At 42.2% G+C, this 144,179-nt stretch overlaps 3 protein-coding genes across 5 annotated transcripts; 2 read left to right on the top strand and 1 right to left on the bottom strand.

The window, feature by feature from the left end:
- The first annotated feature begins 22,238 nt into the window (after nucleotides 1-22,238).
- EMB1075 (Pyridoxal phosphate (PLP)-dependent transferases superfamily protein) lies at nucleotides 22,239-25,802 on the top strand. Its single transcript, XM_087373682.1, has 5 exons — nucleotides 22,239-22,547; nucleotides 23,948-24,179; nucleotides 24,354-24,547; nucleotides 24,868-25,004; nucleotides 25,119-25,802. Exons 1-5 carry the CDS (start codon nucleotides 22,313-22,315, stop codon nucleotides 25,695-25,697), a joined length of 1,377 nt encoding a protein of 458 aa, XP_087229808.1. The 5' UTR covers nucleotides 22,239-22,312; the 3' UTR covers nucleotides 25,698-25,802.
- Nucleotides 25,803-48,195: 22,393 nt separating this feature from the next.
- LOC147902649 (uncharacterized) lies at nucleotides 48,196-49,941 on the bottom strand. Its single transcript, XM_087373133.1, has 2 exons — nucleotides 49,475-49,941; nucleotides 48,196-48,536 (listed from the first exon to the last, which is right to left on the bottom strand). Exons 1-2 carry the CDS (start codon nucleotides 49,936-49,938, stop codon nucleotides 48,491-48,493), a joined length of 510 nt encoding a protein of 169 aa, XP_087229259.1. The 5' UTR covers nucleotides 49,939-49,941; the 3' UTR covers nucleotides 48,196-48,490.
- Nucleotides 49,942-68,821: 18,880 nt separating this feature from the next.
- ARPC1B (actin-related protein C1B) lies at nucleotides 68,822-133,509 on the top strand. Of its 3 annotated transcripts, none has more exons than XM_087373326.1 (15): nucleotides 68,822-69,061; nucleotides 69,293-69,387; nucleotides 80,700-80,776; nucleotides 87,001-87,095; nucleotides 87,499-87,568; nucleotides 87,765-87,834; nucleotides 89,623-89,696; nucleotides 89,854-89,896; nucleotides 95,469-95,550; nucleotides 95,639-95,727; nucleotides 106,875-106,960; nucleotides 107,117-107,180; nucleotides 108,274-108,380; nucleotides 126,967-127,025; nucleotides 133,255-133,509. In XM_087373326.1, the coding sequence occupies exons 1-15, from the start codon at nucleotides 68,992-68,994 to the stop codon at nucleotides 133,323-133,325; spliced, it is 1,152 nt and encodes a 383-aa protein (XP_087229452.1). In that variant the 5' UTR covers nucleotides 68,822-68,991; the 3' UTR covers nucleotides 133,326-133,509. The 3 variants fall into 3 exon arrangements, with proteins under 3 accessions (XP_087229452.1, XP_087229453.1, XP_087229455.1); XM_087373327.1 differs by having other exon boundaries at nucleotides 87,765-87,838; nucleotides 89,627-89,696; XM_087373329.1 differs by lacking the exon at nucleotides 80,700-80,776.
- Nucleotides 133,510-144,179: the final 10,670 nt, after the last annotated feature.

Here is a 144,179-nt window from a genome sequence, read left to right as displayed (position 1 = left end):
GCAGACGAGATCAAGAATCGAGTTTGTTTGAGCAGCCAATTCGAAAAAAGCGGAGCTCATTTTGGGGCCTTGTAAGAAATTCATGATTTTCTCATTTTCTTCGCTCAAAATTAATATTTTATAGAGTGAGAAGCACAAATTTATACGGTTGAGCATTTAATTGGAAATAGATTTGGACTATTTTGGTGTGGAATTTGGTAGTTTTAGCATCACCATTGTGTCCAGAGCAGGCGAAAACCCCCAAAACAACTTTTAACTCACTAAACTTGGCCTCACGAAGGGGTCAAAATGACTAGAATAGGCGCATGACAGGAGTGTGCTTAAGAAAGCGATTTGGGCACTTGGCTTGTGGCGGCCAAGTGCCCAAATAGCTTTCTTAAGCACCCACAAGCCAAGTGCCCAAATTGCTTTTTTAAGCACATTTCTATCAGGCACCTGTTTTGGTCATTTTGACCTCTCTGGAGAGGCATTTATGACACACTAAAAAATGCTCGAGCAGGAACTTCAAAATTCAATTTATCTCTTTCAGGATTTGGTATAGCATTTATGACACACTAGAAAACAAGAGCGAGAACTTCAAAATGTCAATGTGTCAAGCATCTCTAGAGAGATAAAGTCCATTTTTTTAACAAAAGAAAAGCATTTCCAATGTAACGTTAGCCTCTCTCTCAGTGGAGGATCTCTATTTTTTGTCTAACCTAAAAGGCCCCAAAATGAGCTCCGTTTTTTTTTAATGTTGAATGTGTTTGGTCATTCGTTCCTCTTTTGGAAGTTTTGGGTTGCCGATTGGGACTGCCCTTGAGTAAGTGTTTATTAAAGATGCTATGATCCGACCAGTACTATCCATTTGCCAGGTGGGTTATCCCTTATCAGGGAAGAGGAATGGATGCTAGGACACAATGTCTATGGATGGCCATGGTTTCTCCGAAAGCTTTGACCCCGAGTGACATGAGCTCTATCTTCTTCTGATGCCCATGTTTAAAGTGTCTAAGCAATAAGAATGCTAAAAAGTAAAAGAAAAAATAGGTGTATTTAAAGTATATTGAAAAAAACCACGGCTCCTACTCAACGAATCAAAAAACATAATTGAATGATGCAATTGAAAAAAATAAACAAAATTTTGTAGGAACAAATATAAGCACTTAAGCAATGAATAAACTTTAAATGCATACATATAGATAAATTTTACAAAATAATAAGAGGTTTGAAGGACAAAGAAAAAATTTAGAAGGGCCAAGAAGGTTAATTAAGGGACCCTTGTGAATTTTCAATAAAGAATATAAATGTAAGCTAAAGGGGGGAAAATGAGAACCTTAGATAATAAATCATAAGGGCCATCAAAACCTCATAAAAAGGAAATATATGTCTAGGAGCAAAGATCAAGTTTATTTAAAGGAACTTAGATGAAATTAAGGGGATTAAACAATGAATGAGTTAAAGGGCCTTTTAAAACCTAAAGCGAAATAAATCTATATACCTTAAAAATGAAAGCATATAGTGAGATAACTTAATAAAAATGAAAGAATAAAAATAAGGGAACTTTAAAGAGAGTGTTAATAAACAATAGTAAAGAGAGTGTAAAAATATATAATTTTTTATTTATTTCTTTATAAATAGAGAGAGACAAATATACATAAATATAGGGGAAAGAATCAATAAAATGAACTACACAAACAACAAAGTAATAGAGAAAGCAAAGTGTATAAGTGTATATATACGTATATATATATATATATATATATATATATATGCTGGAAAATATAAATAATGAATGCTGCAACCAAATGGAAAGGTACTATAGTAACTCGAAAAGGTCCAAGTGGCAAGCTTGTGATAAGGGGGGTATGAGAGGATAGAGAGCCAAACTAATAGTAAGCACAATAACACTTATTTCATTAATTTTGGACTCATATGTCTACATTTGGACTAATCTTAAAACTCCTTCCCAAATGAAAAGTTTACTTTATGAAAATGTTGTTCAAGAATCAAAAGTTTACTTTTTGGCACTGTCATTTCCACATAATAAATTTCAGAATCTCTCTCTATAATGTTGCACTTAATAACAATTTAAATTAATAATTTAATAAAAAAGATAGTTTAATTATATTTAAATTAATAAAAGTAATTTAAATGTATGAGAAAATTATATGTATGCATGTATGTATGTATGTATGTATGGCCCATGCATGACATTAATTTACCATAACGGTATTTTGAGAGTTTAAAAACTCTAAAATCTCGTAGATATGGAGTCACACATGATGCTATACATGCATGCATGAAATGTACATGTCCTTGGTTTGTCAATGGAAGGCCATTGATACATATGGTGGGACTAGTGCACTACACTTGTCCACGTGGCATGGGCATGAGGGTCAATGTTAGCTTAGGTGTAGCCAATTGCGAAAGTATTTTTAGGGCCATTTTGGGGCTGCGACGCAATGCACTTCTGGGTGAATATTTGAATTTTGCACAGACCCGCGCCATCGTCGAAAATTTTCCTGATGTCATGAAAGCATACCAGTTGGCATAATAATGAGACGCAATCTATTTATTCAAAATACCACATAGCTCGACACATGGCATCTCTGCACTGCTTCGTGCAGCGCTAATCTCTGGCCTACGCTGCCTGATCACTTATTATCGTGGAGCCTTTTGCTGCAGCTTTTTGCCACCTATCACTGGGACGTAGCGCAGTCTCTGGCCTATGCTCTTGGAGAGACCACTGCATTGGTTCTTGGAGTTATAGCTCTGTTACCTATTTTTACGTATTACGGGAGGAGATCTATGAAAGCCACCACACTGGTTCTTGGAGTTATATATTTGTGTACCAAGGAAAATGTATTTTGTTGTGCAACCAAGCAAAATGCAATTGATGATATGGGCCTTGAGGGGTTCCCTTTAGGAGCAAGGGCCATATCTACGTGCATTATACAATATGCAGGATGCCACTGGACAGAAATGGCATGTCGATATGGCCCTTGCCCCTAAAGGGGACCCCTCAAGGGCCATATCGTCAATTGCATTTTCTGAAAGTTTAATTGTATTTTTCTAGATGTATCTCCATGCAACCACAACAGTGGGGTCGTTGGAGTTATTTTAGCACTATTTTAGTCATAAACCAAGGAAATTGTAGTCCTTTCCTGGTATTTAGTCCTTGTTGTAGTAAATATAAATGATAGCAAAAGTACAATTTATCGAGTGATAATTGAGCAAAAGAGATTACAATGTACATTTACGTCCAATAATAGATAATATATAAATTATCAACTTACACCGAGAAAAAATTGAACAGAGGATCTTACATTTATAAAAACTCGGCAATTGCTGAGAGCCTTAAACAAAAGATTACAAGTAGCGGCCATAACCATTCAAATACAAATATAAAAGTTAACAATAGTGTAGGATTAGAGCCTCAAATTAAATAAAAAGAGATTATATAACTGCCTTAGTCTCTTAGAGACCAAAACATTACATACAGTGAGGAATTTGTACAACTCAGTTTTCAGCCAATCTAGCTTATTGCATTCACAATTTTTAAGGAGCCGAAGGAGAATACGATGGAGAGGCCGAAGACCATGCAGATTGTGAGGACTCAGTTAATCACCCCCCCAACAAGTTGAGAGTACTCTACTCTGAAAATATTGAGGGCTTCGTCGACATCTAGGGGGATCCCACACCGCATAACCACAAAGAGGCCCTCTATGAGCATGTCATCCAAGGTGATGACATTCAGATGTGTGTGGAGTCGCCTGTGGGAATGAAGAGTCTCCACTAGTGCAAGCATTTCTATTCCATGCGAGTGCAATGCAATGACCTTATATGTGAAGGCATATATTATTAGAATCACAGAGCATCGAGGGGGGAACCAACTAGGCATGCTGAAGATGAGTGGGTGAGCAGAAGATGAGTAGGGGAGCAAATGCAGTGATGAGAGTTGGAGGAGGGAGCGTGGAGCAAAGTAGAGCAAGGGCAGGAAAGAGATAGGGAGGGGTGTGGAGCAAAGTAGTAGAGCATGGATGGATCAAAGCAATGCAATAAGATGCCAAATGCCACGAATCTTATATATATATATAAAGCTCAAGCCACCGTGGTGGCTGGAGCCTGGGGTTCCATCCATATTAATTGCAAGCCACCGTGGTGGAATCCCCTAGATGGGCTAGTAATCATGAAGAAGATGTCATGTGGTGCCACTCCGGTGGCTGGTAATTAACTTAGCCACGATAGACATGGCTAATGAGAGCCACCACCTTCGGGCAGTAATTCTCATTACCATGTCTTATCACTCATTACCGGTGACTAGTAATTTTTACTACACTCGTAGTGATCATGCATGCTAAAGCACTGTGGTGGGTGAGCGGTGGCATGACTGGTAATTTTTACTGCACTCGTAGTGATCATGCATGCTAAAGCACGATGATGCTTGAGCAGTGGCACGATGGAATTGTACCCATGGCTGATGACAACCACCACCATCGGGCAGTAATTCCCACAAAAGTAAATCGTGAAGCCTAATCACCTCTAATCCCTCATTATTGTAATTTACTGCACTTGTAGTAATCATGCATGCTAAAGCACGGTGGTGGGTGAGCAATGGCATGACTAGTAATTTTCACTGTACTCATAGTGATCATGCATGCTAAAGTGCGGTGGTGGGTGAGCGGTGGCACGGTAGAATCGTAGCCATGGCTGATGACAGCCACCACCATCGGGCAGTAATTCCCACAAAAATAAATCATGAAGCCTAATCACGACTAATCCCTCATTACCATAATTTACTACACTCATAGTAATCATGCATGCAAGCCCGGTGGTGGTAACTGGAAGCTGAGTAATTGTGGGCCACCGCGGTGGCTGGAATCTTAGATGCCACCACCTCTAATCATTCATTACCATGCAAGTCAATACTGTCGCCTTGAATTATTCAAAATTTGGGCCAACCATTGTGGTGGCTCTTACCTTGACAGTAGTCGAGCTACAACCACCACGGTGGCTCTCGCCTTGACAGTGTAGTCGGTTATTCCATTCCCTTAACTATTTCCTCTTGTATCCCTTTCAAACGTTTAGTTCTCTCTTGTAATCTCAAGTCTCCACTTTTCCATTTCCTTCACTGCTTCCTCTTCTGTCCCTCTTGACCATTTCTTTCTTCCTTGCACTCTTCCTGCAACTTCTATCCCCTCTCGTAATGGACCCTGCGTAGTCCGTGGGCTCCTCACACAATCTTTCCTCCCCCTTTGCAATACAGTGCCAAAGCCCCTCCCCCCCTCATCTTGAAATCGTGACATATGGGAGCTCCTCTCTCACTATTCAAAAGCCCAATTTGGATGCTCTCCAAAACTTCACCAGGATGGTGCAGGAGGTGAACGTGGAGGGACAACTAGTCTATCAAGGTCACAAGATTGCCATCAATGAAAGCGTGATTGAAAAGGCTCTAGGAATTTTTGGAGGTAGTACGCAAGCACACTTTTTCGAGAAGCGGTGGAAGAGATAGGATATTCTAGATGTATACCCCAACGCTCAGATAAGTAAAGATGGTGGAGTCAAGATTTCGAGCTTGCCAGCAAACCTCCAAGATGTACTAAAGAAGACAATTCACTTCTTACCTGGATACAAGAGGAACCTGCAAGTTCTAGCAGGTTCAAGCAGCAATAGAGCAATTGAAAGGACGTGATGTATCTTTCTCAAGGGCAATCTACAAGAGCGTGTTAACCAACCTAAAGAATTGCATGGATGGAGAATCCCAATTATCATCTCAGTCCACTAGAGTTGCAATGCACGTGATGGCATCCACCCTCAAAGGGATTTTTGAGCAATACAAGAAACAGATGTCTCAGAATGTGACTTTTCTACAAGAGAAAAACATCGATGCAGCAAAGGCAGCGCAACTTGAGAAAAGTATCAGGGAAGGTGTAGAAGCCAAGGTAGAGGAGGCACAAGCGAGGGCCTTGCAGGCACAAGAGCTGAGGCCACCACAAAATTGGTCGACATGGAAAAGCATAGAAGAGAAGAAGCAGAGAAGCACATGAAGGAGCTCTGAAGAAGTGAGAAAGGATGAGGACATGGCAGACAAGGAGCTAGAAAAGATGCAAAAGGACCTTGAAGACCATAGAGCTGAAAAGGAGGGTCTTTACAAACGGCTCTGCAACATGCAAAACTCATTGAACATTGAAAAAGACCAAATGATGGAAGAGCTAAAAAGGAAGAATGCAAAAACCAGATGGTGATGTAGGAACTATGAGAGTGCTTCGAGGCCAGGAAGAATGGGGTAGAGAGCCGCTGGGTGGAGAAGACGAGGCAGCTCCCCAGGCCAGGAAGGATGCAAAGAGTAGCCACCACAGTGGAGCAAGTTCTAGCCACCATGGTGGAGAATTTTGCAGCAGCCACAGTGACGGTTGTTTTTATGAAACACTGTTGGAAGCCCATAGAGCAACCTACAATACCCTGCAAGAAGATCACGATAGATGTTTGCACAAGCTTGCCATGGCTTTCAATAGTTATAAAAAGCAGTCCGTCACCCTGCGAGATTTCCAAACTAGAGTGGAAATCTTGGAAACCGCCCACGAAGAAGTTTTTTAGAAATTTATGAAAGTTCAACAGATGTTGAGGGATTCTGATGCAGCTATTGCACAAAGTGAGCAAAAAGTGGAGGAGATGAAGGAGAACATCTGCATCCTTAGGATGAGGGAGGAAGGAATTAAGAAGTAACTTCGTCATGTACAGAGCAAGACTGTGGTATTAACGGCTACAATAGTTCAATCGGATGCCTATCCTGCTATGTAGTAGGGTCTGAAATGCATGGTTTGCCATGCCCCCATCATAGATGACTCTGCTGTATCTGATGGCCTGCATGCTACCACCCTGTGCACATTTTTTGCTTTGGAGTTTGGGTGCATACAAAATCGCTACATAGAGAATGCCATTTGCCATTGCCCAGGTCATGGACAGATCAAATGTGCCTGCTTGCTACAGCTATCTACAACGAGAAAGTAGATGCTGCAGCTCAATTTGCCATTTGGGCAAAAGATCTTAAAGACAACCGAACCTGACTATGAGGAAAAGGAGCTTGAAGGGAGGAACCAACCCCCTTCCAAAAAGGAGCAAAAAGGGTCGAGCCTACAACCATAGCTCAAATCAAGGAAAGGAAAGAGGAAGTGGCATGAAGGGAAGGATTGTAATCTATGTAATCTGTGTGTAACCTATGAATTGTTAATCTTCTCTAGAGTTTACTTGGGTAATGTTTTCTCAACTAAGTGACTAGATAGTGTCCTTGGATCCACGCCAGTGCAGTGATAATAATGAGATGAAAGATTTCGATTTGTTGACACGTAATGTGAGATGAAAGATTTTGATTAGATCACTAATGTGAGACTGAAAGATTTCGATAAGTGAACTTTTGTACCACGAAAGATTTTAATTAGACAGCTAATGTGAGATGAAAGATTTAGATTAGACAACTAACATGAGACTGAAGAATGAGAAGGTTGGGCTCAATGAAGTCTCTCCCTATTTAAGTGCAGTGCAGACACAACTAAGAGCCCATTATGAAATCTAGCCCCAAAACTCTATACACTGATCCACCTACTGCAAATCTATGGCATACCCAAAAGACTTTGGAATGCTTTTGTTCTATTTGAAAAGGATGTTGGATGGCATCCTCATAGAAACAGACCCAAAGAAGGAGGAAAATAGCTACAAGGAGGACATGCTTCAGTGGTGGGTGTATTACTTGGAGTCGGCACAGATGGTGATTATTAATTTCCCTAGCTATTGTTTTTTCTACTCCTTTAAGGTACTTGTCAAGCTCATGATGTAGGTTTCTTTAGCAGGACATGAAAGAGGCTCGAAGATGTATAAGCACAAAGAGCAAGATGAAGAGGACCCCCAGATGAGTTACTATGGGCATATAAGTCGGCAGAGTCAAGCAAGCAGTGTGTGATCCGAGTGTGTGAAGAGATCTACCATATTGCACTAGACTCGCCTCTAGAGCTCGGAGATGCTTGATATAGGGAGGTTGATAAGATAGTTGGGAATCTGGAATTTCCTTGAAATAATAAAAATCTTGCATACGTTTTTTGAACTTGTGGATATTCTCATGGTGCTCGTAATACCTTATTTTATATCGACCTCCTTCCATGTTAGTACTTAAATGTTTTAAGTAGCCCAGTGGTTGAAATCTAACAGTTAATGATAACGAGTCTAAATGGCACTAGCACTGTGCAACAGATTTTAGGATAGCATGGCAGTAGTGTAGGGATAGCATGGTAGTAGTACAAGATTAGTTCAGGATAAGTTATCGCCCGCGTGGTGGTTGGTTGCACTAGAATATGAATAGCCACCAGCACGGTGGTTTGCTTCTATTATTACAAGATCAATGGATTCATAGTGGGAAACCAACGTGGTGGTTGTTGGGATACACTAAAAGCAAGCATGGGATGAAATCTGATGGTTAACAAATTGATAAATAGTCTAAAGGGCATTGTTTAATTATAGCATGGTGCAACAAATTTTAGGATAGCACGACAGTAGTGTAGGGATAGCACGATAGTAGTGCAGGATAAGTTATCGCTAGCATAGTGGTTGGTTTGCACTAGGATATGAATAGCCACCAGTGCGGTGGTTTGCTTTTACTATTACAAGATGAATGGATTTGTAGGATGTCTGGATTCATTATGGGAAACCAACACGGTGGTTGTTGGGATATACTAAAAACAAGCATGGGTTTTATCATTTGGGTTTTACTTAAACCAGCAAAGTGGTTGTTTGGAATATAAGAAGCAGTCTCAATACAAATTCCATTTTGTAGGACAAGTGGACATATTGTTTCCTTGCAATGAGACTACAGACATTTTCTTAGTACTATCTTAGTCGTCCTCATCCACCACTCTAAGACACCCCTAGATGTGCTCATGCGTGTCTAAATCCAATTCGAAGACACTCTTGCCCTTCTTTCATTGTGGCACAGGTTGCATCTGGAACTTAATAGCTTTTATTAGATGAGAGTACACACATGTTTGTGGACTTTTATGTAGCATTTCGTAATTGCGACCTCTCTTGAAAGTTTTTTTGTACCAAAAAGCTCAACTACTACATCCTACTTCTCATAGGTTGTTCCCCAATTATCCTTAAATGTTTCCTCAACCTTGTACTTAGGTTTTGTGCATTGCAACAGAAAGTATGGGTCATCTTCCTCATTCTCCCCAGAATCTGCAACAACTGCAAAGTTATCCCCCTCTTCCAAATAGTCAGTGAGGTAATTGAAACTCTCCCCAAACTATGGGGCGAGTCGTTTGTCTCTCCATTGTTTGTGACTCCATTTGAACGTAGAGGAAAAACTTGAACTTGATCCCATTTCTTCATAGTTGCAATGTTCTCACAATCGTCATGATCCCCTATGATGCATGCACTGCAGAAACAAGAAAGTTTTCTCGTTTTAATCAGTTGATTGTTTGAAAAGCCCATATGCTATGCAGACCATGAACTCCTTTAATTTTCTCACAATCGTGCCAGCTTCTCCTTTGCACTTCATCCACTTTCACTTCATGGAACACTCTACGTACTACAGTATTCTTAAGGCTTTGTTTACTATATGTTGAATGCGCTCTTGTGGAGAGGTTGGCTGTAAGCCATGTTATAGCATCATGGACATCATTGAGTTTTTCTTGAGGGAATGCTAATTGGTGTTTAAATAGAGCTTGCTTAATAACAGCGCCGCATCCATCATGTTCACCCTTGCCATAGCTAGACCCAAAGAAATTCCACATCACGTCTAAAATGGTCAGGGATTTGAACCTTGAGACGAAGTAGAATCCATGTGCTGATTTGAATTGAGAGGCAGCACCATCTAACCACACCCAATGTTGTTTTATATTTTTTGCATGGGGATTTTCCTTTTTCATCCATTCCCAATGCAGTAGAAAAGCATGCTACACAAATAGGGTGTCATGTTCCCTATCATTTGAAATGTAGAAATGGTAAGTGCGTTGCATTGACTTGGACTCCTGTGAGTCATCAAGCAGATTGGCATCAGGCGTGGAAGAATCAAGCAAATGACTATACGTGATATGCACAAGAATTGTTATCTGCTTGTTGTACCAGTGAGCACTTTGTATCTCATCTTGTTCTTGAAAAGAATAATTTTCTGCAAAATCTATGACAGATACAATAGTGTCATGGGGAAAATTGGCAAGGCACGTCTTGAACTGCTTATCCTACCAACTAGCTATGAAATTGTGAAGCACATATTTTGTGATGGATTGAACCACGTGACCTACAAGCTCCCTTAGATGGGTGCTCTTATATGACAGTAGCTATCTCTTTTTATCGGATCCTTCAACACTGACATTTTCAAATCTCCTCCATTTTAGAGCAATGTGGTTGTCTTCCCTCATTTCATTTGGATAGACATTGAATGTCTTCTTCTTCAGCTTCAAACTGCAATGCTTGCATGTCTTGCGAATGCATTCAATCATGTGCCACTCACAGTCTCCCTTTGGACAAACGGCTAGCTCCCACAGAGACCTTAGGCTACAAAACCTACCCTCCCTTGCAAAACATGATGAGGATCCAGGTGGCCTATAGACTGCGCATTCATTCGGGAGGCATGGGCATCGATCCCCATGGAGTAATGCTCCAACATGACCAGATCTCAAGTCATTCATAGCTTGCGGGCCAGGTCAAAGTCTATATGTGTTTTGCAACAACAAACATTCCTGTCTTTGAGTTTCCTGATGTACCAGGGCTTACAATGATCAAAGCTCTTCTGCCCAATTGAAGTGTCCGGATTTTGATCCACTTTTGAATTTCACCATTAGAAAATAACAATATATTGCTTTTCATTTCCGAATTCCACAATTTAGTAGTGGTATATGACTCGAATAGCAAGAAATTAAATTTAATGAATTTAAGTACTAAGAAACACAATAATTTCAACCATCGGGCTGGTCAACAACTAATGTCTGTTCAACCACACTGGTTCAGGACAATCACATAACTAGTGATTAAGCTGAAGCACAGTTGCATGATGTTCCAACCACCAGGCTGGTTTAGTAAAATAACAATATATTGCGAAATATATTGCTGTTAATTTTTGCTCAACCATGCCACCGAGTTGGACAACAACTAATGTCTATTCAACCACACTGGTTTAGGACAATCGCATATTAGACATTAACAAGTATATCTCAACTTCACATATTAGACAATAACAAGTATATTTCTTTTCATTTATGAATTTCACCATTAGAAAATAACAATATATTTCTTTTCATTTTTGAATTCCACAATTTAACAGTAGTATATGGCCCGAATAGTAGGAAATTAAATTTAACAAATTTAAGTACTAAGAAACACAATAATTTCAACCACCGGGTTGGTCAATAACTAATGTTTATTCAACCACGCTGATTTAGGACAATCACATAACTGGTGATTGAGCTAAAGCCATGGTTCAACCATCGGGTTGGTTTAGTAAAATAACAATATATTGCAAAATATATTGCTGTTAATTTTTGCTCAACCATGCCACCGGGTTGGACAATAACTAATGTATGTTCAACCACACTAGTTCAAGATAATCACATCACTGGTGATTGATCTAAACCAACCTATGATTGCATTATGTTCCAACCATCAGGCTAGTTTAGGACAATCACATTTAGTCCAAGCCTAGTTTAAGAAAAGAAACAAGTAAACTATCCCAAAGCTTAATCACAAACAACCACCGGGCTGGTTTAGGCACCATTGACCTATGTTGTATCTAGCATGTGTATGATGTGCTCCTCAAACACCTTTCATCTCGTCTGCTTCCTAAATATGTCCTTTCTATTTAAAGAAACTCTTGTATTTTCATGCCAAAACGTCGTCACTATAGCAATGATTTCCGCACTTAGGCTGTCTCTCCTTTTCTTGTGTTCTATTGAAGCCCATAGACTTCTCGAATTGGGATGATCGTGCATTGCTTCTACTCTACGTTCAACCGTTGGAGCCACATTGGTCCATCTAATTGACAACATCTTTGAAGTTGCGGGCCCAAGCCGTTTCTCCTTTCTTTCAAGGGACACCAACATAGCTAATGTCACCCTTTTTGTAGCTAGTTGATCTAAGCTATGCACCCCTTTCACTTTCTGTAGGCCATTTCTCAGGTTAGAGAGCATCGCCTCTTGGGCGTGCATCTCTCGAGGTGTTGGTAGGATTGTTACTCTACAAACTTTAGGATGCAAGCTAAAGCTCATCAAGACTCAAGACTGGTAATCACCTAAATGGCCTAATGTTGCTGCCTTGAATGCTCCCACCAATTGTGACACCACAGCTCGTGTTCTTTGCTCCGATGCCAACCTTTGTCTGCTTCTCTTGCAAACCATGGTGAGTTGCATGTTGCCATTGACGCCATGGCCACGATCCAGAATACACCCAGAGAAGCTAGCTGGTGAGGCAAGCAAAGAATAGAAGACAACTTACCCGAAAGAAGACAATGGCAAACCAAAGCCTACGCAAGGTCACGTCGAGGTCCATGCAGGTTACAGGGCATTTATACGGTGGGGGCAGGTTGTGGGGGCAGGTTGCAGGTACTCAAATCTTCCAAGATTTCATGGGTGGGAGGTGTGAAAATTTGAAATTCGTGAGGGTTTTTCCCCCTTCGATGATACACGTCAGCAAAATTGGATATCCCAAACAAGTGCAATGTGGCCTAAAATGCTTCAAAACACAAATAGGCCAAAGGGCACACTATCGGGTTTGATGATGTGTATTATTAAATTCAATTACCTTTGGCATGCTTATGAGCCATATAGCAAGCAAGTGCATGGAAAAAGAAACAATTCAAAATTGTAAATAGTGTTGGATTTATTAAAATATCTTTGCACATGCACAAATTGCACTTTTCCAACTTCTTCCATTTTAGGGTGAATCTAGATACCAATACCAACAACTATCAATGTTTTAAGACCACCATGCACTAGTCCTAATAGTTTGGATTACAAATTTTCAATCTGTTTTGGTTTTCAACAAATCATAAGAAAGTTATGGAGCATGCCCTCAAATGGGTATGCATCACTTTAGTTATGGAGCATGCCCTCAAATGGGTATGCATCACTTTAGCACAACATTGGAGGCCCATTAACCCATGCATAATGATCTCATTTAGGTGTGTCCTTGGGTTGAGGAGAAGCTCACGTAGTGTACTTTAGAATGATTACTTGGTTGTATGTATGTATAGAACAAAATTTTAATGTTTTTGAATAAATTGCTATATCCTATAGTCTTCAGGATGCATGCTTCACATGCAACATAGTGCTTATAATGCTTTAATGGTCTCATTCCAAATCCTTATTCCATAATTTTTTGCTCTCATGTTACCCATATATAGAAAAGTCCCTGAACCTCACCAAAAATGGCTACACCCAAGCAAACAATGACCCATGGCCATAGGGCTTTTAGTAGATCCATGTCGATGTGGGATTCATGCCGACGATTGTTGGTGGAGGGGAGGGTGGGGGAAAGAGAGATAGGGAGGGAGGTAAGAAAGAGAGAAAGAGGAAGGGGAAAGGGAAGGAGAGGGGGAAGGGAAGGAGAAAGGGAAGGGGAGAGAGAGAGAGAGAGAGAGAGAGAGAGAGAGAGAGGGGGGGGGGGGGGAGGAAGGGGGGGGAAGGAGAGGGGACGTGAAAGGAAGGGGGGGAGGGGAGGGGAAGGGGGAAGGGGAGGGGAGGGGAGGCGAAAGGGGAGGGGGAAGAGGGAGGGGGAGGGGAGGGGAGAAGGAAGGGGGGGGGAGGGGAGGGGTGAGGAAGAGAAAGAGTGGGGAGTGGGGCCTCCCTAATGCATTCTCTGTTGGCCACAACCGCCGAGCACCTATTCGAAAATTGGAGAGGAGGGAAAGGGGAAGGAGAGGGGAGAAGAGAGAGGGGAGGGAGAAGAGAGAGAGGTGAAGGGAAGAGAGAGGGGAGGGGAAGAGAAGAGAGGGAAAGGGGAGAGGAAGAGAAGAGAGGGAGAGGGGAGCAGAAGGGAAGAGAGGGAGATGAGAGAGGGAGAGGGGAGAGGGAATCAACAAAGAGGAAATCATTCCAATCGATAAGGACGAGAAAATGCCTCCACCAACATGTCAAACATTCAGTGCAACTGCTGTCATAAGTTTGGACACTATGAAAGAGATTGCCGCAAGAAGTAGTACGACCAAGGTGGTCAATCCAGTAGTAATCGAGGGAATTTTTGCGGCAGAGAAAATCATCATGGTGGACATTCTAGTCACAGTCATTTTGCAAATGAACATGGGAATATATTTCTTGAAAATGAGGAAATGCAGCAAACTGATAGAGTAGTGTACCTAGACACTGATTTCAATCTAAAAGAGGATTTTATCTATCAAGTCGACCAAGTAGAACAGGATCCTTGGTATATCGACACCAATGCATCATCTCACATGATAAATCATCAGAAATGGTTCATAGAGATGAAACCATTAGAAGGTCAGAAAAATGTCATCTACACAGTAGATCATACACCAAATCCAGTTCAAGGGACAGATGTTATCCCTATGAACAATTTCACTAGTATGAAAGGATTGGTGAAAGATGTACTCTATGTTTTGAAGCTCAGTAAGAACCTCTTGTCGGTAGGTCAAATGACGGAACACAACTATTGAGTAATCTTTGATGGAGATGAATGCACTATCAGAGACAAATCCAAAAGATGTCAGCTAGTAGCAAAAGGTGTCAAGGAAGGACGCTTATATAGAATGCTAGCTACAGTACCAGATAAGCATGCCATGTCAGCTCAATCTATGACTATCCTCATCCAGTAGTTCATCAAGATTTGTAGTCACTAGCCTTTTTTTCTGGACACTACACTGATAGTCACTCATTTGCTGCATACTATCTTCAACCACACCTATATCATGCATAGAAGCATTTGCCATATCAACTAATCGCTTTCCAAATGATGAACCAGCACCTCTACAAAAGTGCTCAGCCATATTAGCCATATCAAGACCACAGCCAGAGCTGACCCCCTTTAGATATGCACTATATTTTACACTCTGAAGAATGGCCATGGATAAATCTTCACCATTGGCCTCAAATAGAGAGATACGTTCTTTGCGCCCCACATTCACCCTCATGGTTGCATGCTTGGACTCAGAGAGGTTTGTGGTAGGAACAAAGATATTTGAATCATCTTGTGTCAAACAAACCAAGAGCCCCATTGAAATGCTCTAGTGTCCCACCAAGCCAACCATGTCTCCAATGCAGGAATCTCACCCTGAACATCATGACCTGCATGCCAAAATTTCCTAAGCTCATTCTTGCACACGTCAGCAGCATTAGCAGATGGTGCATTCCTCCATTTCCTGCAAAGTGATTTGTGCTCCTCCTGGGAGGATGGCATTATGCACTTAAATGTGTGACACACCATGCTCAGTTCCCAATGGAAAACATAACTTCTCTCTCTATTTGGATCCTTTTTCTTTGCTCCACCAAAGTACACATTTCGTATTGCAAGCCAATTTGCATTTGCCTCATGTGCCATAAAGCCTCTGAACTCAGGTTTCATAAACTTCTTGTTTTCAACAACATCATTTAGCATTTTCCAAAATTCAGCTTGGGCAAATCTATCCTCAACCCTGAACTCACATGTTGCAATGGTCAAGAGCTCGCACACAAAAGGATCATACACATGTGCTGACATTGTTAGACAACCTAGAACTCTGTGAAATTGATCAAAATGCACCCACATTTTCTCCAAGTTCCCCCCGTTCTCATTATGTTGACGAGGTCAACACCACTTCCTGGACCCTTGGTGGACATTTAAAACACATGGGGTTGGTGTTGTGCACCCAATTGACTTGGAAACAAAACACTGTGTATGAAAGGATATATGCACTTCTTCTTGAGTTCCAAGATGGCCTCAAGTCCTTTATATGTTAAACACTATGCCTCTTTAGCATGTTCTAAGCACTTTTCAATCCGCTTATTACTGGACAACAGAGTGGCATACTCTAGCAACTTGACGAACTCGTCCTCCCCAATCTTTGTATTCTCTTTAGCTGAATCACCCATAAGCATATCCGAAATCATGTCCCTACCTACACTTGTCTCCATCTGCTTTGGTGTTGTAAAAGGATTCATCTTCACTCTTGACACCAACATTTCCTCGATGCTATCAACATCCGCCCTGCTGGTGCCCTCTTCGTAATGATGAGGGTGATTTCCTAGATGTATTGCACATTTGGTGGTGTTCTCGTGATCTTTTGAAATGCAGTAGTAAATAATTGCCGAACAAGTGGAAACGCATTCTGGAGCTTGAGCATAATTGCATCAAGTCAGATTTCCATCCTCGATCATTGGCCAATTAATGGTGTGACCTTCATCCAAAGTGTGTATGTTGGCTTCCCATTTTTTATGTCGTGGAACTGCATAGAACTTGGGATGGGTTCTAAGACATGGAGGTGCACATAGGTACTCTTTCAAGAAGATTACATCAAAGAGCTTGGGATGGCACCAATCAGTTGTGGATACAACTTGCTTATCCAACCTTCACTAATTTGACGCTGACGAAGGTTGGTAAGGAAGTTGTCCAGGGTCCATCCACCTCGAGTTTTCATATCAGAATATTTGCTCCAAAATTCCTTCATGGGATTACTGGGAAGTGGTATCTCATCAAAATCATACCCAGCATTGGAACTTGGCATGGGAGTACGAATTGGATTATCCAGATTCTGACATTCAAAATCAAATACTATGTCATTTTCTACTGATGGAAGCACAAGTAGTGTCGGAGGTGATGACAGGATAGGGAGAGAATCTGGGGACATGGGGGAGAAATATGGAAGAGTATTAGTTGTGGAAGGGGGAGCAAAGGGGAGGGGGGGAAGAACTGGGCAAGTGGTTTGAGCAGCTTGGTAATCCTCGAGGGTAGGATTAGCAAGGGAAGGGAAGAAGCTAGGTGTGAGGGGTTCGTAAGTTTGTGACTATTGGGTTAGTTAAGAATGGTAAGAGGCATGAGCAAAGAGACGATGGAAGGAATAGAGGTTAAAATGGAGCTGGGACTGTATGCTATAGTCTATGCTTTGAAGAAATGGAGGCACTATTTGTACAATGCCAAATTTGAGATCATTTTCTATCATAAAGTGGATTTGCAATTAGCTCGAGCTTAACTGTAGAAAAGCTAGATGGGCTTAAATAATGCAAGAGTTTAATATCCAATTGACACTTCGGAAGGGGAAGCTCAATGTGGTAGCAGACTCCCTCTAGGCCGAATGCCAGTTGTAAATGAATTGAGTTTTACTCAATTCCAAAATGATTTCCTAGAGTCCTTAAAAGGAAATTGTGAGTTTGATCCTCCTTTTTTGAAATATGGAAAGGAATTATGAAGAGGGATCCAACTAATCGAGGAGCTTTCATTAAGGAGTCATATGGAAATGGTGACACACCACAGGTTGGTGATAAAGGACTAAAATGAAGTATACTATTGAAGTTGGCTACTTGCTCTACAAGGGTAGAGTATGTGTCTGGGATAATAATGACATTAGATGCCAAATTCTTTTTGAGTGTCATGATAGTCTGAGTGTTGGACACCCGGGAATTCAGAAGACGTATGCACTTTTGAAGAGACAATTCTTTTGGCCTGGAATAAATAAGGACATCCATGACTATGTATTGAAATGCCAAAAATGCTAGGTCAATAAGAATGAATGCTGTAAGGTAGGAGGTCTCCTACACCCATTTTAGATTCCATCGGGCAAATGGGATGTAGAGTACATCTAGTTTTTCATGTAAATAGGCTAAAAAGAAAATTAGGAGATGATGATAATCTCATTGGAAATGAAGGCCTAGATGAACTCATTGAACCTGCTCCTTTACCACATGAAATAGAAAGAATTTTAGACAAACAAGCAAAAAGAACACGGCATACTAAGGCAAGAATCTCTAGTTAAGTGAAAAGATAGACCTAAAGAGAGTTCAACATGGAAAATGGTAAGCAATCTCCAAAGGAGGTTTCCCAATTTTGTTTCCACATACGTAAACATTCTTAAGGGGAAGGGAATGTTTTATCAGCCATAATCACGAAAACTCTAGGACTTTGGCTATGGCAAGGTGGGATGCCAAAGGGCTCAACAGTGCTTGGAAAATCATGGGCCTAGAAGGCTAGAGTCTAGGGCCAAGGGTAGCCCAAGAAAGGGATTAAAAGAAGGGGTCCCATGTGGGACACATGGCACCAAGTGGAAAGGCCACATGCCAAACATGGGTTAGGGGGAGAGAACTAGAGAGAACTCCAAGTAAGGAGAGAGAAAGAGAGATCTCTCTCAAAGGAAAGAAGGGTTTCCTTGGACGAACTCGTGGCTGGGAGGTAAATTCAAGCACAGAGCCCTCTTGTTGGAAGGGTTGTATCCCTAGCTCACTAGGTGAGCTCTTGATCAGCCATATCTTTAGCAAGTAGGAACTCTAGTTCTCTTTGCAATGTTATGGTTGATTGTTGTTTTTAAAGTTCATTGCACACAAGCAATAATGTTGTTTGATGTCACACTCTCTGGAGTTTTGGCTCAAGTCATCAGATCTAAAGAGCCATATCTATCTCTGGAAGCAACTTTTTGAAGTTTGTAGCTTCTCCCTATATCAAAGCAATTCTTCATAGTTTCATTTCTCACAAAAAAATGCCTTATAGCTTTAGACCATGGCATCCCAGTGTTCATCTTTCTCCTCAACATCCAATCTATCATCCTCCTACAACTCATTGCTACCAGTGACTTTTCCTCTCATGAGTTCATTGAATGCCTCCTCAACTGGCATCCCTCTTAGCCTTAATCAATGCCTAGCTCACATTTGCAAGCTGAGGCCCCACTCCCTCCATCAATTTTGTCCACTCCTCCTTTCCCTCTCTAGAGTTCCCCTTCCCATCTCTTTCTCCCCTTTCCCCCTTTATATCTCCCCTTTTTCCTATTTTGCTTTCTTTTCCTTTCTCGATCTACCATTTCCCTTCTCCCTCTCCCTCTCTAGCTCCCCTTCCCACCTTGAATCTCCCTCTCCCTCTTCCATTTCTCTCTCCTTCTTCCTTTCCCTCCTAAAATTACCTTTCCCCCTCCCATCCCACTCTATTGATATTCCTTTTCGCTTCTCACTCTCATCCTCTCATTCTTTTTCCTTTACTGCCTATGAGTCTCCTCTTGAACACATTCCTCTAATACACCTTCTGTTGTTAGGAATTTCTTGGAATTAAGAGTAGAAAACCAAAAAGAGTTAGTATAAGCATGTCTTGGAAATTTTATAAGTTGGTATAGGTGTTGGTATAGATGTGTGAAATATTGTGGTAATCCACTAGCGCATTGGCATACAAAATGACTTTTTAATTATTTTTGTCCCTAGTCCTTGTCCTCATCCTATGGAATCCATTTCCCTCTTTCATGCAAAACATAATTTGCACTTTCCACCCTAAAATTAGCATGACAATGGAATTGAGATCACATCCCTTTCTAAAGGGTAACTTTATGACCTATATTTCATTTGTCGTTTCACTAATTGTAGTGGGTAAAAGGATTTAAGTCAAGCAACAAGTGTGCAAAGCCCTTTAACTTTGGTGGGATTGATGTGTGGCAATGTGACAAATTGTATTCCTTTCTCCTCTCTACCTCAACCACGGATGGACATTTTTCACAGTTTCTATACGAATGAATTCATTTTTTTGTTGTTGAATGGATCCATTTTGTACGGCATTAGACAACCCACGTGGTAAAAGGACTAGAGTCAAGAGATGAGTGTGCAAATCCCTTCCACTTGATAGAATGAGCTTGTGGTGGTGAGTCCACATAAGCATTGGATTCCAGTTGCTCCTCTAATCAAATGCATTGGATTCTAGTTGCCTATCTAATTCAACCATAAATGGTCTTCTTTTACATTTTGTATACCCCAAAGGAGCCTATTTCAGTGGATAGGCCAACTCAAGTGGATTAAAGTGAGGGTACTCTTAATGGAAGCAGAATGAAAGAGGGTAAGAGAGAGGGAGAGGGAGAGCCACACAAGTTTTGTTGGGTACAGACCACCCTAATCTTCTATCTTATTTTTAGCTCATAGCTAAGGAATAGAGTTTTTATTGTATCATTAATCATCCCTAACATATTTTGTGCTCGAGTTTCTAGTGTAATGAGTTTCGAATACGGAATTCCAAAATCACTGTAACCAACATCCCCCATTTCCATACTATCCTCTTGAATTTTGTTATGTGCTTCCTCATGTGTTTCCTCTTTAACTGTCACTTTTCCTTTTCTAGCCCTTTCCTCTCTCTCCCTAATCGTCTCATCTCTTTCTAGACTCGTCATTTTGCTTTACGAAGTCCACTTCCCTAGTTTTTGTTCGAGCTCTTGGAATTAGAATTTGAATCTGATTTGCTCTCTTCATGACTTTTTCTTTTGATCTTGCTCTTGCTTTCCTCAAACTCAATCTCCAAAATCATGCTTTTTGGTCCTGTCTCTTAATTATGGTGTGGCTAATTATTGGAGCAAGACCTTAAAATGGTTAGAAAAAGAGGGCTGAAAATTCCTCAGTTGACATGGCTTTTTATTAAGGTGCTTGTACCTTTATATGATGTGGCTTCCTCTCTTCTTCTCTGTGGAATTTGATGCGAACGTTGTGGCTCTGTGTATGGAGTCTATGGCATCATGGATTGGCTCATAGCAAAGGATTTCTCTCAACAGAATGGTAGGACAATCACACTAGACTCTCTTACATTAGTGCTTTGACACAAAGTTGAAACCATGGCAATGCGGCCAAGAACCAAGTGGTAGTAGACTTCTCAATCGTTCATATTTGTTGGTGGCACAACTGAACGTCATGCTATATAGCTTTGTCTCTCTATAAAATCCTTGTGCCAACTATCATAAGTTCTATGCAAAAGGTATTTTGTGTCTCCATTCCACGTTGCTGGCTCAACCTTTCCTTGCTACTTTAAACCGACCAAATCAGCTCTTGATCAGCTTTACATGAAGGGGACAATCCCTCCTATGTTTGCCTTTGTCTATGATCAAACATCAATGTGAAAGCACAAAAACTATGCATAGAAGAACCATTGTATTTCTATTTTTCTCAAGGTCACGTCATGGCTGTGTTTCTAAGCAGGTCACAGAACCTTTCCCTACATAGCTATGCCGAGAGGTCTGCTGCTCTGCTACAACCTTCACATGGACCTCCTAGGAACCCATTTTGGTTTTGCCTTCCCACTTCTAGGCCATTGCATGGTCATTTTCTCCTTTCGGTCCTACTAACTTCTTGTGTGCAACTATCTTCCAATTGTCAGCTCCAATACCAGTGATACAACACTTCCAACAAAAGTGCTTTGTGCTTGAATTTATCTCCTAGCCACGTGAGTTCATCTGAGAAAACCTGTCTTTCCTCTAAGAGAGATCGCTCTTTCTGTCTCCTTCAAAATTGTTAGCTATAACATCGGGGTTGAGGCAAAAGTTGGGAAATTCTAGCGAATCCTGGCATAGTTGCCATCGTGGGAGCAGCCTCTCCCCCCCACTCATCCAATGTTGATTAATACCTTTTTTCATGGTGGGGGCCCTAATGGCTCCTAATGGCTCCCCCTAAATAAAATCAATTAATTAGCTCTATCGTGGGATCCCTCTTGAATTAACCTAAGGCCTATGCCTATTAATGCGAATTGGTGAATTAATCTAAGCTCTCTGCTCTACGTCTCTTCGCCTCCCTCTGCTGTGCTCCACGTCACCGCTCTGCCCTCCGCCTCTCCTCCTCCACCTTTGCTCTCCCTGCCGCCTCTCCCTACCCTCCTCTCCTCCTCGTTCCTCCACCCTCCCTCAACTCTCCCTCTCCCTCCCTCCCCCTCATATATTCGCTTAGGGTGGCAACTGTGAACGTTCTAGATTTCAAACCTTCTCGAATTCGACACATTCTAGATTTTCGCAAACCTTCTCGAATTAGCTCGTTCTGCGAATGCATTGATATTCACTATTTACCTTACATTAATGGCCACGTATCTTGTTCGCGTTTGCGTCCCCATTTATCCCTCTCGTCTCCCCAATCCCCTTGAGCGAGTCCCCCAAACGAATTAATGGAATTTCTTGTTGGGAAAGTTCGGGGGAATTAATTAGTGGAAAAGGCGGTCGGTGACTAGGATAAACGTGCCAGGGCACGAGCGAAAATATCGGGAGCGACACGTGGAGAGCCGGAAGTTGCAGACACTGGACACATGGTGGTGAAGCAAAATAAAATAATGAAATAAAATGCTACGGTCATCGTCTACAAGCGGGGGCATCAGAGCATTGTGTTGCGCATATTCTGTGAAGCCTTTAGAGCTCTCAAAATCCATCGCCATAGCCATGGTTCCTTCCCCTTCCATCGCCATAGCCACCCCCCTCGACCTCCTCAAAAGCCATAGCTCCCTCCCCCCCGAGCTCCCTTCCTTTCCCCTCGGCCGTGACCTCTCCCGTGATTGCCTCTCCATCACCGAGCCCAACCTCGATGACGAGCTCACCGGCGATACCGAAGCCTACATGGCTGGCGTCCTCGCCCGCTACCGTCGTACCCTCGTCGAACGCACCAAATATCACCTCGGTCCGTTTCCTTCTTCCTCCCCCGCATTTCATTTTTGTTTCCTTGTCGGCGTCCTTCTTGGCTTCTTTTTGTAGGCTGCACGGCAAAATGTGTCTCCAGATCCGCGTCGATCTCTCCCTCTGCTTTGCTCTGCGGCCTCATTTGCACCATTTCCCCCCCCCCAATTGAGATCTTCCTCGATCTTGCTTGGTCACGGTTTTCCTCTGCAGATCATCCTCGATCTTGCATTTCCCTCCTTGGTTCACTCGCAGTTACCTCGATTACTGCTCTCTGTTCTGAAAACGTGCATCTTAAGTTCGCGATGCTGTCAAAGCTTTGGATTGAGCACTCCCCTGGTCAGATCTGCCCGTAGCGCGCCTGCATTGTTGCGCTACGGCGATGGATCAAATGTGTTGTGCTCAAACTTTGCCCTAGCTTATTGATTTTGTCCGTGTCAGGGCAAGGTTTTGGAACTGGTAGGCGGTTGTGCGCTTCTGATCTGTTGATCCCATTCTTACCGGCCTCTTTCTTTGAGAACAGCATTCCTTGCCCTCCTTGTTGTGGGAAGACGCGCAGCAATCGCCGTATAAGTCTTCGTAGATCTTTGCGTGCCCTGTCAGTTATCCTGATGTCGGAGCGCTCTTGCCTTCTGTCGCTATTTACTGATCTGTGTATCCGAATAACGCAATTCCTATAATATGATAAAGTGCCACACGCATCTGAATCTACATTTGTCAGACGCTCAGATTTGCAAGGGCTAAATTGCTACGTTTACCAGGGGGGTGCTCATGTTGAAGTATTCGTCCGGTGAAGTGTGTTTTTGAGTTATATGGTAGTTCAGAATTTTTTCTCTAATCTGAATTATAGAAAATGGAAAGATCAATGATCTTGAAATAGGAGCGAACTGCACACAGAATACAATAATGCATATGCCTACTGCAGCAGAGCGTAAATGTTTCCTGCTCGTAGGCAACCAGAGATATGCTTGCTGCATTTGTCCAGGGTGCAATTGCTGTTTTCGGACGAGTTTTCGTTGTAGAAAAAATGAATAGAGCGGTCCTATCATCTCTTTGGCATGAAACGTTCGCTGACACCTATGGTCTGCTGCGTTCAGTCTTTTGACAAGTCCAGTCTTAGTTGAGCTCTATGACAAGTCTAGTCTTCTAGATCCTATGGGTTCTTGCCGTCAGCTTCATTTGCGTAGTTTAGTACTAAGTTTATACCAGCTGATTCTTCCTTTGTAATGGATTCTGTTTTTGTTTTTCCTTTTCGAATGAAGATGGATTCTACTTTTGTACCTTCATTACGTTTAATTCCTTGGTGTTTCGAAGATCTCTGGTATTCGGCAGACAATGGATATGTTGAATTGATTGTGTTACAGTCATCGACTGTTCACTAAAGTGTCTATAACGCTATGGCAGGCTATCCTTATAATCTGGACTTTGACTATGGGGCACTTGCACAGTTGCAACATTTTTCTATAAACAATTTGGGTGACCCTTTTATAGAAAGCAATTATGGCGTTCACTCAAGGCAGTTTGAGGTGGGAGTGCTGGATTGGTTTGCCCGCCTCTGGGAACTGGAGAAGGATGAATATTGGGGATATATCACAAATTGTGGAACAGAGGGAAATCTTCATGGCATTCTTGTTGGGTAAGTAGCAGTATTTTTTGCTTTGTTATCAAGAGGGACGTTATTTGAATTGTAAGTGTGCCTTCATGTTGTGTGGGGACACGCTCTCTTTGGATAAGTTTGCCTCGCCCAACTCTATTGTCCCGGTGAAGCAGTTACCTTTAAACTCATCTCATTCTTGTTGTCTGAGTTCAGGAGGGAGGTCTTTCCGGATGGAATTTTATATGCATCTCGAGAATCACATTATTCAGTCTTCAAGGCTGCACGGATGTATAGAATGGAAGTAGTGAAGGTGGACACCCTAATTTCTGGGGAGATAGACTGCACTGATTTAAGGCTGAAGCTGGAGGAGAGAAAGGACAAGCCTGCTATACTCAATGTGAACATTGGTAAGGGGTTTAGTGTCTTAGCATTGCTGATCTCTGTATTTTGTTTAGTAACTTCTGTCATGTGGTGGAAGGGCATGTGCGGTCCAAGGGTTTTAGCGTATTGAATGTGCTATCATGGGTGTAATGCAGAATACAATTTCTTGTAGTTTGCTGAAAATGTAACATTGCATGTTCCCCTCCAAAACAGAAATATTGTTTGTTTCCCAAATAGCAGAGTAGCTTGTTGTGTCACCAGTGGCGTTAGCCCTGAAGCTTGCATTAGGTTTTATTTTGTGGCGCTTTTCAACAGCCTTATCACAATTTCAAGCACTGGTCTGTAGGAACTACTGTGAAAGGAGCAGTGGATGATTTAGATCTAGTAATTAAGACTCTATCAGAGTCTGGTTTCACTGAAGACCGTTTCTTCATCCATTGTGATGGTGCATTGTTCGGGCTCATGATGCCTTTTGTAAAAAAGGTAAGACTTTGTCCAATTCCATGCAAGACTTCTGCTTAGGTCTTACTTGTGGAAGGAGTCGGCTTTTATGCAAATGGTTTATTAAGAATCATATTGTTCTCTCTGTGGGTCCAGGCTCCCAAAGTCTCTTTCAAAAAACCTATTGGCAGCGTGAGTGTTTCTGGACACAAATTTATTGGATGTCCAATGCCTTGTGGAGTACAAATAACAAGAATTGAGCATATTAATGCTTTATCTCGGAACGTAGAATATCTGGCTTCTAGAGATGCAACCATCATGGGAAGTCGAAATGGGCATGCTCCAATCTTTCTCTGGTATACCCTAAATCGAAAGGGTTACCGTGGATTCCAAAAAGAGGTTCAGCGATGCCTTCGAAATGCTCATTACCTCACGGATCGGTTGTGGGATGCTGGTTTTGGTGCTATGCTGAATGAATTAAGTAGCACTGTAGTCTTTGAAAGGCCACAGGACGAGGCATTTGTTCGGAAGTGGCAACTTGCTTGTCAGGGTAGCATTGCTCATGCTGTTGTGATGCCTAGTGTTACAATAGAAAAGCTGGATGATTTTGTGGAAGATTTAATTAAAAGCAGGGCACAGTGTTCCCCTGATGGCAAGATAGTTGCTCCTTGCATTGCTGATGAAGTGGGGGAGAAGAATTGTGCCTGTAGTCAGCATTGTACAAAGCTAAGCTGATGAAGGGCATTCAAAGGAGAAATTGATTTCTAATCATGTAAGTGTTTTGTACTCTGCTTGGACTATTTGTGGAGTCTGCAGCTTCAAAAGAGGTATATTCCTCCACTTGGCTTTCTGAACTGTGATCGGTGGAAATTTTACTAGGTTAGAACTTGAAACAATCTAAGATGGAAACTAGAAATTCTGATTTTTTATTTCAAAAACAGCACTAACTAAACGATGAGGAAAACTATTGAGACTTTGCAACTCATTGAACAGAAATGGGCACTTAAAACTGAAAGAGCCCTTATCATTTGGTCCTAGGTTTGTGCTCCAGATTATAGGGTTTGAAACAAGCTATGCAAATGAGTTTGGTGTCATTACAGCTGTATCTTGCTCCACTAAAAAATTCTTTACACAAGTAATTTACTTTCCTCATGTACTAAAGGTCACCTGAGATTATTTCTTGTCTTCTATGCGAATTGTTGGTAAAAGGTTTTCGGGGAATATGGTTTTGTGCTTGATATATTCGATTGCATGCTTGAATGTGAGGAAGTGGAGGTCAACAATGAAGCAAAGACGAGGATGGTTATAGATTGTAGATAGGTAGAGAGAGGGCCACGTAGGCAAGGCGAGGCACACTAACAGCCAATGATAGTGGAAACTGTCTTGTGACGTGGCAATAGCCTAGCCTCGCTTAAAGGAAGTGTGACTGCCAATTTGGAAGGCCAATAACTTAATTGCTTTTGGCCTCTAGAGTAGATATTGAACTGGTTAGCTTGGATTTCATAGTTATTTATCTCAAAGATCACTTGAAGAGCAGATTCATAGACATTATCATGAGAATCTAAAAGTATTTTTAGAAATTTCGAGGAGGCAAATGGTTGGTTCTCAATCCATGTTTGTGACATAAGCTAAGATGGACTTTAATGCGTCTCTGAAAGATAGATTTAATTCCAATAAGCTACCCAAGTTAATTATGTCAATCAAATAATCTTGAAAACCCTCTCTCTCTCTCTCTATAACACACTTTTTTGGTAATACTATATATTAATGCGCGGGAAACTTTAAAACAAGCGAATAACCCACCTTTAAGTACAGGAATGGGAAAAGGTAACAAAGCATACTTAGAAAAGACAAGGGGTCAAAGAAAAAAACCTAAGAGGGATGTCATTAGGTAGTGACAAAGATAAGACGTGATCCCTTGTTGCACCAGAAAACCATTGAGTTAAATAAAGGTACCATCAATAAAATGCAATTTCGTTTGAGCCTTTTGATTCTTCTTGACCTAAGCAGGAAGATGAAACTTTTGGATGAATCAACCAAAACTTGTTGCAACATAGAATGTATATCTTAAAGCACCCTCATTCGAAAGTATTGCCAACCTTGCTCTTTTAAATCAGCATCCTCCTCACCAGCATTAATTATGTCTGAAGGAGATATATCCACATGTAAGTCAAAAGGCTGCAATTCAATGATCGAACAAGCTAAGCAAGACTCCACTACTGCCAAAGGAGGTTGCCCAAGTGAAGAGGGCACCAGAAGATGTGGAAGTGTAGAAGAGAAGGAATATGAAGGGTAGCAATTATATAGACGTGTAAGTGAGATTCAAGCATAAGGATATCTTTGGATGAGCGAAATGGTTTTAATAGGGGAACCAAAGGAGACGGTCTTTCTTGAGTATGTACCTATCTCCTTTCTCTTTTATGCTTGTGCTGCTCTAAATTATCAGAATGAAGAGGAGAAACCCAAGGGAGGAGATGGTCTTTCTTGAGTATGCACCTATCTCCATTCTCTTTTATGCTTGTGCTGCTCTAAATTATCAGAATGAAGAGGAGAAACCCAAGGGAGAGGCAAAGTGTCACTCACATTGCAAGATTGACATAAGAGGGGCAGCATTGACCAAATTGCCTACTTTTGTAACATACTTTTGGGAAAAGAAGCAAATTGCAAATGAATGCGAAAAGAATGTACCCATACCATAATCAATATCCAAACATGAAAGCATGGGTTTCATATCTCACAAAAGAATGTACCCATACCATAATCAATATCCAAACATGAAGGCATGGGCTATTCCGAAATATGCGGGAGAAGAGGTATTGGCAAGGATTTTAGCATGACCCAGATTGGACAGAAATGCATGAGATTCTTGGTTGGGTTGAAAAGAGGATCTCAAGGTACCCTTGCTATATTTATCAATTTGTACAGAGCCTCCACATTAGCATAGTGAGCAAAGTAGAAACCTTTGCCTTAAAAAACAAAGGAATTGATTCAATAAGGCCCAATTGTTGTAGACGACCACGCTCGCAATTGTGGCATGATACAACCAATGAAGTACAAGCAAGCACCATACTGTTGTGCTTGGAGATACTTTGATAAAGCAATTTCGGAGGAAAAACTCGTGTGAGTCATGCCGTACTCGCATGGATCATTGTGAAACTTAGTCCAGTGAACACTATCCCCAAAATATGTGTAGGACTGCACTATCTCCACAGGGGGAGAGAGAGAGAGAGAGAGAGAGCAAATTGTTGAGTGATCAGTTGTTGTCGAGAGGGAAGCTCTAACCCTTTAATAAAGCCCTTTTCATTAAGTAGCCACCCTAGTGAGTGAGTAGCAATGGCAAAATGTGGGGGAGCCATAGCACAACCTTAACTTATTAACCTTTTAAGAATAAAAGAATCTATCATCTCCGCATTCACACAAACTTTGGCTAAAGCATTAGTCAATAATAATTTTACGAAAGAGACAAAGTCTTTTTCAAACCGTAGGGCTTGCATATTCTAGATGATAAAGTCCCACTCCAATTTGTCAGATGCCAACTTGTAGAAATAGATGTCTCAACCAATGTGCTTGGCATATCCATAACCTTCCCAGAGATTGACAATGGCCTCAAGCAAGTGCCTCTAATGAAACCCCTTCTACTCAGGTAGAATCTAGGAGTTCTTCTTCTTCTAAATTCTCAAGGTCAAAGCCTTTGCAAAAATTAAAGTAGCTACAATTGAGCATAGTTAAGGACCTCCAATTCTTTAATTCCTATTTGTCTCCACTTTCGGGGGACAGTTTGATAATGCCTCCTTGCTGCTCTAATATATGGCTAGATTGCTATTAGGATAGATGAGAACCCTACAACATCCCGAGTAAAGATAGCTCTCCATTTCTTAAAACATGCAAAGGATGCCATCATGTGAACACGTGATGGAATCCTTTGACTACTCTCTTGAACAATAGGATTAACACATTGATTCGCTAACCTGCATCTTACAAGCAACCAACTGAGCAAAATTTTCCAAAGCACATTCTTAGCCTTCCCCAAAACTCTCTCTCAAAACAATAATCTCAGATGTTGATGTTCGAATAGCCTCATTAAGAATCATTCTATAGAGAGGAATCAAAGGGGGCTCAATTCTTCATTGCATCTGAAAATGATCAAGGACATCTTGCAAAGTTCAATTTGAATCTCCTTTGCAAGTGCTCATACATGTGTTGGAGCTTTTTCTTTTATCTTTTCTGCACTCTTGCTCTCCTTGGCCTCAGAGTTGTTGTTGCATCTCTTGTTGTTCAATACTAATCATGTGATGATATGTTGCCTCTTCTTGAGTGATAGTAGCCTTAGTTTCTGCAAGTGTCTCCATGTGTGGGTTATTTGCATCATTTTGTGGAGTATAAGATGTGCAATCCTCATTCACAAATCTTCTTGATGGTCCATATCACAATGCGTAAGTTTTAGTTCCTTTAAATATATATCACAACCAGCAAGGGTGAGTTATATATTGCTCACGTCTATCATAGATATGCCAAGGATATCAATACCAAAAAAAAAAAAGAATTACCTCTCATAGTTGATTTCTTCCGCCTTGGTTCCATCTTGTTAGGATGATAATGCTCACACTAAGAAACCCGAATGTATAAAATGATCCAAACCCTTAAGATAGCAGAATTTAAAAAGTATAAGCATATATAAAATGATTCAAACCCTTAAGATAGTGAAATCTGTAACCCTTGAGACATTGCAATGCAAACCCTTAAGACAATTGAGCTACATATCCATTCCTTGAAAGAAATCAAACCCTCGATACCAATCTCATTAAATGCATGCTAATCCTAATTCAACAATAGGTCCACAGACTATTGGAGATGACCTATGAAAGATTTGTATACATTTAGGAACCATGGATCTTGCCAACGTAACCACATGGCACTAAGATAGCATTTCATCCATCATGGCACTAAGACAGCATTTTATCCATTATACTAAGAATTTGGTTTTGTCGAGGTAATCGTGATCCAACTGGAACTGGAAGTCACTTCATACACCTGGATACTTGATAGATTAAGAAGATACAAGTACCATGACCCATGTAGGGAAAATTGAGGTTTTCATATGTATATAATAGTCAACATTAGGATCTATGTGCCCCTATCCAACATCATGATTGGCTATTGGTAACAAGGATCGTTGCCTTGTAAAGGTGGCTAGATCTTTGAAAGATGTCAATGTTTGTGATAAAGCTCTTTAGCTCTAATCAATGGATTGAAATTCAATGACAAGAAACCCCTCATATTTCATCTTGAGCCAGATGCAAGGTTGTTGCCCACAAGGTTGATAAGTTGTACCCTCATCATTTTCGCCTGGGATGGAGGAATGGATCCACTCAATAGTTTGTTCAACAATAAGTTAAATTTCATTGTTGCATTACTGCAAGACTTCAGTTCCAGAGCTCAAAAGCCATTCACAATAGACAATGGAATAATTCCTATGTGCATATTTCTAGTCAAGGAACAATCTAAGAGCTATCTCAGCTCTACAAGTCTTGTCAGAACGCTTCCGAAGAAATGATTTTGGTTATGGCTTTGAGGTTTCCTAGGCCGCTCAGTATTTCCTGTTTTGTGATAAATTTAACACTAAATCGGTGAAACCTTTTCTTCAATTGATGAGGTGGAAAATGTGAATCTTGAAATATAATTGTAAAGGTAGTCAGTGTTAGCAGCACATGGTTTCGCATAAAATTTGCCCGGTCTCTAGTGAATCCAAGAGCTTCTCTTATTAACTTACCAGCTAAAGTATAAGTTTCCTTGCAATTTATAGAAGTCTAAAGCCATGGAAACATGCTACAACCAAGAGAAACCTCTTCCAGGTTTGGAGCTCTCTCTCTTAGAGGTAAAAGTAGAAGGAGATTTAAGCATATTAAACTCTAATTTACAAAACCAAAATCCATAGGCCAGAAGTCTCTAGCAAGTGCAGATTGAATAGGCTAACAAAGACCTATAGAGAGTGTTCCATAAGCTAAATAATGACACCCTCATAAGTGACCTAAGAGGACCATCTCTATATTATAGAGATGCATATGGCTCCTATGATATCATCTATCTTGGGATGTGTTTGTCCTTTCCCTTCTTTACGTCTTGTATTTCCTTTTGTTCAAAGCAATAAGTTTATTCATGCTGTAAAAGTAATATATAAAGATAGCAAAGACATCAAACAGGTAATAGCCAACCATAGCTATTTCAAGCACTACATTAACTTTATTATGGTGCTTTTTAGGCTACTAGCTATCTAGGTGTGCATTTTATTTTGATACTACTATCACTATATGTAAAGGAGACATCAAGTGGCTAGAAACAATCCCTAGTGTCTCGAGCAGTGAATTAACTGCCCCACTATGAGCTTGCCATGATGACTAGTAATCTACAATCTAGGCTACTTCTCCTTTGAGCAAGATCAATTGGAGAGATCTCCTGCTAAAGGACCATTGCAAACTCTAAGGACAATAAAAGAGGGTCTCAGCACCCCCCCTCCCCCCTTTACACAAGCGATTTTTGATGCTATCCAAGCTATGGGTTGTTTAATTAATTTCTTTCGTTCTGTAAGGCATTCTCCCAAAGACCTCACGACCCAATACGATGCCTTGTAGCTTTTATGTGATTTCCATACATGATAATTCTCCTTGGTCCTTTATATTTAATGGTCAGTGAAGCCAAAGATGCATGTGAACTATGGAAGACTATCTTCCACACCAGGTTGCTCATTGTATGCTTCCATTCTCTTGTACATTACAATTGATACAGTAATCTTAAGTTTGTCGATATCGGAAGAGGATCAATAAGATGGTGTGTTGTGAGGTCAAAATTCTACCTTTGGCAACAGGGTCCTGGATGGGCAATGGGATGTGTTCAAAGGCAATGGCCTCCACTTCCTATGGGTCTTGATCCTATGGCCCAAATACCGTGAAATTTGTTGAAAGAGAGAAGGAAATAGATGGCTACCTATCCTTCTACCAAAATGTAACACATTTACCCTCTTGAGACAAATGTGGTTTATTATATGGATCGATCATGAGTGCTAGGACCTTTCATCCCATGGATCTATTTTGGAGGGTGGGTAGGCCCCAAGTACTCAGCCCAGTAGATGAAGTAATTGTGGTGCTAATACATGGCAAACAATCCCTTCATAATACTATCAAATCTATTCGGATATTCGAAGCATGTCCAAGGCCACATTCATAAGTGAGTAGGAACTCAATTTTTGGTGGCGCATTTCAAATTCTTCAAACAACCAAACAAGAAAAGGGGGATGCATCAACTCAATAATGCCATTCAAACATCATGGAAACAAAAACCAACTATAGAACAAGGTAGATTGTGAGCTCTTTGAGTGGCTACATTATAGACATCCCTAGTAGCACATTCATTGAAAGGTCAAAAATCATTGCAAACAAGTAAGCAGACTTATAATTATGTACTCCTTGTACATAAAGCAAGCAACCTCTATATTCAAAGAATTCCAAGCTACATTCATAGCTGAGCATGAATTAAATTTCCTGTGAAATATTTGGAATGTTTCAAGCAAGAAACAGGGAATGCAGTAACGCAACAATGCTTTTCAAACAAGAAACAGGGAATGCGGTAATGCAACACTACTTTTCAAGCAATGTAAAAAATTTTCTAAAGGATGGTGGACTAGAAATATAAAAGACATTATAAGATTTTCAAGTGGCTATGCAACAGACATCCTTCTTGGGAAGGCCAAGAATCAATGAAAACTGGCATTCTTCAATATTGTCACCAGGTAAAAGCTTGTGCAATCTTTGGCAGTAGGGACTTCGAGCTACTCAAATGCCTTCTCCTCATATGGAGGGCTTACAAGTAGAGTTAGCTGGTTCCCGCATAGTTACACGAGAGTGGAGCATTGATATCTAACACCCCCCCTCAATGTCCATCCGCAAGTGAACTTACTTTTTCGGCCCAATGCCAAGTCAATGAAGATGCCTCTCCAGCAAGTCTCTTCCAAGAGCCTTCATGAAGATGTCCGCAGCATTCTCTGTAGTCGGATAGTACACCAAGTCGACCTCTCTATCCATGATGAGCTCGCATACAAAGTGTGATTGAATCTCAATGTGTTTTGTACGAGCGTAGAACACACGATTATTTGCAATTGCCATGCAACTCTGATTGTGACATGATAACTATGTAGGCTTGTTCTGCACTGCACCCATGTCCCCTAAAATCCTTCTTAACCACACTGCCTCACAAGAAGCAACATGGTGATTTGTACTCAGCCTCGGTAGAAGAAAGAGCAACTGTGGGCTGCTTCTTGCAGACCCATGACACGGCTCCAGATCCAAGTGAGAAATAGTAACCTGTCACTGATCTCTTGCTGTCCACGTCTCCTGCCCGATCGGAGTCACAGAATCTGGTCAAGATGTTGCCCTTGGTATAGGTGATGCCATAATCAAGTGTGCCTTTGATGTATTTCAGCACCCGCATCCTTGCCCTCCAATGGTTCTCTCGGGGCTTATTGGAAAACCTGCTTAGTACACCAGTCGTAAAATTGATGTCCGGCCGTGTGTTGTACAAGTAAATCAAACTGCCCACAAGACTTCTAAACTTCGCTTCGTCCACCAGTGGTGATGAATCCTTGCTTGAGAGCTTCACGTCAACCTCCATAGGGGTGCCAACTATCTTGTACTCAGCCATGCCAAATGCCTTTAGTATCTCTCCAGCATACTTCAGCTGTGAGATGATCTGTTTTGGCTCTTGCCAAACTTCAATCCCCAAACAGAAATGCATCAGTCCGAGGTCTGTCATTTCAAACTCTCTTTCTAGCAGACGCTTTCTCTGTGAGATCTTCTCTTCATGATTCCCTATTATGACAAGGTCGTCCACATAAAGGACCACGATCATACACCTGCCTCCTTCTCTGCAGATATACAAATTTGCATCAGATGGGCTCTCTTGAACCCGTTTTGCAGAAAGTAGGCATCAATCCACTGGTACCATGTTGAGATATCGAGCTCCACTCGCGATATGCCAGGGTGACTGTTGTGCATTTATGTCACCGACCTGTTAGCTGGAGATGCGGTTGGTACACCGCCCACGAATAATAGCTGGATGACAGCTATCCTTATCTACTCTAGTTTGTGGCTCAGTTAGTATGCCACCTTAGTTAGTTGAGTTTGGTTTGAGACCCACATATAGGGTTCTTCTATTTCTTTGTACGAGAGTTTTTTTGGCTGACACAACTAAGAAGAGGAAAACTATTTTTCAGCCTCCACCTTCGTGTGTATTCCCCCATTGTGCATGTGAGAAAGCCTCAAGTGAGACTCCTTCCCTCTCTCCCACAATCTTCACATGGTATCAGAGCGTTGTTCATGGTAAGGAGCTCAAGAAAGCAAGCCAAGTTCGTGGTGTCCTGGTAAGAGGACCAGTGTTGCTTTCCTATTTCGAGTTTGGGAGCAAATCTCTGCAGGTAGCACAGCCAGAAGTGCAGGAGTGCACTGTTTCAGATTGAGGCGCCCCTCACGGTGTGGCGAGAGCGCAGTATATGCTGCGGGAGAGGGCGTTTCGGGGCCCGTTTTGAAGGCAGAAGTTCTTCGCAGGCACTCAAAAAAAGGCCCTGTTTTTTGCTGTGCGACCACTGCGCGGCTAGTCGGTGGAAAGGTGCCACAGAAATTGCATCGTATGCCTGTGTGCAGAGATATTGGGAGTTGCAGATTCATGCCTGTTGCCTGTTGATGCAAAATCGTCACTAGAAAGTGACTGTGTGGTGAAATACCACTTTCGTCAGTTTTGCAGATCTGCCCGTGTGAGGCAAAAGCTGTGTTTTTTGCAGTGACAGAATATTTTGCAGTGTTCTATAATGGCATCTGATTCTCTTTCACAGATTGTCACTGAAAAGCTTGACAAGAACAACTTCCAGGCATGGAAGTTTAGAATGACGAATTTCTTGATGGGAAAAGGTTATTGGGAATTCATTACAGGAAATGAAGAAGAACCTGTTCTTCCTAATGTTCCCAGTCAACAGGAAATGCAGGCATTCAAAGGATGGCATGAAAGAGCCAGGAAAGTTATGTATTGGCTGTCTATCAGTATTTCGGACTCCATGATTGTGCATATTCAGGATGCAAATACGCCAAAGGAGGCATGGGATACTTTGGCAAAAATGTACAGCACAAATACGCAAGCCAGGAAAATGCAACTCAAACAGGAGTTGCACAATGTGCAGAGAGAAAATTTGAGCATAAATGACTACCACATGAAAGTGAAGAAAATTGCAGATGCACTTGCTTCCATTGGGTCACCAGTGGATGATGATGATTTGGTTTCTGTGACCTTGAATGGTCTAGGAAAGGATTATGCACAGTTCCGGACATCCATTGCCGTCCGTGAAAAATTTCCTGATTTTGAGGAGTTGATTGCTCTTCTAATTTCTGAAGAGCAGAGAAATGGTGGTGCATCTTCTTCAGCAGGAACTTCAAAAGAAACTGTCTTCTACTCAAATGCTGGCAGAGGTAGAGGCAGAGGTAGAGGAGGCCGATCTGCAGGCCGTGGTAGAAATCAGAATATGCAGCAAACGCAAGAAAACCAGTCCTATGCAGGAGGACGTGGTAACTCTAGAGGCAGGGGGAGCCAAAGAGGCCGTGGTGGATGGCAGAGAAGCCAAAATGCAAACAGCAATGTTGAATGCTACTATTGTGGCAAAATGGGTCATATGGCTAAGGACTGCTATAAAAAGCAGAATGACATTATGAGTGGAAAATTGCAGCAAGGCAATTATGCATCTTCTAGCAGGCAGGGTGATGACAGAAATGAGCATCTATTTATGGTGCAGCATATGACCAATTCTGTGACAAGTGCAGAAGAACAAAATGATGTGTGGTATGTTGACTCAGGTGCGTCAAACCACATGACAGGTCATGCAGAATGGATGCAAGATGCAAGGAAGATGGAAAAGCCAGGATTTGTGGAGACTGGTGATGATACTGCACATCCTATTGTGCAGATTGGCAAAATTCCTTTGTCTATGCAGGATGGGAAAAAGAAATACTTGTCTGATGTATTTCATGTCCCGAACATCACCAAGAACCTGGTTTCTGTTGGTCAGATGGTTGAGCAGGGCTTGCAGGTCAGATTTAATCCTCATGGATGCTTTGTTGAGGATATGAAAAATAATGGTCGCTTGATAGCAAAAGGAAAGAAGAAGGGCAGGATGTTTACGTTGGATGCAGACATGCCTGAATTGAGTGCAGCAATGTTTGCACATGGGACCGGTGTAGTTGCAGATATTGATATCTGGCACAAACGCATTGGTCACGTTAATATACAGCGACTTAAATCAATGCAAGCCCAAAATATTGTTGCAGGATTGCCTAAATTCAAGGTTGCAGAAATGCACAAGGTTTGTGAAGCCTGTCAATTTGGGAAACAGGCAAGGAAACCTTTTCCTAGGCATGTTCAAGAGAGTAAAAAGCCATTGGAATTAATCCACTTTGATGTGTGGACTACAAAAGCTGCATCTATTGGAGGCTGTCACTATTTTGTCACATTTATTGATGACTTCAGCAGAAAACTGTGGGTGTATTTTATGAAAAAGAAAAGTGAAGTGTTTGGGCACTTCAAAGTTTTCAAAGCTATGGTGGAAAAAGAAACAGGCTTGCAAATAAAATGCCTAAGGTTAGATGGAGGGGGAGAGTACCTCTCAAATGAGTTTGCAAGGTTCTTGCAGGAGCATGGTATAAAGCAGCAATATTCATGCAGTCATACCCCACAGCAAAATGGAATTGCAGAAAGGAAAAACAGGCATATTGGAGAGGTATCTCAGGCTATGCTAAATGAAAAAGATCTACCAGATTATTATTGGGCTGAAGCAGTTGCTACAGCAGTCTATATAATGAACAGGACTCCCACTGCAGCAATACATGGCATGACGCCAGAGGAGATGTATACTGGCAGGAAACCAGATATTTCTCATTTGAAGATTTTTGGTTGCATTGCCTATGTCCATGTGCCAGATGAGTTGAGGTCCAAGTTGGATCCAAAAGCTGAGAAGTGCGTCTTTATTGGTTATTCTCTGCAGCAGAAAGGGTATAGATGCTATAACCCTTCTACACGCAAGTTCACAGTGAGCAGAGATGTTGTTTTTGATGAGATGAGCAGCTGGTATAAACCAGTAAATGTGATGATTGATGTAGATGCACAAAATGGTAATGCTGCACAGAATGCACAGCAGCAATCACAAAATATCAGTGGACCTGGAGTGTCCTCTACCAGTGGTTCACATACTTCGCCATGGACAGGTAGATTGAGATCAGGAGAATCCCCTCAAAGCAATGCAGAGAGTGGTACGCAGGTATCACGAAAAGGAAAAGAGAAGGTAGATCAGCCCATGTTTGATGTGAATGCAGGTCACTCTTGTGTGGATGGTGAATCCAGTGGCTCAGAACAGAGCATTGATGATGAGTTGGGTATTCCTTCTGTTGTTACACCTGGAGTAAGGAAGACCAGGGATGTTTTGAGAGCACCTGGAAGTGAGCCTATTTTGTGCAGGTCTACCAGGGTTAGGTATCCTGTGGATAGGCTGAAATATGATGGATTTACAGCCATTCACTATGCCTATATGGTCAAAGTGATACAGGAACCAGAACCCACTTCTTTTGAGCAAGCCATGGGAAATGAAAAATGGGAGAAAGCCATGGATGAAGAAATGGATGCCTTGGATGCTAATGCTACATGGGAATTGGTGCCTTTGCTTAAAGGCAAGAATGCAATTGGCTGTAAGTGGGTTTATAAGATCAAGCACAATGCAGATGGTTCTGTGAATAGATACAAGGCAAGATTAGTTGTCAAGGGGTATGCACAGACATATGGCATTGATTATGAAGAAACTTTCAGCCCGGTTGCAAGGATGGCAACCGTAAGAGCAGCCATTGCTATGGCTGCATCAAAGGGATGGTCTTTACATCAGATGGATGTAAAGAATGCCTTCTTGCATGGTGATTTGCAAGAAGAGGTATTTATGGAGCAACCAGCAGGTTATGTTCATGCTACTCATCCTGAGTTTGTTTGCAGGTTGAAGAAAGCCTTGTATGGCTTGAAGCAAGCACCTAGAGCATGGTCTGACAAGATAGGACAGTATCTTGTCACTATTGGCTTTCAGATTTCCAAGGCAGATTTCTCACTCTATGTGAGAAAAACAGAGAAAGGGATTATGCTGCTGGTCATTTATGTTGATGATTTGATCATCACAGGTGATAGTGATGAAGATATCCTTCATGTGAAAATGCTATTGAGGCAGAAGTTTGAGATGAAGGATTTGGGAGAGCTGTGTTATTTCCTGGGCATTGAGGTGATTAGATCACCAAGTGGGATATAGCTCTTGCAGAGGCAGTATGGATTGGACATGCTGTCCAAATATGGGATGACAGGCTGTAAGCCTATTTCAGTTCCTTTGGAGCAGAATGTGAAGCTGAGCGCAGATGCAGGTGAGCTTCTGGAAGACCCTACTATGTACAGACGCATAGTAGGAAGTTTGATTTACATGACTATTACCAGGCCAGATTTGAGCTATGCTGTTGGGTTGGTAAGTCAGTTCATGCAGGCTCCAAGGAAACCGCATTTGGATGCGGCTAGACGCATACTCAGGTATGTGAAGTCCACATTGCAGTATGGACTATTTTATGAGGCTGGGGTTCAGATACAGTTGCATGGATAAACTGATGCTGATTGGGCTAGTAGCATTCTGATAGACGATCTACTAGTGGATATGTGTTCTCTTTTGGGAGTGCTGCAGTCACTTGGAGCAGTAAGAAACAGCCTACAGTTGCCTTGTCGAGCACAGAGGCTGAGTACAGGGGTGCAGCAATGGCTGCATGTGAGGTAGTAGCTTGGTTGCATAAGCTACTCTATGATATGCATCAGTCTACAGATGGGCCAGTTGTCATTTATTGTGACAACATGAGTAGTATACATTTGGCAAAGAACCCAGTCTTTCATGCCAGAACAAAGCACATTGAGGTGCATTATCACTATGTGCGGGAGAAGGTTTTACTAGGTCTCATTGATCTAGTTTATGTCAGCACAGAGGATCAGGTAGCTGACATCTTCACGAAAGCATTGGGCGCAGAGAAGCTGCGCAAGTTCAGAGACCTGCTTGGTGTGCAGGAATTGGGATTGAGCTCGAGGGGGAGTGTTGAGATATCGAGCTCCACTCGCGATATGCCAGGGTGACTGTTGTGCATTTATGTCACCGACCTGTTAGCTGGAGATGCGGTTGGTACACCGCCCACGAATAATAGCTGGATGACAGCTATCCTTATCTACTCTAGTTTGTGGCTCAGTTAGTATGCCACCTTAGTTAGTTGAGTTTGGTTTGAGACCCACATATAGGGTTCTTCTATTTCTTTGTACGAGAGTTCTTTTGGCTTACACAACTAAGAAGAGGAAAACTGTTTTTCAGCCTCCACCTTCGTGTGTATTCCCCCATTGTGCATGTGAGAAAGCCTCAAGTGAGACTCCTTCCCTCTCTCCCACAATCTTCACATACCACGCTCGTGGGGCCTGTTTCAGCCCATGAAGTGCCTTCTTCACTTTATAGACTTTACCTTCTGAAGTGGGGATCACAAAACCTAGTGGTTGTTCCACGTATACCTCCTCCTTGAGATCTCCATTCAGAAGGGCGGATTTTACATCCGAAACACGGGCCAACTTTCCTGTGCTGCTAAAGCCAACACTACAAATTGTGGTTAGTCGAGCTGTGGGAACAAAAGTATCCTAATAATCAAAACCATGTACCTGTGCGAATCCTTTTGCCATGAGCCGAGCCTTGTACTTATCCAACGTGCCGTCGAACTTGTACTTAGTCTTGTACACCCACTTGGTGCTGATTACCTTGCATTTTGGTGGTCGATCCACAAGGTCCTAAGTGTTGTTCTTCATTATGGAGCCATACTCCAACTGCATAGCCTCCATCCACCTATCATCACCTTGTGCCTCTTCAAGACACTTGGGTTCTTCAGCACAGATCACCTCTGTCATCAAAGCGTAGTTGACCAAGTGTTCCTGCGCCCTTCTTTGCTCCTCTAATCTCTTGGACCGGCGATGTTTGGATGGTTCCTCCTGGCTAGAGGTTCTCTGCCATCCAAAAGCTGCTTTACCCACTTCGGGAATGGCCATTGCCGTTGTGGTTCTGCAGGCTCTTCTTCCTCTTCTTTATCTTGAATCCTCCCAAGCACCATTGGGGGAATTTGGTCTGTTGTTGATGGTTGTACTGGATGGATATCCTAGTCCTGGTTGTCTAGGAAGGAAGCATCCTCCTCTAATTGATGCGGCTATTCTGAGAAGACCACATCGCGACTTACTATTACCTTCTTGGTAACAGGATTATAGAGACGGTAACCCTTTGCCTCTTCACTATAGCCCAAGAAAATACACTTCTGTTACTTCGGTTCCCATTTGGTCTTGTTAGCATCAGGGACATGAACAAAACAGTCACATCCAAAGACTCTGAAATGTGCAGCTAAAGGTTATTACCAGAAAAGGCCTGCAGTGGAGTCATCCCATTCACAGCCTTCGTGTAGCTATGATTCAGAATGTAAATTGCCATGTTAGATGCTTCAGCCCAGAAAGACTTTGGCAAATCTTTCCCTTTCGTCATACTCCTGCCCATTTCGCAGATGATGTGCATCTTGCGCTCTGCTACTCCATTTTGCTGTGGTGTATGTGGTGGGGGTTTCTGCCTCTTGATCCCGTTACTTTTGCAGTAACTATCGAATTCACTTGATGTGAACTCCCTACCACTGTCTGATCTCAACTTCGTCACCTTCCTCCCTGTTTCTTTCTCGACCATTACATACCATTCTTTGAACTTACTAAAAGCCTCATCTTTAGTCTTTAGGAAGTATATCCATATTCTTCTACTGTAGTCGTCGATCATCGTCATGAAGTAGTAGGAACCGCCCAAAGCTTCCGTCTCCATCTTTTTGCAAAGGTCCACGCGAACGAGCTCTAGAGGAGAATTTGCCTTGTTGGCCTCTTTAGGAAAGGGCTGCCGATGCTGCTTGCCCATCATGCAAGCTTCACATACATCGGGCAGATCTGTAATTTCTGGTAGGTTTGTAATTATTCCGCTTTTATGCATCTCCTTTAAAGAACTAAGGTTTAGATGACCAAACCTATCATGCCACAGCTTAGTGTTGCTCACATCGGCTCGAGCACTGAAAGCTAAGAGTTCATAGATGTTGTTGCGCTGTGTACCTTTACCAACGACCTTCCCTTGAAGATCCAAAATCTATGCACCATTCTTATCGAATTGAACTTTGATGTCCCAATCTGTGATCGCAGAAACGGACAAGTTCCTCTTGATATCTGGTACATAAAGAACATCGGACAACTGTTTTACAACTCCATCTGACTTGAGAGCAATCGTACCTTTTCCTTTTGCTGGACATTTTGCATCATTATCGACTGCTACAGGATGTCATTCCCTACCGAATGTAGAGAGGTATACCAATCCTTCCAACTGGTCATGTGGCACGATGCACCACTGTCAATAATCCAAGGTTCATCCGCGGGTACATGAACTACCTCCGTGCGAATCTCCTCAATTGCTATGAATAGCTCTACTGGTACTACCTACGCGCTGTTGCTGGACTCTTTCTTTACTTCGTTCTTCTCATCTGCAATCTTCTTTCGGCACTCATTCTGCTTGTGCCTTGCCTTGTTGCAATAGAAGCACTTGATCTTCTTCTTTCTCTTTTTATCATCAGAAGAAGATGGGTTACTAGAGTCCTTACCCTTAGCCGAGAAAGCCGAATCTTCTCCAGTCCTCGTCTTTTGATGCATCTCCTCCTCTAGAAGCATCGCGTTGAAATCCTCAAAGTTGAGGGGCGGTTTTCTATTCTGCGTATTTAGTGCCGTAACAAGACTGTCGTACTTTGGTGGGAGAATCTGTATGCACCTTCGTGCTAGATTCTCGCTCGTGATGGTGATGCCAATCGCAGTCATCTGATCACGCAGATTCTTCACCCTAGTGATGAACTTCTTTGCTCACTTTCGGTACTTTTTGGGCACTTTTTGCACTTCTTGGAACTTAGTAATAATACCTACCACTTTTCACCACTCTTTAGGTTCTCTTAGCACTTTTTGAGAACTCTTGTGGCACTTTATAGGACTACTTAGTAAATTTTAAGCACTGCATGAGCGCTTTTTCGCAAATTTTTACACTTTTGGACACTTTCTAGCACGTCTTAGAACTTACTAACAATAGTAAGTACTTTTTAATCACGTTCGAACATCTCCTTTCACTCTTTGAGAACTCTTAAGAAAATTTCAAATCTTTTTAGTGCTTTAAAAAAATTATTTTTAGTACTTCTTGGAATTATTTAGCAATACTAAGAACTTTCTCATTAGTCTTGAGCTTCTCTTAGCATTCTTTGAGCACTCTAAGCATGATTATGGAACTTTTTAGGACTCATTTACACTTTTGGAGTAGTTTTTAGCACTTTTTGAGCACTTTTTAAACACCTTGTAGCACTTCTTGAAACCTTAAGTAACGATATTAAACACTTTCTCATCACTCGTGACGTGTTCTTAGCACTCTTTGAGCATAAATATGGCACTTTTTAGGATGCTTTTGCATGTTTTTAGCACTTTTTAGCACCTTTAGTTCACGTTAGTCATACTCTATGCAAGAAAAGTGCTCAAACGGACTATGGCCCCATCATACTCATATAAATATGTATTGTACTTTATCACTTCTTAGAACGTTAGAAAGAACTCTATTTTAGTAGTTTTTCCACAAAGAATCATACTCTCTTATGGATTGATCTTGATATAATTAGGTCATGGAGTGAATGGTTTTTATGATAAAACAGAGTATCTTGATATAATTAGGTCATGGAGTGAATGGTTTTTATGATAAAACAGAGTATGACTTTATGCAGTCAAAGTACTAAAGCAAACTGTAGTAAAAGTGCTAAAATAGATTATGACTCTATTTTACTCAATTTAATTGATATTGTACTTCATTAATTCTTAGAATTTTTTGGGGGGAATTTTATTGTGAGCTTTTCAATGCGAGATTTTTTTGAACTTTATCAAACTTTGCGAGCTTTTTTAAAGTCTCACCAAAAAATGACTATTAATTAAAAAAGAACAAAGTAATTACTTATCCTGCATCAATGGATTGATCCTAGGAAATACCAAAGCAATTAGCAATTAGCAATTATATTGACTAAAAATGACAAAGCTATTAATCCAAGTAATATGTATTGCAAGTCAGTATCAAATGATATCATACCAAAAATGATCCATTACAATACCAGGAGAAGTAAGAGAAGCTCAAGAGTGATTTAAAAAACTTTTAGAAGTTCCAAGAAGTGCAAAAAATGTGTTAAAAATGTGTTAGAAAGTGCTCAAAAGTGCTTTAAAAGTTTTAAGGAGTCCTAAAAAGTGCCATGAGAGTGCTCAAAAGTGGTCAAGGAGTGTTAGGACAATCTCAAGAATAATGAAAATGTGCTTAGAAGTACAAAAAAGTGTCAAAAAGTGCAAAAAAGGTGCTAAAAGTGCTTAAACACTGCTTAAAAGAGCTACTAAAGAGTCCTAGAAAGTGCCATAAGAGTGCTCAAAAGTGCTCAAAAATGCTAAGGGAAGATGAAGAGTGATGAAAAAGTGTTTGGTATTGTTGTGATGTTCCTAGAAGTGCTAAAAAGTGTCAAAAAGTGCTCAAAAAGTAATTAAAAAGTGCTTAAAAGTGGTATAACAATGCTTTAAAATAGGTTCAGGCAAATTGGTACATCCATAAGTGAAACAAAGCGATAATATGTGGTACACCTATACTATGAAGCAATGATAAAAGAACATACCCTTTGAGTATTTGATAGTGCGACCAACATGGCATCCCAACACCATAATATATCCTGCATGCATCCACACTCCATAAATTCATCCTTCTACAAACACAGGCTTGCAAAACATATGAGATGGTACGGGTTTGCACATGGGAACATGCATACATTTCCTAGCTCCATGTCATTCAAAGAAAGGCTACATATGCAATGCAAGCCTTGCCAATCTCCACATTGGGAGGTGAGGGAACTATGACTGGTTAGTTGCTCTGTATATGGTGCAATATAACATCGACAAATGCACAGTGGCCAACATAATCTTATGCTTCTTCAAGTAAATTGTTATAGTCCTTAGGAGGAAAACAATGTTAGTCAAGAGGTAGAAATAATCAAGCTTCCATAGATAGACAAATCTTTCAAATAATTAGCTCCTCAACTTTGTTGCAGTCGAAGGTGTATTAGTTCCCACTCTCAAACAATGAAGCCTCCATTGTTTTTCCATGTAGTTTCACATTGGGAGCAATGGAGAATGGCACAGTATGTGTGAAGCCACTAGTATGGACATCCACATCCATGACTCACAAAAGAAAATCAAAATAGTACTATTGAGATACATCAATTATAGAAGATTAAGGGTCTTTAAGTTTAGCTTTGAACTATTTCATGAGATCCTTTAAGTTTATTGGATTGTTTGAGTATCTAGACTCTATTGGTGCTTGTGTCAAGAGAGATTACAACATGAGTGTACACACATACTCCTTATCAAAGTCCTCCTTGGACAGTTGGAGGTCTGTTGAGTAAACTAAATGTTTCAGGTGTGCTAACAAGATGTGCCTAAAATGCATCCTATTGAAGTATCAAGATGAGAGAGAGAGAGAGAGAGAGAGAGAGAGAGAGAGAGAGAGTATACTAAAGTTTGTAGAAGACCGAAGGGTCTATGAAATTGAAGAAATCATACACAAGAAGGCTAAGGGTGAAGCCACTATAATGGACATCCACACCCATGACCCAAAAAGAAATAAAAAGACTAGTACCACTAAGATACATGACTTATAAAATTGAGAGTCTTTGAGTTTAGATTTGAAGTATTTGATGAGAGCCTTTAAGTTTATTGGATTGCTTGAGTATGTGGACTCTATTGGTGCCTGTGTCAAGAGAGAGTACAACATGAGTGTTGTCTAGCTTAGCCTTCATTTGACAGTCTTCTTGCCACTCAATGCTTTGTATTGCCATTAGAACCCATTCATAGAGTCTCATCAAATGTCTCTTCATCCTTACATCACCCCTCAGGTACGTCGCCTATCTTGATTTTCAGTGCATTCCCTTGTCTATCATCTTTCTCTTTAATTATGAAAAGTAGTAAGGTAGCAAATGCTTGTGGGTGGTTGTGTTTGTGTTCAACCTCATAGACTCTCCCTTTGAGTTCATTCAATTTAGATTTTAGCTCATGGTTTTCTTTTCACAATAGGAGGACCTGCTATTGAAGCAACAAAATTATCTCATTCTACCTAGTGTTAGACAATGCATGTGGGGATGTTAATGTAGCTACAAAGGACAGCTTACTCATCTTCAATTTATTAGCTTTTCCCTTTGAATCCCCACACAGTGCACATTGGAAAGTTATCTGTCCCATAAATACCATGTTTTTTATTACCTTCCTCTAGCTACATCCCAAGCCTGAGCTATTAAACAAAAACTTTATGTGATTAAATAGTGTTTGAATCCTAGATAGAGTACACTAGACATAACGTGTTATATGCAAGGCTATTATTTCGAATTACAAACAAAAAAGAAAGTGCTCTAGCTCTTCAAAACTAGAGGTTTGTGTAGAGGCAATGGATTTGAAGTCAAGCAGACAATCATCAATGTTGGGGTTCACTAATAGACTGAAGTAGTGGATGATTGAATAGTGTTTGAATCCTAGATAGAGTACACTAGACATAACGTGTTAGATGCAAGGCTATTATTTGGAATTACAACAAAAAAAGAAAGTGCTCTAGCTCTTCAAAACTAGAGGTTTGTGTAGAGGCAATGGAGGTGAAGTCAAGCAGGCAATCATCAATGTTGGGGTTCACCAATAGACTGAAGTAGTGGAGGGGACACAGGACAGCAATCAAAAAGGGGGAGCTCAATATTTGAGTGCTAAGCCATTGGTATGAACTATAAAGGCCATCCCAACCAAGAGTAGGAGAAGAGATAGAGTTAGAGGTCGAGAGCAGCAATTACGGAGAGAGAGAGAGAGACAGAGAGAGAGAGAGAGACAGAGAGAGAGAGAGTACTTTTCGAGCTACTCTCCGACATAGTGGCTCTTCATTTCTTCATGCATGATTGGAAGAAAAAGCGAGCTTTGCAAAGTAGTCTACTATAGGATGTTATTATGATCTCATGCTGTATGGGTCCTCAAGCATGCACATTTACTTGAGTTTGAATCTCTACATTGTTTTGGCACTAAAACTTGCCCTCTTTAAATGGAAAAAGTCTACCATCTTAACTCGTATAAACCCTTAGTTCTTGATTGTTGGAGTACGACAACTCTATTTGTATTGTTTATTTCTAATCCAAATTTTAATCTCATGCTATGTGGATCCTCAAGCATGCACATTTGCTTGAGTTTGAACCTCTATACTGTTTTGGCACTAAAACTTGCCCTCTTAAAGTGGAAAAAGTCTACCATCTTAGCTTGTATAGACCCTTAGCTCTTGGTTGTTGGAGTATGACAACTTTGTTTGTATTGTTTATTTTTAATCCAAATTTTAAGTTTGGATTTCCCATTATTAGTTTCAATCCAAACTTGACTTTGGGTTTTTTTATTATGAAAATTAGGCACAAAGCATAGTAGAATGCATATTATCTAGTGTGTACCAAGCTGATTGAAAACTTGGAATTAAACTTTAAAGAAATCCGAGAACTTGACTAAATTTACGCGCACTTTGCTAAGCACCCATTTTTCAACCATAGAGTTTCATTCAAACTCTTGTAAAATCCTCTTGTTCTTGCTCTTCCCTCTTTCTTAGACTAATGAGCAAGCTATTTTGTGTTTACTACTCAATTATGAGTCACACACACACAGATGATTTTTTAAATTTTATGATATTCAAGTATGCATGTCCCCCAAGTATGCATGTTCTCTCCCTTTTAAGTAGATTGACCATTGCATGTCATGCTATTTTCGCTTCATTCCACTATGCAATATAGATTCCATGATGTGAGCCAAGATTCTTCTGAAATTTGATGTTCTAATTTAAAGTGAATTTCTATGGAATTTCTTTTAAGGTCCGTCAATTTTAGACTATCAATTCCAAAGTAGTGAAAGGGCTTCAACTAACTTAATGCACTATAAATAAACTATCTTTACTAATGGATTAGTAAATTATCTTTTGGATTGACTTGATGGTCCTTAGTCTTCTATGAAGGAAGGACAAGTTATGGAATTACTCCCCTTTGATTTTTGTTTAGACCATTAACACAATGAGCATAGAATATCCAATATTGATTCAAAACCAAACTTAGAGGAGGTCTTTCAAAATCAACTGCTAATTGTTATTGGTTCCATTTAATTTCGTGAGGTCCATCTATGGAAGAAAATCAGCCTTCACATAAATATTTCCTATGGTGAGAATTGTATACCATGTGTGATAGCATTCAACAATGTATAAGAAATCATGTACATATGATATGAGGACCATGCTTAGATCTTAACCCCAAACAAAAGATTGTACACATAAAGTTAGAATAGTATTATTTGTAGTCTTTATTGGTTTTTAAAGGGTCTAATTTAATTTCCATCTTCTTCAATTAGATCATCCTTCGACATCATTTGTCCTAGGGTAAAGGGGCCAGTCTTGTGCGCCCCTAAGTTTTTCATAATGTAAGGGGTTGTGCCTATTGATTTTTTAATCTTTTCCAAAATGTAAGGGCATCTCATGAATCTCAATAGAGAGAGGATATAATTTTTCCCAAAAATTTGAGAAAATTTTGAACTTGGTGGAAAACTTAAATACCCAATACTAAAGGCATTGGTGGGCCAGTATTATGCCACATGTAGACTAACTTAACTTTTCATAAGAGCTTGACAGCTTAGCATATTTTCCCTTTTTCATGCCTCTTTATTGGGTCTTTGCATGGAGAAAAAAGGGGGATGCTAACATTTTCAAGGCACTGCCTCTTTACTAGCCCCTTTACTAGCCCCTTTACCCTAAAGATTGCAAGTTCTAATGAAGAGAGGATCTTGATTAATTTGAAGCCCCATCGTGGAACATTTGACAATTGATAAATTTGCATTCGAGTATAGGATCTGCTAGTGTTACGAAGTGAATAAAAGTTCTATTAAAGATCCAACTAGAAAGTGTGTCTCAGAAGTCATCCTATAAGCACAATAATGATGTATGGGTGGAATATGTTAAAACAGAATACAACCTTCTGCCTATATCTGAGAATCCATGGGTGTTCAGAAAGCAGAAAACAGTGTAAGTGAAGTATATCAAATATGAGCATCGTTGTGATGACAAGGATCACATGAAACCTGCAGGACTCCAAATTGGAAACCCTTCTAAGAAACAGTAACTGCTGCAAAACAGCATGTGGCTACCAGTTTTGTTTCTGTATACTGCCTGTACATGAGAGATGCTACTCTTTCTCCTCCAAAAGGCCAGCCTTGGGAACGTTTAATGGTTCAAGTTGGATGAAGAGGGCTCAGGATGGTGAACTTCCCCCCATTGGAACGGGGCCTGCAAACTTCCTGCATGAATATATAGACGAGTCAAATTATGTCGGCTCCTTTCCTGGTTGGGTGCATAATTTTCCATAAACAATGAGTTCCATATGCTGTGTATTCGAACAGAAGATAAGCAAAAGGAAAGCTGGTGACCAAGAAACAGTAGTTCAACCCTTCAGGTCCCTTCAGGTTGCATCAATTCTACTTTCAAAGTTCAGGAACACACTATCAGAACACCAATCACCACGTTCAGATAGTTGATCGACTGAAACTATACTATACTGTGTTGAATTGGGGCTAAATTCAATGTGGAACTATCGTGAATTACCTGTTTCAGACATTTCATCAAGGCGGAGGACGCCCGATCCAAATTAATCAAACTACTGCACTAAAGACAGGAAGCTCTTTCGTACCCTTGCGAGTTTTCTCAACTCTTTGATACCATTGATCAAACAGAAACAGTTTTCTTACAATTGAATTTAAACTCTTCTGTAGACAGGAGTAGGCCGTTCCATAGCATTGATGATAACGGAAAGAGAAATTGCTTGCAGGAACGGTTTCATACGAAGGATCAACACAGCTTGAAGGAATGGATACAGACTACCGATGAATGACCAATTGGTCAAAACAGTGAGCGGGAATTCAATGTAAACTCTTCTGTAGAGAGTAGGCTCTTTCATAGCATTTGATGAAACGGTAACAGTTTGATACGAAGGATCAATACAGCTTGAAGAAACGAATAGAGACTACTGATGAATGAATGACCAATACAGCTTGAAGGTATGTACTGATCGAATACAGCTTGACTGAAGCTTGCAGGAACTCATTCATACTCTTGACCACTAGAGGGTAAGCAAAAACCATTTAACAAGCAAAAAACGAAGACCAAGCACGATCCTCCAAGCAAAGAATTGCTAAGCGAACAGAGTGGGAGATCAGAGGAAGAGAAGGAAGTGTCATACCAGAGGCTGAAGCACTCTTCTCCGGAAGCGCTCTTCACGTCGGCGATGAACTCATCCAGATAATCTGAGCGTGCATCAACGAAATCAGGATAGGGAAGACGAGCCACAAGCCAGTTGGGACCGAAATAGCCATCGCTGTAGAGGCAATAACTTCGCCAGCCATGGCGGGGAGGCCGAGCCTTCCAGCCCATGCTCAGCATGATCTTCTCGAGCTCCTCGTGGGAGAGCACCTGATGCTGCGAGTCCTTGTGCCAGAGGCAATGGAGCACGGGTCTCTTGGGGTGTTGCTGCGGGAGAGCGTCGTCGTTCAGGTTGCTGCTGATCACCTTGCGGTAAACAGAATCGATCGTCGGCGAGATAGCGCAGTAGGGGATGCGATGAGGCCGTAAGTGATGAAAATTGTCGTTCAGAGGGAAGATCTGGTCACTCCCTACCGCTTGATCGTCTTCTCCACTCGCCATCATCTTTCCTCCCGTGCATGAATTCCCGTTCAGAGGGAAGATCTGGTCACTCCCTACCGCTTGATCGTCTTCTCCACTCGCCATCATCTTTCCTCCTGTGCATGAATTCCCCATCGCGATTGAGCAATCGCTACTGGTAACTGATGAATCCTTCCTGCTTCTCTTCCCTCTTCCTCCTCTTCCACAACAGACGCTCGCACCGTTTCGTTACTCAATCTCCCTCGCGATCAGCTCACAACAATTTTCTCTTCCGTTTTTCTGCATTGCTTCCCGCTATCAACCGAATTCTTCGTCGTTCTCTGCGCCACGCAAAAATCTTCTCGATCCTCTGTAGTACTACTCGCAGTCAGCAAACGAAAAACTCCGACGCTCAGAAAGAGCACATCCCTCCCATTCCCCTTCGCTCCCCCAAATAGCAGCACAGTTCTTGAAACCGACCTGCTTCGGTCCGCCGAGTCGAGCCACACTGTCTGCCAAAACTTCCGTTTCTCTCTGCTTGTTCGCTTGATCAGCGGATTCCCGACCACGTTCCGAAGTTCCGATCCACAGGTCCTTGACCAGTGCGCCACAATGCTTCACACGGTCGTTCGCAATTATCGAGTCGCGCACACCGCCGTTACCACTCGTTCTTGGCTCCTCTACACGCCTCTCAACGCTGGACTATCATGGCGTTTCTATATGGTACAGTAGCAGTGCTCGAGATCGCACGCAGCGGCTCTTGCATCGACACATTGCCGCAGCCAATTCTTCATCCCCTTGTCTGGCTCGTCGTTCGGCTGCACGTCGTCCCGGGGCGCCACTCAGCAGTTTTTCTCAGTGCACGCGAATGTGGACCAGAATCTGCCGAAACTGAACGTAGGACGGAGACTGTGGCTAGTTGTTGGCTAGAGGGATCGCTAAGATTCACAGAAAACTAAATGACAGACTGAAAATTGCCGGAACGACAGAATTGGAGGAACGTTACAATGACGGACGTTCAGGGAGACTGATTGCCGGAACGACACACGAATTGGAGGATTATTAACGTTGCGATGACGGACGGATAATATTGAAGGATCAGGAGCAGCGGGCGGCCAAGAGCTCTGCTCGGCGGCGTCTTCTTCTTCATCGCGATCGCCATCGCCCTTGCATATATATTCCCGGAGTTGCCCCAGCTGTCGCGATGAGCAAAAAAATGCTCGACTCAATTCATTCCGCAAGGTCCCCAAAAACTTTCAGAGCTCGTCAATCTCTGCAGGTTGCCATATATCCTCGTCGCTCCGATCCACACTGATCGTCGCGATAAACCTTGAGCTTCAAGACAATTGAACTAAGCTCCATTTTGCTAATTCTGTCGATCGCCTCACAATTGTGCTTCAGATTAGGCTCTTAAATTACGTAATTTTATGCTTAAACTCAGATTACGCTCATGCCTAGATATTGCTCCAACACACATCCCATGAAACGCTAGTCCAGCATTATAACGCCAGTTTTTCACAGTTTTAGGCCACGGTTGACGCTTGTAGGATTTTTGGTGTAGGGAAGAAAGGAAGTCACCGGCCACCGCAGGAAAAGGAGGGCACTGGTCCCCATAGGCCAGAAATTGGTCGCCCGCCTTTCCGATCAGAAACCGGAGGAAAAGGAGGGCACTAGTCGCCATAGGCCAGAAGCCGGTCGCCCGCCTTTCCGATCAGAAACCGGCGTGACCAGAGCCGCATTCTCGATCGTCGACGACGAGGGGAAGCGACGCCACATGTACAGCAATGATTGGCAAGCATAGCTGTTTTCAGGCGCGTGTCAGGCAATGGTTGGTCGCATGGTCGTATTTAATGGCACCATTGCCACGTTGGAAGGTCGCGCCGCTGCCATTTACCAATTCTCCAAGTAAATCTTGAGAATTCTGCCAGTTACCATGGGAGGCACGCATTACGATTTGTGATGTTCTTTACTCTGACGGTGGAGATTGTTGCTCCACTAACCCCCGCCGTTGATGCCTAATGAAATACTTCAAGCTTTCTGCCCTCACCCTAGCATTCCAACACAGTAATGCAAAAACATTGGATGCCACTACCCAGACATCCCCACTAGCGTTTGTGTGGGGAGCCGCTCTTAGCCAGCCTCGTTGCTCGTCGAGTGTATCCCCTTTACACATGGAAATCGGGTCGGCATTTGCAATTGTAGGCATTCATTACAATGGTAGCATCCCTATTAGTCAACAATGAATTGAGCCCCACCATGAACTCTGAGAAGCACTTGGGCAAGGACTCAGGAGTCTTGGTTGCCCCACAACTTGGGCACCTCTCGTAATTTTCCAAGTTAATAGTTTTTGGCTGAGTACCCATCACATAAGCCCATCCACACTCAAGTGCTAGGTCTATAAAGGCCCTCTCATATCAAGGTCCTGCAATGTACTCCGCTCCTTAAAGGGGATCCGCATTTGACATGGCACACATATGGCGGGGGGAGAGAGTTCTCTGTAAGATGTGTGGTGGGTGTTCCTTGGGTGTTTGTGCCTATACAAAGAAAACATATAATGTAATTCTTTGTATAAATAGATGTGAGATAATCACTAGCTTTTTATTTCTTTTCTTTCCTTTTTTTTTTAGGGGGGGGGGGCGCGGGGGATAGGGATGACACCCCCGCTTTTCTTTTCTACTTATGCCTTTGAAATGCCATGTGTATAGGGATGAGTTGTCTCCTTTTTTAAGGTGACTAGGTGCCCTCATACAATTTTATCCTATCTTCATGTTATGGTCCCTTCCTTCCTTTGTTCTCTCTTCATGTTTCCCTTGCTTTCAGACAGACACTCCCACCATCACATTGCCATTTGTGAGATTCCACTAGATCGCATGAGCTCGGCCCCAGCCACTCGCTCATGTGCTCTCCCACAATGTATTTACCACTCTAATACAATGCTTAAGCCCTACTAAGATTAGGAGACCACTTGCCTACTACCAAGGTGACTCCTCCATCAAATCCATAATCTAAAGCATACATATATCTATACAAGCCTCAACCCACTACTAGCATACAAGAATTTGACATGTAGATTGGATTATAATGCAACCAAAAAATAAAAGGAAGAGCCTAGCACAATTGCATAACCAAAGCCACATATCAATACACCAACCAAAGCCACAAAGTGTAGTTCAGCCTAACATAGACAATGAAGGCGAAGCACCACAAAAGAGGGCATATGCCTTGGCAATACACAATTAGGCAAGAGTGAAGGCTCAACCATCTAGAATCATCACACGCAAGTGATTGCCCATAGGTAAGGAAATGGTTATGCCCAAATCACCAATTCACTCAAGGAGCAACTTACCTTGGTTCAATGGAGGGATCTCACACAATCAACCAAAGGGGATGGTCCAAGAGTAATGCTAAATCAACCATTGGGGAATCCACCATACAAGAAGAGCCAAAAGGCGTGAAATTTTCACCTCTTTCAATAGGATCCCCACAATTTTCTCTATGGGTCTACATGGAGGGTGTAATACTATCTGAGTATAATACTAAGTAATTATCCAATGTAGCTATGTATCTAGATGCTCATATAGACTATGCAGCTGAAGAAAAAGAGGGCTTTAAGGGGGCACATTGCATCAACATATCTCCACTATCCTAAGTTCCATGGTATGTGCTAAAGAGGGCAGCCATCATATAGCCAAAGGCACCAATGCTAGAAAAGGATCTACTAGCACCCACCATCTTTCATCTATTAATCACAGACAAGGCGGGAAAAAAATAAGGAGAAGAGCCTACGATGTGTCACATAGAATGATGCTTTGGGATAGAGGCTTTGCAAGGGGAGGAAGTAGAAAGGTTGGAGGAGATGGAAGGTCAGTTGTGGACAAGAGGTCGCATGCCACAATTCTAATGGTCACTCTTGGGCTGAAGGGTTTTCATAGGGGAGATTCATGCTCATGCCATGAATTTTTTATTTGGAACACACATTTCATTAATTTTGGACTCCATTGTCTATATTTGGAGTAATCCTAAAAATCCTCCCAAATGGAAAGTATACCTTATGAAAATATCATTCGAGAACCAAAAGTTTACTTTCTGGCACTGTCATTTCCACATAATAAATTTCACAAAATCTCTCTATAATGTTGCACTTATTGACAATTTAAATTAATAATTGTCATTTAAATGCATGAAAAATTTATATGTATGTATGTGTGGCCGATGCATGACATTAATTTACCATAAGAGTCCTCTAAAATCTTCAAGATATCATAATGGTATTAATAATCACGTTTTGAGAGTTTAAAAACTCTAAAATCTAGTAGATATGGCGTCACACAGGATATTGCACATGCACGCATGGCACGTACATGCCCTTGGTTCATTGATGGAAGGCCATTGGTACATATGGTAGGATCGGTGCGTTGCACTTGTCCATGTGCGTCGAGGCTTTTAGTTGATCTATGTCAGTGTGGGATTCCACGTTGTGGCTGTTGATGGAGGGGAGGGAGGGGGAAAGAGAGAGAAAGGGAGGGGGTAAGAGAGAGAGGGAAAGGAAGGGGAAAGGGAAGGGGAGGGGAGGGGGAAGGGAAGAGGAAGGGTAAGGGAAGGGGAGGGAGAGAGACAGAGGAAGGAAGGGGAAGGGAAGGGGAGGGAAGGGGACGAGAAGGGAAGGGAAGGGGAGGGTGAGGAAGGGGGAGTGGGAGAGGAGGGGGAGGGAAGGAAGGGGCAGGGAGGGGGAGGGGGAGGGGGGAGGGGGAGGGGGGAGGGGAGGGAAGGGGGGAAGGGGAGGAGAGGGATGAAGAAGGGAAGGGGAGGGGGCCTCCCTAATGCATGCTCTAGCAGCCACGGCCACTGAGAGCCGAAAAAAAAGAAAAGGAAAGGAAAATTTGAGGAGAGGGGAAGGGGAAAGGGGAGGGGAGGGGGCTCCCTAATGAATGCTCTGGCAGCCACAGCCGAGACCACCAAGCCCCACAAAAAAAATGTGTGTGTGTGTGTGTGTAAATAAGTTATTTTTTATTTTTTTATTTTTATTTTTTTGCACAAGACGGCCGTGGCCGTGGTCGCTCATTTTTTGTTTTGGAGGAGAAGGGAAGAGAGGGAGAAGAGAGAGGGAGAGGGGAGAGGAAGAGGAGGGAAGGGAGGGAGAAGAGAGAGGGAGAGCGGAGAGGAAGGAGAAAGCAAAGGGAGGGAGAGGGGAGGGGAATGTGAGAGTCAATATATAAGCCACTCAATTCTAAAAATTTTAAATTTCCCTCTCTTTTTCCTCTCCTCTCTCTCCCCCTCTCCCTCTCCCTCTCCCTCTCCCTCTCCCTCTCCCTCGCTCTCTCCCTCCCTAGAATTCAAACGTCCCACTCTCTCTCCTCACCCTTCTCTCCCTTCCCTCCCCTAGAATTCAAATGAGAGGGAGAGGGAGGGAGAGAGGGAGAGGAAAAAGAAAATTTTTAGGGTTTTGTGGCTTATATCTTGACTCTCACATTTCCCCTCCCCTCTCCCTCCCCTTCCTCTCCCCTTTCTCCTCCCCTCTCCCTCTCTCTTCTCCCTCTCTTCCCTTCCGCTCCCCTCTCCCTCTCTCTTCTCCCTCCTTTCTCGCTCTTCTTCTCTTCCCTTTTCCCCTCCCCCTTCCCCTCCAAAACACAAATCGAGTGGCTACGGCCATGGCCATCGAGTGCATTAGGGAGCCCCCTCCCCTCCCCTTCCCTTCCTCACCCCTCCCCTCCCTTTCCCCTTCTCCCCCCTCAAATTTTTCTTTTTGTTTTTTTTTCTGACTGTGGCTGCCAGAACATGCATTAGGGAGCCCTCTCCCCTCCCCTTCCCCCTCAAATTTTCCTTTTCTTTTTTTGTTCTTTGGCGATCGGAGGCCACGATGCTAGAGCATGCATTAGGGAGGCCCCCTCCCCTCCCCTTGCCTTCATCACCCCTCCCCTCCCCTCCCCTTCCTCCCCTCCCCCTCCTCTCCCCTTCCCCCTTCCCTTCCCTTCCCCTCCCCTCCCCTCCCCTTCCCTTCCCCCTTCCTTCCCCTCTCTCTCTCTCCCTCCCCTCCCCTTCCCCTTCCCCTTCCCCTTCCTTTTCCCCTTCCTTTCCCCCTCCCCTTCCTCCCTTTCCCCTTCCTTTCCCTCTCTCTCTTACCTCCCTCCATCTCTCTCTCTTTCCTCCTCCCTCCCCTCCGTCAATAGCTGCGGCGTGAATCCCATACCAACACGAATCAAGTAAAAGCCCTATGGGCATGCCCATGCCATGTGGACAAGTGCAGCACACCAATCCCACCATATGTACTAATGGACTTCCATCGATGAACCAAAGGCATGTCCGTGCCATGCATGCATGTGCAGTGTCCTGTGTGACATCATATTCACCAGGTTTTGGAAGTTTTTAAACTCTCAAAAGGTGTTTATTAATACCATTATGATATCTTGAACATTTTAGAGGACTATTATGGTGGTAAATTAATGTCATGCATGGGGCATACATCCATTAATTAATTTTTTCATGCATTTAAATTATTTTTATTAACTTAAATTATTAATAAATTAAGTTAATTTAATTAAGAAAAAAATTCTTTTGATGAAACTATTAATGAGAGTTTTTTATGTAACTATTAATGTCATGGTATTCATAGAGGATAAGAAAGTATATGTAAGATGTCACGTTAAATTTTATAAACTTAATTTTATTTGCTTCAAAACACTCTTAAAATTTGCTTGCTTTTATGTTTTAATATTTTTTTCCATAGTATTTATTTTAATTTTAAAAATTCCAAAAGTACTTATAAAAATGAATTTGGACATTGCACAATCCAGAATTAATGAAATATGTGTTTTGGTCGGATCACTCGGACTTTGAGTCCCTTCCCCTATGTTGCCCTACCCTACCCCTTCTTCTTCTTCGTCCTCATGGCACTCCTCCTTCCTTCCCTTCACCCTTGAATGGCCTCCTACTATGCTCCCTCCTATATATGTGTTGCTAATTATGGTAAGAAGAACTCCATGAGGTTTTCTCAATTTCAACCTCAGTAGTACTTAAATGAGGAGAATAGTCCTCCACCAGCGCTCCAAGAGAAGTCATCTGTGGGTTAGGGTTTTATTGCTTGCATAGATAGACTGCCAAAGAGCCAGTGTGTGGGTCTTTGCCATGCAAAAACCCATGGACGATAGGTCCGTTGTGTCGATGACTGTGGTCATGAGTCATGGGTGGCACCTGCACTATAATTTGAGAGGAGCGTCCATCTTTTTCCTTAGCTCTGATGTCATCTTCTTGACTTTTGCCTCCTTTAGCCTCCTCTCTCTTAGAGCATAATAGGACATAAAATTGCTATTTTGATGTTTTGGGAAAATTTCGTAACTTGATGTAGATGTGGTTTTTGACATAGTACTATGTTTTAAAAATAGGAGGAGAACAAAAACCGTTACATGTGATTACAAAATGATCACAAATGTATGGTAACGCAGGTTTTTATGCAGGCAATATTCAAATGTAAAACTTTGCACGCTTGAAAATCAAAGTCTTTATAAGTATATCAAACACCTAAGGGTGACATAAGTTTCTGAAAAAATAATTATAGCAAGATTGATTTAGCAAATAACAAGAGTGGTTAGCCTAATGGGTTGCATTGTAAGTCGTATTTCATAAATAAGCATCTTTATGTACTCACATAATAGCAACAAAGTGTCACATCTTAACAATAATATAATATTTAATAAGAAAAAGTCACCACATCATAATAAAGGCTACCAAAAAGAGATTAAGATCTCTTAATCTCAACTATCAAAATAGGTTGCGCATTAAATCTTGCTTTATAGTTTTGAATTATACCATATATGAGTGTTCTACATATAACTTTTTTTATTGATATCACTTTTCATGATTAGAGGCACTCTATAATTATAATTTGGATGTTTGAAGGTTCTTGTAGTACCATTTAACCCTTGTATCTTAAAAATAACATAAATTATAGCATAATGAACAATCAAAATTTGGTGTTCTACATGATATTAGGTCTAGGACCCTAAAAACTCATGCTACTCCATAATATCCTATTGAAGACATATATAAAGTATGGTTGAGTTTGGAACTTGTTACACATGTCAAAGAATTTGCCAAAGACCAACTTTTGCCTCACTGTCAACATCCACTAAAGTTAGATTTAAGGCCATAAAACATAATAAGTATGATTATCTAGCTCCAAAGTAATATAAACATATGTGTTATAGTTATTCTTAGAACCTAGGACTTATAACCTCTTAAGAAACTCAATCTAGTTAAGAAGTATCTGGAAAAAGAAAGTACTATGGCTATTTTATCTAAAAATTAAGAAAACAGCTTGAAATTTCAGTGTCGAGTTGACTTCAAAACTTTAGGTAAAACAGGTGTCATAATAATTCCAAAATTTTCTTAGCATATAAGCTATTATGGCAACTAATCAAAACCCCAAAATGTTGTATCAATCCCTTTGAATAATTCTAGGAAATGGCTTAGTTGACAGAACATAAAAGTGTCCTAGGACATTTTTATGTCATTGTACCAAACTAGTGCTAATAGATCGAATTTCTAGATCTACATCTTCAACGGTATCTCCCAAAAGAGATTTTCCAACATCTCGGATATCGGACCTTTGATACCTTCTTCCCCTACATCTCAAAGAACAAAATAGCTTCGTCATGATCCTTCTTTTGAAGCTCTCCATAAAAAGTGTGACCATAGCAGAACAACAAAAGATCAAGCTTTTTAACTTGCCATCGACGAGGGACAAGACAATGTTGAGACGTTAAAGCATCAAGAGGTTGATGTCTTTGCAAATCAACCCTTTCACATGGCAAAGCCAGTACAGCACATCACCACTTGTAGGCCAAGTGAGCAATGTGAATTTGCATTTCACCTTATTCTCTGTAGTCAAAATTTTGATTCAGCGCACTCATCTTGCATAGGATTCCAAGCTTGCTCGTAACTCCCATGAAGGTGACTTTGGATTTGGATGTACAGCTGACACGAAAAACCAGGACGGAACACAATGAGGCAAGGAGAAATATAGATAAATGGGCTTTTCTGCAAACAATAAGCCTTCATGAGTAAGGGCAACTACAAAGCGAGAGGGGATCTTAACTTGTGGAAGAACAACTTTGGGGGCATTTAGAAAATTTGTAGAGTGGGGAAGGCTAAGTATATGCTTTGGAAAATTTTGCACAGTTGGTTGCTTATAAGATGTAGGTTAGCTAAGTCAATGCGTTAATCCTATTGTTCAAGAGAGTAGTCGAAGGATTCCATCACTTGTTCACATGATGGCATCCTTTACATGTTTTAAGAAATGGAGAGCTATCTTTACTCGGGATGTTGTAGGGTTCTCATCTATCCTAATAGCAATCTAGCCATATATTAGAGCAGCAAGATTTGGGGATTGAGAAATATGTTGGTGTTTCAGGGAGGACTATCAAGCATTCATGGAGTTCTCACAATATTAGGTTTGCTGGGAGCTTATCTTATGGATATGAGTGCGACTAAGACTGGTACAAGACTAGGGGTCCTAGTTTTTTATAGAGATGAAGTACTACGTGTTCAATTTCTAGTTGGAGGAGCAGGGCTTGGCATATCTATGTTGAAGTTGAAAACTTTCATCCCTCTTTAAAAGACTTAAAGGCAACTGTTGAGATGATGTTGATGGCAAAACTCATGGGGAAGATGGTTTTCCCATAGAGTTTTACAAAAAAAAATTGGGAGGATATTGGTCCCCACGTAATTATACTCTTGCAAGAGAGTCTACAAGCTCAATGCCTACCTACTCATATCAATGGAGGCATTATCAAACTGATCCCCAAAGGTGGAGACAAATAGGAATTAAAGAATTAGAGGTCCTTAACTATGCTCAATTGTAGCTACATAAATTTTTGCAAATGCCTTGACCCTGAGAATTTAGAAGAAGAAGAACTCCTAGATTCTACCTGAGTAGAAGGGGTTTCATTAAAGGCACTTGCTTGAGGCCATTGTCAATCTCTAAGAAGGTTATGGATATGTCAAGCACATTGGTTGAGACATATATTTCTACAAGTTGACTTTGACAAGGCATCTGACAAATTGGAGTGGGACTTTATCATCTAGAATATGCAAGCCCTATAGTTGGAAAAAGACTGTCTCTTTTGTAAAATTATTATTGACTAATGCCTTAGCCAAAGTTTGTGTGAATGCGGAGATGATAGATTCTTTTATTCTTAAAAGGTTAATAAGTCAAGGTTGTGCTATGGCTCCCCCACATTTTGCCATTGCTACTAACTCACTAGGGTGGCTACTTAATGAAAAGGGCTTTATTAAAGGGATAGAGCTTCCCTCTCGACAACAACTGATCACTCAACAATTTGCTGATTACACAAATTTGGCCACCAAAAACACAATTCAAGATGTCTCACGGGTCTTGACTGCTGTAACGTTTTTTAAGTGCATCAAGTTCAGAACTAAATCGTTCTAAAATTGGGTATGCCATTCTCTCTAGAAAAGATCAAGCCTTCTCATCTTGGGTACCATAACAAACCTAAGGCCCTACTTACTCAGTTTGGGTGCCACCTTGTAGCCATATTTTCTCTCTCCTCGTGCTTCATTTGAAAAATTCACTAAGATGTGCAAATCTTTTTTTTTGGGGGGGGGGGGTAACACAAGACAGATTTCCCAAATTCAAGTGGGACTTCTACATTAAACCTAAAGAGGAAGGAGGGCTAGGAGTTGTGGGCATCTAAGCCTCTGCTTATAAACTATCGGCAAGCTGTATCATCTAAGCCTCTGCTTATAAACTATCAGCAAGATGTATCATCTAAGCCTCTGCTTATAAACTATCAACAAGCTATATCATCAAAGCTTTCCTCAATCCTTAGAAGGACTGTGGGCCCACCTTCTCCTTAGAAATTTTTCTCATGTTAGACCCATTAGGGCCCCTAGATAGAAGAACCATTTGGGATAAGAGGATTCCATAGAGGATGTCAATTTTACTCTAGTTGATCCTTCACAAGCACTCTAGAGTGACAGTAGAAGGGAGGATATTAGCAAAAGTTGATGGGAATTGTAACATATTCCCAAGTCACAAGAAGATATGTTTCATCTATTTGTTTCCTACCCTATTTGTTTCCTACCTTATAGCAATAAATGTTTGGAAAATAATTCAGCTGATGCAACTAGGAGAGCCTATTAATTGGAAAGTTATTCCCCTGAGGTTCAATGTGAAGCTTGAAGAAGAGTGGAGCACTAAAGTTACTGGTGGAGCTTTTTGTCTTGCAAAAGACCTTTACTATATGCATGTATTTATTTTCCCATGAGGATGAATAGCTCAATGGAGTTACAATGTAATATCTCATTTGGGAATTTCCTACGTCTTTGAGTGAATAAGAATATTTGGATCTATTTACTAAACATAGGGCAATTTGGGAAGTACTTGTTTCATAGCGTTACTCTAAGAAGTAAGACTCTAAGCTAGGAAAAATCAAACAAGGAAGAAGGGACATGGCTAGGAAATATATAAGGAGGTTGAAAAGGCTCGTAAAAGTAAATGTTATTGATGCCTAAATGACAAATATTTTGAGGCTATTGCAAGTCTCACTTGCTTTTGTACATGCAATGTTTTGGACTTATTGAGTGAATATTATTTTTTGGGGACTAAAATCCATGCACTTTGACATTTATTGTTATAGGATTTCATGTAAGAAACTTGCAAATGCATGGACTCTATACTATGCATTGGCATTGTTTGGGAATTGTGGATACCATATTTTCTTCTTTCGAAGCTTAGTTTCATAGGTGCTTTTGTTTGATTCATATGTATCATTCTTTAATTGTAAGTTTCATCATGTGCTTGTTCCATTTGCATTATACAAGGTCTTAAACCCTTCTAATTTTACTAATGATTCTAGCTTTACTTGCTTGTAGTGCATAAGTTGGTGCTAGTGCAGATTGAAGATATAATATTACATTCTTAAATCAAGATTTAAGAAATGAAATCATCATTGCGTAGTACCTTCAAGATAAAAACAACACTCATAGACCTCCATTAATAGGATTACCCTTTCAAGAAACCACATGCTCATTTAAGGAGGTGTATGGCAATATCTACCTACGCAAGCAATTCATGAAGCTCATCGATCTACTTGCATAAGAAATTCTTGCAAAAATTTTTTGAAAACAAGCAGATGATCATTATGATACCCATGGATCTTCATGGATTTCCATGAGTAGAGGGCTCATCAGCCTCCAAGTCAATGAGTATCATAATGACCGGGTGGTCCTTTAGGGGGGTATATTGCAAGAACCTCCTACCCATGGAGATGCAAGATTATCATAATGACTAGATAGTTCTTACAATACTCTTCCATCTCCATGGGCAAGTGGTTCTTGCAATACACCCTCAATAAATAATACATAGTCATTTGGAAGGGTGTACTATATAAAATTAAGCTCATGGATTTCATTAAGTATAATGGACCTCCATGATCTTAATTTCCTGCAATAAACTCATCCAATGGATCACATAGTCATTTAGGGGGTGTATTTTATGGATTTTTCATCGATGGTGGAGATCCATGAGCATCAAAACCACATGATTGTTATGATACTCCTTCAATAAGAAATTATTGTCATAGCCCCACCTAAATGCCTAGGTGGTCATTTAGAAGGTTGTGATTTGGAAATTATGCTCGTGGAGGTCCTCATGCTCATAGACCTCCATGAGCGTAATTTTACTTTAGGAAATCCTTATCATAGCCCCACCTAAATGCCTAGGTTGTCATTTAGAAGGTTATGATTTGGAAATTATGCTCATGGAGGTCTTGATGCTCATAGATCTCCATGAGTGTAATTTTACTTTAGGAAATCCTTCCAAATGAGCACACAATCATTTAGGGAATGTACTTAAAAAATAACCAAAAGTTATTTGACTAAAAACATGAAGATGTGGTTATCATGATGGTTATGGGTCTTTATGGGCAATAAGTTGTTGTAGTGCACCACTCTAAGAGACCATGTCACATTTAGAATAGTGCATCATGAGAAGTTATGCTCATGGAAGGCCCATGAACATCATAGAAACCAAATGGTCATTTAGGGGAGTGTACTACATGAATATGTTGCCCATGGTGATCCATTAGTAACATAATGACCACGTGGTCATTATGATGAGCTCATAAAACTTTTTGGCCAAGTATTATTTACATTGCACCTCCCTACATTGGCAATGTGGTCATTTGAAAGTGTACAAAATGATCACATGGTCACCTAAAACTATGTCCAACAAAGATCCCGAGGGCAGGGGGGGTATTACTCATAAACATAGCATGTTAGTGCACATAAACATAGCACATTAGTGCACATAAACATAGCGCGTTCGTGCATGGTTGCTTTTGTAATAGGGGGCTTACATGCCGCTTACGTACATGAGAGGATTGATAAAATAGCAACTAGTGTAAATTACATATGTAGATTTATGGAGGGTGTCTAAATTTTAAGATTGAAAAATGTATAATGCAAGAGGTAGTTAATCAACTACATGAGAAAATGAAAAAAAACGCAAGAGTAGAGGTATTTTTAATACAAGCTTGCTCACACATGCTATATCAATAGGGTTTATGAAGACTGACTTCCTATGAGAGCAAGATCCATATGGGCATTATAATGACCATGTGGTTGTTATGATTCTCAAAGAACCTTTTGAACAAGTTTACTTGCTTAATTATGTCCATTCTTTGTGCTTTGACTATGGCACTATCTTTTCAGGAGGATGTCTTAGCCCCATTCACTACATCCAAAATCAACTGCTTATCTAGGGATGGAGAAAGACTGTTTTTAAATATTCTTTCTTCGATCTTGAACATACTTAAGTTCAAAAAGATTTGGATCAGCCTTGAACTAGGAGGAGGACCTTTTGCCCTTGCCAAAATCACAATGGAGAGTAGAAGTTTGTGATAAAAAGAATAAGGGTGGCAAAACACTGAGATTTGGCACTTATTGTTTTGTCCATTATATCCTCAGACCCATAGCACCTGTCCCGACCTAGTCTCCCTACTATTTTCTCCCATCTGCCTGTTGGACCAAGTGAAGTTTGCAAAATTTCCAATATCGATTAGCTGGAGACAGTCTTTCAAGTATTCCTAGGTCTGTAGTTCAAAGGCTTTGACTATAGAACCTTTTCCCATCCTCATGTCCCTTAGAATTTCTACATGTTGGAGTCTCCAAGGAAAATATGTCTCCTCCCAAAACAGAGAGGGAGTCCCCGGTTTGAGTTTTGGCTTGAACTCTTGTGGGATCGTACATTGAAGCTACATTAAATAAAACTCCTTTTAAGTTAACATCTGAGGGCCACCCATCTTGCTTGGTCATGAGAAAAATCCCAAATTATTACCCCTTGGTAGTGAGAGAGTACCCCTAGGGCAAGCCCAACTCTACCCTCTTCCTGCTTTGTATAGAGCTAGGTCCTTCTTCTATCAAATAGAAGTGAGTTCTCTTTCTAGTGCAAGACAAGTGACCTTCACTTCTTAGAGTGCTAGAAGGGTTGGTGATGACAAAAGGAGTTTGATCTTAACCAATGAGAAATTTCAAACCCTCTTGAAAGGTCTATCACACCACACACATTTTTCATGTGATCAAAGAAATGGGTTTACTTAACATTTATGTTTTTTTCCTTTTTAGCCTTGGAGGGAGGGATTTTGACCTAGAGGGGGGTGGCTTTCATTATTTAGGATAGCCTTCTTTTGTTATGAATGATAGCAGCAACCTTCCCCTTAGTTGTAAAATTTTCCATTATTTTAAAAGGGGCAAGATCTCTTCAAAATCATGATCTTCATCAAGTTTAATGATCATGGCATCATTCTGGTTCACATCATTTTGAAACTCAGAGGACCAACCTAGTTGTATTTTGCACTCCTCTATATAATCCTAATTTTCCATGATGTAGTCTTTTGATTCTTTGTCTATTAGAGCCTTATAAGCATTTTTAGATAAGAAGGGGGCTCCTTGCGATTGTCCTTTTTGTCCTCCTCAAATATTTGCATCTTGGCCTCTGCATAACCCATGTATGTTACCTATATGCTACCGGCCTAATAAAGAAATGGTTACCTTTCAATCATTCTATAGCCTACTTACAAGTTTGATAGTCAATTCACAAGGGCTATCTTCCATATGGTGGAAGTAGCTTTTAATATCAGCACATCTGGCATCCATAGTTGAATCTATACATATAAACGCTCAAGACACACCAGGTACTCTTCCTAATTTTGAAATACTTAGAGGTGGGAGAAGCTGATACCCATATGCCTCAAGAAGTACTAGTGGCAAGTTTTTGGATTTGACTTGTTTGTGCATTGCTTAAATGTGACATTAATAGCAAGTGGAGCTTTACTTTGAAGCATGCAGTCCCAGGATTGTTTCTTGTTCTAACATGCCTTCTTGTGGATGGATGCCTAAAGATATCTTCGACCAAGTGCTAATTAGGTCGACAATATCATTGACCAAGCATATAGCTTGGTTAACATGCATAATGCTAGATTTTAAGGAAATACTAGGTCAATTATCTAATCAACCAAGGTTAGCATGCACAATGCTAGATGCCAATAGGCTAGTTATTAGGGTAGCATGCAAAATGCTAGGCTCTATCTAGCATGCATAACACTAGATTCCAAGCAACGACTAGGTCAATTATATATTCAACCAAGGTTAGCTTGAACAATGCTAGATGCCAATAGGCTAGTTATCAGGGTAGCTTATCAATGCGCTCCATGGAAAAGATGTATACTTTTAGATATCAACCACTAAGCTAGCTCAACACATAGCTTGCTCAATAGCGTACTTGATACTTTTGACACATAGGACACTTAATGATTAATCAGTGAAGAAATGCATTCAATGCTTTGAATGTAATACATGATCAATGCTTTAATGCATCTAATCCAAATGCAATACACAAAATTTCATGCATTATTGTGCACAAGTCAGGGCTAGAATTGTTGAAATACATTGTACATTTGATTTGGGATATCATCACATATCTCATAAAAAGCAACATTGACAATGAGAAAAGATTTGGGACCAATAAAAAGAGACACATAAGTTCATATTTGCAAATATGAGAGTTGTCTCTATCTATCTAATTCCTCCTTTATAGTTTTTAACAAAAAGGAGATGTTATATCACATGTATGATACGAAAAGGGAGAAGACTACCACATTTGCAAAATTGACGCATACTTATAATATTTGTGCCCTATCTTTCTGTATCTCAAGCATAATAGTATCCATATATGGTAAAGCACATACATACATACATACATACATATATATATAATATATATATGTGTGTGTGTGTGTGTGTGTAGCAAACAAATATTTCATCGCATCGACTCTTATGGGCAAATAGCAAAAAAAATTTAATTGATGCCAATAGCCCAAAGAATTTTACTTGTATCATCTCCTGTAGTCTGTCTTGTCCAAATGAGCCATGATCAATATTGTATGGCAAGAATGAAGATATACCACCGTCATGATGAAAGTAAAGTTGAGTGGAAGAAGAAGTAACCATCTTAAAATAGAGTAGCAAAAGAGTAACAATAGGTGTAAGTCAATATGGACCCCCTACTATTAAAAAGAATTTTAATAAATTAGAGGGATGAGAGGAGAGAGGTGAAAGGGAGAGTGAGGAGGGACTAATTAACCAAATGGGGGGAGTGGGAGGTGGAGTAATGGGGGAGATTAAGGAAGGAGGACATTAATGGAGTAATGGGAGAGTGGGAGGTGGAGTAATGGGGGAGATATAACAAAGGGGGGACATTAATGAAGTAATGCAGGAGACGTTAACAAAGGGGGGACATTATTGAAGTAATGCAGGAGACATTAACAAAGGGGGGGCATTATTGAAGTAATGAAGGAGACTTTGATGAAGGGGGAGGCATCAATTAAGGGGGAACATTAATGTTTTTAAAATAAATAAAATTTGGGCCAAGGATACATCATGTGTTCGATTTCTTTTTCTTTTCTTTTTTCTTTTCCCTTTTTTTGGGGGGAGGGGGGTTATACTGAATGTTAGTAATAGTAGCTAATGATTGCATCTACCAATCACTCCCTTAATGTTTTTTTGGGTATTTGTGACAATTGCGACATCTTTTAGATATATTTTTCTTTGTCACATTATGGATGGGGAAGAAATGTCATTGGTTTAGCATAGTCAAAGCAAGTACTATACATATAGGTTTGAAACATTTGCTCTGCTAATGGATTCCTACTTTATTGCATAGAGCTTGATGATCGTGCACTATGTGTATATATGTGGTTAGGTCACACATAGCCTTTACCTAGACAAAAGAATGTAAAAACAAATTCATGTTGAGTTGTCCTCACATGTAGCTAGCTTTCCAGGTTGGGGAATAAGCGGCACACTTAGTGTTGTATGTGATATGTGCATGCTCTGCCTAGGAATGGGCATTTGAGATAATGATGCTAGCCATAGGTAATATCTACCTAAGAGTAGTAGCAACACATGCTATAGGTAATATCTACCTAAGAGTAGTAGCAACACATGCTAAAGCTTAATCGTGGGTAGTATGCAAATGATATGATACATGGACATAGCCATGGTTTTAATGTCCTTTTTACAAACAAGGACCTCGTTTTATATGGCTACCTTTGAATTCTCCGATCATTTTAACGTTGAAGACTAGCTTAGTCATGTTTCTTACTACATAATTGCTGAAATACTATGTGATTTGAGATATGGTTCACTTTACTTTGGGTTGTGCAAAAACTATGTTGGAATCCAGAGTGTTGAAATGGCTATTCTCTACCTACTGTCCATAGCATAACTTGCTATTTCCTATGATTGGAAGATGACTTCACTTGTGTTGGCCACTACATCCATTTGGTTATAGTGATTTCTTTTTCCTTTAAAAACAATTACGTTCGATGAGTATACCTATTCTAGTATACATATACTTATGATACAAGGTACATCGTCAAAGCATATACTTGTTATCTCCTCAGTGTAGTCTTGTTATTCATATTTGGGATGAAGTTACTTACTTTGCATACCTTGAACAATTAATTTTGTGAAGGGATGTAAAAAGCCCACAACACTTATCAAACTTTAGAAGGTCTATTTGATACACATGTGAGTACACGACAAGTGCATGACAACAATATCTTCCACTTTTGAAGATATATTTTAATAGTTCTAAACATGCAAAAGGGAGCATTAACGTTATCTATAGTGTGGTGAAGGTCATTGGGCCAAGTAGGATATGTGCCCACAATTTCTAATTTGGAAATCCTTTTAATTAATTTGAGAAGGGACGGAGATAGGGTAAGGAAGGGGTGCTTGCCTCTATTAAGTCAAGCAACATTGCCGTCCCTAATGGCAAAGTGGAGGTGCAATTCAATTCACTATAAGTCTATGATAATAAGGTGGTGGAACCACTCAAGCCTTGCTATTATTATGCATAGCGCTAGGGAGAGAGAGAGGGGAAGACGGTAGGGCCCAAAGAAGAAGGTTTTGTGTAGCACCAAGTTTCAAGTATAATGAACAAAAGTCTCAACTATTGACTTTAGTGCAATCAACTCAAATGCAACATTAAAAGGTAGCTTGACTAGTGACAAAACTTACCCCAAACACAATATTATTCATAAGAAGAAGGTTTTTTTTGTGGGTAAAAGATATTATATTAAGCTCGGAAATACAAAAATGAAGTAATGCGGCCTCCCTTGAAGTAATTAGTGAGGAGGTGAGAGGGTGTAGAGAAAGGTTATGTTCACAGATTACCTTGCAAACTATATACAATGAACCTGCAACATTGTCATTTTTCACTTTTAGAAAATAGTTTGTGAAATCTTCAAAATTTTAGGGCAATATTATATTTTAGCTAAAAAAGCTGCAAATTCTCAACAAAAACGTTCAAATATTTGAAACCCAAGTCTTTGATTTCTGTGATCTTTGATTTCTGTGAACACTCGTTAATTAAATGCGTTACGTTCCTTAGATTCGAAGCTATATTACAGTATATACTACATTTCTGTTCTTCCGACTTTGGATCTAGCAAATTAGAGATTCAATTGGATTCTTTCAGATCCGATCTAAGCCTTGAATTCAAGCCAGCAACCTTCCGATATGACCACAGTGGCTTCCCATCATCTTGCGCCCTGCATCACGTGTCACGTCTGGAATGCTGATTTGTCAAGTACATCAATGCCCTTCCCTTCGTCCTCATTTGCTCTAGCTATCTTCTATTCTGTGTTTGCGATCTCATTCAACAAGAATGGCTGTTGCTTTGAATGCATATCATTACTCCTTAAAGAGGCTGACGAACTTTCCTTTGAAAGACCAAACCATGATTATTAGTGAAGAACTGCAATTACAATTGCATTCAAGGTAATCCCCTGATTGGCTGACATGATTGATATGCTTGTAGTGGTTGCTGTTTGTCCCAATAACAACGAAGTGCACATTTATAAGGCATCTCCCTTGGATAATTCTGTCTGGGAGAGAGCGTACGTTCTACAGAAGGTACTTCGCCTCTTTTTTCTTTTAACATCAAAGAATTACTTAGGTCTTGTTCGTTTTCCATTCCAATTTAGCGAAAATAAATGCACAAGAAAAAAGAGAATTAGTTAATGTCAAGGACCACGGAAAACAAATTGAAAGAACTCAATGCATACTGTGAAGACAAGGTTAGTCCAACAGCTTGAGAATATCCATCGAACGTGGAGGATTTATATGTGAAATTTATAGCATTTCCTTGGTCGCATAGTAAACTCCTGCTAACATATATTCAAAAGCAATAAATGTACTTATAATTAAGTTTTTCATTGTTGGTTTTGAAAAACCCTTTAAAGCACAGCTCAGGCCAAATTACAAATAGATTTCATGAAAAGAATAAAAGAAAACAACAGCCGAAATAACAAGCGAAAACCATTAATAGAGATTGACTATGACAAAGTCAATGATGAGGTAGTAGAAAGTATTCAGAGACATGACAAAAAAGACAAAGACCAAAGATCACCATAGGAGAAATTCCAAGAACTAATAGGGCAACTGTAAAAACTCTCCCCACACTAACAAAATACCTTCAGATTAGCTAGTATGCACTGGGAAAGACAAGCTATTGAGAAAGCAGCAGCCAAAACAGTTGATAACAAAATAAGAAATCAAACAATCGAAGCAGTACTCGCTCATCAATGGGAGATCTGGAGTAAATATCATTTCGAAATCTATCCAATAGAAATTGAGATTAGAAAACCTCAAATCAGCTCCTTTGAAAGTTATTATGATCGATCGATGTTTAGTAGTACGCAAAAGAATGTTGACAGACCTGTATGAAATTAGTTTTGCGTGCCATGTATGAGGTCAGGTAGGAGTGACTGGAGTCTAAGGCTTGTCCAAGATTTTGTAGGCAGTGCCAATAAGGGCGATAGACCTCCACTAGGAGATGAAGGCCCTCTTCCCTCTTTGGGGACGAGTTCCTCTGAGAGTTAGGGAGGCATGATACACTATCCCACATCTCCTGGAAGGCTGGATTGATATTGTCCCTTATGGAGTCCCAGTGAGTGAAGAAGAATCACCTGGGCACTCTCCTTTCATCAAGGCATGGAGTGCTGTCCAGAGCTTTTGTGTCAGAAAAGGGGCGCATCCAGTTAAGCTCGCATCTCTGCTGTGACCTAGCTGACCATGTGCTCCCAAACTCTATATTGAGCACTGCATCTGGCTAGGGTAGAGGCCATGGCCAAGTAGAAAGAGGAGTGGAAGTCCGTAGCAATTTGTTTGACTACCAATGGGTTTGTCTGAATGACTCTATGAGAATCCTGTGTGTGGGTCTGTCTGAAGGACTCTACCAATGAAGAACTCTATGAGAGTCTTGGCTTGCCATCTCTCGTTCTAATGATGGCGAAGTGTTTGGCATCCTCTTCCTTCTGGTCTTAACGGCTCCCAAGCATGGTAGCGGTACTCCACCCTCTGGTCAAGAAGATGCTGCTGTTCCTGGCGTGCAACCGTGAGCCTCTCAGATATCCAGGGGTCTGCAGGGTGTTTTTCCTCCTCTCTCTAGAGAGCAGCGAGTCTGTGTCTTGCCGCCTTCTTGGAGAAGATTTGCCTCTGTCCTTTTTGCTGCTACTTGACGATGGAGATCACTGGAAAGCTGAACTGCTGTAGTGAGGCCTGTGGAGCAGCTTTTGGTGGTGAAATGCTTGCTGCTCTAGATATCCAGAATCTTTTTGAAAGCTCATCCAAGTACATGGAGTCTGGTATCCTGACTCTGGCAGATGATGCTGTCCGTACCAAGTCCCTAATGGAGAGGACAACTAGAAGGTGATTGAAAGTAGTGGTAACCGCCAAAATGAAAGTTCAATCTTGTGTGTCTAGGGCCCAATGTCCATTCATCAATGTAGAAGCAGTCAATCCTGGCATGGTTGGTCTTTGAGTCTCTTGCTAGACCAGGAGTATGGGAGACGGGCCTCGCTTATCTGAAACTCATTCTTGAGCCAACTATCTCTGCCTATGATCCTCAGGATGAATTCCTTCCATGTTGCTCTCTTATAGAAGGGAGGTTGCCACCTTCCTTCCCCCCCCCTTCTTGTCAATCGGTTGCTCTACCATGTTGAAATCCCTCCCTGTACCAAGGGTCAGCCCAAGACATCCAAGTACCGACCTCCCTCCAAAAGGCAACTTGATCCCTTCTCAAATTGGGTGCATAGGTATTGAGCTACCACAATCTCAGAGCTGCCCCCAAATGATCCACTAAGCTCTGGTGGGTATCAAGATACCATGCACAATAACAACGGGGAGAATGGAGGCTGAAACTGAACACCTCTTGTGATCCAAGAGCACTGGATCAGAAAGTATGCCCAGTATGAGTCTACTTGTCCTGGCGCTGCTGTCAATGAACTTGTGCCTGGGAGGAGGATGTCAATTGGTCCATGAGTGACTGAGGGGTGAAGCTAATCTGCAATGACGGACTGCCTCCAGCGGATGGGGATCGTGCCTAGACCCTGGACATTCCAATTGAAAACCCTCATGGAGGAGGGACGGGGGTTGGTAGTGGAAGGTATGGCCCCCAAATGGGTGCTGGAGCAAGGGCCGCGCCTGACACAGACTGAAGCAAGAGGGGGGAACTCCACTAGGGAGAGAAGGGTTTGAGGTGGCAAGCCGTGTCAAATCCCAGCAGGTTGAAGGTCGACTAGGTGGTTGCATCAAAGTCTCTGGAGTTTGTGCAATTCCGGTGTGTAGCCAAAGGATCCTGATAAATGGACATCCCTTGGATCTTGGACTGCCGATATTGCGATAAAATTCTTTCTATCTTAATTGTTGTGTTGCCCCATCAGCTTTCTTTTCTAAGCATCTTTTTCTTAGAAATGCTCATTTGACAGAGACTAAAATGAAATACTATAGGATTTGTTTCTACCTCTTTCTCCATCATCTTCTTTCATGCTTGCATGAGAAGTGAGGAGGAGAGAAGCAGGAAAAGACCTAAGGACAGGACTTGTTTTTACCTCTTTCTCCATCTTCTTCTTTCATGCTTACATGAGAAGAGAAGAGAATTTGTGTAGTTTTGGGAATTGGAAAACTCGAAAAGTGTGTGAAACTGTGTAGATTTCTTTCATGGATGCATGTGTAGAGAATGAAGCTCCAACAGTCTCCATGGCTTCGTGCTTGCTTGTTGGAGGAGGATATGTATGTGTGAGAGCATTTGTTTATACTTTGTTTGGTCTGGACTCTGCACCCACCTTTGGGACATAGTAGCTAGTCCTTGCTATGTGTGATGGAGTCTACGTTGTGAGTGACTATTCATGAGATGGAATTGCACTATTTGTTGTGTTTTCAAAGGATGAGTCTGGGCATGTTCCTGGATTCATCTAGATATATATCCTTCAGATCTTGGACAGTTGGACTAGATCCAGTCTTGCCTTGAAAATCATTGATAGGGTCCTGCAATGGCCTTTCGCTCAATATCTGGGTCGTATTCATCCTTCGAAAGAGGCCCCTGGGCCCTCACCTCCGCAAGTGCTGCAAAGCATTCTGGGAATGCAGTGATGATCGGGTTGGAGGATTGGGGTGCTAGAAGTGCCAGAGGAGAGCAGGGCCATCTGTGGTCCTGCACCACTGTTCAACAAACCTAAGCATGACGTGGAGGGAGATCAGGAGGATGAGGTGGAGAAGGGCACCGGTAAGGATTTGTAGACGGTGACAGTCCTGGGCGTCTCCTAATACATCTAGTCCTCCTGGGCATTGCCGTGCAAGGTGTGCTGGAACTGCTGGCAGAGGTAGCACTAGTTTGTAACTAATGATGCCCATCCTCTGTCTAGTAGGGTGTCCATTAGGTGTCTGAAGAAAGACATGATCAATCAAGATGTTTGAGTTCTTAGAGCTCGATACTCGGACTACTGTTGCCGCTGCTGAAGGGGTAGTAAGTAGCTGGGGATCTCAAGGACCCATGGATAGTGCATGGAAGGAAAACAGGTGAAGCTCATCTATTAGTAGCTACTGAAGGCTGTGGAGGGCACATGGCAGTTTAGGAGGAGTCTACAACAGGTGGTGCAGCATAAAGTGCCGTTTTGCATGACATATCTGAGCTGTGCATGCTGCGAGTGTTGGTACAAGTTGCAAAGGTGGCGATGATGAGAAGGCATCTATTGCTTCTACTAGAAGGGTTAAAGGCAAAACAGGCAAGCATATGCAATATAAGAAAGATGCTTTGGGGTACAGGGACTCTTCAGACAATGAGAGTAAGAAAAAGAGAAAGTGAGAACTCTTCAGGCAGTGAGAGTAAGAAAAAGAGAGAACACCACTACTGTGATCAGACATCTTGTGCCAGACTGCAGGAAGAAGGCGTCGGATCAGAGAAAGGAGTCGTCCAAGAAGAAAGACTCGGGATTAGAGCTAGCTAATCTAGTAAAAGAAGAATTGTTTGTGGTGGTTAGACCTAGTGGGTGAAATCCTTCCAGACATATGGAGGGAGGATTCTTAAGGTAGAAGCGTTGGGAGCTCTCTGCTTGTCTTTTGGAGCCATTAGTGTCATGGTGATGCTGATGGATGGAGGTGACAGGGAGGATTCTCAAAGAAAGATCAATGGCATAATGGTGGATGGGATAGTGACTCGTTTGAGGATTTTGTGTCTGTGATCAGGAAGCCAAAAGATCATGAGGGTTTACAAGTAACCTCGGTGGGGGCTCAGGATTCGAACTTGAGTAGGTTCAACGAGAGCAAGCTTCCGAAGGCAGCTGGGAGTGGTTGCTCCAGAGCTATGGACCAGTCAGTGGAGATCTATGTGGAACAGCCACAAAGATCTCACTCTACAAGTTTTGAGGATCAAGGTTGCGGATTGGTTGGATGATGGACGGGTTGAAACAGATGAAGGATGCCTGGTACCTAACCAAAGGAAGGGTGCTGGTGACGAGGCACGACCTGTGGATGTTGGGGAGTAGTGTAGGACAGCCCAAAAATGGGCGCTGATGTCTTGGACAGATCTGGACATCCCAAAAACGAGCTGTTCAGAGAGTTGGGAGAGGCTGAAGTGGAAGGTGTGGTAGTGGACATGAGGGCAGCGAGGAAGGCTCAGCAGTAGGAGATTCGGGGAGCTCCAGGGTCCTCTTCAGCGTTGTCTAAAACGGGATACCCTTTCACAAGTGCATACCCTTTCCTTCCTTCCCTCCTTATTATTGAGGCTATAACGTTAATTTAAATTAAAAAGTATTTACCTAAATTAAATTTGAAAAGCTAATTTTTTTTCATAGCTTTCTAGATTTTTCTGCTTTTACTTCTTCAGATTTGGGTGACTGCATGATTCCTTGTTCATTCTTGTATGCTCTTGCTTCAACCAGCACTTATCACCATCTACCATCATAGCTAGCTTTCACTTAGTGCATTCTGCTACTCCACGATTTGTGATTTGCTGCCCGGCTTCTTCCTGCACTTCTTGCGTGCAAATCACCCTACCTTAATGCCTAGGCCTAGAGCACAACCCTAGACCGTATCCTTTTTATACATCATGACATACCAACATCAAATAGTCATATCCATTAACATCCCACCTTGGTAGATGTTGTCAGCCCTCATGGTTCCCCACCTTACCAAAGCCAAACCATAGGACTCCATGTTTATGGTAGACGTATAGTGCCCTCCCCCAAGGCCTCACCTAGATAGAACTTTTTGGCGCTTGCAAGTAGTGGCTACTCGTTTGGGAATAGCATACCCTGGCATAAGTGATGCCTCTCTCCAGGCGACGAATGGATAGTGACTACTCACTCTCGAAACCACCAACCAAGGTGGGGCGCTTAGAGCATTTATCTTGTATGACACTAGCTCTAGGAGGTCTTTGTTCTCCTGTCCTCAATCCTTCCCATGAGTTGGACAGTATTGAGTTGGAACATGCACCATTTTCATCACCGGGTGCATCAGTAGCCCCAACGGTGGAAGATCTAAGATAGAAGTTGCGATGAGCCCTTGTTGGGCATTTGATAGATGCTTTGATGATCCAAGAGCATATGTTCTCAGTAGCAGATATGAGGAGACTCCTAGGATGTGGTTCTGAGATTTGGTCCCTAGTACAATGGTGGAGTCTGCATCCCTATGAGATAGGTTTGGAAACTTTTGCCTAGGGAGAGCTGATATGCGGCAGAGCGGTGTGGATGGGCATTCAATTAGGGGATCTCAGTGTTGGAATCTTCAATGTTTATGCATTGGCATGTCGCCAACAGAGGAGCCCTTTCTGGAGGTAGGCCATTGACTGTCTTCGTGAGGTGGACTTTTGGATTGTTGTTGGAGACTTAAACAAGCTGGAGTTCAAGGAGGACAAGTAGGAAGGCGCTCCCTTCTCTGTCATGGTGGCGTCAAAGAGAGGCATCTGAAAGTAGTTTATTTTTTCCATCCGTGGTTGAGACACTTGGTGGAGCCCAAGTTCGCTTGGCTCCTAGTCAGCCTCTCCTTCTCCTGTGGTCAGAGACGCCAAGATGGTTTGCTCGAGTGGCCAAACAGATACTACATTAGTGATTGAGCTCTACATAGAAGGGAATCCAGAGGCACCTTGGCAGGCACAACTCATGTCTGACCATTCTTCCATTGTAATACATTTGGAGCAGCCTCGCCATTCGGAGCAGCAGCACAGAGATGCAGACCCAGGCTTTGAGGTGCAGACATGCTTTATTGCTTGAATTGGATGTGATGGACACAAACACTCAGGGAGATGATGCCTTGTCCTCTCTGGCAGGTGAAGGGTTGAAGTGGTTGGGCGATGATGAGGGAGGTGCTGGCTATTGATCCCCTTCCTTGCAAGGAGTTGTTCTTCAGTGGCATTTGTCGCTTTAGAAGGGCTGCTTGTTTCACATCTTTATAGATCTCCAGGAAGGGGCTGAAGCCCAGTTCTCTCGAAGCCACTGGTAGTATTTGGCCACTTTTAGGCAGCTTGAAGTGAGGTAGGCGTAGATCTTTACATATGTCTTTGTCATATTCCATCATTCTGGCTTGGGTCTTCCTCATTTTGGATACAGCCCTTGGAGATGTACAAAATTGACAATCGACCAAGTCCTAATTCAGTCTAAGAAAGCAGCTCTTAAAAACAAAGGAAGAGCCTTGCCTTGACTTTGATTCTTGTTATTGCATAACCATGCGGGTTAGCAACAATGACTCTGAGGGGTGTGTGAGGGTAGGTTAGCCGCAACGATTGGCGGTTTAGTCCTCCAAGCGGTTGAGTCTTCAACGGTCTCTAACCGACAGGCGGTTCTTGTATGCATGCTATTACTAGCATTCCGACTCTGTTCTTTACACAGTTGTTAAGAGAGCTCTTGCTCCGGAATACAGAGTTCTCAGTGTTGTGTCTTCTATTCGCATTCTCTGTATTCTATCTGTAGATGTTACGCGTATCGTTTTATCTCTATTTCCCGTAGCGTCTACGTTGAGTGTTATGACGCTAACACATTGGCGACCACGATGTGCATTCTTACCATCACGAAAGGGATTCACGATCTGGCGATTGATTTGCTTCCGGCAAGGTGTTTTGGGCACGCTCATGTCGTCCGTTCCTTGCCGTCACTGCGGAGGCACTTCACATGGAGGTTTGCATGCAGCGGCACACACTCCGGTGGAGATTCAGGAGGAGAATGCCGCGGTGAGGAGGCATATTCGTGGATTTCAAGATGAACTCCAACGGATGCGATCCGATCCCCAGCACCCTGCTTATGGTTGAGCGAGTGCGGAAATCCCAGTGAAGAACCTCATCCGGTGGTCTGGCAGCGCATTTTGCAGTTGCTATCTTCCCAGTAGGCATGCGCACATGCTCGCAAGGCCCTCTTGACCCTTTGACACCAACGACGCGGTTACGGCGATGGAGCAGTGATCCCAAGCATGGAGACGTCATGCTGCAAGGGTCTTCGGGAGGAGTTGACCGGCGTCAAAGTACGCCTTCTCATTCACTTTCACCACCACTGCTGCGGTTAGGGCAGCAGGTGCGGGTCTTGTTGGATGGACGCAGGGTGTTGAGTGCATCCTCGTCTCCAGTAGCGGTTTTGGCTGCTTCTCACAATCTCTTCGGTCAAGGAGTGCCATCAGGAGGAGCACCAAACGTTGGAGGCGCCGCATGGCAGGCCAAGTCAAGTATGCCAAGTTTTCAAGAAAAAAATATGATGACCCGGATGCTTAAATCCCTGGATCCTCAGGAATGGGATCGGCAACAGGCAGAGCGGCAAAAGATGACGGGGAAAATGCCCAGCACTTCCATGGTGCACATTGTTGAGGATGACCCGTTGGTGTGCCCAGAGATTAGCATAATCACCCGTGTGGGTACAAAGCTGCAGGGGCTGACCCTCAAGAAAGGTGACAAGCTGTTGGATTGGCGAGTACAGGAGCAGGTACGACGACAAGTCTGCGAGTTGGTGACGGAGGAGACACCATTGATGCAACTGGCGGAGTCCACAAAGGCACCCATTGGGACACGCAAGGTGCAGTTCGCGAAACTTCACTTACCGAGGAATGGTCGAAGCAGCTCCCTTGGTGGTGGCTAATCAAGCCAAGAAGCGGGCAAATTCTTCGCAAAGGGAATCTACAAATCATACATTCAAGCGGATTATTTCGCTATTGGTAAATGAGTACCGCACGGATTGGGATGATAAATTGCTGGCAACATTATGGGCTTACCACACCTCGTTCAAGGTAGAAACTGGGCTGACTCCCATCAAGTTGGCATTCGGGCTAGAAGCAATTACACCAATTGAGCATATCGTTTTGAGTTTGCGGATTGCGGTGGAGGATAGGCTTCTTCCGCAGGAGTCTATGGTGTTCCGGTTGGATGTTCTGGATCAGCTGGATGATATGCGGTTGGAGAGCTACTATATCTGACTCTGGAGGTTCAAGCAAGGCGGAAGTGGAGGGTGGATTTGGCGCGGATCGTTTTTTGGAGAAGTTTTGTAATAAGCACACTTCATTTCCTGGGTTACCTGATCCTCCTACGTATGAGCCTATGGTAGTTCGATGGCCAACTACACAAGAGGAGCGCTAGCAATAGCAATTGCCACAGGGTGCATGGATTGAGGAGGTGTTGCCCACTGAACAGTGGCCTGAGCATCAATCGGTGGATTGGTCAAAGCCGCATCCTTTGCAGTGGCTGATGAATATGGAGCAAGATCGGAGGTTGAAGCTTTGGTTGTGGAAGAGTCAGTTGGAAACTGTTGGTGCTAGTTCGAGTGGAGTGGAACCGGCAAAGCAGTTGCAGAAGGAGTGTCATGAAAACAGTGATGCGGGACTGAGCAAGGTGGGAGTAACTGATGCACCTGTTCAATGCATTTCCAGTTCGGATGAAGAGTAGAGATCCAGCGATGGCTTTTGGGTGGCCTTGCAGGATAAACAGCACCCAGAGTGCGGGATGCTTTTGGACAGGCAGAGTTAAAAGTACCCGGAGTGCTGTGTGCTATTGTACAGGCAGGGTAAAAGATACCCGGAGTGTTGTGTGCTATTGCACAAGCAGGTGATGAAAACAAAGGACGTTCAGAGAGGCATTAATAATTGATGATAGTGGATGTTTTTGTTGTAAACTTCCTCCGTAAAAGACAGCAAAGACACTCTCATTTGCTCTCCCTCTCTCCCTCTCTCAATAGATACACTAGGGCCCAGGACAATCGTCGGGCTGGACCTCCCCGAAGGTTTTTATTCATAAGAGAGAAAATGGAGTACATGAGTTCAGCGTGGAAGCTGTTCACACAAAATCAAAATGTGAATGAGCAACTCTGGAGTCTTCAAAGCACTTGGTCACGCGAACCGCCTCTAGACTCTTGTTAGGCTCCATTGTGCTTAGGAAAATAACTCTTCTAGTACCTGCAACAATTAATTAAAGCGCACCACCATGGCACCCATTAATTGTTAGCGCTTTGCATGCAAATAACACACTATGGACTAATTCTAGTCACGGTGGGTGTCCCCACTGAACACATGTGCACACATAACAAATATAAAAATATGTATTTATTCTCTGGTTGACCGAAGTCAACGCTCTTGATCATAATTAAGGGACTTTGACCAAGGGTCGAGGCACCTTAATTATAGTCAAGTCTCTCCAACCGAAGTTGGCACATCTTGGTTAACCGCAGTTAACCTTCTTGGTATAAACCAAGTCTTCCTGACCGAGATCAGGCTTACTTGACCGAAGTCAAGTATCTTTGACCGTAGTCAATTCTTTGACCAATAGAAAAACTCTTTTGACCATAATTAATCCAAATGGAAAACTCTTTAATTATGATCAAATAAATGGTCAATTGTACTTTGACTTAGGATATTTACATTGTGGTGACAGTTGTTTTCAATTCGGGATAGATTCGGAAAAGAGATGCTTCTGTTCATGTGTACTGAGTGAAGGATTGAGATTAACTTACTGCACCTGGTTCTCTGCCGAGGCTATGCCCAAAATGATTGTTGCACTGATGCACATACACTTTGTGTATCTATCATAGGGGATGGGTATCTGTTGTGGATTCTCACAGTCCACTGTGAGTGCCATGTGTTATTGCATAACCATGCGGGCTAGCAGCAGTGACTATGAGGGATGTGCGAGGGTAGGTTAGCTGCAACGATTGGCGGTTCAGTCCTCCAAGCGGTGGAGTCTTTAATGGTCTCTAACCGACAGACGGTTCTTGTACGTATGCTATTACTAGCATTCCGACTTTGTTCTTTACACAATTGTTGAGAGAGCTCTTGCTCCGGAATACAGAGTTCTCAGTGTTGTGTCTTCTATTCACATTCTCTGTATTCTATCTGTAGATGTTACGCGTATCGTTTTATCTCTATTTCCCGTAGCGTCTGCGCTGAGTTATGACACTACAATTCTGTGGCAACAGGTTCTGAATATATGCAGCACATGCATGCGCGTCCATGCACCCACGCACACACATATCAGAACACATTTACGAACTGACTGGAACACATCAAGGGAGTGTACCCTCTCAAGAGGACAGTCCAAACACAAGGAGGCTTAGAAACTCAATCAAGCGCAAGTACTCTATTTTTTGGTTTTTGCTTGTGAAGATATGCAGACACATTGAGCTGTAGAACCTGATTCTTAATTGTCCACATTGTCTTATTCCTAATGACAAACAAAGGAATTCATTGCCCAGTTTCTGCAAAGCATATTGGTCTCTGAAATTGAGAATGTGCCTGTTCAATAGTACAATTTAAGTTAGTATTGGTCTAGAAGCATGAAGATTGCATTGCCAGATGGTCTCCATTAGCATTTTACTGTTGTTATGTGAAACATCAAATGTATGTTGTTAAGGGAACTTTCCATAATATGTTCTTACTCACTTTTTATCTGATGTAATGGGCTTCTTGTTTTGGCGAAATGGTTGCAGCATGACCAGTTGATTTCAGGAATTGATTGGGGTCCAGTTTCTAATCAGATCGTGACAGCTTCACATGACAGAAACTCGTAAGCAACTGAGTTGTTGTCTGTTGTTGCTGCATATACTCTTGCAATCAAGAAGACAAAAGCAGAACCTGTGATTGCTTTTTGGTGTTTGGTCTGACCTAAGGCATCTCCAGTTCTGGATATCAGCCATCCATTGTCTGACATGTATTTATTCCTGCGAGTGCACAACAACTCTATGTAGCTTTCTGACTATTTGCTGCATAAATAATATATGCACATCTTGTCAAATTGTCAGCTGCTCTTGTATCCAGCAACCATTGGAATGAGCATTGTAAAAATAACTTTCTGCCTGACACAAACTCAAGAAGTAAGAAGGGGTGGGACAGCTGGAGCAACACGTTATTCTCTGCTGTCAAGCGTGGCGAAGGCAATCCATTGTTGTTTGTCCTTTTTTGTTTAGCCAAAATGACTATTGACGCGCATTGTGCTTCTGTTGTCGACTTATGCTTTTCAGGTGGTTCTTGTTAGAATATGAATAGATGACCCAAGCATCAATAAGAGCCATCACTGCTGCTTCAAAAGAAGTCTTTGAGAAGCCTTTTTCCATTCTGTGTATGTTTCACTTGATTTTTCCAATGTAAAGCCACATACCAACTGTTCTAGATTTTCTTTAAAAGCTCTTTAACTGAAGTACTGTATGGCTGTTCTGTATGTTAGAATGGGGTTGAGCCTCCACTTATGTATGCTGTACTCCCCTATCTCCATTTCTGGAATTGGCTTTTATGTGGGATCGGTGAGGTGACAAGGTTTAGAGCCTCCTACTAATGCCACGTGGCAAGAAGAGCTCCCGCCGGCTCTTGGGATGAAGCATCTGGAAAGAAGAGCTCCTGCTGGCTCTTGGGGTGAAGCATCTAGGAAGATCCTGGCGAGCTCTTGGTGCGTCATGATTGTAAAAGAAAGAGCTATTCATTGACCTGAATAGAATCTCAAAACTACTCCTAGATCTCATTTTCTATCCTAGAGGCGGATCTGATTATATACTATGGTCCAACTAACTCTAGTCTAACTAAGCCCAGAAATTGACTGGCACTGCACCTGTGTAGGATAGATACATGTGTCATCTCTTTTGTTGAAAAAGTGTCATTACTGCAAAAGCACTATGCTGGCATTTTGTGGAACCTGTAGAACTATCTGCATTTTCCCTTCGAGAACTCAGCGCGGCGTATCTCCATATTTTGAAGGTCCAGGCGTGCACTCTCATACCTATTTGCCAACCACTGCGATCCCGGGTTTTGCTCTCTAAGCCGCTCAATGGAGCCCAGGTCTCGTCTCTCAAGGCTCTCTCCCGCACCTGTAGAGGTCTCAGGTGGCGTAGGGCCTAGGACTGCAGCTCCTCATTGCTCCTCTGGATGGCCTATGCTGCCCACACAGCCCATCTGCTCTCTGAGTTGTCATCCAGTTGTCTCTAGATCTCTGCGATTGCCTTTTGCACTTCCTCCTGCTGCTGCTCTCTGGAGCTCTTGGCAAAGGATCAGGTACTGCAGCTATTGACGTGCCCCATCATGAAGTTCGTGCACGTTCCAACTCACTAATGTCCAGCTCATGGAGAAGAGGCTTGGGGAAACAGAGCTCTCTTGTGAGAAGGAGCCTGTGTGGCTATATCTGACTTGTGAGACTTTGAAGGGGTTTGGATGGGGAGTAGTCCGCATCTGTGCACCACCAAATCAAGGGCATAATAGGTTCCACGTCAATCTTGAGGGCCCACTGCATCATGAAGGACACGCCAATCCCTAGTTTGGCTGCACATTGGTGTAACGACCCATGCATGACCTGTGAGTGGTGTATCTTTGGTCCAAGATAGATAACGCATGTGGCTTACCCAATGCCAGTTCTCTTATACGAGAAACCAAGCTGAAAAGTGCCGTGTTGCCATGGTTGAGCCATAGTCCACCCCTTGCAGACCCATCCACTCGTCCATGATTCAAATCTGCTCTTGCATCCTCCAAAGCAGGGGTCAAAGCAGGGGTCCATCTCTCTTTACCAGTTGCCGCATAGTTGAAACCTCAGAAAGGTCGAGTGCGGGAACCAACCACTCGAATCGAGCCCCATTTGTGGGGTTGCAAAATCATAATCGTCATCTCCAAAGTGAGGGGGTAGACATTAGGTACCTCCAAGTAGTTCCAGAGACCTATCCTCCAGATGTGCCTAGGCAAGGGCTTCCCAGGATGAGGCACCAGTCTTGAGATTTGAGATGAGTCACCTGGAGAGGCCTTCTGTGACGAGGCTATGTCCTGTAGAGGAGCAGTTGATTGGGGCTGCACCATAGAGGCCATGGCCTGAGAGGGGGGGGGGGGCGGGGGGCTTTGACCGGCCCTTGCTCGCCAGGTTGGGGGGGGGGGGGGGGAGGATGAAGAAGAAGCCGCTGACTTTGTCTCAGCAAGAGGGGGAGCGGGGGGGGAGAGGGATGGTTGACAACTCGAGGGTAGGTGGTGAGTGATAGCAGCAGGAGGAGGGGGTGGAGGAGGCGGGGAGGGGGGGGGGAGGAGGGAAGGAGGAGGTAGGGGGGAAGGGGGAGCTAGGGTGGGAGTCGTCACTATCGCTAGGGAAGCGGAGGAAGAGGTTGTCGGCTCTGCAATCATTGGCGCTGTCAAAACCCTCTGATCTTGCTGTCCTGGGGACCTTGGCTTGCTGCAGCCAAGGGAAATGTCTGGGCAACTGTTGGGGTCACTATCTCTGGGACGCTCTCGCATGTCACCTCTGCCTGCTTCCCCTTCGCGGCTGGGGAGAAGCCTGCTTTTTTTGCAAGACTGAGGAGTGGTCTCACTCTCTGTCCTCTTTCGCTCTCTTTGCCTAGGATGCTGCCGTCTCTACTTTAGGGCATTTCTGCTAGGTTTCTTCCGCTTCACCTTGGTCCAAGCCCTTCCAGAAGGCTCTACCTAGGGTGGTTGGATCCGTTGCTTTGTCCCCTCCTCTACTCCCTCTGGGTGAGCAGGCCACTGCTTGGGGCACGGCTGCGGAGCGTCCCTGCCTTGCCCTCTCCTGCAATCCCTGGCTAGGTGTCCCATCGGCCTAAAATCTCCATCCTCTGTTTGAACTCTCCTCCATCCAGTGTCTCCAAAAAGATCTCTTCAGGGAGAGTCTCCAAACACTCAACAATGAATTTGAGCTTGGAGACCCCATCGCCTACAACCATTATAGTGGCCGTCTCTTGCTGAGGCGGCTCCAACACCGTGCCAAAGGCTCCCCCAATGGAGTGAAGAATGGATTTGTACTCCTTGGGGAGCATCGGGAATCGCAGTGTCACAGGGAAACAAGGGACTTGATGGGTCGACTCCATGTCATCAGCCGTGAGCCCATGGTACCAAGGGATAAGGTAAACAAGATGAGGGCCCAAAAGGATCCGGCTACCAGTGACCGAGTTGTATTGGGGGAACTCAGCTGGAGAAGGGACACCCCTCTGCCATAGATGGTAACCTCTTGAATGTGGCCCCCATCCATTGCTAAGCTCGCCTGGATCCAATCACGTACTTGGCTCTTGGTTGGCAGGAGGCCAACTATCCGGCCTATGGCTGCCTTGTCCTGTTGGGACTATATGGCTTTCTTGCACCGGGTGTTTATCCTCTGGAGAAAGAAGAACCTTAACGGCTTGGGGAATCGATGTGAGCCCCTCTGATCAGACCAACGGTTGCCACCAAGATTCGATCTCCACGAGAAAAAACACAATGCTGCGCTGCAAGAAGGGAAGGGAAAAGGGGAGGCTAGGAGAGGACAAGCCCTCTCAAAGGACTCCAAAAAAGGGGCTAAAAAGGCTCAACCAAAAGAGCTCCGAGCAGGGGGTATGAGGGCACCAACCACTGCCAATAAACTTTGAAGAAAACAAATAACACAACCAGCCAAGGGCTAGAGGCAGGCTGCTCAACAGGGACAGCTCCAAAAAAATGAAAGGACCTCAAAGCGCCTTCGAAAGGGTTCTTTGGAGAGCTGAAGACAGCCACCTCCCAAGAAAATCTGCAGGAGGGAGAAGAGCTGACGAAGTCTTCTGCAAAACACCGCCGGGGGGGGGGGGCAGCTTGGAGCGCTGGAAGAGCACCACTCCTCCTTGAAAGGCCCAGCCCACTACCCAAGTGCCTAGAGGCAGCACGAGACAGCCGGGGAGGGGGGCTGCGAATCAGCTCCCTGAGTGTATGAGGGGAGGCTGGGGCCTCCTTGGCCGCCAAAGGCTAGGTGGGGGGGCCACCAAGCCCTAGCTGCTCCACAGGCTGCACACGGGTTGCCTGAGACCAAGTAGGGAAGCCGCCAGGCCCACACGGGGAGGCGAGCTGCACATGGGCACCACAGACGGAGGCCGACCCCCGTTTACGAACCAAGAGCTGCCCAGAAGGGGCACGCAATGGCGCGGCAGAGGGCGGTGGAAAGAAGAAGAAGAAGTGGGTGAAGAGGGGGACCGAGAGGAGAGGGAGGGGGGAGGAAGCGAGGGAGGGAAGGTGGGGAAGCGGGGGGCAACAGCAAGCTCAGGAGAGCAGCCTTAGGCTCATAGCATTAGGCAGGTCTGTAGACTACTACAGGACTTTTTTGCCAGCGACGGAGATGTACTCACAATATGAGAGCTAGAGTTCCTTGGGATACTCGATCTTCTAGGGAAGAAGGAAGGCATCAGTATCTTGGACATAGAACTACAAAGTAAGGGAGGCATCAGCATGTTGAACTTAGAGCTACAGTTGCTTGGGATACTTTAACTCTTCTAGGGAAGAAGGGAGGCATAAATCAGCATGTTTGACTTAGAACTACAAAGTAAGGCTTTACTAACTAAGCTTCTGGTGATGGGGCCCTCTCTAGGACTTTATTGGTAGAAATAGCGCTTTCTTCATGCATGAATTCCTCCATTTTGGATAATGGAGGTCATTGGGTACCTGGCTCCCATTGGCTTGTTTGCTCAGCTCTCAGGACTTAGGGACAGTCCCCCTTTATTGGATCTGTCTGTTGCGTTTGAGGCAAGTTGAGACTTACTCTATGCTGTAGACTCTTGCCAGGGAGAGAAGATCCCCCTGCCTCCATTTTAAGAGCGAATTTATTCAGGTAAGTCATCAGGTCGGGTCAGATATGAGAGTTTGTCTTAGAGGCATTGTCTCCTCAGTGGAAGATTAATTTCTGTCAAGTAAGATCTTTTGGAACACCTTATTCATATGTGATTCCATCCTCAGCTTGATCAGTCATTGAGCCATTATTAGGAATGGAGATGGAGGCTACTTTCCCTACCTTCTCACTCCTCTTGGTCGCTTCCTTCTTCCCTGAGGGGTTGCCATTCTTTATCAGAGTCAAATTTGAGGTGGGTTTTGATTCTTCACGTGTACGGCTGACCTCAAGCTCTATTCTCCTTATGAGATTCAATGACTGGAGTCAACTCAGTGGTGGAGGTTCGAAGTGGCTGGTTGCTGTTTTAAGCTGTGGTCATCGACCAACTTGGAGTAAGTTCTAGCTACTCCTCAGACTCAAATTTGAGGTGGGTTCCGATTCTTTATGTATACGGTTGACCTCAAGCTGTGCAAGGGATGGCGTTGACTCACTAGTGGAGATTTGAAGTGGTTGGTTGCGGGGGTAAGCAGTGGTTCATGCACCAACATTGAGTGAGTGCTCGCTACTCCTCAGCAAGACACTGGCTAGAGACTTTGATGCTTCATTGGTTTTTGCATTTCTTAGCTTAAGTGAGATCCAGTCGAATGGACTTAGTCTTCAACGAAGACTCTTGGAAAATCAGTGCAGTTAAAGTAGACCACCAAGCTGGGATGCATGATGTGTCTAGTAGTCTTCGCTTTTGGATTGAGCAGGATCAGCTTTGTACTAATTGGCAGCACCATTGGCAAATAGCAAGAGAAAAGAAGCTCGTCTTTTTTCTCTGGATTATACAGTACCGTGGCGTAGCAGTTGGTATGTGGATTCAGGAGAAAGGAAGATCTTCGGTTTGTCAATTTTATAGTTCTCAACCAAGGCATGTTTGGAGGGGCATGTGCTGCTTATGCAGCATCGATGCTTAGCAGTTTGCACCTGGCTTCAAGGATAGGACAATCCTTGGTCTGTCAACGTTTTACTTCTGTAGTAGGGAGTGCAAAGCATTCTTTATGGGTTTGTGCTAGTAGTACATGTTTTTCCAAGATTTGTGATTTGATCCTGTTATTCATTGCTACCAGCTATATATCCATGGAAGTGAATGCCTTATGATTGCTATTTGCTCTGTATGAGGGGGAGCACAGCTCCATATTTCTCATGTAAGTTGTGGCTGAATACAGGTATGTTTGGAGCCTGGAAGGTGATGCATGGAATCCAGTTTTGGTGATTCTAAGGCTTAATCGAGCTGCTACTTCTGTGAAATGGAGCCCTAAAGGCAAGAATGATTCTATTAATGTGCAAGGTTTTGGACTCTGACAGATTTTGGAACCATTTACTGTGACTGTAGGTCATCAAATAGATTAAATCTAAAACGTTATGACTGTGCTGTCTATGACAAATATTTGGAACCCAGTAGCTCAACAAATACAATAAGGCATTAAAAACTTTGAAGACCTTGCCTTGCTTTTATAGTCCCACTCTGTTCCCGCCAATGATGTGTTTCATTTTACGCTTTTGTGTCCCAAATATATTTTTAACATGCCCGATTTTTTGTTTCAACAACCATTTAGATCTAGGTAAGGATAATGCTCTCCTGGATTTAAGATTAATATTTAATACTGTTGATATTTTTTGAATTGGTTTGAATGGCATTGCTTTTGGTTTTGCTGGGACTTCAGAGAACAAGTTTGCTGTTGGTAGTGGTGCAAGAAGTGTGTGCATTTGCTATTATGAGACTGAAAACAACTGGTAATGTTAACATCTTCTCCAAACTGTAATTGATCTGTTTTTTTTGCACAAATAAATCTGCACTCAGGATGGGCTATTTCTTAATCCAAGTTTGCTGAAAAATTAAAACTTCATTGAACTGGGGAGAGCATGCAGACAAGCACAAAGCTTGATTGCAATTTCTCTGACCTTGTTGTGCTGCTTTTGGCATGAATAGGTGGGTCAGCAAGATTATTCGTAAGAAACACAATTCAACTGTGACTAGTGTTGCTTGGCACCCCAACAACGTGAGTCACACAGTCCGTATACCCTTGTTAAACATATTAATCTGTAATTTCTAATACTGATATATCTGCTTAGCAACATGTCTGTTCTGGGTACAGTTGTAGCAGTATGCTGTTATGAAAACTGTTTTGATGTGTTGAGACTAAACAAAATATGATGTTTTAGGCCTCACCTATACAGATAGTGTGTTGAAGGCACATAGACAAAGGTGGAAGGTATTGGGAAGCATAGGGCGGAAGAGCACACGGAGGGGAGGAGGCGGGAGGCGGAAGAGAAGGCGGGGGGGAGGTCGAAGAGAAGGCGGGGGGGAGGTTGAAGAGATGGCGGAGGGGGGGGTGGAAGAGATGGCGAGGGGGAGATGATGGCGGTGGGGAGGAGATGACGGGGAGAGGCGCAGGAGGAGGGCGGGGAGGGAGGCGGAGGAGGAAGGGGCAGCGGGCTCAGCCAGGCAGCAGCGGGGGCAGCAGCTCCTTCTCCCTTGAAGCTTTGTTATCAAGGTTATTACTCACATGGTTATTACTCCCTTGAAGCTTTGTTATCAAGGTTATTACTCACATGGTTCCGAAGGAAGAGACGGGCTGACATCTCCTGCTTAACTATCACCCTTTCTATTTCACTGCGACTTGTTCTAGAAGAAGACTCCCCTTGTTACTTCCCCCCTATATGGGGCAGAGAACTTTTTATGTAAAACTGACTGTCTCGTTTTTGACATAATAATATAAACCTGCATTTTTGGAAAACAAATTCGAATGTTTTCTCAACAAGCAGCAAATTCTCCTCTAGAGAGAAAATAGTTTAGCTGCCCCATACTAGCAATCCCTACACCTATGGGATCGAGTCTTGATTAACGCCTTTTCGGAAAAAAAAATTCAGATCACAATCAGAGTTTTCTATGTCCAATCAGTATAATACTCTTTGGAAGCAAAATCGTGCTGCTTGATTCCTTTTCAGATGGCTATGGACAGTAGGTAGTGAACAACCATTTTAATACTCCGGCTTATTTTCTAGCAAGTGAATACAAAATCCCTTCGTTTGGATTCACGATCCAGACTAGCTGCTGTATATGGTGTTTTCTGGGCAGTAGATCTCAGAGAAATCGAGTAGGCTGGATTTGAGAGGCTACTGGTCATGATGTTTTCACGCATGATCCAAGATAAGAAATGCACCACATGGTATCATACTTGCACTGTTTGCAGCAAGACCTCTATAGCCACATGCGTTTTCTCAGATCATAACCTATGACAGTGATTGGGATCAACAGTATGGCCAAACCCAGGAAAGTACGTAGAATTGCCATGGGGGGCTCTCTAATCACCCATGCAACTCATAGGCGAGGGGTTTGAGAAGTGTCGATACGTGCTATCTGATTGTTTCACTGTCATTGTATGTCTATTCTGCCCCCATAACAATACTTCTTGGATGTCCCCTTTCTATGCTCAACACATCAAGAGATTTGATGGGGTATCCTAATCATAACCATATGCCAGCAAATTAGAATTCTGAGACCGTGCCTTCATGTGACTGAGAATGCGATATAGGCACGGAGGTACTTGGTATCGATAGATCCACCTGACATGCGATATGGATTTCATTTTTTGTGGTTTTTGTGCGCCATTTTTTTGTGTAGTACAGCCTAAGGCGCTTAGAGGTCTCTTTGGCAAATTTTTTATTTTTAACTGCGACAGATATGCATGCTGGATGTATGTTGTGTTGCTGATAAACTCAAATGGCTCAATGTTATGCTCCCTACATATTACTGAATTTTTGGGTGTGTTTACTATTTATTGCAGGTAGTTCTAGCAACTACATCCACAGATTGCAAATGTCGAGTATTTTCTGTATACATTAAAGGTGTTGATAGTAGGTATGTACTGGTCTTTTCAGAATACCTCCTACCTGCCTCTTCATTGATTGGTTTTGCACCATTACATTTTAGTATATATTGAAGTGCTTGGAAGAAATTCATGAAGGTTCTTATATTCTGAATCAGGTCAAACTTAACAATTGCATTGTTTTGGCAGAGGGGATGCAAGTAATTCTTTTGGGGACATGAAATTTGGAGAGGTATGCTGGTTTTTGTACTTTGTCTTCATGCATCAGATGATGAAAGTCTCCTTTAGACAATCTGGATTGTATTTGGGAATGTTCCTGGATTCATCTAGGTATATGCTTTTGCCGTATTAGCGGACATGCAAAATTCACCTTGTGAAGTTTTCGTCCAAGTTGCGGCCTGCTGGTATTGCGATAATTCTTTCTATCTTAAATGGTGCGTTGCCCTATCAGCTAGATTTAGATGCTCGTTTGGGAGAGACTAAAATGAAATCGTTTAGACTTCACAAGCAGTTGTAGCTTGAATGAAGAGATTTGGACTACTTTTTGATTAGCCTTCTCCTTTAGTGCTAGCCTTCGTCATGGCTGAGTTTGCCCTTCACCTCCGGAGTGCCGACAGAAACTCAATACGAAGACTTTGTATAAATGGATGCTCAAGTATGTGTGGGTGTGTGGATTTGTATGTGTGAGAGCATATTTTTATACTATGGTCTACACCCACTGTTGGGCGCTGATGACGTCAGTGGGGATGTCATAGTAGCTAGTCCCTGCTATGCGTGATGGAGTTTATGGTTTTCAATCTTATGAGTGACTATCGTGAGATTGAAACTGCACTATGTTGTGTTTCTAGAGGATGAGTTTGGGAATGTTCCTGGATTCATTTAGGTATATAATCTGGATTGTATTCGGTGTGCTATAGTAGAGTGTGTATGTTTTTCTTCTTTTGGTGATTAGATAAAAGAAGAGCATAACACACATACCTTGGCTGCACGTATCTAGACTTGAAAGAGCCAGAGAAGCTAAAGTATGAAACTTAAGGCTCAAGAAATCCATATGAGCAGATGCATGGTTTCCCAAAAATAGATGACCAAGGTCAAAGTAATCTATGCGAGAAGATGAATGTGCCAATGACGGGTTCCCAGGAGTAAAGTATTCTGAACTGCAAGGCCAGTCCGCCAAAAAATGAGTGCGCCCACCCATCTTGAATACTCATAAGCCCCCATTACTCGAAACCAAATGACAAAAGGGAGTTATCTTTGACAAAGTATGCAGGGTCTCAGCTGACAGATATTTTGAAGATGTCTTCAGAATACCAAGCAGAAGGAGCTGAAATCCCCTGTGTCTCCTCCCACTGAGGTAAGTTGAAAAGATGGAATGAATATTTTGACCCATATGTATCGTATACTCTACCAAAGTAGGATGAGGTGAGGAAGGAAATTAAGTGAGGCCACAAGTTTTTAAGTGACATTCTCCTGACACCGATCTTGACCTGGACCACTATCTTCTCTTCATTCAAGGGTGATTTTGCACATCACTGCTAGAGACAAATCCGTGGACACGGATAACTTGATGCAGATTCGGATGGAGACATAAAGACACTTTAGAGTCGTTGGAGCACGTGTTATGGAGTTGCACAAGGAGATGATGCTGGGGGTTTCTCAGGGTGTGGTAGGGATACTTTCTTTCTGCTCATAGGAGTGGATCTTCTGTGGATTTGTCTGGATCTAGCTTAGGACCATCTTGGCTGGTCTAATCTCCAGATCTGCTTCTTGGAGTTTATTTTGGTTTTGCTTGCCTCCAATTGGTCTCAAGTAATCTTTAGATACTAAGGCATAATCTTTCTCTTTTTTTAAGCAGACCTCAATTCCAAACAGAGAAAGTACAGACAGGCTGCTCCTCCCCCTGCTGCTGGACCTGCACCTAGCCTCTCCATTTCTGTCCCCTCCCTCCCTCCCTCCCTCCCTCCCTCCCTTCCTTCGTCTTGCCCTTCTAGCCTCTCTACCCCTGTCCTCTGCTCCCCACCTCCCGTTCCGACCATCCCAGACCTTGTTTCTGTTGCCCAGACCCCCTTTCTGCCATACAGCCCCCCATTTCTTCCTCCTAGCCTGTCACCCACCCCAGTAGTTTTCCCTTAGTTTTTAGCTTCAGGTATGTTTGCAGCAGGGATTTTTCTTCATCGGTTTCAAGGCAGCCTCCCACTTCAAGGTCATCCCCATAATGTAATCGACTACGCTGGAGCCCCCCCCATATGGGAAGCAAGTAAAACCACCTAAGGATGGCCATCGGCTGAGACCATTGTAGATAATGAGGAACACCACCTTGGAAGACAGGGCTAGAGGGCTAGCCTGAAGCACGATGTTTACCGAATCAAAACCACCCCAAAGGAACATCTATCCAAAAGCCAGGCATCCGATAAGTACCTAGAGAGGTCAAGAGGTAAGGCAAAGGGCATCCAATCCCGAGCCTGGCTTGGTGACGGGTGGGATCCATGAATGCAAGCAAAGAGTGTAGTGGAGCTTTCTTACTCTACATCTTTTGTAACTGCTCCAACTTGTCTTTTGATCTAGTGGCTGGTGAGCTGGAGGAAAGATTGGCTGAAAGCAGATCCATTTCCCCTCTCGTATCACTGATTTCGTTGTTACACTGCCTTCTCCGGGAGCAGACCACCTGTACCTCTTCTTCTGTATCTCCACTCCCCGTCTCGCAGTTCCACTCACACCACCGATTGCTCATACCACCTACCACGACATACACTTTGATCGCAGTCTCTCACCCACTTACTCTGCCCGACTCTATACACTACTCACATATTTGACTTCCTCTCTTAGAGGACTGTGCAGCATTCCCAAAGCTGCACTCCATGCCTTTCCCTACACTACTCGCTCCACTAATCCACCACCTCCTGGGACCGTCCCTTGTAATAGTTGGTGCGATGATGAGTGTAAGACTTTGTGCCGTCAACTCAGATTCGAGACCAAATAATCTTCCAAGCGAACTGGAGACGGAGCGTGAGTATCGTCAATTGGTCCGCTGTAAGAAACAGCCTTTTGTTTGCTAGAATGAGGGAACTACATGACCATCATGATTGGACATGTCATGTCCAAGATCTATGCATCAGTACTTGATACCAAGGTCAACTGCGCCATAGAGATGCAGGGGATTGGAGCAGAGGGATAGGCTGGATTTCGACGTGACCATCGTACCATGGACCACATACTCACGCTCAAATGTATCATAGAGGAGGCCAAGGCATGGAGGCAGAAGGTTTATTGTTGCTTTGTGGATTTCCGCAAAGCCTTTGATACGGTACTGAGGGTCCACCTCATTAGATGGTTGCAAGACGTGGGTTATGACCAAGCAATGATTTGGGTTGTCATGGCAATTTACAAGAGAGTCTCAAGTAGAGTCCAGACAGGAGCTGGATGGACAGAGGAGATCATGATGGCACTTCTCCCTTCCATATGTACACATGTCGATTGCGTGCCAAGGGGATTTCTTTTACCCCTCCAAGATCCAATTTTTACTATGGTGCCATGAGGGGGTTAGGACCACACCAAGGCCCCTATAGGCCCATTTTTCAAGACCCCCCATGGTCCAAACACCACGAGGCACACGCATTAAGTGGACTCCCTGCAAAGGTAACCCAAAATGCGACCATTCAAGGGCCACCAGAAACTATCAGTGAAGTCCAAAGAGGAACTGTAGTCAATGCACCCGTAGGCTGCCACCTCCTACGGGGACACGCATTTGCCTGCCCAGTTCACAAGGCGTAGGCTGCGCTACACCTCTACACACAACAGTCGGAACTCAGATCAGAGCATGCAAGGTCGCCACTAAGTTGCAATCTTCCACACAAGTAAACCGCCATGCACTGATGCACTTGTCCACACCACAGTCCACAGGCCAGCCGCCTGCTTTGATACCATGTTAGAAATCTATCCAGCCACTGCTAGATGCTGCCACATGGCAGCCACATGAGCGCCAAGTATGGAGGGTCCTACACCCCCGCCTCCTAGCCACGCAGCCTCTCCACTACCCCAAAAAGAGCCGGCTGGGATAGTGAGGAGGGTCTCAAACCCTCTTTATATTCAAGGAACAATAGATGCCACATTTGCTTATGGGATTTCTCCCTTCCATATGTACACGTGCCGATCGCGTGCCAAGGGGCTTTGTTTTACCCCTTCAAGATCCAATATTTTTGCCAAAGTGCCACGAGGGGGTTAGGACCACACCAAGGCCCCTATAGGCCCATTTTTCAAGACTCGCTATTCTACCCTTGGATTTTGAGCTTTGGGTGCCACTCTAGGACCTGCATTTCTCAGCTTAAGAGACCTATCCGGAACATTCTTTGGATTGGACTTGATGGGTCCTTAGATAGGAGAGCCAAAGTAGCTTGGGAGTACTTGGTTCTTTTGACCTAGGAGGGAGGACTGAATATTATTGACCCTGATTTTTATGCAGAGCTTTGCTTTGCAAGCTTGTGGAAAGATTCATTTCTTTGATGTATTGGGTCTTGCGCTCCCTTTTTTTTTGTGATGGGGTGGATAGCACTCAATGGATTTTGCTTCTTTAGACATTAGAATACCTCCTCAGCTTCTTATGGCTGCTACTGTCAGATCTTGGTGGAGTTTGATGAATTCATTACGAGGGTGTCCCTAGTTTTGTAGGATAAGATTGACAAGGAGCCAATTATGCAAAACAACTCTATTTTGCATGAGAGTGGCAGACCCTTAGTGCCTCAATGTATATGTAATGGTCCAAGTAGGAGAGGTCCTGCTTCTTCTTTGTGTTTGGAAAATTTTAATTGATGAGTCATCTTAGAGGGAATGATAAAAGGATGATGCAGCTATCCTTGTGGACTGGACCTCTATAGGCATATCAGATGGATGAGTGCTTTTCAGGCACATGTGCCCCTCTTCGAGTCATAGGCCTCTTGTGGGACAGCGGAGAGGACACTTTGGTCTTCATTCTGCAGTCTGGAGGCAGGTTAGTTAGATCCTGGGAAGGCTAATCTTTTCCTAGCATGGGTTAATCTTGGTAATCTATGGACATCTATTTTTGGTTCTGAAATTCACATTAATTTGCTCTCATGTGAGAGGGGAGGGGGATATACATTAATGCTTCAAAAGGAGAGATTTGGACTCACAATCTCAACTTTCACACACACAAAGCATATCATCAAACTATGGAGCATAATGTTGCCTATGAAGGGTATCATCCCCACCCCTGCCTGGCTCCCCACCCCTTCCCTTCCCCTTTTACATTAATGGCCCCCTTCCCCTCAATCTCACCCTCCTCTCCCTCCAAATAATCAACCTCCATCATCCCCCCCCCCCCCCTCCTCTCCCTTAGTTTAATGAGGCCTTCCCTTTTTCTTTTTCTTTTTCTCCTGCTACCCCTCTTACCTCAACTAATACAAAGGAATTGCATCTTGTTGAGTAGGGGGACATACTGTCCGGAGACCACACTGCACCAAAATTAAATTTTCAATACTCCAGCATGAACTTGTTTTAGACAGAAGAGCTTGAGTTGCTTCATCTTTGCTATGCATACCTTCAGATTTATGCGCAGTGATAAAGAACCGATTCATTGCTTCCCTGGTTATGAGATAAAAGACGTCAAGGTTTTCTAATGGCCTTATGTAGAATGTTGTGAATTCAAATATAAGACTACCCAGTCTCCTTAAAGAAATGTTTTCAACTACAAAAGAAGGTAACTTTCCCTAGTTCTTCAAGCTATACTTCCCTGCTTGGATTATAATTTTGTGGTGAGTAACAAGCAGAAACTGTTTATTATGTGGGTGCAGCAACTAGTCGAACTTAATCTTTCCTTTGGCTGGACCTTTGGTGTAAAGTGGTCTCCAACTGGAAGTGTTCTTGCCTATGTTGGTATGTTTCTTCACGAAGATAAACATCAACATTTTGTGTTTTCCGAAAGAGATACCAAATCTTGACATTTTTTTTGACAAATTTACAGGTCACGATTCAACTATATCTTTCGTGAAAGTTGTGGGTCGAACTACATCTGCTCAAACTTTAACCCTCCATGGCCTTCCCCTACGTGATGTAAGTTTCCTTACTTTATTGACGTGCAACTATGTGACAGTTTAAATGCCCTTTCTCAATATAAATTTCAATGTCTGCAGATATAGACATAGGGATGGTATAATCCGAAGTTTGTGTGTTACATCTTTTTGGTTTCCTGGATAACAGTATTATTTTATTGAGCATAAAGAACAATGAGATAGACCTGGTTACATAATGGGGACAGTTACATCAGGCAAAGAGCCCCATCAGGCCGGTCCACCCCAACTGGCAATGAGCAACCCACAAAGACTTAAGTGGTGCAGTATTGACAAAAAATCATGTGGAGAATGTATGAAGATGAGGCTCGGTCCCATGACCTGAGAATATTACACTGCCTTGCTTGGGCTGTCCATGTTCCGCAGATTCTATAGAAGCATGTGAATTATACAGTGTTCAGGCTCGTAGTGCCTTGTTGAGACTTGTCATGATGTTCTACCTAGGTAAGGGTCAAAGGACCTCCGGAGTAAACTGGAACTAAGTGGCAAATCACCTCCAAATGCACCTAGGTTGAGTGCAAGCCTGTAATAATGCTTAGCACTCTCAAACAGCGATGGCAATGTTGATCAAAGATGCCCACTGCTGAGCCACGATGTTGTGTAAGCTAGGAAAAAAGTTGACATGTTTTTCTTGTCTTATCTTTGAATGATGGCATCAATGAGTGCCATGACATCAGTATGCATACATTGCTCAAGCTAGAAATGACCGAATATTTATAGGTTGGCCAATCAATTAAGTTACCCCTTTAGCGTAGATTGGTGGTTTTGGCCAATCTCAACAGTGGTTGGCATTTTCTTTCAGATGGGTTAGCAAAGCATGGAGTACACCCAATGTTGCCTCCATTATTGTGAAGGAGTTACATGATTTACAATAGATCCCCTACTCCTCGGAGTAGGGTTCCTTTAACTGATAGGTTTTTTGCATAGGCCTGAAGGTGGAGAGGATAATTTTTGGAAAAGTGCTCAAAAAGTATGTATGAAAGAGCGCCAGAACACACCACGTGTCGAAAGGGAAATGTTGGGTGCAGGGGTCGCACTTCCGCCCTAGAGCTGCTTCAGTCTCCCCACTATCCCAAAAGAGTGTGAGGAGGGTCTCAAACCTTGAATATATTCAAGGTACTACAATGCACCAGTGCTAACACATCCCCAATCGCTCCTGAGAGTCCGGACCCACAAACCGACACCAACAGCCATAGAACGATGAGGAACTAGCGAGCTGCTCACCACCCAACCATGACATCTACGAGAAAGGATCTTGGATTGAGAGATGTCCCCTCTGAGCCACGAGCTGCTGAACTGCTGGCACATCATCCATCTGGTCACAACCAGCTTGGCATCCCATACCACTAGTTGGCGACCTCAGGTTAGATGAACCTTGGGCAACGCTAGATAGCAGGTGCGCGTCTGCAGGGTCGGACCTGCAAGAGAGAACTGCTGGCATTAGGAATGCCAAAACTCAATAGCAACATTGTGCACATAGGAATGCCAAAACCCAATAGCAAGATTATGCATGTGCACTCGTGTGTGTGTGTGTGTGGGTGAGAGAGAGAGAGAGAGAGAGAGAGAGATTTAAATAGCAAGATCTTTTATGTGCATGTGCACATGTGTGTATGCTCTGTGTGTGTGTGTGTGCGCGCGCGCGTGCAAGCATTGGCGCTTTTTCCATTATAGAATGCCACTAGTGGAGAATGGCAGTGGTGCACAAGGAATCCTAAACTCACATGTCCCCTTATATAGGCTTAGGCCCAAAAGTAGTGCTAAAAAGTAGCGAAAACCCTAATCTATCAGTGCCCTGCAACTCAGCTCGAGAATTGCCTGCATCTAGCCCTAAGCCTCCCTAGGCTTCCTAAGCTAGTCTCGTGTGACGGACACACGTTAGATATGATCCATCCACATGACATACTCCCTTACCTCTAAGAACTCACTCCTGAGTTCAAAAGAAAGTCCGGAAACTCTCTTTGAAGGGTAGTCAATGTCTCCCACATAGCATCCTCCTTGACACAATCCTTTTACTTGATTTCGTATTCCATCAAACTTCTATTTCTAATTTGTCGTTCACGGAAACCAAGGATTCTTTCAGGTTCATGTGGTACAAAGGTTAAATCTTCAACCTCTATAATCTCTTGAGAAGTAACAAGCTATTCATCAGCACCCAATACTTCTTTTAGTCTACTGACATGAAAAACAGGGTGTACTTTCACGTGAGGTGTCCCGATCTTGGGCACTTCTAATAGACTCTTTGGCAAACTGCAACATCTCTTGCATGGTTATCCCTTTCTTCATGACTTGGGGCTCGGTCGCATGGTTATCCCTTACTGGGCCCCAGGTGTTTTATGAGGGTGAGCCTTCTTCTTGGGTACTCTCGGTCCGTCGGTAGGTGATAGAGCCTTGCTCTTCTCAGGATGTACCACTTACTCCCTTCAGAGCTTCTCATGCTTCAGTGGACACCTCTTGGGAGATTTTCGCTAGCATTTCCTCCTGGCACATTTGGAGAGCGAGATGTACAGAGGCCTTGGATGGCACCTAGATACACCCATCACAGGTGTTCACGGGTATTTGGACTGACACGGTTCACACTTTGATAGTCATTTGGGCTAGCATGCAGGGCCCTTCACGGGCAGCCTCTTCTAGGAGGACTGTATTTCTTCGAGTTTGGAGGGGTTCTCCCTTTTTCTCGGAGGTTACTACCGGATTGAGATGGCACTATCAGCCCCAATCCTTTCTTTCTTTCTCTTGCGCTTTTCATGCATTGCATGGTGTATCCCGTATGGAGCTTGCTCTACCGGTTTTCTTTAATACTTAACAGAAGTCTCTTTTTGCCAAAAAAACAAAACATCTCCTGCATGTCTTGCAAGAATATCTTTACAGCATCATTCTTAATCCCTTGGTATCCAACCATGGCTAGAGACCTAGGTTGACACCCGTACATAAGCATAAAAGGACTGAAACCAGCACTAGAATGCTTACCATTGTTATAAGCAAATTCGATCATGGGTAGTCCTCCCATGAAGACTGTCTCTTGGAAACATATGCACGAAGCATATCTTCCAATAGTTGATTTACTTTTTCTGTATGGCCATCGGATTGTGCATGGTTGAAGGAACTCATACTCAAAGTAGTCTCCTACTTCTGTTAGAAACATGGTGAAGAGAAAGAGAGAGAAGGTTAGGGTGTGAGGAAATGATGCTCAAATGAAGACATGAAGAAAGGCTTTCATTCATTCATCAAGTGTATCAAGACAAGTGAAGTACAAGCCTTATATAGGCTACTCACTCACATACTAGCACCTAGTGCATATGGGATAAGTCCCATGATGACACGTGGCATTCACACATGACACACACACATAGACTAGTACTAGATCACCTAGTACTACACACCAACACTTCACACCAACACACTCTTTGGCTATGATATCTCCAACATCCCCCTTCAGAGCAAAGAGTGTGAGACCCAACACGCAAAGAGTAGACCGATCCCCCCTCCACCGCAATTTTGCAAAGAGCAAGTCCAACTATCCAACACCTCCCGTGTGATAGTGACTTCTCAGTCAACTTGCGACCGGCAAGGGCAAACCATCACTCGTCATTCCACCTTACTCTGAACTGGGTGGTCAATACCATCAACCAAAGTAAAAGACAATACATTCATTTTTGGGGGACAACCAAGGGCAGAGTACCTCTTATTGACTCCAAATACATTCAATTTAGAGGGACAACTCAAGGCTGAGAACCTTGATTTGACTCAACACAAACACACATAGAACTAAGCATCATCTTCCTCCTCAGAGAGAATAGATCATGCAACACAATAGATGAAGCGTCCTACTCAGGTCTAGTAGATGTAGCATAAATATTTTTGAGCTTGTCCAGGTTCTCCTTGGTTGAAGTATTGGTCAAGATGATGAAGCAATTTGTTCACCAACCTCACACCAAGGTACGCCAATGCTTTGTCATGCTGTTCACCCCTAGATGCAACTGGTGTTGATGAATCTTCACCATGAGGACGAGGCTCCATAGTAGCAAACTGAGGCAACAAGTTCGCCGCACCAAATGAAGAACAAGCAAGTATGGCGGCTGGTCTAGAACTCCCAAAATGCAATAGTAGACTCCACGTGTGCAAGTGGGCAGATATAGGTGGCTATAGATGCTCCAAATACAAACCCTAATCAAAACACAGCAAGAATATGCTCCGAAATGCAGAACTGAACCAGAAATGGAGCTCTTGTGGTCATAGTAACTGCTTGAAGTGCAGCAGGTCCGAAATCTGCAAAGCGGCTCACTAGGGCACCCCGAAGAGCAAAGGCTGGTCACCAATGTGCAGGGCAGCTCCCTAGAACAGCTCCGAAATGTGTAGCAGGACACTTGTCTGAAAATCGGCTGTAGTCGATGTGCTAAAAAATGCCCTCAAATGACTCGAAATGCTGTTAGGTGGCCGACTACATAGCAGTAGCAACAGAGAGCTGTTCTTGGCGTTGAAAACTTCCGAAACTGCTCTGTTGAAGGCGGTTATGCAGCAGCAGCACACGGGATGCAGATTTTGGTGACGAAATGCTCTGAAATAGGTTTGAAGGTCCACACGTGCAGGCGCAATGATCTGACCAGCAAGGAAGGATGCTTGTGAAGGGGGCCTAGAGCTCCAAAGGGTCTCAAATCAAGGTAAGTGGCTATGGAGGCAACAACTGAAGCAAATAGCTGCTGCAAATGGGGGCAAGGAGGAGGTGAATAGAGGTGAAATGGAGCAGGGCTGAGGCAGTTGCATGCTGTAGGAAGAAGGGCTGAAGCAGAATTAGGGTTAGGTCAAGGGTGACGAATTAGGGTTAGGGAAAGGGTGACGTGGCAGCTATGGAAGGTGGCTCTGATAACATGTTAGAAACATGGTGAAGAGAAAGAGAGAGAAGGTTAGGGTGTGAGGAAATGATGCTCAAATGAAGACATGAAGAAAGGCTTTCATTCATTCATCAAGTGTATCAAGACAAGTGAAGTACAAGCCTTATATAGGCTACTCACTCACACACTAGCACCTAGTGCATATGGGATAAGTCCCATGATGACACGTGGCACTCACACATGACACACTTTTTTTTTTAGTAATATCCAGTGCAGTATATTTATATGCTCATGAATTTACATGATGGGAGGTCTCCGAAATGGAGAGTATCCCAAAGATCAGAAAACCAAAGAGAAAAGCTCTATGCAAGAAGCATCCATATCACCCTCATGGCAGGCATCATATAAGGATTGCCGCAATGAGGCTCGGAAAGATTCATATTACTTGTGAATCTGCCGGCCCAAGTATGCCAAATTATGCTCACTCCAGATTGTCCAAAGAGCCCAATATCTCACCCAAGAGAGAAATAGTGAGTATGGGGACAAAGACCTCATAAATCTGCCAAAGAGCCAGAAATGTTTCCCAAATCTGTGACTCACGAAACGGAGCCGAAGATGATCTGAAATTCTCCTGAGGAGGATCCTAGAACACGGGCAGTGCCAAAGCAAATGAAGAACAGTCTCTGAAGGAGCCTGACATCTTAAACATGTGGATGGTGCAATGCGACGTTTAGCAAGTGTGACCCCCACTGACAATGTGCCTGTCATACATCTCCAAAGAAAAAGTCTTTGTTTCAATGGCATTTTACACTTCCATAACATCCCGAGATTCTTCCGCCACCATGAGAGGGGATTCCGTATATGCCGCAGAGAATTAGCATATTGCTGAATCCATGGAGCAGGCTGAAGAAGCCTGTAGGCTTTGATGGAGGTTAAGGCAACAACACACTCTTTGGCTATGATATCTCCAACAACTTCTCAAACACTAAAGTCCAAAAGTTGCTTGTAAACTTGGAGTCCCTATCACTGACTATGTCAAGTGGCAAACCATACAGTTAAAACCATTGGTCCACAAACTGGTGAGCCAATTGAATAGCTGATACAGTTGATCTTGTAGGTAAAAATCTAGCCATCTTTGTCAATCTATCAACGACAAGGCCTAAATAATCTCGGAACAAGTCATTCATCATCTGTTGGAAGGTTGCTGGAACATTAGTCAATCCAAAAGGTAAAACAAGGAATTCATAATGGCCATATCTCGTCCTAAAAGCTGTCCTCTCAACATGTTTCACAAAGATGTGTATCTGATGATAACCAGTTCGCAAATCAATCTTAGAAAAATACTTCGCTCCTGCAAGTCTATCTATCAAGTCATCAGATCTAGGCAGAGAGTACCTATTCTTAATTGTTACTTTATTCAAACGCTTATAGTCCACACACATTCACCAAGTATTATCTTTCTTTTTTTGAAGTGAAACTGGTGCACCCCAAGGTGATTTACTGGGACGAACATATCCCAAATTGAGATATTCTTGAAGTTGTTTTGCTAACTCATCCTCCTCAGCCTAGCTCATCCTGTAAGGTGGAATACTTACAGGCTGAGCACCAGGGACCAAATCTATTCGATGGTCTACTGACCTTTCAGGAGGTAATCCTGAAGGCAGCTGAGATCGTCAAATTCAGCCAACAACTTCTCTAATTCAGCTTGTTCAAACACAATTAATTCATTTTTGTCTTCTACGGAACCAACAAATGAAGAAAATGGACTCAAGAAACAAGAATTAAGATCATAAGAAGTTATATTAATTATATGGCTCAGCTGAACCGCATTTACAAGAGGGCCCTGTGAGGGGGGTATCTTATCTCAGTGTATACAAAAATGTGTACCATTATGCCAAAAAGAAAGGTTATGGTCCTTCCATCTGATTTGGATATCGTCGGATTTAAACCACTTAATGCCAAGTAACAAGTCTACGTAATCTAAGTGCAAAATATAGCACTGCAAAATGGTCTCGTAGTCTTGAATCCGGAGAGGAAGACTATCAATCTTTCGATCCCAAAATTGTTTTCACGTTGGAAGACAGACCTCATAAGTGTGATCACTCTGTGTCGTGTCTAGCCCTAATTTCTGCACAAGTTTGTGATGAACAAATTGTGAGAGCTTCTGGGATTGAAAAGAATGTGAGCTCGTTGTTCCTTTCGCCATAAGCGTGGAACAAATCATTAGGACCAAAGAGCATATGACTAAAAGTACAATTGCAGAAAATAGGGCAAGTAAGAACGTCAACAGAAATACTTGTAGCGTTGGCAGACTTGGGACCTTGTCCCTTTGAGACTGAGGCTTGCTGGTTACCACTGAGCTTGGGGCAATTTGCTTTCGTATGTCCCCATTCCTCGCAATGGAAACACCGACCTCCCTTCTTGAGCCGTAAAGAATGAAGGAATCAATCTTGGCTGCTGCCCTTAGTTAGATTAGATCGTTTCTTTGAGGGGTTGTCCTGGTACTTTCCCTCGAGGGTGCTAGAAGACTGATGAGTAAACTTACGTTTATTCTTCGCATTGTTGTCATGTGTAGTGGCACTCTTTGCAGGTATTATTGTATCATCATAAATGTGTGCAAACGAGATAGCTTCCTGCAAAGTTGTAGCCTTATTGTTCTTTACTTGGAGTTTGTAGGAATCTGGTAAACTAGCCACAAAAAATCCAAGCAATGTGGTGGAATCCATCTTTGATGCCCATGTTTGCAGATCTCTAAACTTCTATAGTTCTATAGGTAGGTCTCGAACGTGAGATTGTTCTTGATCATATCGATGTCTCTGAATTTGCTCACAATATCATAGTCCTCCTTCTTCAAGAACTCCTTCTTGAGGTATCTTTGAAATCAGCCCATGTGGTGGGTTGCGGCGGCAATGCCTTCCACCACAGGAGGGCTTTCCCTGAAAGATAGCCAACCGCCAATTGAATTTTCTGTTGTCAGAGTATGGGTGAAATTTTAAGTGGACTTGCCACTTGTGAAGCCATGTGTCCACTACTTCTTTAGTCCTAGCCTTCTGCTCCCCCGAATATGGATCCGGAGTGATGTTCGGGCCTAGAACAGAGGCCATAGCATCCACATGTGTAAGGGCCTGCATCATAGTAGTCATCATCGTAACAGAAGTTTCAAGCGTCTTAAACTATTGAGCCAAATTGGCAAGGTCAATAGAAGATGCTTCGAAACGGCGATCCAGGCGTGTGAGGAAATCTTGGAAAGCTTGCTTGGTGACGAGGTCATCATAAAGCCCTTGGTCATCCCTGCCTGGAAGGTCCATCATGTGCTCCTCCTCGAGAACAACATGGATACTCACATCAGCCATAGGGGGGGGATTCGTGGAAAAAACAGAAGCAGTAGAGGGAAGTAGAGGTTGGAATCGCACCAAAGAAAAACAGGCTGTAAGCGAGAAGAGTGTAGAGAAGAAATAAGGTGACCCTAGGAGCGAATCATGGGCTGCCAGAGAGGAGATTCAATAGGACTGAGAGGTGAGGACGGTGAGCAAGGGCTGTCAGTGATAGGCCCTGGCTGAGGAAGACGATGTAGGCAATGGTGTCAATCTCCCCGCTATCCCTATATGGGACTAAGTCCCCTAATTGTACACGTGGCAGCATGCAGACAAGGGAAGCTCATTCCCAATAGATATCCTAGTGAAAAGCTTGCTACTCTAGCTCTTAAACTTCAGCTCAGAAAGAGTAAGATTGCTCGAAAGGCCCTTGGGATCAGGAGATCAGTTAGCTTAAGGATGTTGCTGCATGCTCGAATTCTCCTCAACTCTTTGGAGACACTGGTTTGTTCTAGCTTGGCAGATACGTTGCATCTATCTCATGGTATACTATACTTCACAAGAGAGGTACGTGTTTTGGCTACCTTTGTATTGTCGTCACAAACGTTCATAAACGCTCTTCTCTCTCTCCACCCTAGATGGCATCTTCACTCTCAGAGCTCTTATCGAGGAGCCTAGGCATTGACGGCATTTGCCTTTTGACATTTGCCCTTCGACAAGCTCACCTCATTTCAGGTCTTCGGACATTGGAGATTGCAGAGGATGCCATTTGAGCAGCTATTTCACTCCATGAGAGAGTCACAGGGAGAGTGCACCTCACAGAGTGGATGTTAGAGGAATTGTAGCACTGCTGGTGTCAAGCAAGGGCGCCCTCTCTCCCTACAATATCTACAGTGGGACCTAGGAGAGTGGGAATGGATTGAGGAAGGGCATGGAGAGAAGAGCCTCCCCTTCTTTCGCTACATGGTAAGTAATGCCAGGCAGTCTCAGATCAGTTGCAAAGGTTGGAGACCTTCCAGAGCTCCTCATTGGGAGAATTTTCAGATTTCTGCTGATGTGCAGAAAGTTTTCTTGAAGAGACTCTGGAAATCCCACAACAATAGAAAGATCACTATTTTCTTTTGGCTTTCTATTCATGGTGGGATTGGAGTCTGGTAAATTGTCTCATTGCTCGTTCTGAAAAAACCCATAAAATCACTAACCATAAATGTGCCTATCCGCTGGATCTTAAAGGTGTGAAAGAATAGAGACATTGAAAGATATGAAGCAAAGGTCTTCTAGGCTTAATTTCACAAACGTGGGCTGGTATAATGAGACCCTAGGAGTAAAGTGGAAGGAAATGTAGTAGCCTATGTTGGTTAAGATATGCATGAGAACAGGTATGCCTTGTATTATGTCAAAGAAAGAAAATAGCAAGAAAAAATAACGGAAAGGTGCTGCAGATTAAAAAAACAGGATAAGAGCAGAAGATAGGAAAATAAAAAGGAGAAATAAACCTTTTTTGGGCGGGGAGGAAACCAAAACAGCAATTATAAGAGCTTTTGATACCATCTCTGAGGGTTCTGGTAGGAATCATATCAATACATTTTAAATTGCTCAGCAATTGCTCAGCACTTCTTCTGTTCTTAAAAAAACTTTAAGGTGTCTATCCAGTGGTGTCCCCACTTCCATCTTCTTTTTCCAAAGTATGTTTACTTTTTTTTTCATGTTATATGCCATTCATCACTAAAGTCACATTCCATAGCAACCCAAAATAATTTGTACATTGCAGTGCTTCGAATATTTTTCATATGGCCTTAAGGTAGCCTTTTTAGTTCTCTTGGAGCTTTCAGACCTATCACCCTCACTTTTCTGTTCTGTGTTGACAGATGATTCGTGGTGACAAAGTAATCCATTGTTGAGTGCTTTGCCTGTAATCTTGCTTGTAATGAGGCTCTAGTCTTATTGTTCTGAATAAAGGCATCAAAGACATGGCAGACAGGAGGGCATGTGATACCTTGATTTGGCAGCGGGTGAAATAGGGACCAAAGCAGTCAAAAGTGATATGGACCAAAGCATTCAAAGACATGCTTTGGTCAATGGAAGAAGCCTTCCCTAAATATCATGCACTGCAATAGCATAATCCCACACTACCAAGGCAGTATCGAAAAGGAATAAAAAGTTTACAAGGCAATGGAAGAAGCTTTCCCTAAATATCATGCAACATAATCCCACAGTCCCAAGGAGGTATGACAAAGGAGTAAAAAAGTATACGGCAAGTATGCGTGCTTATGAGGATTATAACAAGGCTATCCACAATCCCTCACCTTATTTGGCATCCTCATACTCCAGTTTGAAGGTTGGATAGGGAACACAAGAAGGAGAAGGCCTACAATGTGCTTGCTCTACTCTTGCATGCACATCATGTGATCATTGTCGCAAGTGGTAGTTCTGATCTGCAAGCATGCCTAAATGCACCTAAATGACATGCATTATTTTATTTCTTGACGAATAATGCCTTTCTTTAGCTGAGATTTTGAGTATTATCATCATGTTTGCATTCCACATCTTACTGTTGGAGAAAGATTTCGTCAGGAGTTCATATTTCCTTGTTGATGTGCTGCTTGTTGGACCTTTCCCCAACATGCTTCATATGCTCCCTTTGGTTAAAGTGAATAATCGGGTGCAGCCTTTACTGAGACCCACTGGTGTTTACGCCATTGCATCCTTTTCTTGATGTCCTGAATTGTCTGTATGTGAGATCCTGAAATAGAAAGTGTTGTGAAGAAAAAATCTCAGAAATGTATAGTTGATGGCGGGTATATCTTTAATTGACACGGTTGAGATTCATGGTTGTCTTTATTGTAAACTGAAAGCCACATTGCACTACCCTATAATTTGGTCAATATGCTATATTCTTTTCTTCACAATTATAAATTGTTTAGAAAGGGGACTAGGTTCAATTTTTGTTACTCACTTACATTGAGCTGCACGTCTCGATGTCTCAGGTGTTGTTTCTGTCTGAGAATAGGCTAGTTGCTGGTGGCTTCGATTGCAATCCTATGCTTTTTACTGCTGACAACAAGGGCACCTGGTCAGGAGACTACTGATTGGAATTGAAACATCGTATAGCTGGGAAATCTTTGCATTCAATTGTGCTACAACTTTTGTTTGTGTACTTCATGGTCACTTTTGACCTGCTTGGATCTGTAAAAACTGTTTGACAACTCTGCAAGCTTTTTTGGTACAGGAGGATCTTGAGATGTTTGGATGATCAGAAACCAACCACTCGTGACACTAAGGCGGGTTCTCAGGTAAGACTGTTGTGAATTTCCTCCAAGAAACATCCCTCTTCTTGCATATGAAGGGCTAGCTCTATGCATATGAAAGATTGGCGCTATCTTGCAATAAGTGTAACTTAAAACCTGCCCCATCCTTCTATTGCCTTTTAAACAGGTTACAACTCCAGGGTTTAGCAGATACTTTCTTTTTGAGCCCCCTGAAAGGTCACAATTCTCTAGGGCGAATTGTTCGTTTTCTCACCATTGACTCCCACCCACTCCCAGTCTCCCCTTCTATCATCTTTTGTGGCTCTCAGGGCATGTGGATTTCTTTATCTTCAAATGTGGTTTGCCTATGTGCAGAGAAGCAATAGGCATTTCAACTCCCATCCATTTCATATCCTTTATCTTTCCTTCAATTCCTTGGTATCTTATTTTTAGTTCTTTCTCCTTAGAAACCATTCATGTGAATGCTTTGGAAGGCTACACTAGGTAAGGGGGGAGCTGACTGGCAGCAATGCCACAAGGTCCAACGACATAGAGATCAATTGCATAGAGTGTAGAGATTAAATCAAGAGTTCCTAATGGAGCTCCAACCAGAGGGTGACCACAGACTTCCAAGGCCAGCCCTAGGTCTGGCGAAACAGAGCAAGGGGGGCCAGGAGGGGATGGTTGGTTGCAGAAAAAGTTCGGGTGGCAGAGTAAGGCATGTAAGAAGGGGTGCAAGGGAATGAAGCTGGCTGGTTTAGCCAGCGCAAGGGGCCAGAATGGCCCCAAACAGGGTGGAACCAAGAACACTCAGGAGGTATCATGTCAAACTATTAGGATAATATCTTCGTAGTATAAAGAGGATGTCTTCACGAAGTTCTCTTCATATACCATGTCCTTAGATTGCTTGGACTGTACGACTAAGAGCTGTGTGCTGTGGATAGTCAAGTTTAGTTTGCCTTCTTAGTTTGCTGGCTGAGGATGCGCATGCAAGAAAGGAGTTCTCTTTGTTTGCCTTTTGAGACATACCTTTCACATGCAGTTACAAAGATCTTATTTTCTTAGAAGAAAAGACAACATTCTAATTTCTTGTTAAATTTTTATTGTAGCACTATTTCTAACTACGTCCTTGATGCAGTTCTCTGAAGCATTTGGAAAGTTCTATGGCCAAGCAAAGCACGGTACAGGCATTGATACTATCGAGGCATCAAAGGCTCTCGGAGGCTCTCATGATAATTGCATAACGTATGTATATATATTGTTATGTTTTTGTGGTTGGTTATCTTGATAAGGGATTCTAGATAACCATTATATAGTCTTTACTTTGGACTTATATGTTAATAACCATCTCAATGAATTATAATTTGTTGTCTTTGTGCGACTATATCGTAACATTTGATGATGATGATGAGAAACATTGTGCTATCAAAATGAGTATGTTGAAATCCATGTATGTGACTAGGTTTTGTTTGTCACGCCGCCACCTTTCATTGGATGTCTTTCTTAGACATGCATGTGTGGACAACGTGTGGGGGATGTCTTCCTCATCTATTGAGATCCTAGGAGTTAGAAAACATGACAATTCATCTTCATTTTGTTCTCCTTTGCAAAGCCAATGCAATCACCTGAAGAAGCAAAATCTATACTAGCCTTCATTTGGTGTCCTGTTCAGTCCTCTCTTTTCTAGTCCAAACAGATATTACCCCCTCCATCCAGATGTATTTGATTATGTATGATCAGACTTAGGATTCAGCACGGGTGATGATGCTCGTTTCAGTAGCTCCACCCTTAGTGTGATTTGTATCAGGTTTTCTTTCAGTCTCATAGACCCATCGGTCTTCCGAAGACTCTAATAAAATTTCTTTCTTTCTTTCTTTCTCCTTTAGCTTCTATGCATGACCTATATTTTCCTAATGCCCCCCCCACTCCCCAGAATTCTTCCACGCCACAAGAAAAAATAATAAAATTCATAATTTTAGTTCATGCCCTCTCCTCTTCCCTTAGCTTTAGAACTTGTATCCATAAACAGAGCCTTTTTTGCTCTATTCCTTAGAGAGATTCTCTCACTCAAAGGTTACTCACAATGATTATTATCCGTAACAAAGGCTATTTGGCTAGAGATATTCTCTCACTTAAAGGTTACTCACATTGATTTAGTAAGGAGACCTAGCCTTCAAAGTTTGTGTCGTAGCCTTTGGGTTAGAGGGTGGTACACTTTGGACTCTTCCAAAAATTGACATGACCCCTGTCCCCTTTAGTCACTTGCATCTTTGTCCCCTTCATCCAAGGCCACCTTAGCTTCTTTGCCACTATTTTGTTCAAAATGTCTGAGCACCTTTTTCTCTAGGTTTTCACAGCCCTCCCCTTATCTTGAAGTCTTGGTTCCTAGAGGCTGAGGAGGAAATCATATCATGTATATTCCTTGCAATGGACTTAACTATAGGAGGCTAAGCCCACTTAACTAGAACTGGAAATTGGAGCCCACTTCTCTAGGCTTTCCTTCTAGTGTCTTGGTAAATTCACAATTTGGATTGTAAATTAGGAAGCATCCTAAATGAATTGACGAGAAACTCTTTCTATGCCTAGCTTTGATCTTTCATATTTCTTGCTTCTCTAGGAACATAAGCTGAATGCCAAAAGGATGCACCGATGCCAAATTCTATTTGGTAGTCAAAGTAAGGTAGTCTTAACCAATGGGGACACATGTTTTGTCAGCCCTACACAGTCACAACCAAATGTGTTTTGCTTCGAAACGTTTCTGACGTTTCAAAACGTTTCTATCCCAAAGAAACATGGCCAAGGGTAGTATTATTGGAAATTCTACATGTTAAGCATCATTTGAACATGCCATATATATGTGGGACATATTTTAGACATTTTTGGCACTAGAGAGTACAACCAGGCATTTCAAAACTTTTGCATTTTTGTTGAAATGTTTCACGTTTCTACGTTTCGAAATGTTTCCGGTGACAATGGCCCTACATGGAGTACATGTGTTTTGTGATGAATATTTATAGAGTGTAGAGTCATATTTGTTATCATTCAGCTTATTGGCAGTACTCTTTGTATCGCATTTCTTTATGCTGCTTTTCTTCTTACCATGGTTGTTCAACACATTACAACATGACATTTTAGACACACTTTAAACAGGGTTATCTTAAGCTTCTTAAAAATAAGATACTTAAGACATGTCTTATTTTAAATAAAATTACAAATATTTAATTTAAAAATATATAAAAGCACACATACATACATACATACATACACACACTTTTTTTTGGGGGGGTTGAAATCCATATCTGTTTATATTACAAGAAGCGCACGTGCACACACACACACACACATATGTGGGGAGAGAGAGAGAGAGATGTATTAACGTCTGCAAGAGGCCTCGCGGGCCTGTGAGACAAAGTGCAAATCCAAAAGGTACCTCATACAAGCCAACTGAGGGCTGAAGCAAAGGGTTCACTAAGACCCTTGCTGAAAACTGAAAACTGAAAGCTAAAGCTAAAGTGCTAAAATGCTAAACTAGTGAACAAAATACCAGAGTAGCAAAGTAACAGAAGAGTGTCAGGTGCTCAGGGCTAGCACTCCTAGTACATGCTCAGGTTCCACATAAAGACTTATATGCATAAGAAGCAAAAGAAGGATTTGGGTCAGGATGACTCTGTTCATGCCTCTCTTGAGACTCAGCTGGTGTATGATGTCATGCACGAAGGCTTTGAAGATACACGCAAGGATTGGAAAGATTCTGCTCCTATTGTTGGAATTATGGTGGAAGTAAATGAAATAATGGATCCAATGCATGAATATGCCAAGCATGCTGTCATTATGTTTTTCCCGGGTCGTATGCTAGCAGCAGTAGATGTGGGTAGCTGGTTGACAAGGATACTGGATGGCTATTTTGTTTGTAAGGTGCATTATGCACCAAGGGGGCTTTTTTGAAATCATAATGGTGGATGAGCACCATGAACAAATAGTGTTGGAGCACTCTCCACTTTTTTATGGGAAACAAATGGTGCATGTATTACCCTAGGGATTACCAAGCTTTGATTCGACATTGTTGCCCGGTGTGGGTTGAGGTGGTAGATTTTCCTCAATGTTTGGCTTCACTCTATCAAAATTTGTAGCTTCCTTGGGCAAGGTGGTGTGTCCACCAGGGCCGAATGGGAAATTCTATAGGTTTTGCATTTTGTGGCAAAATCCTACTCTGTCACAAGAAATAATTTTGCTATGGGGAGTGCTTTCTACAAGCTCAAATGGGGTTTATTTGCAGGAGCATGTTTTGAATGCAAAAAATTTGGGCATATGGCTTCACAATGCCCCTTGGTTCTACATATAATAACTCTGGATGCTATGCCTACTTTGATGCAAAACAAGGATGCCAATGGGTCTTCTGTGGTGAAAAGGAAAGTCAATAAACCGGTGACTGCACCCCAAGATAAGGGGAAAGCACAGGTTGTCTCAAATGGGAATGCTTCTACCTCGATGCCATCCACTTCTCAGTCTAAAGTCAGGGGACGAAATTCAAGGAAAATTGTATCAGCTATCGAGACCTCTACCTCCTCGCACATGAAATGGTACATCTTCCAATGGTCATACCCCTAAAGAAAATTCAGGAATTGGTATCACATGGGCTGCTGTGACAACAAGTCGTACTCTTTTCCCTGAAGAACAGGCTGTTGTGTCACGTCAGGGTAGAGGCCCTTGAGGTGGATATGCAGACTTGATTTAGCTTGCTATCAGCTTTACATAAGCTGTAAATATGCTGTCACAAATCAAATGCTTGACACTTAATGTACAGGGTTTATGTGATGCAAGGAAATGGAAACTTATATGGGTGTATCTCAATCAATTGCAGCCAGATATGGTGGCTTTGCAAGACATAATCAGCATATGTATGTGGAATGCCAAGATCATTTTGCTGGGTATGATATCTTTTATGCAGGAGAGCACTCTATTTCGAGTGTAGTTTTTCTGATTAAGCATGATCTTCTACCAGTTGTTGCCCTCAATGACAATCAAGGTAGATGGATCATTATAAAATGTCTCATCCAGGCAGAGATATTTCAATTTGCCTCAGTCTATGCACCTCAATCCTCTCGCAGTTACTTGGAGCATGATGCTTACAAGGCAATGGTTGGTGATGCCATTAAGCCTCTTTTGCATCAGAGCCATACTGATATTGATTATGCATGGGATGCTTTTGTTGCTAGAATGCAAGCAGTCATTCATGATTATGGTAAGAACTATATGAAGAGATTGAGGGACACTATTGCTCAAGCAAAAAACACTTGCCAAACATTGACTGAGCTTAGTCATTTTCTACCTTTGTCTTTGGAAGAAAACATGTATTTATGCCAGGCTAAACACTATCTACAATGCAATGATCATAGAGAAATTACTAAATGGGAGACAAGAGCAAGACAGAGGGCTTTTGTTCCTCATGGCAGTTTTTCAAAAGCCTATATTACAAGAGGCAGTCTGCAAGTATTTGGCAAGTGCTTATGCATGGTGGTTTTTGGACTTCCTCTCGATCACAACTTGCTACGGCTTGTGTCACTCACTTTGCTCGGTAATTTGGGCATGCAGATCTCCCTTCACAAGAAGTTCGTCTGCACGGCGACAGCTTTTGTAGCATGTGTTTCCCATTGTTTCTCCTACACATGCTTTGGAGTTGGAGGAACCTTTTACTGAAAGGGAGTTATCTGATGCAAGAAAATCTTGTGGCAGATGGAAGTCTTTAGGATGGGATGTTCTCATTGTTGAATTTTTCCTCACATATTGGGATATCTTTAAGTCTACTTGCCGCAAAAGGTCAATTGTGCTTGGCAAAAACAACAAATGCTGGATTCATGGAAGAAAGGGCTTGTCAAACTTCTTCCAAAGAAGCAAATATGTGAATCATTGGCTCAAAATGGTGGTTGATCGCATCAAAGGATACTCACATGATGGCCTCCATCCTGCCCAATATGGGTTGTTCCTCGAAGGCATATCACTGATAATATTGCAAATGCCTATGTTGGGATAGAATAGGCAAACTACACTGAGCAGGATGTGCTATTGTTGCAAGTTGATATTGCCAAGGCTTCTGATATGGTTCAATGGGATTTCACCTCACAGACCAGCGAGCTTTGGGTTTTGGCAAAAAGTGCAGCATGTTATTTACTAGTTGTACAATAACAGTAAAGCTTCCTGTACATTATCTCGGGATATTTTTGAAAATTGGACTCTCCGTTGTTTGGTTCGCCAAGGATGTCCACTTAGTACTCTGTGATAGCCACACATCCAATACTTCAATACATGGATCATCTTGTGGCTAGAGGCATGTCGCATGGATTGGAAATTCATGGAAGCCGCACTATGGTTGCTCACGCATATGCTGATGATTCTTTTTTTGCTCCAAAGAATACTGAGAAAGATCTTTCTTCCCTTATGCATGCTCTATCATTATATGGCTTGACTGCTGGTCTATATGTGAATTTTCACAAGTCCAAGCTCTTACCATTGCATTCTAAAGACTGGCATAGTCTTTTATGGCCGGGGGAAATTGTACCACGTATCAGTTAGTTCACCATCTTGGTTATCCTTCGGGCTGAAGGATTACTTGCCATCAACAAACTGATTGAGTATTTGCAAAATTGAAGAAAAAACTAGAATATTGGAAATTGGCAACTTGGGCGTTGCATGTTCGCCTAAGGATAGTCCAATCTATTTTGGTTGCATACATTCAGTTTCACTTGCCTTTGATCATGTTTGGCAAAGGAGATCTTACATGCTTTATGTCAACCATTATGGAAACTTTTGGCATTCTAAACATGGCTGGAAAATTTTGAGATTGCTTTCAATGCAACGTCTCTGTTTGCCATAGATGCATGGGGGTTTTAATATTCTCAACATTCACATGCATATCCTTAATAAGGGCAAAATGATGCAGCAATTTATGCAAGGAGATCAACCTTGGGTTGCCATGATGTGCTATTTGCTTTTGCAAATCACCACTTCTGCTTTTGGTCATTGGCAGCCAACTCAGTGGGATTTTCTGCTTGGTTGTATTAATGGTAAGATCAAAGACTGTCCTTTGGTCTCCAAAATGTTATTTGATTTGGCATGGCTGCCGCGACTCTTTGCAGGGAAATTCTTGAAGGGCTGAAATTATACATTGGTCAAAGGTCTTTGATCGTCCGTTGGCTCCACAGGAACCCAGACACCTTTTCCTTTGGTTGCCAGACAATATAGTTTAGGGATGGATTATCGTGCTCTGTGGCAAAACATTGCTTGCATGCGTCAGGCCTTTCTTCCGGTACCTCCACTTGAGCTTGAAGATTGGACTTTTTATTCCCCAGGTTCTTCAACCTATCCTTTGAGGCTATCTCACAGTACGCTACCTTCCTTGTATGGGTGATGTTGGGGGTTTTTCCGTCTGGTCAGCTCTTGGCACACAGACATATTACTCCGGTTGCTTGTCACAGATGTTTGGCTCCACAGGAATCAGTGCCTCATCTCCTTTGGCACTGTCCACACACCCGTGATTCTTGGGTCTTCTTCGGCAATGTTTGAGAGCTAGATTTCCTACTGCTACCTTTGGGAAGCATTTCTGGCTTTTTGGGATTCACCCATGCAGACGGGGGTTTGAGTTATTTTTCATTTGGGTTCGATACTGGGCACGGACTGTATGGAAGGATAGAAATCATAGAGTCCTTGGTGATCCTACTTTTTTCACTTTCTCTTTTTTCAATCGCTCTCTGCAGCAATCTTTCTTCGATTGTCTATAGACTCATTACATAGACTATAATGTATACTTGTCATACAGTGAGATCTGCTGCTAATGTACTTTTGAGCTCCTCATTTAGGGGAAGCTACTGTGTAATATAAAGCATCAAAATCTTCACACAAAAAAAAAATCGTGTGTGTGTGTGTGTGTGGGGTGTGATCAAAGATTTCACCCAAAAAAGTGTACTGTTTTCGTACGGTCCTGTGTGTGTTTTTGTACAGCCTTCCCATCGCTTCATGGTTTTCATACGGTCCTATGTGTGTTTCCGTATAGCCTTCCTCTGTGTGTTCCCGTACAACTTTTACATACAGTTTTTCGTACAGTCCTTTTTGTTTTCCCATACAATCTCCGCTTCCGTACAGGTGCTGCAATTTCTTCTTTAACGCTCTGCTAGGGTTGTTGTACAAGCTACAAGGTTTCTTCCTGAACAGGTTACAGGTCCTTTGGGAATCATTCAACGTTCATTTACAGGGAGTCTATCCAAAGTTTGTCTTGGGGTTTTTTTTTTGGGGGGTTCTATACAGGTATACAAGTGATAGACTTTGGATAATTCACCATGGCTGAATATGCATTTGAAAAGACTTTCCACAAGGATTGTCTGGGATAGCAAAAGAAGCAAAAGCAGTGTGAGGGCTAGGATGACCCTGTTCATGACTCCTTAGAAGCCAAGCTGGTATATGATGTCATGCATGAGGGCTTTGAGGATACGCGTAAAGATTGGAAGGATTCAGCCCCAACTGTTGGTCTCATAGTTGCGATAGATGATATTGTGGACCCTGTGAGGGATTACGCACAACATGCTATTATTATTTTCTTTCCTGGACGTATGCCTGTTGCTGCAGATGTTGGCAAGTGGTTGACAAGCACTTTAGGGGGTTCCTTTGTGCGCAAAGTTCATTATGCAGCACGAGGTTTCTTTGAGGTCATTCTCACTGATGAGGAGCATAAGCAGATGCTCTTAGAGCATTCTCCTCTCTTCTTCGGACAGCAGATGGTGCATGTCTTACCATGGTCCCCAACTAAGGATTATCAAGCTTTGATTCGACACAGATGCCCGGTTTGGGTGGAGGTGGTGGATTTTCCTCGGTGTTTGGCTTCCCTGTTGCTTAAGATTGCAGCTTCTTTAGGCAAGGTGGTCTGTCCTCTGACATCGAATGGGAATCCAAACAGATTTTGTATTTTATGGGATACTGATAATCCCACACCTGAGTCTTATTCAGTCACGGTCAATAATATTTTGATGGGCAGTGCTTTCTACAAGCTCAAATGGGGTTTATTTGCAAGAGCTTGTTTTGACTGTAAAAAATTTGGGCATATGGCCTCACAATGCCCCTTGTGCCTGCAGAAATTGTCGAAAGATTTGATGCCTGTTTTTCAGCAAAACAAGGATAGTGCTGTATCTACTGTGACAAAAAATAAAGGGACTAAACAGGTGTATGTTGCTCAAGAGAAAGGTAAAGAGCCGGCTGTTGTTAATGGGAATGCCTCTCCTTCAGTACCTTCATGCACTTGGAGTGGTACTTCCTCTAATGGCCACACCCCTCAAGAAAATTCTGGTGTGGGCATTACTTGGGCTGCTGTAACAGCCAACGAACCCTCTTCCCAGAGCAGGATATTGTGGGTTTGCTGTCTTCTTCGCAGACTTTGGTGACACCTCAGGATAGGGGCCCTGACCCTGAGGTGGACATGCAATCTTGATTTGAAACCAAAAGGTAATTCTTTTCACACAAATTCACCATCAATTGGAGAAGAAGATCACAATCACACTATGAGAGCGACAGCTGACTAGGTACAATCTCCCCCCCCTAGATGAGTGGCTCACACTTCCTCATCTAGAGTATTTATGATATTCCATAAAAGCACCAAGGAGCCAAAATTATCCCTCTCATCCAAAAATGAGGGATTTGCCTTACATAGCCATCTTAGGGCCCAAAAATGAATTATGTCCTCCACAAAATATACTGCTCAAACTTGCAATAATAAAACAAATACAAAATTGGCCCATGGCCATTTATAATGCGCTGTGCGATACCTCAATCGGTACCCTTGTACTAACTCCAATTCTCGCTATGAGTTCCATCACCTGTACTCAAGCCGCCAATTACATTAGTTATTAACAATCGATTGAACGAATCACCGAATCAACCAATCCCAACATAACCGCGCTCAAAGCACAATAATCAAGCACAACACCAATGATACTAGCGACATCAGTATTAACATGGAATCACCCACAATACCGACCATCTAGCATGGCAAAACACAAGCTAGTTTGGCGTCCCCAACTAACCACACAAAGTATCCACTAGGACCCCCGCCGCGTCTGGTGCGCTCCTATGGAGTACTTTGCTATAGTCACACTCGACTAAAAATAATAATGTCCAAAGCAAGATATATGAGAAATATAATTTCCGTAACATCCCTCTTGCTTGGATTGCAATTGACCTCAGTTGCGTGTTTGATTATAGGAACTAAGGAGGTCTGGAAAAGTTCGAAAGAACTGCTCAGGCATCCACTGAGCATCGTCTCTTGGATGGTTCTTAAATTTGAGCAAGTATTTAGTATAGACATTTCCTTTTCGGGTCGAGGTCTGTTGATGATCAACAATGCGTTTGGGTTCTAGAATTTCTTCTTTATCAACAATCAATGGGGCCTCTTCATAGATAGGATGAATAGGTAAAGGTCCTTTGAAGGGCTTTAAGAGGCTGATATGGAAAGCATTATGTATTTTCCAATTATCAAGTGATTCAAGCCTATAAGCTAGATCATTGATTTTCTGAATCACCTTGAATGGTCCATAAAAACGTGGTGACATCTTGATTACTGGCCATTTCTCAACACTCTTCAATCTTCTTTTCTCAATCCGAAGAAGTACATAATCGTCTTCTTTAAAAAGCATGTTTTTCCGTTTCTTATTAGCTTGTTTCGTATACTTCTCTTGAGCGATTGCAATGGCTTCTCAAACCTCTTTAAGAATATTTTGATAGTCATAGGTAAATGCATCTGCTGCCTCCACTCTATGGGTCAATCGTGTGATAGGAATAGGTAAAACCTTCCCATAGATAATCTCAAAGGGTGCTCTTCCAGTTGCAGAATGAGGAGTATTATTATAAGCAAACTGTAAGAGATGAATGTATTTGTATCAAGTCTTTGGTTGACGTCCTGCATAAGCTTTTATCATATCCTAAATAGTATTGTTTGTAACCTCAGTTTGTCTATTTGATTCTGGATGAAAAGCTGATGATAAGTCTAACTTAGTGCCTAGATTATGAAATAATGCAGTCCAGAAATTACTGCAAAACTTCAAATCTCGATCAAACACTATAGTCTTTGGCAAGCTATGATGAACAAAGATATGCTTGATGAATAAATGTGCAGCTTGCTAAGCTGTTAAAGTCTTCTTGCATGGGATGAAATAAGCTTGCTTACTAAAGCGATCTATTATCGTCCAAATCATATCATGTAGTAGGAAAACCTGTTATGAAATCCATATATATTTGTTCCCAAGGTTGTGTAGGAATAGGCAAAGGCATAAGCAATCCTGGGGTCTTGCCTTTGTAACTCTTGATCTTCTAACAAGTGATGCATTCGGCTACAAACTTAGCCACATCTTTTCTTATAGTAGGCCAATGGAATTCTCTTGCTATCACTTGTAAAGTGGCAGTCACTCCCCTATGTCCCATATATGGTGGTTGGTGCATTTCCTCCATTACAATTTGTCTAAAGGGTCGAGTGATGCATAATTTCTTTTGAAAAAGAGGTATCCATCATTGCATGAATAGTCCAACATAGGATTCCAATTGTTATTTTCTAATTTGTTCCATATATCGGAGAAGTCTGGATCCCCTTGATAAGAATTCTTCATACCTTCAAAAGGCTGGGTCTCTACAGCAGTGATGTAATTAATACTTGGCTTTCTGCTAAGAGCATCAACAACTACATTTTCCTTTCCAGGTTGATACTGAATCATGGGCTGAAAACTCTGTATAAATGATGCCCACTTGATGTGCCTATCGAATATTAGTGGCTGAGTTAACAAATGCTTGATACTTTGCTGATCGGTTTTGATAAGAAACTCAGCTCCCATCAAATAATGTTTCAACATTCGTAAAGCATGCACAACGGCGGTTAATTCTTTATCATATGTGCTATAATTGCATTCTGTTGGTTTTAATTTTCGGCTCTCATATGCTATTGGATGTCCATCTTGCATAAGTACGGCTCCAATTCCATATCCACATTAGGAAAAAAGGGAGCTCATTTTGGGGCCCTGTAAGAAATTCACTATTTTCTCTTTTCTCTTTTCTCTTTTCTCTCTCTACAAAAGCAAGAAAATATGGATACTTGCGTGAGAAATGTCAGTGTGAAAAAGAATAAATATATTCTTTCACATGCTTTATATTCAATGTTCATATAAGAGCAACACTTTTCTGTGCAGAATTTGGTGATTCTGACACCGCAGACGCGTCCGGAACGGCCCAAAACCCCAAGAACGGCACTGGAAACGCTAGAATTGGACATCCGGAGGCCCGGAAACGGCCAAAAAAGGTCGAAAAGTGAGATTTGCAGAAAAACGCGATTTGGTACCTAAGATGAAAATAAGAAAAAGAAATAGTACTATATGTTCGTAGAAGCATGTCACATTAATGAGGTGATCTAATTTGAATCTTTAAAAAATTTATTTTTTGTGCAGAATTTGGTGATTCTGACACCGCAGACGCGTTCGGAACGGCCCAAAACCCCAAGAACGGCACTGGAAACGCTGGAATCGGACATCCGGAGGCTCGGAAACGGCCAAAAAAGGCCGAAAAGTGAGATTTGCAGAAAAACGCGATTTGGTACCTTTCTCAGGGCCTCCGGATGTCCGATTCCAGCGTTTCCAGTGCCGTTCTTGGGGTTTTGGGCCGTTCCGGACGCGTCTGTGGTGTCAGAATCACCAAATTCTGCATAGAAAATAAATTTTTTAAAGATTCAAATTAGATCACCTCATTAATGTGACATGCTTCTACGAACATATAGTACTATTTCTTTTTCTTATTTTCATCTTCTTTTGTTGAATTTTCAATGTTACGTTGGCCCACTCCCGATTGGTTGAGAGCCTATTTTCTCTCTTCTAAAAGGCCCCAAAATGAGCTCCCTTTTTTTCTAATGCTAGCATCGGTTACAACTACAAAGAATGGTCTAGAGAAATCGGGTAATTGCAACACAGAAGCTTGTGTGAGAGCTTCTTTCAAAGCTGTAAAAGATTTATCTTGACGCTCAGTCCATAAGAAATGCTTAGCTTTTCTAAGAAGGTCTGTCAATGGATGTGCAATGTATGCAAAATTATTGACAAACTTTCTGTAAAAGCTACACAATCCCAAGAATGATCTCAATTCATGTATATCTCGGGTTTTAGGCCATGTGACTATGCACTCAATCTTCTTTGGATCTACTCGAATCCCATCGACGGATACAATGTGACCCAAATACTCTATCTGATCTTAAAAGAAACTGCTCTTTTCAGGATTTATGTACAATTGATTTTCTTTCAAGAGTGAAAAGACTAGCTTCAGATGTTCCTTATGCTCCTCAACATCTTTGTTAAACACCAGAATATCATTGAAAAATACTACCACACAATCTTGGTGTTTAAGAAAGATTCGGTTCATCATTCTACTAAAAGTAGCTGGAGCATTAGTTAGCCCAAAAGGCATAACTAGAAACTCATAATGTCGCGTTTGAGTTCTAAGGGCAGTCTTGTATATATCCTCTTCTACCATACGAACTTGATGATAGCCAGATTTGAGATCTATCTTACTGAAGACCTTGGCTCCTTTCAATTTGTCCAAAAGATCATCAATCCTAGGGATTGGATATTTGTTCTTCACTGTGATTTTGTTTAGTGCACGATAGTCTATGCACACTCGATAGGTTCCATTTTTCTTTTTGACTAATAAGACAGGTGCCCCATAAGAAGAACTGCTGGGTCTTATCAATCCTCTCTCTATCAGTTCCTCCACTTGCTTTTGTATTTCCTTTTGCTCTAGCTGATTGACTCTATAAGGAGCTTTGCAAGGTGGAGTATTGCCCGGTAGGATTTCTATCCTATGATCTTCAGGTCGAGAACATGGTAGTCCAGGCAGTAAATCCTCTAAGAAACAATCAGAAAATTGAGAAAGAAATTTTTGGTGCGTAGGCTTAGTATTTGGCTGAGTAGCCGTAACCGTATTCACCAAAATAAGATGTGTCTTTTCACGTTTTCTAATTGCTCTTTTGGCTTGTTTGTGGTTGAGTAAAGGACTGACCTCAGATTTCATTTTAGCTTTTCAGACATATTTCTTGTCTGTCCTTCTCAATCCACATCTGATGTGAATCATAATCTATCTTAGGATTGTATTGATGCCTCCATGGCATTCCTAAGATGATGTCCACTCCCTGTAGGGGTGCCACTAGAAAGTCTCGTGTATCCTTGTAGGGTTTGATTGAGATTTCAAGATTCTTGGCTTCTCTAGTGCAATTGTATTTTGTTTTGGTAAAAGCAGCTTTGACCTTATAGTTAGATGGGAAAGACTCTAGGTTTAGCTTTGCTAAGGTTCTTTTCGAAATGAAATCATGTGTACTACCATCGTCATGCAAAATAACAACCTCTTTGCCATTAATGAAACCTTTCATCTTTAGAAGAGCATGACAATTATACTTACCTCCCTCTTGCTTGGTTGCTTCGTCGTCAATCATGTGCACTTTCGCCGTCGGGGTCTTCTTTCTTTCAGGACACTCAGTGGCTATGTGTCCCAGCTTGTTGCATTGAAACACCCTATTTCTTTCTTTGGAAAAGTCCCACCGTTCGGCTTGGAGGAAGAATCTGTCTTTTGTGGAGCAAAACCATTTTTAGATCTAAAGAAGGGCTTTTTATCAAATCTCTTTTTCTTATGGAAGGGTACATGCCGTTCCGGATCTTTTCCTTCTTTTGGGATCCCATTCTTCCTTTCACAATTCATTGCAAGAGAAATTGCTGAGTTCAGTGAGCGAGGATGAAACATGTTAATCTCGGCTCTCAACTTAGACTTTAGACCTGCCACATACTTTCTGCGTTGATCTCGCTCATTAACTTTCTCCAAGGATTGTAATTGGATCAACGTTTGCCAAAATCTATCAGTATATGTGGAGATCGTTTCCTTATCGAACTGCCTGAAAGCATCCCATTGTTGTCTAGCTTTTGCTTTGAAATGTGAGGAAAGGAAATCTCTCTTGATGAGCTTTTGAAAAGACTTCCAAGATTTTGGTCGCCTTTTACTGTGCTTACTGATGTTCCACCAAAGTGCAGCACTCTCTACCAAATGATTTGCAGCACATTTAATCTTATCTTTTTCAGAGAATTTCTCCCCCAAAAAATAATCATCTAGTTGACTGATCCAAGACAAGACAGTGGGTGCTTCTTTCTTTCCATCAAAATTTTGAAATGAGAAAGCTTTTCTACTTATCTTACTCTTCTTCCTCGAATTTTGTGCTCTCAGTGTGGCTTTGATTGTCTTGATAATAGTATCATCGTCAGAATCATCGTCGGATGACTCATCGTCAGATGAATGTCTCTTTCTTTTCTTACCATTGATTTTCTTTTCCAATCTCTCCCTATGCTCACGCTCATCGGTCAACTGTGCCTGAAGTGCATCTAACTGCTCTTGGAGCGTGGGTGGTTGTGGTTGATGCGCCATGATAATGCAATAAGTACAAATAAAGCAAAGCGGAGAAAAAATAAAGATACTAAGTATATGAGAATTAAACGGATGAAAAAGTGTGATTCGAGTGTATGGTAAGAAATGGATGGCGAAAGCTACTAAGTGTATGAAATATAAAGCAAAAGAAATCACTTATCTCGCTCTCTGATCGGAGGTGGAAAGGACTAGAGTGGGAGATATGTGACCAATGATGTCGCTCGTAGTCATTTGTGCGCTCGACTGATCTCCAATTAATTGCTCGGTGATTCGTGGTTCCAATCGCCTTCTTGATTCAAGCGTTCAGAATTGGCATTGATCTTCGCCTTGTTGAGCGCCGATCACTAGTAGGAGCCTCGTAGCTTGCTGAATTTTCGTCTTCTTCTTTCTCTTTTATACGGCCTCGCTGGTCAGTGGAGTGGCTTAGCACTTGAGTTGTAGGTCACCAAATGGAAGAGAGTCTTCTTGAGTTGGCCTTTAGAACGCTTTTTCTTCTTCTTCTTCTTTTTCTTTTTTTTTTCAATTATAAAATAAATAAATGAAGCCTTTGAACCTTTGATGCAAGGTTAGGAAGAGAAATGGCAATGCGGGCGGCGGCTATACAGAGGTCTCCCCAAGGGCGGTCGCGCGAAGTCTATCGCAGTCTGTGTCCAGAGAGGCCCAAGGGCCCGAAGCTCCTGCTTTTTTTTTGGAATTCGGAGTACAAAAAAAAAAGGCACGTTGGTCAAGAGATTGTAGGCGAGCAGAAGTTAATCGCGTGCGCGGAATGGTGGGACTGTTGATCTGCAGAGGCGGCGCGATAGGATCTCCAAGTGCCTTTGTGTGTAGCGGACTGCAGCGGCTACTGGTACTCGATGGCAGAGTTTTTTTTTTTTGTAAATCTTTGTAGAGGCGGTGCTATGGAGATTGCGGGACCAGCCTATTGCTGTCCGCGATGACAGAGACCAGAGGAGCAGAGGCTGGCAGTGAACTCAATGCTCCTTCTCTTTTAATACAAAATCTTGAAAACGGTGTAGGCTAGCGCGGATCACGGAGGGCTAGAGGCGATGGATTTTACGATGCCCAGGAAGAGAAGAAAATAAGTCATGGCCTTGTTGCAGTCCACAAGAGACTAAGGCGCGCGCAATGGGAGTATCTGTCAGGAGACGTGCACATTTGCTGCATGGGCATCATGGCGATGGCCCCCCTTAGACTCCTAGAGTCCTCTTGAAAATTTATATATATATATATATATATATATATTTATTTATTTATTTTTTCTCTCTCTCTCTCTCTCTCTTTCCGTAAGCTTTCTCTTCTTCGTCCTTCACAAGAACTTCTCCCTGACTTCAGCACGTGGGAGCTTCTTTTTAAATCCTTCACAAGAGTGTCACCGAATCTCTAATACCACTGAAACCAAAAGGTAATTCTTTTCACACAAATTCACCACTTAATCAATTGGAGAAGAAGATCACAATCACACTATGAGAGCGACAGCTAACTGGGTACAATCTCCCCCCCAGATGAGTGGCTCACGCTTCCTCATCTAGAGTATTTATGATATTCCATAAAAGCACCAAGGAGCCAAAATTATCCCTCTCATCCAAAAATGAGGGATTTGCTTTACATAGCCATCTTAGGGCCCAAAAATGAATTATGTCCTCCACAAAATATACTGCTCAAACTTGCAATAATAAAACAAATACAAAATTGGCCCATGGCCATTTATAATGCGCTGTGCGACACCTCGATCGGTACCCTCGTACTAACTCCAATCCTCGCTATGAGTTCCATCACCTGTACTCAAGCCGCCAATTACATTAGTTATTAACAATCGATTGAATGAATCACCGAATCAACCGATCCCAACATAACCGCGCTCAAAGCACAATAATCAAGCACACCAATGACACTAGCGACATCAGTATTAACATGGAATCACCCACAATACCGACCATCTAGCATGGCAAAACACAAGCTAGTCAGGCGTCCCCAACTAACCACACAAAGTATCCACTAGGACCCCCGCCGCGTCCGGTGCGCTCCTATGGAGTACTTTGCCATAGTCACACTCGACTAAAAATAATAATGTCCAAAGCAAGATATATCAGAAATATAATTTCCGTAACATGATTTCTTTGTTGTCCTTTGTACATACTTTGTAAATATGTTGTCACATCTTAACTGTTTAACGCTCAATGTACAGAATTTGTGTGATACTATAAAATGGAAGTTGGTTTGGGGGTATCTAAACAGTTTCAGGCCTGACATTGTGACTCTGCAAGGGCACAATCAACACATGTATGCTGGACTGCAGGGTCACTTTAATGGATATGATATTTTTTATGCTGGGCAGCATTCCTTCTCGGGTGTAGCATTTTTTATAAGGCATGATTTGCAGCCTGCAGTGGCATACAATGATGCAAATGGCAGGTGGATGGTTGTGCAGTGTTGTCTAGTTCAAGGCGAGATTTCAATCATCTCGTTGTAGAGGTCTGATATGGGGGGATATGCAGAGCTATCCTTGGCATCATTATGCTTTCATTTCTGGTGATTTTAATAATGCGCCTCAGCCAGGAGATAATATATTTGGTAAGACACATATGTTGGCCTATGAACGGGATCATTGGTCTCAACTTTTGCTTCACCTTCGACTAGTTGATCTTTGGAAAGAAACTCAGCCTTCTTTGCCAGGCTTCACTTTTCAGCATAATGCAATTTCCTCGTATCGGGCACGCCTGGATGATTGGTACAAGATCAATCCACAGCATTGTGACATTTTGACCACAAAAATGTGGGTGGATTACACTTTTGTGCATTCAAATCATGCCCCTCTATGGTTGAGGATTTCTTTCCATGACATGCCAGATGATTCCTGTCACACAGAAGGATGCTTATCGTGAACAACAGTTACTTGCAGCATGATGCCTACAAGGATTTGGTCTATGATGCGTGTCAGCCTCTTTCTCGTCAAAGTCTCATTGACTTAGACTATGCCTGGACTGCTTTTGTTGCCAGAATGCAATCTGTTATCAGGGATTATGGTAAAAATTACATGAAAATTTTGAGGGCAAACGTGGCTCGAGCAAAACAAAATTGTCAATCATTAACTGAGCTGAGTCATTCCAGGCCTCTCTATAGGGAAGAAAATGACTTGATCTGCCAGGCTAGATTTTGCTTGCAAAGTAATGATCTTAGGAAGTATCTAAATGGGAAACCCGTGCAAGGCAGAAAGCTTTCCTGGATAAAGGTTGCTCATTAAAGGAATTTTTTAAAAGTTTACATTCCAAGAGGCAATCTTCAAATATTTGTCGTACTCTGATGCCAATGGGATTTGGACTTCCTCTCGGGCACCAGCTCCTTCGTTATGTTTCTCCCATTGTTTCTCCTACACAAGCTGTCAATTTGGAAGTGCCTTTCACTGAACGGGAGCTATTTGATGGCTTGAAATCCTGTGGTAGATGGAAATCTCCAAGATGGGATGGTCTCACTGTTGGGTTCTTTCTTGCATATTAGGATATTCTTAAGCTGCCCCTCTTATGCATGATCAATTCTGCTTGGAAAAATCAGCATTTGCCACATTCATGGAAAAAGGGCATTGTCAAATTGCTTCCTAAAAAGCAACAATATTCACAAAAAAAAAACAAAAAAACGAAAAAGACAAAAGTGTGTGTGTGTGTGTGCATAGATCAGGATATATATTTGTCCTACATGGAGATTTTATCTTGATGTAATATTTCAGCTTACTAGTTTTTTTTTCCTGGGATAGCCATCTATTAATATAAAGCATTCTAAGTCTTCACTAAAAAATGTGTGGGTATTTCAAAGATCTTGCCAAGTTTGTAGAACCAAATGTTATTGCATGTTGAGTTGGATATGTTCATATATAAGTCACTTTTATGCCATCTCTTTTTAACTCCTTTTATATCCAAAATGCTTATGTGGTCAACTGCATTGTAAAGCATTTGTTTCACACTTGACATGATTTGAAATTTCAGCTCAAAAGTGTCATATGCTGTGCTCGTCTGGTGCTTTTAAAAAAGGTTATAATGCCTCTACTTAGGCAGAGAATGTAAATTATTCTTGGAGCTTTTGTTGTAGTGAACTCGATCTTCATGCTAATAGTTCTTTTTAGTCCTAGAATGCTGCACAACCTTGGTTTATGCATTTTAGAGTTGGTGAGCTGTTTGTTTTGTAGATTCTTATATTTTGGGTAGCTGATAATGGGCATGTATTGAACGTTTGCCTCTTTGGGTTTGAAAGCATGATCTCTGTTGCTGCTGCATATATTTTGGGTCATTTATGTGCATGCACTACACTCTTATTTAGTAGGAAATTTTAGTTTGACTCTGAATTTTGGAAAATGTGCATGACTGTTATCAAGGTGCATCGCACCTTTACCTGCTGGTGGAAGCGTGGCTCGGCATGGGTTCAGTACTTCAGGTAGTTGAAATGTAGTGTTCCTATTGATTTTGAAGATTAAGAATCAAAGTTTTACGTACAGTAGTTCAGCTTCAGATGTGAATCACCAGACGCTGTGTCTTAGTAGTGAACGTGAACGACCATCTGTCAAAACTGTAAATCTGCTTATTGCTGGAATTTGTATACAGCTTTTGTTGTGGAGGACTCAATTGGTAAGTGGATTTCTTACCACTCAATTGTATACTGCTGTTTATCATGTGTTTAATTCATGACTAAATGCCTCGGATCATCTGAAGGGTAGCTTCGACTTATGCATCTAGTTTGCATGATGACCCCAGACTACCTTGACTGACACTGCCGTGCCCACCCAATCAATAGTCATCTGGAACATTGTGGAATTCCCTTGAAATGTTCTTAACTATCATAATAGAATTTAGAAAAGCTTCTTATTTAACATCCAGCCCTAGAAGAAAGAGGGAAATTAGAAGAAAACCTAGACACAACGCCTTCCTTGAGCAAATACCAGAGAAGTTGAGATAGTTGTAATTGGGTCACAGTTTTAAGGACCATACCAAAATCTGATACACTCGGTTAAGGCCTGGCTCGACTTTGGACTGGAATGATTTTCGTTGCCAAATTTGGGACTAACATAACAGTCCTGAATTTATTCTCACGGTGACATCCACTGGAGCAAGGTGTAAATGCTCTTTGAGACCTGCAAGAATTTGTATGATTTCATCAAGGTCAGTTTCATGGAGCTTTTAATTTTTGTGGGGCCTCAGAGCATGCAAAGATCACAAAGTTATTGGTGCTAGATGATTTGTCCATGAATAGACTAGGTTGACGTAAGCAAATCCAAGGTAAAGAGGTATGGCATGTGGGAGCTTTGAAGAGAGAGAATGATTAGAATAACAGAATAAGTCAAGTATGAGTACACACAACTGTGCGTTTTCCAAATCTTGTGAAAATAACTTGTCTTCAGAAGGAGACTATCAAAAGATACTTGATTGACACCCGGTTGCTACCTCAGCCTGCTCTACGTCCCCCATCATCTGCCCCTGCTCCAATCCTTCTTGATTTCTTGTCTCTTGTCCCTACTTTCAGCTTCTCACTCAAAGCTTCCTCCTCCCTTGCTGTCCCTCTGGAGCTGATCCTTGTAATTTTCTCCCTTCTGTCTGGAACCCCTTCTCATGGACCTGCTATTGCCTCTTTTTCGTCACCTGCAGTCCCTTTCCCTCTGCTGGTGCAGTCTCTATCTGTCCACCTATCCCTCTCCTTGCATATCCATCCCTTTGTCCCTATCCAGATACCCTCTCTTGGATCGTACTTTTATTTCTGTCCCACGACTCCTTCCATTTTTCCCGCTAAGACTATTGAATGGGACCTAAAGAAAAAAGGGTGTTTAAATGACGAAGGGTCTGCTATCATGCATATTCTCTAGTGACCTATGGTGCATATTGGATGTGAAAGATCAACTATAGACAAAGAATATCACTGCAATGCAAATAGTGACGTACATGTCGTAGCAACCAACAAAGTGAAAACATCCCAGAAAAAGAGAGCATAATTTCTGTGTTTTCACAGAACCAAATGAGACCCCCCTCTTAGAATGATGAACGCCAGCTTTAAATGTATATGATTGATGTCTGCGAATTTGTATGTGGATTTGAAGCCATGTGCTAACCTTGAACAATTATATAGAACCTAATTTTGATAACCCAGAGATAGTTGACCTTCCCATTCTTCAACAAAAGTAATTGCAAGAAACATGCCAAGAAGCTGAACTAAAGATGGAGACAGCAAGAAAGATGTTTATAGCATTTGACAAAAACTTTTGCAATGGAGCCAACGTCGGACCTATAAGAAGAAATGTTTTGGTGCTTATCTTTAATGCTCAACTTGAGAAGGACTTGGACAAGCATACTGGCACTATTTGAGCTCAAGCATACTCTAGATTGTGACGTTTTGTGTGCTTGAAAAGTTTCATTGGATGTTTTCTACTAATACAGCCACACGAGCTCTTGCAATTGGTATCCTTTCTGCTGCTGGTAATTTCCATGGAAAATAATATATGGCTCCATTGATAACTTCACTTGGATGTCATGGGTGTACCTTATGGAGAAAGGCTTAGAAAGCTCAAGGCACTTGCATTCAGTGTGGCAGATAATCAGTATAGCACAGATCAAAATAATCGTCACATGGTTTCAATGTCTTTGGGAAGCTATGAGGTCAAACATGACTGTGCTGTTCTTCACATATTACAAACATAATAGTGTGGCTGAAACAAAGAATTAAACTCTTAGGGAGGTTTCAAGGTACATATTAATAGGCAGTTTTTCTTATGGCAATTCAATAGGGGCAGCTATGACAGCCAATCTCAGAGTGAAGACTCTATTTAAAGCATGGTTAGGGAAGAAATCTAACAGTAAAGACTTCTTGGTTCCATTGTGTTAACCACTGGTATGAGTATAGACCAGACGGGGAGATATTTTTATAGGAGGGTATCAACCTGGAGACAAGATTTTTCTACAGTTCTTAACTGGAGATCATATAGAACTCTAGGGAGCTAGTGGGGCAGATGTTCAGCAACTCTCAAGCTACCCTTGACAAAGTATAAAGGGTGGGAACATGTGTGATTATGTTATGATGGCATGCTACGCATTTCACCACCTCCTCCTTGGAACTTTCAGCGTTCATGTCCGAGCATTGTTTGCTTTCACATGTGCTTTCCATTCTTTATTTGTTTATTTCGCTTGTTTGAGGTTGAGACTCCTTTGCACTCCCAACATGATGCACGTTATTGGGTATGGTTCCTTTTCTCACCCTATGCTTTTTTGAGGTGGAATAATATTAATTTTCTGTAGCAGATGTGCTAATGTGGCGATTGGAGACCATTCAACAGACACAATTACAGAGTTTCAACAGCCACTATTGAAGCTGTATTATTGTCTCATATTACATATAATGAATGCAGAAGAACCTAAGGTTGTAAGGATGCCTAGTGTGACCAGAATGACAGAAGCCAAAGCAAGAAAAGTGTCCTCCTTTCAGAGAGAAAGATATTTGGAATTTGGTTGACCTCTCTCATGCTAAGCATGCTACAGGATGCAATTCTGTCTTACGTATCAATGATAATGCAGATGATAGTGTGCACAAGCAACGGCAAGCTGGTTATAAAAGGATATGTGCAAGTAATGGAATTTTACTGATGAGTGCAACACTTATCAAGATGAGGTTAGGGTCAAGATAGTACGATAGATGATCCCATCTCACGCACATTGGTCAAGGCCGCAGTCATGCACCCCTCCCCTTGCCATCAGAAAAGAGTGGATGGCAAGCAAAGGCTTTTATTTTGCCAAGTTTGGAGACAACAGTTAAGACTGAACAGGGTTCACAGGCCCCGAGTATGTTCATTCATGGTAGGATTGTCTATGCAATCCCTTATAGCCCAGACTTTAACTGCAAAACGGAATTTAGTGAGAGTGCCTTGTATGGTTTATTTGGTGGCCCTTCCATAGCATAGTTACAAGCAAACACATTTAATTCATTTATCCATTAGACAATCCTTATAGCCCAGACTTAAACTGCAAAATGGAACATAGTAAGAGTGCCTTGTATGCTAGTTCACGGTCAGTCGTTCATCCTTCGGTTCTCCAATATTTGGCCACTCCTTTCGTTTCTTTGCACCTTGTCCTTCATCCCTTTGCTGTGGGTTTCATGAACGTCCTTCCTACTTTACCTGTCAGCTCCAAGATTCTCCTGTTAAGAGTATGGATCCTGGAAGCCATGAAAGAAACTAGCAGGGAAGCACTAATGCAGCATACCTTGACTGCGTGTGGCCAAGAGAAGGCCAGCAGCAAGGATGTGAGCGAAAAAGCCATCCTGTCCAGTGGCTTTGAAACCAGCACGCTCCGCAAACTGGCTGAAGGCTAAAGTGGAGGATGACGAATGATGGCTAATTGGATCTTTATATAGGCCCTCCCCTTCACTATCAGTGGCTGATTGGTGATCACCATGGGCATTGACTAGGTCTGTCAAAAAGGCAATCGACATTCCCTCGACCTGCGAGCGCTTGTTGGGGAGTAAAGTGTGTTTGCCCCATGCCTACTATGAGGACAAGTGCACACAGCATTTTTTCAAGAATTGTCAGGGATTGAGCTGGACAAAGTATGTATACCAGATGCAGGTGATGCTGCTGGCAAGAGCTCCATTCAAACTCTACAAAAGGGAACCATACGACTTGTGAAGCTACCTGGTGCCAGAATTGAGAAGTGTGGGGACAAATGTACAGCTTAAAGGTGAAAGAGGCACTGAAGAAGATGCAGGTAACAATGAAAGGCAATTGCAAAACAATACAAAAAAGGAACTTCGAACTGAGGGACCACTTGCTTGATCCACTAGAATTTAGCAGTTCTGTGGCTCGGGATACCGGGTACCCTACACTTTTAATAGAAATCTTGATTACTTTTTGAGGAAGGATGAGAGCCTTTGTGGCTAAAACTGGAACAATTTACAATGGAAGATCTTACATCAGTGGGAATTAAGGTTATATCTGGAGGGATGAATAATTTTCCAGTTAGAATTCCTTCAAATCTGACTGGAGCTAGCATAGGCACCCCTCTGTTTTGTGTTTAAGAGAAGGAAACATCCCAGGATGTAATCTTAAGGGGTGTATCATGGCAGTTTGAGGCAGGTTGTGGAAGGTTCCTCCCTTACTGATTAATGCTGCAGAGAACTCCAACTGAAGATCATCATCACCCACTTGTAAGGTCGAATTGACCCAAGAGAGAGTTTAGGTAAATCAAGTAGATAGAGGGGGGACAATTAACTTTTCTGGTGCATGACAAGGATTGGTAGGAGCATTCAACTCCTTTTGTTGGATTAGCAGCCTTCCAAAGCAAAGGAAATAGAACAAGAGTCTTGGTGAGCCATCAACTGATTTTCCATTTTTTCGTCCATGGAGGCTTGCAAGTGTGTCAATGATTGTTTGTTACCATCCATGATGATGGTTGTATCCGTGGGTCCTGCAACAATTAACCCAACAGTGTCGACATTCGGCTCAGTCATCTGGGGAACTGACAGGCCCTTTATACTCTATTACATTTTGATGAAGGAATCTAGTTGTTTGAGCGGATTTTAGACTGGCCCATATAGTAGCATATTGCCCACACCTTGAGAGGGAGTACTACCTAACACCCCCCCGCGCTCCCCGCCGCAGTCCCGAAAAAGACTTCTATTAAGTATGAAAGAAACGGCCAAGAGCAAGGCACTCAAGGCACAAATACATCGTGCATACCATGAGAAACAAGTGGTAAAAGTACCACTGAAAGAGTCTAGGATAGCAAATCCTGAAAGAAACCAAAAAGATATTGTGACTAATTCTACAGAAATTATCCTTGCTATTTGGAATGTGAGAGAAAGGTGATTCACAAAGGTGTGGAACTTGGTACTTGTTTATGTGTACTTTTTCAAGAAGACTCAATTGGTCTTCTGTTGCAGCTAATACATATGTTCTGCTAGCGTCTCCAAGATAATCACTTCAGTTCAGAAAATCACTTCAGTTCAGAAAGTGGGAAGTGATGAGAGAGGGGGGCAAGGCATCGTCCCCAATCGTGTTGTTTGACAGATTTTGGTGGGAAGACCGTGCCTTGCGAACGTTTTTTGCTTTTTCAAATCTTTCAATCCTTCTAATTGAGGCTTGGATAGCTAGTTCAAAACCTGGTAATTAGTGAAAATAAAAATGGGTTATTTAAGTTTTAAAAAACACGCTCATGTGCATGTGTGGGCGGTTTTTTTTTTGGGGGGGGGGGGGGAAGAGGAAGGAGGGTGGGGGAGACCACAAGAGCATGGTTCCTCAGTTGTGTTTTAGAAAAGCATTTTATTGATGAGTTCAGTACAGTTCTTTGATGCCATGAGTTCTTTCATGCTCTGCATGATGTTTTTTACCCTTGGGTGCTTTGCACTCTCTCTTACTTCATAGAATTCAAGTTTGGCAATTCAGGAAACTCAACTTTGTGAAACAAGAATCTGACAGGGCTATTGTTTTTGTACATAATATATGGCTGTTTGCTTGCAAGCAATATGGTAAGGGTACTGAGAGAATTTAGTGCAATGCTTGTGATCATTGTTGGACTTGTGTCGCGGTTCATCTTCATGGATGCTAATTGACTGAAGTTCCTGGCAGTTCTATTAGGGAAGGTAAATGGTATTATTAAGTTGTGTAACTGTTCATGTACCATCTTCTTGACAGGTTTGGATGGAAAAGTAGTGATCTGGGACGTGAAGAACCTTAATGATGCCTTTGTAGGCCTTCATTTGTAGGTTTTAATACTCTGCTTTATGCATCATGTTAATTCATGGACCATAGTGCGGCAAAGCCTCCATTTCGTTATGCAATATATGAGATGCCTTGGTTGTAGAACTTTAATGTTCCATCCCACGTCTGTTCGTTTGTCCAATGCATTGGTTTTTAAATTAATTTCTTTAAGTATTCTCCGAATGGAAATTTGCTGAGCAATTATTGTTTAATAGTATCTCCCTATTCCTTTTTTCCAAATCTTGACACATCGCATATTCAGCTTCTTGGACTCAATACTTTTTTGGCCTTCTATAGGCGTTAATAATCCTCTCTCTCTCTCTCTCTCTCTCTCTCAAACACACACACACACACTTTTTTTTTAGTGGAAACTTTTGATTGATTATATTACAAGAGTAGCGACCTCAAAACGAGGCAGCCGAAATTACATTAGCTGAAAATCTCAGTGTATGCTAGATATACATCATGATCTATGCAGCGCGTTTGCAAGCAATCAAAGAAGGATTGCTACAGAGAACGCTTAGTAGGATCACCAAAGACTTTATAGTTCTTGTCTGTCCATAAAGTCCAGAGTGCCCAATAGCGAACCCAAACACACACACACACACTTTTTTTTCTCTCTCTCTCTCTCACACACACACACACAGCATACATAGGCCCAATCACTCGGATGGACACTTGATTTGGTGGCCCACCAATGGCTTCCCACCGTTGCCATTTACAACTTGGGTTCTCCTCATAACAGCGACAATGCAATGTATCTATTTTCTTGTTGCAGATACCCCAGCCTTGGGGTATGTGTGCTTGTTTTAGGTGGCCCCACCCCTTAGTTCTCATTGTATCTGGTTTTTATCAGTCTCATAGACCCTGCGGTCTTTCGTGGACATTGATATATTCTCTCCCTCCGTCCAAATGAACTTGTAATAAATGTTCTTTATTTCTTTCTTTATTTTCCTATTCACGTATCTGATGTATCTAACCAGACTTGATATTGGACATTACATTTTGATGATGATGATGATGATGATGATGATGATGTACTAACTATGTACTACTTAGCTCTTAGCATGGGTGATGATGCTCGTTTAGTAGCTCCATCCTTTCAGCTTATTGTATCAAGTGTCTCTCAGTCTCATAGACCCATCGGTCTTTTGAAGACTTTATTTATTTTCTCTCTTTGCCCCCCACAATGAAGTGGTTTTCCCTCGGAGTCAATGTCAAGAAGACTTTTCATTTGATCTTGTATTGTATTTGGGCCTATAAACATGGGTTTGAGTCCATAGAGGGGCTTCCTTTCCAACATGCTTTTCTTGCCACTCAATTTAAAATAATGCTGTTTTGGTTGCACTTTTGTCTCTTTATGTCCTTGCTTTGCACAGCTAGCAAATAACAAAGGCAGAGGACAAAGGCGATCCTTGCATGTGTGCTTACTTGTTAGGTGAGTGGTAGAGGAGTAATCATGGGCTCATGGAGCTTGAAGGAGCACATTAAAAACATGTACAATCTTCTTTGATGGAGGAGCTCATGTGAATATATTGATACAAGCAAGGTTCAAAGGTGTTCGTGGATTTAATGATTTAAAACAGCTTTATGGTTCTTAGCTGCTGAGACTCTAAAAGATAAGAAACTATTCTGATATAAAATCCATAAGGCTTGCTTGAAGTTAAAGGCTATGCATGGAAACCCTTTATTTGTGATGAAATGAGATACACAAGTATTTACACACCTAAAGAGTTGCTTGCATCACCTTATTTACACAATCTCTTGCCATTGAAATAGAAAGCCATCAAGAGACCTTTAGATCAAGCTCCTCCCCACACAAAACCTATTTTTGCAAAATCATATCATGCATGTCCAAACACACCATCTTTTGGTGGTTTCCTTTAACTTAAGACCGTTTGTTGAGACTAATAGGATTGTTCAACAAGGAAGATGAAATCACATAATAATATCCATGCAAGCTAGTGCATGTAGAATTCATAGTTCCATAAATGATAGCCATGAGATGGTAGACCACATTTGTATCTGTCGAATAATAAAAAACTTCTAGAACTTGTAGACACTACATAAAGGGGAAGATCCAATGTTATGATAGAGAAAATGTATCTTATAGGTTCGAGTAATAATTTACCGTAGAAATGGTACAAATAGGACATGTGTCTATAGTTGATAGTAGACCTTGATGGATTTAAGGAAGTACACTCATGGTACATGGCTCTTACGAGACCTTAAAACACAAGAGCATGTCTAACATAAAGGGCATATAGATTGCTTGAAGTTTTAGGCTATACACAAAATTCATTTATTCTTAATGAAATGAGATACACAGGTGTACGCACAATGGATTGCCTTAATAAGTTTGACTTATAAACAATCTCTTCCATATAAAACCCTTGAGAGCCCTTTATATCAAGCTTTTTAAATACCATTTTTGGGAAAATTATACCCCTTGTGTGCAAAGAATGTCACTTGCTTGTGGTTTCTTTTTTCTTCGATCACTTGTTTAGATTAGTATGATTGTCCAAGGAAGGTTATCCTTCTACACATCTAAGGTCTTTAGAATTTGTAGTTGCATAGTTCATAGTCGGGAGATGGTTGTTTGATTTTTATAACATATCAATTTGTTATGCATTGAATATTTGTGAAACCCAAAGATGTATTCAACAATTTGTAATCCTTGGATATGCCCTAACCCATTCCTTAGAAAGAGGAATGTTGTTATTATAATATAGTAGATGCAAAGTCTATCTTAGAGGTCAAAAGTAATCTCAACCTATCATCCAAGGTGTCTAGCAATTTTAGCATTCAAAGACAAAGTGGCCTCTCACCTTCACCTTTCTCTTGGAAAAAATGGGTCTTATTTATGATACTATAGCTACAACCATGAAGAATATGAAATTGAAGGATAATAGCAAGATCATCAAATTTGTTATTTTCTTTTTTTTTAAATATAGGGGATAGTAATAATATATTCCTTGTCAATGTGGGAAAATATTGAGCAAATCAAATGGCTCTACATTCTTTATCAAATGAAGATGATAGTGCTCAACTTACAAAAAACAATGATGATCATGGTCCTTATTGAACGTCCTAATGGCTTGATCTAGCCTTTGCTAATCTTGAAAACCAATCCAAAAAAAGAATTTTAGCATTAATAATAGTTCCATTAAGCTAGAAAGCATTCCTGGAGATCCAAATAAACCACAATGGATATGCTCTAGAAGGTGTCCAAAGAGCCTATTTAACTTTAGATGATTCTCCCAAACAGATAGACTTCCAATTCAGAGGTTCCCCTAACTGCATTTTGGGCTATTTTCCAAACTTTCCTGACAAAAGAGCATGAAAAAAATATATGAAAAAAGTCGTCCTCTTGGCCTGACAGTATTGACACAACCCATCCCCCTTGCCTATTTTGTGTCCCTGGCATTAGAATCCAGACTGCCTTATGTAATATGAGCCAAAGTAGAGTAGAGATTTTTTATGGTATGCCTCTATTCTAGATTTTGCAAAATCTGGCTTTTCAATAGAGAATGATGTCCCCTAAGTTCCATCTAGAGTTCAAGGCTCTTACTATGTCACTAATATCCTTCGTTGGGGTAGGAATGGGAAGCACATGCGTGGAGTTAAACCAGCTAAATTCCATTGCATAGTTGAAAACTGTACCCCCATTCATTGAACATCTCCTTCCCACAAGGCTCATCTTGTTGTGATCAGCTTAGCATATTGGTTGAAGAGTCCAAAGTGTCTTTTGTTAGAGCTAGGTCATCAACTTGAACTGGTCTCTGTTCCACGATTGGCCCTTGGAGTGTAGGCCCTTTGTAGTAGAGTACTAGCAATACTCTAGTACCCCCTGGATTCCCCCACTTAGAGTTGCATATCTCATTTTCAAATGGTTAATCTGAGACCCTGAGACTGTAGAAGAGGTCTAGACACTCCAAGACACACCTCTTTCTTGGGGTAACATTCATTAGGGGAGAAATGGGGTCTCAAAAGGGCCTCATAAAGAATGGATTAGGCCTAATGAAAGGGCCATGGTAGGGTGCAAAGAGTCCTAAACCCCTCACCTAGGTGGGTTACGCCCACAAGTGACCCCACCTCTCATCCCTCTTACACTTAGGTGGGAGCCGCCACATTCAAAATTTGAAATGTGAAATCTTGAATTTTGAATTCCCTCCCTCCTTTCTCCTCCTTTTTGCCCTCCCTCCTCCTCCTTCGTCCCTCCTTCCCCTTTTCTCCTCCTATGCCCTCCCTCCTCCCCCTTTTGTCCTCCCCCTTTCGTCCTCCTCCCTCCCTCATCCATGCTTGCTCCTCCTCCCTCTCTCTCCTACTCCACGCTTGCTCACACTTGCTAGCACTCCCCCCTTCCCTTCTCCTCCATGCCTGCTAGCCCTCCTCCCTCCATCCCTCCTCCTCTTCATCTGTTGGTCCTCCCTCTGCCTCCTTGGTCACCTCCCTTCTACGTGCTGCACCTTTATGCATGTTTCTCCATACTTGCTTCCTCTCCACACCCACTACTCCACTCCTCTATACTCCTTTACTGATGGCACCATTCGAGGAAGTCTCCAACAAGTACTAGGTTCACTTAGAGTTGGAAGTTGAATATACAAGCACATGCAATTTGGGATTGTGGGGAGCTTCCAAACTCCATAGTCTTCATTTGCAAGGAAAGAAGCATCTTGACCTTTGGGTAGAACAATCCTTGTATCCTTTAGATCCTGCTACCCAAAAGAGCCCTCCTTTTCATACAATGCATGAGCTTATTTGGTTTGTTTTGGTAACGGACATGCTAGGTTGCTTGGTTATTGCAAATCAATTGAACAATGCTCAGACAAAGGCTATGCAAGCAAGCGAGTTACACAGAGCCAAGCAAAAAATTAGCACGTTTAAGAAATAGTATCATTGTTGCAATGCATAACTCTATACAGGAGCTTCAAAGCTATACAAGGATCTTCATGATAAAACCAATGCATTGGACTTCTAGGGAGCATACTATTCAATGCCCATCAATACATGACAATACTCAAACCGCTGACTAGGTAGACTCTTCGTCAGCATATCTGCAGGATTATCATCTGTATGAACCTTGACAAGCTCTGTGCGCTTGTCCTCAAGTACCTCCCTAATGAAATGGTACTTGACCTCAATGTGTTTGGTCTTTGCATGAAAGACCGGATTTCGTGCTAGCTAAATAGCACTCATGGAATCACTATGCAATGTCGGTACACTTGTATGAATCCCTAAATCTCCCACTAGCCGATCAAGCCATATAGCCTCCTTGCAACCCTCTGTGGCTGCAACATACTCAGCCTCTGTGGTAGACAAAGCAACACACTTCTGTGTACAAGACATCCACGACACTACACCACCTGTAAAGGTGAACACATAACCAGAAGTGGATCTCCTACTATCCGCATGCCCTGCATAGTCTGAATCTGTGTACCCAAGTACACACACGTCTCCTCTACCAAAGCAGATGTACATCTCCTTAGTACCCTTCATGTACCTCATGATGCACTTAACTACATCCCAATGCCTCTTTCCTTGATTAGCCATTTACATGGCAATGCTTTCTTTCCATGTGGCAAAGAAACCAAGTCCCAAGTCTTATTCTTCATAAGTGAACTCATCTCGATTGCATAGCATACTCCCACTTGCGTTGATCCTCGTGCATCATAGCCTCTCTGTAGCAAGAAGGCTCCCTGCAATCAGTAAGCATCACATAGTCTACCCCTAGAACAAACCTATCATGCGGTCTAGACACTCTAGATGATCTTCTCAAGGGCATTTCAACTTGCTATCCCACTTGCATATCAGCCACATTTGGCTCATCATTTCCACCAATAGATGATCCATCATCTACCCTTGATTGTATACCTGTAGGAGTACTTGGTGGTACCATTTCTTACACATTTGGTGCATGGACAGCTTGCTGTCTATCAACATATGCAAGTGGATTCACATCCTAGAAAGTGATTCTCCTCATTTCCACATCCCTCATGGTTGCCTTATGCATCTTCTTCTCATTGAAGACTACATCATGGCTACGTATGATCTTCTTTGCTTCTGGATCCCAAAGACGATAGCCCATCTCTCCACTTTCACCATAACCCAAAAAGATGCATTTCCTAGACTTAGGATCTAGCTTCTTTTGAAGCTCTTTTAGCACATGTGCATATGCCTCACACCCAAATATGCGCAAATGAGAGTAAGAGGGCTTCTTGCCACTCCATGCCTCTTCAGGAATACCACCAAACTCTTACTAGGTGATCTATTGATCACATGCACTGCAGTCTTCATTGCCTCAGCCCAAAAACCACCAGAAAAACTTGCATTGGAAAGCATGCATTGCAACCTTTCTTGAATGGTACGGTTCATCTTTTCTGCAATTGGATTTTGCTATGGAGTACGAGGGGATGTGAGCTCCCTCTTAATCCCACGTGTATCACAGAAATGCTGAAAGTCATGAGAGAGATACTCTCCACCATTGTCAGTCCGTAGGCATTTAAGCGTTCTACCTAACTGATTCTCAACCAAGGCCAGCCATTTCTGAAATACTTGGAACACATCACTCTTCCGAGCTATAGCATAAGCCCACACTTTCCTAGTTGCATCATCAATGAATGTCACATAGTATTCAACCCCGCCTAATGACCGCGTAGACATGGGACCACACATGTCTGAATGCACCAAATCAAGCTTTTCAAACTCTTTCTTTCCCCTTATTTTATGGGCTGATTTAGTCTGCTTCCATAGAGACAGTGCTCACAAAATTCAAAATCAGAGAAACTCAAATGCGGTACATAACCCAAACAACATAAGAGTTTCATTCCATTTTGGCTCATGTGCCCCAACCTGCAATGCCACAAAGAAGTACTTGGCTGCTCGATTATTGCAACAACATCATCAAACACCCCTGATACATGTAAGGGATACAAAGTCCCACACTTGGCAACCCTGGCCAAAAGCATAGAGCCCTTCTGAATTTTCCAACTCCCAAAATCAAAGTTGGTCTGAAAACCAGCATCATCTAGCTGACCCGTTGGAATGAGACTCTCAGTCAGCTTAGGCACATGTCTCACATTTTTCAAAATAAATGCAGACCCATTTGCAAAATAAAACTTTGTCACCTACTCCCACTATGTCACATGCATAGTCATTTCCAAGATGCACACAACCTGTCTTTCCACTGTCATAAGTGGAGAACCATTCCCTATGGGGAGTAACATGGAATGAAGCACCAGAATCCAAAATCCAATCCTGGGAATATGCATCATCTGAAGTGGTAAGCAACTCTGCAGGTAAACTAGACATGAAGAGAATGTCATTGTCACTATCATGTGTGACTGCATTGATCTCCTCGATCTTCACTTTTCCTTTGTCCTCCCTTGGACTCTCTTCCTTCTGATTTGCACCCCAATTTGCATTCTTTTTCTTATCCTTCTGCTCTCTTTTCAGCTTGTAGCAATCCTTTTTCATATGGCCCTTCTTGCCGCAGTGGTAACACTCTATGTTTCATGCCCTAGATTTGCTACGAGACTTCCCTCTTTCTTGGGACTTCCCCATGAACTGTGACCTGCCCCTTTGCACATTTAAGGCTGCATCCTGCTTGTTTTTGTCCATAGACTTCCCTCTAATCTCCTCGGCCAACAAGCTACCCACAACATCATCAAACTTCAGTACTCCACCAGGTGCAGAGTTACTGATAGTTGTACGCAAGGTATCCCATGAGAATGGCAATGAACATAAGAGAAATATTGCCTTAGTCTCCGCATCAAAATTCATCTTCTGAGCCTGAAGCTGGCTGAAAATAATATTGAATTCATTCAAGTGAGAAGCAATGGAGACCCCTTCCTTCATCTGCAGCTCAAACAACCTCTTCATGAGGTAAACTTTATTAGAGGCAGTTTCCTTCTCATAAGTGGCACACAATTTCTTCCACAAATCTTCCGTAGTCTGCTCATTTACTACTATGAAATAAACTGACTCTGCAAGATGAAGTCTAATAGTAGACTTTGCTAATGCATCCAACTCATTCCAATCATCCTCAGACATATCTGCAGGCTTAGCTTCAATCCCTGCCAAGGGTTTAATCTGCTTCTTTTGAATAAGCACATCCCTTATCTGTTCTTTCCACAAAGCAAAGTTTGTCCCATCAAACTTTTTAATGCTGAAAAACTCCTTTTCAGACATGGAAGAGGATGCCATGATGCAAATGAAACAAAATCCCAAATGCTAGTACCTGCAAAAGAGAAATCACACCAGATACTAGGTGCACCCAATATGTGTATGCCATAATAGAGTGAAATATCACCAAAACTCAAAGCTGAAAGCATCAAAAGATACAGTTGACTCATGTGCATGTACTATGCATCCACATGATCAAATTTGGCCCAAAATAAAATGCCAACTACAATGGCAATCCAAAATGCCAATAAGTGCCAAATGGCTCAAGCATAAACACCGTCCATGGGCATATGCATTACCAATATCTCATCCAAGAGAGCATAACACTATTAGTGCATCACCTGCAATGTGTCAAAGCTGTCCCTCAGCATAAAATAGCATCCATGTGCAAAGCGTCCATAAAAAATAGCATCCCACAAGGTAATCTGGGCCTATCAGCGCATCCAATAAGAATCACAATGCATCGAAATGGCCTATAAATCAACCACTACAACCCAATGCACACCACGAATCAACGCACATGGCTCAAACTACAACCAGAGTGATCTACATAAGGTATGCTCAAGAAATCATGGTCCCACGGCAATGACCGCTACTGAAAATAGAACCTGAGATGCCTCAAAACATGGGCGCCATTGCATAATCGGACTCAGCAAGAAAATTTGCAAATATCTCTCTTCTGCTGAAACTCCCAAATACCAGCTGATGAGTGAGAAATGGGAGCCAACACTTATCCACTGCCATGTGGCATAAGTCTAAGGTTTCAAAACCTTAGAATGAAAAATGCATAACAGAGAGACGAAATCCAATACACAGAGATCTATAACTCTGAAAATACTCCACCGAATCATGCCAAAACTGACAAGTAGGGGTTTTTAGGCATTCGAAATGCAATGGGACAGACGGTTTTAGAAACCGTGGTCTCAATCACTGGGTCCAACACATAGATTGAAAAACGTTTTTGGAAACTGATCTGTTTGTAAACTCCACAAGAGTGCAAATGATGAGTAACATAGAAGTTTTAGGACCTCCTGAGTCCACCGGAACTGACAGATCTCCAAATGGTTGCTCCAAACTTGAGTTCCAACACCCAGGCAGAAAAACGTAGAAACTGACACAGTGAGTTAGAAATCCAATGAAATGATCCCAAATTCAAGAATGAAGGTGTTTCCAAGCTCCTGAAGTGAAATGGATATCAAAAGCAAGCAATAGTTGCCTCTACAAGTCAATACAGAGTCTCTGTCGTCGAGCGAAACAGGAAAAAGCTTTAAAAACGAACACTTAACAGGCTCTCAAAACCACTTCGCAAAACCAAAGTGACTTTCCAAAGGTTCCTTCAAGGTCTCTACACACTCGGATGCAAGTAAAATCACCCACAAAGCTTCCCACAGAGCTTCTCCTTCCTCCCACAGAGCTGCTGAGCTTCCAGGCATTCATGCACGCTCAGCTAGATCACTCGGGCTCTGATACCAGTTGAGAGTGCTCTCAATGGAAGCAAGAACAGAAGAGGGAGAGAGAGAAACAGAGAGCCACACAAGTTTTGGTGGGTGCAAAACACCCTAATCTTCTTTTTCATTCATTTATATATGTGTTTGAGTATTGTACATAACTGGGGTAAAGGCACACTGACCTTTAACCCCCACAGGCTCTTGCCAACTCAACCTCATCACTCATCTAGGTTGAAGAGGATAGTAGACTTGGTTTCTTCCTCATTCAAGCACCATGTATTTTCTCCAATCTATCGCATATGCTTGTACCACCTAGCATGCCCATGTGTGGGTAGAGTGAGAGACTTTAAAGCATGCTGTGTACAACAGTGCTAAAAATCAACACGAGAGAGCCTATCTCAAATGCTGCTAGTTTTCGTGCTGTCATGTAAAAGTGTAATATATGAGATTGTGGTACTTTTGTGAGAAATGGGAAATTCTATGCCAAGGCGGCAAGTGGTGCCTTACCTTTTCTTCCCATATGTTTCCCATAGAACCTAGGGAGCACTTGAGCTCAATGGTTTTGTGGGAAAAAAGAGTTTGTGAAGCATTTAAGGGCTGAAATGACATAAAATACATGTTTTTATTACTAAACATTATGACATTTCAACGTGGGAAATTTGTTTCACCCATGAAAACCCTTTTCCCACCATGTCATTCCTTTAGATTCATGAACATAAACACATAGAGTTCTAGAAAGTAGTGCTCTAAATTTGCATGAAGTGAGAGTTCTAGAAAGTGATTGTAGTAGAGTACTCTTGAATGCTTGCATAGTGGAAATTTGCATGATCTTGTTACGATAGGCAGCCTAAAGGGATGTTTTGCTTTTCTCTCACCTCCTTGAGCCACGTGTAATGAATATGAACCTTGATGTAGATTGATTTTAACCGTTGAAATCATATAGCTTTTTTGCTATTTGTTTCAATCTTTGGGACGACAAATTTGGCACCACACAACGATTGAGAAAACTTGGAGGTAGCTTTTTGGCCTTTGCTAGCCCCTAGGTGCTCCTTTGTGGAGGACTTGTTGGGAGGAGGAGGTTGATCATCACCTGTGAGCAGCGATCATTAGCAAGAGGGCGACATTCCCCAACTCTGTGTGGCTGGGATCCAGTGATTTAAACCTTTGGGTTTGCTATGTCAAGGGGCTCAGCAGTGAGGAGAATCATCCTATGCCTAATCGCTTGAA

Source organism: Dipteris shenzhenensis, chromosome 4 (genome assembly GCF_047967505.1).
Source record: "Dipteris shenzhenensis isolate YYH24624 ecotype China chromosome 4, Dip_SZ_1.0, whole genome shotgun sequence".
NCBI classification, from domain to species: domain Eukaryota; kingdom Viridiplantae; phylum Streptophyta; class Polypodiopsida; order Gleicheniales; family Dipteridaceae; genus Dipteris; species Dipteris shenzhenensis.
Note: the sequence above shows the minus strand (reverse complement) of the source record. Positions and strands in the feature narration are given on the sequence as shown.

Excerpts from the sequence above, each read along its gene's own strand:
- LOC147902649 (XM_087373133.1), bottom strand. The coding sequence starts at position 49,938 with ATGATGGCGAGTGGAGAAGACGATCAAGCGGTAGGGAGTGACCAGATC. Across the intron at positions 48,537-49,474 it reads GAAGAGTGCTTCAGCCTCTG|GAAGTTTGCAGGCCCCGTTC; the intron begins GTATGACACTTC and ends ATATTCATGCAG.
- ARPC1B (XM_087373326.1), top strand. The coding sequence starts at position 68,992 with ATGACCACAGTGGCTTCCCATCATCTTGCGCCCTGCATCACGTGTCAC. Across the intron at positions 69,388-80,699 it reads GAGCGTACGTTCTACAGAAG|CATGACCAGTTGATTTCAGG; the intron begins GTACTTCGCCTC and ends AAATGGTTGCAG. Across the intron at positions 87,835-89,622 it reads TTGCTTGGCACCCCAACAAC|GTAGTTCTAGCAACTACATC; the intron begins GTGAGTCACACA and ends TATTTATTGCAG.
- EMB1075 (XM_087373682.1), top strand. The coding sequence starts at position 22,313 with ATGGTTCCTTCCCCTTCCATCGCCATAGCCACCCCCCTCGACCTCCTC. Across the intron at positions 24,548-24,867 it reads TATACTCAATGTGAACATTG|GAACTACTGTGAAAGGAGCA; the intron begins GTAAGGGGTTTA and ends ACTGGTCTGTAG. Across the intron at positions 25,005-25,118 it reads TGATGCCTTTTGTAAAAAAG|GCTCCCAAAGTCTCTTTCAA; the intron begins GTAAGACTTTGT and ends CTGTGGGTCCAG.